This window comes from Calidris pugnax, unplaced genomic scaffold (assembly GCF_001431845.1).
Source record: "Calidris pugnax isolate Ruff unplaced genomic scaffold, ASM143184v1 scaffold952, whole genome shotgun sequence".
Lineage (NCBI taxonomy): Eukaryota > Metazoa > Chordata > Aves > Charadriiformes > Scolopacidae > Calidris > Calidris pugnax.
The window spans coordinates 301,601-430,409 of NW_015092814.1; the positions used below are offsets into that span (position 1 = coordinate 301,601).

The 128,809-nt window shown below is 47.8% G+C and overlaps 7 protein-coding genes across 13 annotated transcripts in view; 4 read left to right on the plus strand and 3 right to left on the minus strand.

The window, feature by feature from the left end:
* The window catches only part of RANBP3 (RAN binding protein 3), a 49,851-nt gene extending 1,091 nt beyond the window's left edge, over positions 1-48,760 (plus strand). The window contains exons 2-19 of the mRNA XM_014962707.1: positions 5,003-5,125; positions 9,796-9,851; positions 16,422-16,625; positions 22,491-22,527; positions 22,615-22,701; positions 25,300-25,371; positions 26,580-26,645; positions 28,488-28,580; positions 29,667-29,770; positions 33,366-33,485; positions 34,153-34,256; positions 36,077-36,155; positions 37,035-37,137; positions 38,030-38,154; positions 40,154-40,274; positions 40,924-41,066; positions 43,082-43,262; positions 45,106-48,760. Of these exons, the coding sequence (XP_014818193.1) occupies positions 5,003-5,125; positions 9,796-9,851; positions 16,422-16,625; positions 22,491-22,527; positions 22,615-22,701; positions 25,300-25,371; positions 26,580-26,645; positions 28,488-28,580; positions 29,667-29,770; positions 33,366-33,485; positions 34,153-34,256; positions 36,077-36,155; positions 37,035-37,137; positions 38,030-38,154; positions 40,154-40,274; positions 40,924-41,066; positions 43,082-43,262; positions 45,106-45,149 (1,862 nt within the window). The 3' untranslated portion in view covers positions 45,150-48,760. The remainder of the gene's footprint in view (positions 1-5,002; positions 5,126-9,795; positions 9,852-16,421; positions 16,626-22,490; positions 22,528-22,614; positions 22,702-25,299; positions 25,372-26,579; positions 26,646-28,487; positions 28,581-29,666; positions 29,771-33,365; positions 33,486-34,152; positions 34,257-36,076; positions 36,156-37,034; positions 37,138-38,029; positions 38,155-40,153; positions 40,275-40,923; positions 41,067-43,081; positions 43,263-45,105) is intronic.
* Positions 48,761-51,190: 2,430 nt separating this feature from the next.
* NDUFA11 (NADH:ubiquinone oxidoreductase subunit A11) lies at positions 51,191-55,615 on the plus strand. The gene is made up of 4 exons (XM_014962709.1): positions 51,191-51,328; positions 51,476-51,568; positions 54,455-54,577; positions 55,407-55,615. The coding sequence occupies exons 1-4, from the start codon at positions 51,247-51,249 to the stop codon at positions 55,517-55,519; spliced, it is 411 nt and encodes a 136-aa protein (XP_014818195.1). The 5' UTR covers positions 51,191-51,246; the 3' UTR covers positions 55,520-55,615.
* Positions 55,616-57,799: 2,184 nt separating this feature from the next.
* KLHL33 (kelch like family member 33) lies at positions 57,800-63,032 on the plus strand. Of its 2 annotated transcripts, none has more exons than XM_014962704.1 (5): positions 57,800-57,821; positions 59,378-59,905; positions 60,149-61,082; positions 61,483-61,653; positions 62,169-63,032. In XM_014962704.1, the coding sequence occupies exons 2-5, from the start codon at positions 59,383-59,385 to the stop codon at positions 62,743-62,745; spliced, it is 2,205 nt and encodes a 734-aa protein (XP_014818190.1). In that variant the 5' UTR covers positions 57,800-57,821; positions 59,378-59,382; the 3' UTR covers positions 62,746-63,032. The 2 variants fall into 2 exon arrangements, with proteins under 2 accessions (XP_014818190.1, XP_014818192.1); XM_014962706.1 differs by lacking the exon at positions 57,800-57,821 and adding an exon at positions 58,060-58,109.
* A 2,319-nt stretch (positions 63,033-65,351) lies between these two features.
* On the minus strand, positions 65,352-68,924 carry GP1BA (glycoprotein Ib (platelet), alpha polypeptide). 3 transcript variants are annotated; one of them, XM_014962713.1, is made up of 2 exons: positions 68,866-68,924; positions 65,352-67,817 (listed from the first exon to the last, which is right to left on the minus strand). In XM_014962713.1, exon 2 carries the CDS (start codon positions 67,812-67,814, stop codon positions 65,673-65,675), a length of 2,142 nt encoding a protein of 713 aa, XP_014818199.1. In that variant the 5' UTR covers positions 67,815-67,817; positions 68,866-68,924; the 3' UTR covers positions 65,352-65,672. The 3 variants fall into 3 exon arrangements, with proteins under 3 accessions (XP_014818199.1, XP_014818197.1, XP_014818198.1); XM_014962711.1 differs by lacking the exon at positions 68,866-68,924 and adding an exon at positions 68,410-68,530; XM_014962712.1 differs by lacking the exon at positions 68,866-68,924 and adding an exon at positions 68,279-68,529.
* Positions 68,925-71,460: 2,536 nt separating this feature from the next.
* Positions 71,461-80,896, minus strand: LOC106900611 (butyrophilin subfamily 1 member A1-like). 2 transcript variants are annotated; one of them, XM_014962736.1, is made up of 11 exons: positions 80,624-80,895; positions 79,127-79,231; positions 77,727-78,074; positions 76,830-77,111; positions 75,708-75,812; positions 75,190-75,210; positions 74,534-74,554; positions 73,860-73,880; positions 73,330-73,350; positions 72,835-72,867; positions 71,461-72,360 (listed from the first exon to the last, which is right to left on the minus strand). In XM_014962736.1, exons 2-11 carry the CDS (start codon positions 79,209-79,211, stop codon positions 71,843-71,845), a joined length of 1,455 nt encoding a protein of 484 aa, XP_014818222.1. In that variant the 5' UTR covers positions 79,212-79,231; positions 80,624-80,895; the 3' UTR covers positions 71,461-71,842. The 2 variants fall into 2 exon arrangements, with proteins under 2 accessions (XP_014818222.1, XP_014818223.1); XM_014962737.1 differs by lacking the exon at positions 72,835-72,867 and having other exon boundaries at positions 80,624-80,896.
* Positions 80,897-80,948: 52 nt separating this feature from the next.
* LOC106900612 (thaicobrin-like) lies at positions 80,949-85,865 on the plus strand. Of its 3 annotated transcripts, XM_014962739.1 has the most exons (4): positions 80,949-81,299; positions 82,805-82,949; positions 83,056-83,168; positions 83,801-85,865. In XM_014962739.1, exons 3-4 carry the CDS (start codon positions 83,111-83,113, stop codon positions 84,319-84,321), a joined length of 579 nt encoding a protein of 192 aa, XP_014818225.1. In that variant the 5' UTR covers positions 80,949-81,299; positions 82,805-82,949; positions 83,056-83,110; the 3' UTR covers positions 84,322-85,865. The 3 variants fall into 3 exon arrangements, with proteins under 3 accessions (XP_014818225.1, XP_014818226.1, XP_014818224.1); XM_014962740.1 differs by lacking the exon at positions 80,949-81,299 and having other exon boundaries at positions 81,880-82,949; positions 83,027-83,168; XM_014962738.1 differs by lacking the exon at positions 80,949-81,299 and having other exon boundaries at positions 82,060-82,949.
* Positions 85,866-91,722: 5,857 nt separating this feature from the next.
* On the minus strand, positions 91,723-115,676 carry MARCH2 (membrane associated ring-CH-type finger 2). Its single transcript, XM_014962734.1, has 4 exons — positions 115,367-115,676; positions 110,781-110,976; positions 97,550-97,759; positions 91,723-94,588 (listed from the first exon to the last, which is right to left on the minus strand). Exons 1-4 carry the CDS (start codon positions 115,540-115,542, stop codon positions 94,430-94,432), a joined length of 741 nt encoding a protein of 246 aa, XP_014818220.1. The 5' UTR covers positions 115,543-115,676; the 3' UTR covers positions 91,723-94,429.
* Between the last annotated feature and the right edge of the window lie 13,133 nt (positions 115,677-128,809).

Here is a 128,809-nt window from a genome sequence, read left to right on the forward strand (position 1 = left end):
TGGCTCCCGGGGCGCCGGCCGGCGTCGGGCCGGTGCTGGCGCGCTCCCCGCGCACACGGAGCCGACCGAAAGGCTGCCCGCCGCCCCCGCGGAACGGGCCGCGCCGCCCCCGGGGGAGTCCTGAGCCCTTTGTGCCCCTCCCTGTCCCGGTGCTTTTCGGGGTCATTGCCCACAGCTTGGGGACTGTGGTGAATCTTTCCTTAATTCCCACTCGTGTTAATCCTTCCTCAGGCTAAGGGAATAACAGAGGCAGTTATATAAAACTAGATGAAGTATAATAATATATGTATTATTTTTTAAGCTGAAAACCTCTGAATTAAAGAAATAGTGGCTTCATTTTTCTCTGAAGGGGATTAGGAAAGTGAGCTGCACTACTGTAGTATTGGGTGTTCTGCTCCGAGGGGTGTGGAACGTTGCTGAAGTGACAGTGGGCATCAGCAGTTTGCCTTTGGGAATGACTGACTTTCCTCAAAATCTCTGCAAAAGCCAGTTTGCCCCAGCTGTCTCTGCTGTTTCTCATCATTCTTGGCTAATGAAAGAGGGTGGAAATGCCCGGAAGGAAAGTGTGTGAGGCCCTTTCTTTCTAGGTTATTTCCTACATTTGAACCCTGTACCAGTGGCAACTACAGTTTGGATATTAACATTAAACACAGGAAGCAAATATGTATTTTAGGTGTAGCTTTTGAAAATGAAGTCTACAAGCAGCCAACCGCATAATTGTACTTGAGTTATTTGACAAATCCTGTGACACAGCATGTCTTGGGCTGTGGGCTTCCAAACTTGAGATGAGCTGTCAGTGCCCAGAGAGGCATGATAAGTGGCCTCAAGGGTGGTAGTAAATAGTCAAATATGTAATGACTATTTGTGAGAAACTTAATGGCAGTATTTATGTACTGTCGTTATAACGACCTTATAGTCAGTTTTGATGGTTTATTCTGTTATATTAGAAGCAGAAATTTAGGAATGGTTATCTTAAGTTGTGCAAATCCCTCACTTTACCTCCCTGTTCTGGTGAGAAACATAAAGCTCAGTGGAGAATTCCAAGTTACCAATGTTTATTGCATCTTTTGATGCTGACTTCTCATTTGTTTCTAGCCCTACTTCTATGTTTCTGCAGAATCAGCTAGACTGTCGGGGGCGGGGGGGGAGAATAAGTGTGGTGCCATCCTTACTTTTTCAACTGAACTTTTTCTCTCATCTCTTCACACCCTTTCCTGACTGCAGTGACTACCCTCACCTGCTAACGTCTTCAGTTGTGCTTGCATCTCCTCCCAGAGTTGTCGTCTTCATCCTTTGCTGTTCCATTTCTTCTTGCAATAAGAATGCAATATAATCTTTCATAAAATTATGTGAGATCAACTTGAACGGTCGTCTCTTCTACTCATTCTGATATCATTGGCTGCATTGTCTGATGTTTTCTTTCCTCTGCTTCCATTTTTAAGGTGTCTGTTCTATTTAGACTAGTGCACATACTTGTACTTTCTGGAATTGGCATCCTGCTGAAAGTCAGTGGAATCCATAGTCTTTCTACTTGCCTTTTTTTACTGTCTCTGACATGCCAATGATGTTCTTAGGTGATTTTGTTTTCCCCTCAATTTTAAACACATCAGTCTGTTTGATTTTTCCAGTACTGTAGGTGAATGTTTTCTTTCATGTGCCTGGGTATTTTAATTCAAATATAGGAAGTCACTATTTTGGTACTGATAATTCTTTCATCTTCTACATCATATTGATCTTCTCTTGTTGGAAGTATGCGATACCTAAATGTTCATGTTCACAAACGAAGCATGGTTAAAACAAAACCCTTAATATTCCTTAGTCTTGATTGATCTGTTCAGCAGTGCTGTTTCAACCATACTTCACTGTGAGGTGTGAAGCTAATTATTCCTTTACATGGAGTAGACACAAGTATCTAGAAGTCATTCTTGCAAATTGATTTTGCTTAGCATGTTTCAACAATAGCTTTTCTTGTCTTTTCATGGAAGTGAAACTCACTTAGGCTCCTACCCCTTTGATTGCTGCAACAAACCTCCTGGCTGTTTTTTTTCTGCCCGTGTCCGTTCATCTTACTCATGCGGAGCTCTTTTTAACCTGTTGCTTTTACCATGGCACCTCTTTCTTTCAATTCAATCAGTGTGGGTTTTTTTCCAGCAGTGCATTGGTTATCTTTACCTTCTAGATTCTGATGTCTCTCTCAGTCTATTGTTTGTCTTATGTTGCCACTGAGATGTCAATATTGCCTCCAAGTAACCATTCCATTAATGTCCCCTAAGCCTTCAAACTATTTTAATGGGTGATCTTTCTGTGACGTATTTCTTCAAAGTTCCAAGTGTTCCCTCTAATATTCTCATAACTACTTCATTTTCTTAATTCTAATCACTGCTTGAATTTTTCCATTCACTTGTCTTTCCTTTTTCTTCAGTGAATTGGTGAAACTGTGCACCTGCCTCTTTGTAGTGGTTTGAAGGCAAGTTGTGTCTTGGCAGAAGAAGATTGTTGGATTAAGGGGGTCCTCTACAGCGGAGAAGGGGGGTGAAGGATGAGGTGGCCCAACTGCCACTTTCCAAAGAAGTTTGTATGTGAAGTTTTCTAGAAGCAGGTCCTGGTCATGAATAGTTAAGTGTGGAGCTAATGAAGAGGAGGAGAGAGTAACTTCTCCCTGGCTGTGTGAAGTTTAAACAACTTTGTCACAAAGATTTAGTGCCATTGTCGTAAAGGCTTTGGGGACTGGCATTGTGAGAAATTTGATCACTGAGAACCAAGAGTTTGGAAAGGTAGGCACAATTATTAGTGTTACTGTCATATCAAGTAGTTACTGAATGGTGTTAGAAATTTTCTCTGAAGTCTTTAGTATGATGTTCTTTGTTGGTGTTCTAGCTGGATCATGTCTTAAAACTGATGCTTCACACACGTGGCAGGGAAGTATCATGGAGAACTAGACAACTTCCTGTTAGGCATATATATTCATGTAAACCTGAAGGCTTTTCTCATTAACTTACTGCTGAAGCTGCTCTTTAGATGATAGAATCTCCTTGTGTTGAGAATTAATTACTTTATCACCTTTCAGTCACTGAAAAGGTACAAGTTTCTCTCAGGGCTAAAACTCGATGCCTTTCTTCACTTTTCCTGTCATCCTGCACTACTTGTGTTGGCAAACTCCTTAGACACCTTGCTATCTGAATCTGCGAAGCATACACTTAATCATCAGCAAGTTTACTGTAACGGCCTTAAATGTAAGGAAGACAAAAGAATTGCAGCAGTTCCTTTCAGAGTAGAAGTAACATTCCTTTGCCTGACTTGTGCGATGCAGACATTACTTCTGCACTGTTTCGGGGTTTTTTTTACCATGACTGTATAATTCTAGTTGCCTTCTGGCAGCTTTCAGAGAGAGGAAGGTCTGTTGTGAAAAAGCTGGCATGTGCCACTGTCCCTGATGTTTGTAGACCCTGTTAATAGGATCTTTTTTTCCCTGTGGGGATTTACCTCAGCTAGACTAACTTTGTGTCCACTAGTTTGAGTAATTTGGTTTGGGGGGGGGGTTGTTTTGTTTTTGAGATATCCAAATAATTCACACCCAAATGCCATAAAATACTATTCATGTACAAGACAAGTCTAAATACTTTAATAATTTTTATTGACAGTTTTTGGAGTTCTTTATAAATATTTAATCTAGATTGCAAAGTATTTGGGTTGCTCTTGGTTTTATTCTTCCTGTCATGTGAAAATAAGCTACTGTTTTCCATTTCTGACTTGTAACGTTTGCTTTAGATGAAGTACCAGAGCTGAAATAGTAAAATTACTGAACACAGAGGGGAACCTATTTCTGTTAATGCGGTGAGGGCTTGGGAAATGAAATAATGTGCGCTCTGCAAATACAAAAGGTTTGTGCTTTAAATATGGTGTATGGAATTATTATTTAATTGTAAATTTGTAAAAGGCATTCTACCTTCCCATGCCAGCTGTGGAAGTACTGTCTGGAGGTAGCTTGCTTTCTTATGCTATAGGAGACAAAAAAAAATGAAGATTTTGAAGGTGAATGAGAACATCAGATATTTTACATCGTAAAAAGCAACTCATCAGGTTTTGAAAATGAGGCAGAGGCATCTTTTTTTCCAGTATCAGTTATATTTGCAGTGACATCACTTGTGAAGTCTGGTTGTAAATGATCCAGTCATGTTTCTTTTACTTTCTGACGTGATGCATGATTGGACTTCGAGGGGTCTTTTTTGGCCATTAGCTCTTGGTGGGGTCACTTGCTCGTTGCTTTCAGTCTGTTTGTACCTGCTGGAAGAGGAGAGTCTTGTTTTGTTATCAACACCTTTAGAATTCTGTGATGCTGCAAATTGCCCATATCTCTCTTTGTGTTTTAGCATGATTATTCTGCTTAAATAGTATCAAGGTGAAAAAAACATTTTTGCGATTTAAGCTGTTCAAATAAGCATAATTAACCTTAACTTTAAACTGAAATTTTTGTTGATAAGCCTTTCATAGGCAATAAATTACCACTCTGAATATTTTTGGTGAGTTAACAACCTAATTGCTGTTCTCCTTTTTAACACTCTTTGAATGGTTACAGGTATGATCTACTTTTTCTCTCAGGTGATGTATTATAATGAGGTAAAGTCAGAGAAGATCTTCCCAACTTGTATGCTTTTAGTGTTGAAGACTGCTTCTTCACATCTAAGCAAGGGTTTGCTTGCCTGGAAGTTTCTCGGTGGTTTTTTTCTACCTCTCACATAGGTTTCCGTGTAGTCAGGTATTACTGTACTTGAAAATGTAATTTGGAGAAGTTGTAAACTTCTAAAAAAAAGTTTGAAACAGTGTAGTTCTTAGCTTTAAAAATTCACTACGTAATCACCTGGCTACAGTAGGTCTGGTGAGGACTTGAGAGTTGTTTTCATGACGTGAGTCCTGGGTTCCTTCTAAAATCTAAAGATTAATTTGAGTTGCCAAGGTGGTCAGGGACCTGTGAGGAAAGGCTGAAGGGACTGGGCTTGTTTAGCTTACAGAAGAGAAGGCTTCAGAAAGACCCTGGAAAGTTCCAAATGTGCCTATGAGGAGATCATTGAAAAGACAGAGCCAGGTTCATCACAGTGGTGTGTGCTGGAAGAACAAAAGACAAAAGGTGAGTGGTGGAATGAGATGTTCAGACTGTCTATAGAGAGAAATCATTGGGGTTTTTTGTTTGTTTGGTTTGGTTTGGTTTTTTGTTGTTTGTTTTTTGGTTTTGTTTTTTTTTTTACCATAAAGACAGTCAAGCAGTAGAAGAGATTACCCTGGGAGGTGCTCAGCCTGTGCCCATGGCAGTGAAGATCAGACTGGGTAACCTGATTGATCTGCTCTGACTTCAGAGCTCACCTTACTTGGAGCATGGTGTTGAACTAGAGGCCTCCTGTTTGTCCCTTCCAACCTGAGTTATCTTGTGCTCTTACTGTAGAGACACAGTGGTCTCAGTGGCAAAGGACAAGAATGTCTTTCCTGGTCTTTGTCACTGCTTTGTCATGGGATTTACTCTCAGTGTGTGTAACAGAGAAGGGCACCTCATCACTAGATAAGGGTTCCACCCCCATTTTGTGACATTTTACCTTGTCTTTTCACTTCTGTGGTCTTCAAAGATGGATTCAAAAGGGGCATGGTTTTTGCATCTATACACTTATAATACCTGTTGGATTTTTCAGTAATGGGTCATTTCATGCTGTGGTGAAGGTTTAAAACTTTGTATTGCAGAAATAACTATTGTGGCCTCTAGAGGTGCCACCAACTGCTGTGGTTGCATTGGGGTGAAGGGGTGGAGAGGTAGAACAAGACCATGTTTTGTCTGTTTCCAGGAAGCATTGTTGACATTGCAGAGTTTGGTATAGCTACAAATAGTCATGTATCCCAGTTAAAAACCTCAGGTTAAATATGACTTGAAGAAGGTACCTCTGCCTGAGCACCGAGTATTTTCTATTTCTGTGTTCCGGTTACAAAGGCATGTGGAGCAAGCTGTGTAGGTTTAATAATACATATGTTTTTGTGACAGCACATAGGGCTTATACTGATAGCTGATGCCTCGACAGTGAAATATATAAAAGAAATTTAGCCTGTAAAAGCCAGCTTTTGAGATTTTTGTAACTATTTGTGCAAATTGAAATGTCTGAAACTTATGAATAAACTGCAGGAAGGAGTTCTGTCCATTCAGTCATTTTTCAGACTGGTTTGACAGCCCACCACCATTCACAAGAAACTAAGTGGTTTGTTCAGGTCCCAAATCTTCAGATTGGGGACTTGCTGTCTCTGGCAGTAATGACTGAAGGTCTGCTTTCCTCCTCAAGTGCTTGGGCTTTCTCAGAATACCTTTACTGAGACTGACTCGATTGACATTGTTTCCGCATCTTGTTTTTCTTTGTTTCTGTCTGCTTGTCTGGAGAAAAACCAAGTCTGCTCCACAATATTTAAGAACTATGTGCTGTGTCTCATGTTATTTTACATGTATTTTACCTTAAGTTTGAAAGTTGGGGATTTTTTTCGTCCTTTATCCTGCTTTATATTCCCTTTACCTTGGTGACAGTTCTGTGGACCTGACAGATCCATTTTACTGTAGGTTGTCCTTCAGACACCTGGGTGGAATGGAAGCATGCTTGCGAAGTACAAACATGACTGTCGACCTCTGTTGTCTAGTAGAAACAACACTGTAATTCTCATTTTGGAGTAGCACTCGATAAGGTGGTCACCATGTGGGAAAAAACTCCAGCAACTACCTAACGTATGTGTTTCTGTTCTACAAAAATAAAACCTGTTGTGGTGGTTCTTCAGTTAATAAGAAAACATGGCCTGTGTAAGGGCTTTGTAGGGAAAACACTAAATGCCAGAGAGCTCTTTATCTAGTACACATATGAATTCAAAAACAGAACTAGGACTCAGAACTGAAAGCTGAAGCCAGATATTTGAATGGGGAATTTGACAGTGGATTTTTTTACGAAGTCAGGTAATGGATGATCGAGGGCAATAATACTTTGCTTTTAATGTCTTCAATAATTGATGTCTTTGATGAAAAGGTTTCCCTAAAACAATAAGGCTCAGAAAAATATGCAGTGTTTAATCAAGGTGATCAGATTCGAAAATCTAGTGATCCCTTCTTGCCTTGGGCTAGAATTAGGGAAACATTTCCAGCACTGGGCTCTTTTTGCAGACTTTGGAAAAGCCGTGGTAAACAAGTCCTCCCTGGCGAAGAATGTGCCTGGCTAAGTGCTGGTACAGTTGGTAGCCTGAGTGCCTGCTGTCTTGTCACCCTTCCTGCCAGATGCCATGGTCATGGCCTCAAGTAGTGTGATTCCTGAATCTGGAGTACTGAAGGACTGTGCTCTTTCAGTGGAGAGAAACTCTCGTGTGTTGCACAGCAGTGTTTGCTTTTCCACCTAGACTGACAGGACCGGTCATAGTTTAACTGCCTTCTTTTCCCAATCTCGTTTGCTGTAGTTGGACACAATCTCTAACATTTGATTATTTTTTTTTTCCACTTCATTTTCGTCTTTGGTTCTTCCATCCAATTCTTTTATTTTATTTTCTGTGAGCTTTCTGCTGTTCCTGGCATCCCTGTTCCTTTGTGAGTAGGCAGTATTCCATCACCAGACTCCATCTCCTATTTTGTCCTGTTCCTTTGCATCACTTCTTTGTCTCTCCATTCTAGTCTTTTGTGAGCCATTCCATCTTTCTTCTGCACTTTGCATTGTTGGATCCGCTTTTCTTTATTGTTTGCTTTCTTGTGTCTCAGTATTTCAATCTTTTGTTAACCACTAAATAGACAAGTAGGTTTTTTTTCTGTTCGGTGTTCTTTGGTATCTGTGAAATTTGGTGCACGACTCTCTTGTGTTGTGCATTACACAACCAAGTCCTGCTTTTGGGCTGATCCCTGAAAGGGAAGAACACTAATATAGCATTTCATTGACTGGTTTGGCAGTCTTGGATAAAAGTAGTTTGGTAGAATGCATGCTACCTGTTGCTGTAATTATAGTGTTAATGAATACTGAATTATACCAAATGTGGTGTAAAGAAATGAGCATCAGTTTGAGGTAAAGGGTTAGAAGCTTGGACATTATGTGACCTCCACGGGTGGGTTGTACTGAGACCAAGGGAATCCAGAGGGATCCCGGGCTTATTTCAATAAGCTGGTCTTTGGGACAGGTATAGCAGTTCAGTCTTTGTTGATGACCTTAATTAGTTAGCAGATGGTTTTTAATTTTTGAAATAGATTGTCTGCATTGCTTCTGTTAATAAGCATTTTTAAGATTCAGCAGTATTTGATGGATCAAAGAACTTGGAAAAGAAAGGGAAAAAAGAGCAGGTAAAATGCTGCAATAAGGAGCTTCATTTCACGATTAATTTTACCTATTGTAGAACAAGTTACACCAGTCTTGCAAAATAGGTCTTGCAGTCTTTTTGCTGGGTTATCCCTCTGACTTGGACCCACAGAAGAGCGGAAAGAGGGTTTTCCACCCTCACAAAGGCACAGTGTTCTTGGAATAATTGTCATAATTTTCATGTTTGTGCCAGGTGAAGTTTCACTTTTTCAGCTAATCTGATCTAATAGCCAGCAGTTGCCAAATGAACAGTCTTATCCCCTTTTCCTTATATGCTGACACAAGTGCTTTACTGAAACTGATTTATGCAGGATTTTGTAATCTTGCCTGGGTTTTTTTTTAGGCACAAGATAATTCTTCTTGATGACTTTATATTTCTTTCAAATTCTAGAATTTAAATTTTCTTAATTGTCTGGTCTTGTTTGCCAGAATGGGTAATTGCAAAGATGCAACTTTTGCAAAGAAATTAGCCAAAATACAGCTCTCCATGAATCCTGTTGTTTCACCGCAGTCTCACTCTGAAAACAGACTGAAATGTTGTACTCGCTTCTAGCCCTGCAAGCATATAGGAGGGTTGCTGACTGCTTAGCGTGTGTACAATTTGCCTTCAAATACAACTCATACATAAGGTGTATCAGTTTGTTTAAACTCTCAGAAAAACTAATTTCTGGTTTATTCCCCCCATCACTCCTGTGCTTTTTGAGGTTTTTTTTTTTCATTAAGGACATTGAGGTAGTTTTGAGGTCATTAAGGATAATGGGAAAAAATGCACACATTCTAGAAATTCATTCTGTTCTTGAAGACTAAATGTTGATGTGCTTTTTTAGAAAACAGTGTCCCATTAATATTTGAATTGGAGCCTCAAGTAGAAAGTAAATGTGTGCTTAAATTATGCAGAAAAGACTGGTGTCTCTGCAATAATATGCCTAGAATATTTGGTTTAAATTGTAGACCTGCAAATGTTGAAGATTTAGGATGTTTCAATGGTAATGAAATACAAGTATAGTCAGGTATCAGAGTTGGGCAACCTTTAAGAAGGGGTATGTGGCTGTGTGCAGCAAAACTCCTTTTGCACTAATGCATTACTATGGGGATGGGGAAAATCTTTGTGTGCAAAGCTTACCTGTGTTCAAAAAAGAAACTACTGCGGCAAAGGGCCTTTTCCTGCTGATGTACCTAAGTACGATGGAAGTACTTGTTTGAAATAGAGAAATCTGGAGGGAAAAGACAAATAACTTTCAGATACCAGTTATGTTGTTTCTTAAAACACTTTGTTTTTCCTTTTGAAGATCAAGTCCTTATAATTAAATGTTAGCAGGAACTAGTGGAAACGACTTGTGTAAGTGAGATTTAACTTGTTTAGGGATTCATTGTCAGTAAAAACATCATAGAACATAACACTTTCATATTAGTCAAAAGTTAATGTGGAAAAAACCAACAATTTCTCTTTTTACAGAAAAACCTGCCATTGCTCCACCTGTATTTGTATTTCAGAAGGATAAAGCACAGAAGGTAAGGAGATGTTGATATGTTGCTTGTTTTGTTTTGTTCTGCAGCACTTACTCATCCCATGGTGAGCAGTTGTTTGTATTGTTTCGAAGTTGAAGATGCATAATAGAGCATTAACATTATTAATGGGCATAGGGTGAAGAGGTCCTGGAGGGCTAAATGTGAGATGATGTATGGTGGTGGCATGAAACAGGTAGCTCTTCAGAGAGAAGATGGACCAAATCTGTGAGAAAAAGTATTTTCAAAGCTGTATATGAAAGGCTCGGGTGGCAAAGGAGTGGTTGCAGTTGCGTGAGAAAACTATAAAATTTCTCTTTCTGAGAATACAGTTAAAACAAAGCAAAGAAAACCATGGTCTAGATTATTGCTTTTCACCTCTGTGTATTTAAATATCTCATGTCTTTGGTTAGTAAATTGTGAAGTGTCTAATTCCCCTGGAAAATGGCAATCCTGTTCCCGTCCCTCTCCCCCTGCCCTACCTTTGGGAGCGGTTTGTGTGTTGGGGTCACTGAGTGGCACCTGCCGGGAGGCGTTCCCTGGGTGGACCGAGGAGCAGAGACAACTCATCCCGCGGCTGCAGAAGGGCTAGAGCTCAGGAAAGAAGTGAGAGTCAAAGGAAGGAAACTTCCATTTAGTGGAAACTGCTATTAAATTAAAATAGATGTAATGGGAAACCGTGGCTGTTTGGACTGGGTGCAGTACAGTTTGTGTTCTCTGCCCTTTGAACGTGATGCACAAAATGTTATGGATGAGTGCTAGGGTGTAGTTCTCCTTTTCTTTTTTTTCTTTCCAAATAGTAAACCTTTCACCTTTTATATTGTAAACATTTTTTTAGCAAAGAAATTGATAAGAATCTCAATATATTGCAGTATTTAATTCTGCCTGGTTAATAGTAAAAGCTGTTAACATTTGGTAAAATTAAAATCAAGGTTACTATTGTTTCAGCTGAAGCTGGTGGGATCTAAGAGAAGTGTACTCATGTACACGATTCACTCTTTGTTGAATCACTGGATTGTTATATTATCTGTGCAATCAGAAGATACTCTCAAATGTTTGCAGTTGGTTGCTTTTCTTTGGTTTGGGACGAGTATCACACTCCAGCTTTCTCACGAGTTTAGTAGGCACATTCCTCAGCAGGAGCTTGAAATCTTACGTCAGCTTGGAAAGGATTTAAATCTGCCATTCTTCTAATATTAGCTGATTGAATTAAATATATCTTAAAGTAAATACGTTTGAGATATTCCTTCCAATTACATTCTTTATGGTGCCAAATGACATGTACCTTGGAATGAAGGGATTGTTAGTGTTTGTGCTGTCAGTTTGGATCACATTATTTCCTTCCAGGAACCAGGTCCCACTCACCCTGTTGCTTAGTCTGTTCCTGAAATCTCTTCCGAGTTGCACCATGGTGAGTTTTCTCCCCGTAAAGGTGTCCTTTAACCTGGCAATTCTTCCACATTTAGTCTGGAAACAGTGATCATAGCAGTGTACAGCCCAGACAGAGCGATGTGGTCCTGTGTCCTTTCTCTGCTGGCCTGGTCCTTTGGTGCTAAGCTGGTAGGTCCAGTGCTGTCCAGTTCCTCCATGTTGTACCTTCTGTTTCTGCAGAGGATGCCTCCTCCAGGGGCTGTGGGACACATCCATTGCTCTCTGGGACGTCTCAAGAAAATACTCATCAAAAATCTTAGCTAAAGGCTTAATGTCTCTTTGGGCTGGCAGAGAGGACCCAAGGCTTCAGGGAGACAGGGATGCGGGATTTAATCTTCTCAAGTGCATGTGAGGGTGCTGGGGACTGTGGTGATGCTGTAGGTGGCTGTGTGCAGGCCAGCTGCTGACAGGAACCTGCTGGGTGGGGTGGTGGGAGGCCCTGGGGGGAGCTGAGCATCCTGAAGGCACCGGTGTTAGAAATGAGTCAGGAAGGGATCTAAATACCAAGTGGTGTTGCTGCTGGAGAGGGGGCTGCCAGAGTCAGCCTGGGCAGGGAATACGTGGAGCGTGGCTGGGAAACACGGCTTCTTCCTGCACATACATCATGAGAGGTCTACTGGTGACATCTGTCACTTGGTTGCCAATTTCCAAAGTGTAATACATGTAGTAATAAACATAAACATTTATGTTAAACTGTGTGATGGGTGGACTGTGTACCCTTTTCTTAAAAAGGAGGAGGGACATGACTAATAATCATTTTAGTATCTTATACTGTGTGTATTTGAGACTGGAGAGAAAGAATGAGAGAAGCATCAGTGCAGCGTCTCTTGCTGTTTTATTAAATAAAGGGCCAAAACCCTCTTGCTTGTTGCTTCTGCCCGTAGCTGGTTTTTGCAGTGTTGATACAGTAGGGATAGAGTCAGAATACGGTGCTGTCAGCCAAAAGTAACAGCTACTTAATATATGCTGCATGTATCAGAACCTGGCATTCAGCTCAGTGGAATGGCCCTTCAGTCAACTTAATTAATTAAGTAAAGGTGACTCAGGTTACACACTGGTTGAGACCTTCCACTCTATTTTTGGAAAGACTAACAGTGAAGTGTTACAGTTAATGGTTAACTCCAGTGTTGTTTCCATTCAAGGTGTCTGGATAAGCACATTGCCTGCCTCAAAAAATTACCCTTATTAAAGTTAACAAGGAAAATCTATTAACAGAGGATTTTTCCTACATCAACATTTTAAAGAAAATGCAAAAGTAACTTCAAAATAGTTGACAAACACCATGCTTCTAAAATATGTAATTTCTCTATATAAATTACACTTTTAATTTTGTAAAATGTCTGTTGAGTCAAGCTGGCTTTCTTGTGGAGCTGTAAGCAAAGTGTTCAGGGGCTTTTCAGCACCAGCACAGCAATCTGGCAGCAAGCTGAGAGCAAGAAGGCCTTGCGTTGTGTGTCCCATGGACTGTCTGTGGTGATGGTTCCCGTGTTTCTGTGTGCTCTGCTCCATCAGGCAGGACATCCTCAGCACAACGGGTTTGTGTCTCAACGCAGTGTCTCAGGCTCTCTCTGTACCAGGGCTGGTCTTTACTGACACCTCTGGAGCTAACATTGTCTACTGTTAAGTTAACGTTATTTTTTTTTAGAGATCTCTACTTAGGGTTGTGCTTGTAAGGTTTCAGACATGTATTTCCCCATTAGAAGTTGGAAAACATTCAGCATGTTGCAGTACAAAATGCATACTAGTCTGGAAACTAATTTTGTAGCTGATTGTTCCAGCTAGGGTTCCATACAGTTTAGTGAGCCATCAGAACATGCAGTTTGTCATGTTTATTTAGAGGCAACAGAAAGTGTACAACGTTCAGAAATTATACGTCTTAATTTTATTTTCAGTAAGGAGGTTCTGGTTGTTTTCTTTCATGGTTAAAGAGACAGGATTAGTCTTACCTGTTCTGAACTTCATTATAGATATCAATTAATAGTGGATGTAAAGTTGGCGGTTTCTGCATTTGTTGAGTCTCCATTTTCATTATTTTCATATCTCCTTAACTCTTTGAGAACTATTTTTACAGTGTGTAAAACAGAGATACTTCTTGCAAATATCTGAATGATAACATCCAAATATCTTCCATTCTTCTACACTGCTCTTCATTTTTCTGACAAGCAGAGCTTCTACTGCTGACACTAGTTGGAAAATTGCAGCAGTTTATGAAGACCCACAGCTGTTAAGATCTGAAAGCAACATCAAGTCCGAACCTTGCTGTGTTAAGCACAGAATATTCCACGCCCTACCCTCCCACCAGACCAGGTTGCTTCAATCCCCCTCCAACCTGTCCTTGAACCCCTCCAGGGATGGGGCAGCCACAGCTTCTCTGGGCAACCTGGGCCAGGCTCTCACCACCCTCACACCAAAGAACTTCTTCCCCACATCTCAGCTCCATCTCCCCTCTTGCAGGGTCCAACCCTTCCCCCTCCTCCTAGGGCTCCCCTCCCTCATCCAGAGTCCCTCCCCAGCTTTCCTGGAGCCCCCCTTCTTCAGGGACTGGAAGGGGCTCCAAGGTCTCCCCGGAGCCTTCTCTTCTCCAGGCTGAACCCCCCAACTCTCTCAGCCCCCCCTCCCAGCAGAGGGGCTCCAGCCCTCCCAGCATCTCCGGGGCCTCCTCTGGCCCCGCTCCAACAGCTCCATGTCCTTCTGCTGGTGGTGGCCCCAGAGCTGGAGGCAGCACTGGGGGGTGTCTCCCCAGAGCGGAGCAGAGGGGCAGAATCCCCCCCTGGCCCTGCTGGCCACGGGGCTGGGGATGCAGCCCAGGGGTGGGGGGTTTCTGGGCTGCCAGTGCACGTTGAGGGGCGTGTGGAGCTTCTCACCCCCCAACACCCCCAAGTCCTTCTCCTCAGGGCTGCTCTCCATCCAATGGGGAAAAGAGCTTTCAGCATTTTCCCCACTGTGGTTCTTCCCTGGGAAGGACCCTGCCCGGGGGTTGTTCAGAGCCGGTGTGGGTGATGGTGGGGCTGTCTCTGTCTCCTGCACCGCAGCTGGACCAGGTCTGTGTTCTCTTCAGTCCTGCTGCAGGCAGCGCTTCTGGAGGGCTCTGACTCTCCAGACCACTGGAGAGGTGGGAATTCTTTCACCTAGGAACCCAAGCAAAGTTGTTTATGCTGCCGGCTCTCTTCTGATCAGCAGGTTGAAATCTTGTAGATTCTGGTAATTATTGACAAGGCAATAGAGGTTTAAATGTTAAAACCTTTCTACGTGTTTCCTGAAAACTAGAAACCTGACGGGAGCAGTGAGACCCAAATTACCTCCCTTGCAGTGGGAGAGCTGCTGTTGTGTGTGTGGCCCTGTTTTCTCTGCTCAATGCCCATGAAGGTCCCCGTGGATGGGCTGGAGAAGGTTTGGCAGGGTGGAAGAGGTGTGGAGAAGAGCTTTGTGGGGACGTATGTGGGGAGGATTTGGGGTAGCAGGGTGACAGGACCAGAGAACGTGTGCAATGTAAGCACGAGAAAAATCAGATCTTCAGTGCTGCAGGTTGTGTAAGTACTTTGTACTTAGTGTGGTACAGGTAACTTGTGACTTAATTCTTGTACTTTTTTAATGACTGTCTCCCTTTGAAGGGAAAGAAGACCATTTGAGTGACATTTGGAATGCTGTTAATTTTGAAAAGTGAGGCTTAGCATAAATAAGTAGGAGTAATAGATATAAAACATCAAGTGGAGGACTGAGGTGTTTACCCCTTGGCTTCAGGTACAAATAATGTACACATGCTGTAAGTGCTGAGGCCAGTTCCAGATAGACTTTTCATGCTTACATCTTTCTGAGCCGAAGAGGTAAGAATAGCGGAGTGCTAGACTTGGTTTAATTTTTGGAGACAAAAGGTTTCTTTAATTCTTCTCTCATTCTGAGGAGTTTTAAGTTAGTGTTTGGGTCTGTTAGTAGCAGCTTCAGATTAAAACCAGAAAAGTTTGAAAATAAAAAATTAAATGAACCCACTAATACAATTGCATGTATTGCTGCTTTTTAATAATTGCTTCTGTTTGAGCACAGGCCAAGTTGTAACTTTGGGCCCTTAAGATTTAAAAACCACTGTTTGTTTTTGAGGTTGCAGTCTGCTGTTTTGCACAGACCTAGGCAATGCTGAGCGTTTTTAGTCTCTTCATTCTCCTGGATGATTTCTGAGAGCAGCCGAGGTTATGTGCCTCTTAGTGACATCTTCACCTGACTGCTTGGTTCTCCATATACCTGACCATAAGGCAGCAGGAGCCTTGGCCCACAGATCGCAGCTGGGAGAATGTCTTTGTCCTGCATATTATCCATGGACTGTGATTTAGTCCTTATCACAATCTTGTCCTGCATGCCATGGACTGTGATTTAGTCCTTATCACAATACAGTTGCTCAGGCTCTAAGCCTTTAACTTTTTCGTTCTTTAGGTGTGTGCAGAATATGGTAATGCTTAATTTTTGTTCTACAAGTGGGGACCTGCAGCATTAAATGATCTGAAGAAATGTAAAGAGTCTGTGACAGAAATTCAGCAAATATATAAATATCATTAGTGTGCACTAGCTATCCTGTCACCCTCCTCCTGGAAACAGATACGCAAAGTCTTTTACAGAAGAAAACATTGGTGTTGCTTTTCAGATAATTCACCATGAATATGAAAGGATGGTGTGTCTTGTGTGACTGTTACAATGAATTTCTCAGGAGAATTTTGTAATCAACCCCACCTGCCTCAAATGAAGCATCGAAGGACAGTTATTTACAGGAATTCTCTCTTTAATTCTTATGTCTCAATCCAGGGATAAAAACAATTAGTTTTCCTTCAGGCCTTGAGAGAAGGAGGAGTTAAACCCCAACACCCCTGGGGCTGGCAAATCCGCTCTTTTCCCGGGGACACTGGCATTTTTAGCTAACTTTCAAAAAAGTGCATTTGCTCCAACTGGTGGGTTTTGTGGGGAGGGAAAGGTAATTCAGTCAGCAGGTTCCCTTGTCTGGTTTGTGCGGATTTGAACTGATGTCCCAGCAGCAAGTGATTCCTCCTGTCATGCTGCGGAAACTGGGATTTAAGGAGGGATTAGCAGATCCTCTCACTAGGATGCCTGCTCTCATGTTGCAGCCTTGCATTGAAGGGACGTTGTCTCTTTTGCTCCCAGTCCCCTACAGAGCAAAAAGGTTTGTCGGATTCAGGCGAGGACCCCCAGGGAGAGGCTGAGCCCCCCCACTATGCTCTGGGTCACACAGGACCAGCTGGCGAGCGCGACTCGGAGCACCCCGCTCCCGCTGTGGCCTCAGTCAGTGCTGCCCCAAGCCCCGCTGCTGGAGCCCCGCTTCCTTCTGTTCAACAAGAGCTGGCGGGGGTAAGTCTCAACCTACCACCTACTTCTGCTGCTGAGAGAGAGCATTAAAGAAAAAAGGCCCTTCTACTTGGAGAAATCTGTGACTGTTAACTTTAGGCAGTACTGCTCGCTGTCTGTCTGCTGCTTTGATCTCAAGCCTTAGCCCCCTCTAAGCCGCTGATTCAATTAGTAGAAATGAAATTTGTTTGGGACTCGCTCCTTCGTGGGTGTAATTATAGAAAACACATCAAGTATTAATTTCAAAACTTAGGATGTAAATATGTGTTTGCTAAGGATGAGAACTCTTCTAAATGAGTGAGAAAGTGGGTATATAGGAGGGATTTGCTTCACACAGTTCAGAGGAGCATTGTTTATTCCCTGAAATGCTGCAGCTTGACAAAGTGAGCAGCTAATGCTCTGTTTCCATTGGATCTAAACAGGAGCGTGTCATGCTCACCTGTAGTGTACTTAGCAGGTTAAAAGCAGCAAGAGAGATGCTAAAGCAGAAATTGGAATTTAGGTGATTGGAGGAAAAGAGATCAGTACCGTGAGGTAAGAAAAGCTGCCAGTGCTGTTCATTTTTTTTCTACTGGTGGTGCAGCAAAATATTTTTGGAGATACTAGGTGACTAAATTGCTACCATAGAGTCTTTCAGAGCAATTTTAATTGTTTGGAGTCTTTATGGGTGGTGGACGGTGTTTCCTTGGTGCAGGTGAATGTCACTGCTCATTGTGACCACACACAGAGGGCATGGACTCTTTGATAGATCTTTGCCTGTTAAGGCTTCTCCCCACAGTACCTGCACCCTTTTCTTGCACTAGTGTTTTGGGTTTTTTGTTTTGTTGTCAAGAATGGACCATTTCAAGTAAAGTCAGTGTCCAATGGATTGTCGTAAGGTACAAATGGCTGTAGGTTGAGCCCCTTTTGGTGTCCAGACTGTCAGGTTTTGCAGACCTGCTGCAGAAATTTTTGTAGCTTTTTTTTTTTAAGTATAAAATTTTCAAGGGTTAATATTTTAAAATCTAGTTGGTATTTTTATGTCAGTTTTCTATCATTTGAAAGTGTTACTAGAACTGACCAAGAGAACTGTATTAACCAGACTTTCAGGAAAACTGCAGCAAGCGGTCATTATCTGTTATTACCTGTTATTAAAGGGCAGAAAGTCTTACCCTGTTTAGCCCAGATCTGAAAGAAATTTAAGAGCCAAAAATGCTGTTGGGCAGTGTCAGCAAGAATTCTTGGCTGTACACAACAGATAACTATGCATCCTTGAACTTTACTCTGTTGGCTTAAATTTATGGAGTAGTACGGTGCTCGGTGTAAGAGACCTTCGTGTGCACTGGCAAGTGTTCTGCTAATGATCCCACTTTCCTGGAGTAAAACTGTCTTTTCCCTTGAACTGTACAGGTTGATGCATCTTCCCAGTGCTCACACTGGTTGGCTGGAGCAGAAGGTTTCATGTCATCTTCCCAGGCGGTTGGGAAGGTAGATGAGTTAGGACTGAGTTCTGAGGAAGAGACGCTGCTTATTTCTTGTTTGCATGTCCAGGTGCTGTGGGCAGAGATGTGGCCATTGGCAGAGCTGATTTTCCTGCCTGGAGTTTGAGCTGTGTGTCCCAGGCCAACCCACAACAGCCTAGAGTCCATTGTGTGAGAGGTTCTGGAACAGCTTTTAAGCAACAGCCGTGGCAGGTCAATAATGCTTAGAGATGTGCAAGTGTCTGGCTTGCAGACTTGCTGTCCTGTGCTCTGAAGTCCTTTTATATAAGACTTTTTGCATCTTAAATGTATTTTTCAAAGATAAAAACTGTAAGTGCACTTGTAGAGATTTCACATTATTACCTTGTTCTTTTTTTGCTTTTCCTGAACTCTCCCTTGCCTTCCCTTTTTCTGCTCTTTATTGTGATTAAACAAAAACGGACAGATTTGTTGAAGTTCAGCCTGGAGAAAAGGAGGCTGAGGGGAGAGCTCGGTCTCTACAACCCCCTGAAAGGAGGGTGTAGCCGGGGGGGGGTCGGTCTCTTCTCCCAAGGAACAGGTGATGGGACAAGAGGAAATGGCCTCAAGTTGTGCCAGGGGAGGTTCAGATTGGAGATTAGGAATATTTTTTCCACTGAAAGGGTTCTTAAGCCTTGGAATGGGCTGCCCAGGGAGTATCTCCATCCCTGGAGATACTCAAATGATGGGTTGACGTAGTGCTTAGAGACATGGGTTAGTGATGGTTTTTATCAGAGTTAGGTTGATGGCTGGACTGGATGATCTTAAAGGTCCCTTCCAACACAGACAATTCTATGATTCTAAGTTTATGTAAATTCTTTCCTCTTAGTCTGTTGTAACAACTGTAGGAGGAAGTAATGGGTGTAAGGAAGCAGTGTTTGTACTTTGCTTGTGGGATCATTAATAGCTTTCCTTTGCACTTTAAAAAAGCAGTTGGTAGCCTTAGAAGAGGTAATTTGGTTAATTAAAAGTGAGTCAATTGTAGGAGCCTCTATTTACAAACAATTGTAACTTTTCTGAATTTCTGAAAGTAAGGGGAGACAGGAATAAGTCAAAGGTGCCTTTCATTCTTATATGAGAAGTAAATTGTAGGTTGGATTTTTATGTTGTCCTTTAAGTGTCTCTTTGGCTTCTCATTTCAAAGAACTGGATGGAGAGAAGTTGAGTCACCTTATAGGATGAGATGGTTCTGGCTTTCCTTTCTTTTGTCTATTATACTTGTGTAAAACATCTCTTGCTGTGAAGTACAGATTGAGTAGCCTGGAAGGAGAGGCCTGAGGTGGAGAGGCTGGATTGCTGCCTATTATTGCTAACTGTAATCTGATTTTTTTTCCAGTCTACCAAGTAAACTGTTTGTCCTGTATATTCCCCTTTTTTGGGTCTAGTCTCCCCAGGCTCTCCCTTTAAGCAGCACTGGAAGGCACCTTCTGGCTGCCCATTAACTTACTTTATAGTGTGGCTTCACAGGGAATGGAGCTGGTGTGGATGCAGTGTGTCGGGGTTTGCCAGCCCCATGCCCTCTGCCTGAGTTCTACCAGATCTGAGCACAGACTCCTCTGGGTTCTTCTGTGGGCAGAGGAGACTAGAGAGGAGAGAGAACATCGCGCTGCCTCAAGCATTTGACTTCTCGCTCCAGGTTACTCCACCTTGTTTGTCAGCTAGGCAGGGTCTGGGGGAAACAGGCTTTGTTAGATCCTGTGCATACAGCTTTATTTCCTTGACAGCCTTTTTTCTAACAATGAAGGATTTAGGAATATTTTTTAAGATCTGTAAGAGTGAATTGGTTGTTGCTGAAAGCATTATTATAGTGAGAAAACATGAGATTTATCCAAGGTTGAGGAGACCTGATGGGGAGTAAATGGGTAAAGTAATGGGGAGTGAATATTGGCAGCAAGTTTTTTAATAAAAGCAAGGAAACGGTGGTGTGTGTCTTCTACTGGATGCAGAATATAACAAAATTAAAAAACAGTTCCTTGTAGTGTTGGTAACTCTGCAGTGGAATAACTTGTGCATATTCTCATTAATTTGAAAACAGAAAATCGAACCTGAATATCTTAAATGCTCAGGCAGGAGTTTCAGTACTGAGAGAGAACGTCAATGAGGTTCTTCCTTCTGTCTGTGCTTGGGCATCACCTTAAGGGATTATGACATTTTTCTTCCCTGGCCCTTTAAATTCCTGAGTGTATGAAAGATTTAAATCTGTTGTTGCATTTCTCTGGTAGGAGTTATTTGCAAGGTCTGATCAAACAACAGTGTGAGGCGTGCGTGCGTGGGGAAGGACGGGAGGTAGCTTACCAACTGACCTAGATAGTTAGATGCCTATGGAGGAAAAAAAACATTTGAGAGAAAGGGAAGTCTTTTTTTACTTCTGTGCAGCATCTTTGACTAGCGTTGGCAACATCAGTAACTGCTCTAGCTCTTGTCACGTGGGGTCTTGCACAGTTTTAATCTCCTAAAACTCCTGGCCTAGGAAGCATGGAAGTAATGCCGAGAGAACAGGTCCTTAGCTCTGCTTTGCCCTCAGTAGGTTCCAGAGTTGGGTTTGGATGTCGATGCTCCTTGCCCGCTAAACATGATGATGATGATGTGTTTAGTTGTGCTTGCATCAGTTAATGAAATGACAAGGACGTGGGAATTTGAAGCTTGTGCTATACCAGTTTGACATTGATTTTGTGTGTGTTACTTGAGCCTTGAGAATACAGCACATATTAATAACAGCTTAACAAGTTTTTGAAGTTCGGGGGAAATTACTAGTTGATTTTTAAGGATGGAGATCTGCAGTTCTATTTATGCATATTTTTTTACCAAATGGTTTCCTTTTACTTTGAGGATTTTTGCTAAAAATTGAAACACGTTGCTGGTGTATGTGACAACACTTCCTGTGCAAAATAGAAGGTTTTTTTCTGACTTGAGGTGCTGATTGCTGAAACAAGGAGATGGCATTAGGGCTTTCCAATTTAGCCTTTTCCTTTGGGAGAGTAGTGCGTGTTGGCAGGGGAGGTGCCTGGTAAGATCATCTTCCAGCAGTGTGGAGTACTTGACCAATTGTGTAGAAAGATCATAGATTGTCAAATACAGTATTAATGCAACGGGGCTGATAGATGTGTGAGGAGGGGATGGGGGTGTTTTCCAGAACCATCAGTAGCTTTGCGTTCCCTATGCTTAAGGTCTCAAAAGTGCTTGGCTAGGACTGGCTAGCACTGCAGCCAGTGAAGAATCTATACTTTTCTATTAATGTAAAACAAAATGGAAAATCCCTTACACTGAATTGCATGGGCAGAATGCAGTGGAAATGAATTTTTATTGGCATTGAGTGAAGACCTGAAAGTACAGTAATGTCTAGATTCTAAATATATGCAATGCTAATTAGGAAGTTTTGTGCTTTCTGGTGTTCTTCTATCCAAGGCATGTCTTTTGGGTTATGGTCCTGTGCATCCGTAACCAGTCCTGTTGTGTGCTGCCCGCTCCCTGTGCCAGTATGACCAGTTGCAGTGGGGCAGGAGGAGCTCTGGGCTGCAGGGAGCTCTGTGCCTGGTGTCAGCCAGGTTCTGAAGGTCTCTGTGACCTGGGGCAGGATGGAAGGGTGGTGTTGGACTAGGGAGAAGGTCCAGGACGTCAGGAGGCTCTGTAATGAGGTGGAGGCGCTAATGCTGCCTTGGCCACCTTGTGTAGCGAAAGGAATCCATCATGGGATAATGTTTTGCAAGAACAAGGGAGATGGTATCAGCTGAGGAACTGGCAGAGTGAGAAGGAGGGGAGAGACCTAGAAATCCTCAGAAAAGATGTGAAAATTTTGTTCAAAAACTTTTAAAATATTGTGATAGTTGGTAGCCTGTGATGTTTGTGGTTCTGTGGAAGATGCTGGGAGACTATTGCTAATTCGTGTCAAAATATCATAGTGCTGGTTTATAGAGCATGCTTTGAAAGACATTCCTGCAACACTGTCCTTTTGTTGAAGAAACTGATGGCAGTTACATTAATTAAGGAAAATGTTTTGGAATGGATTCCCAAATAATGGGCATGTTCATGATGAGTTTGGAACTTTAAAAATGAAACCAAATTTGAACATAGTAATTTTCAGATTTTGAATACATCTAGAAAATTGTAATGATTGTTGCATAGTCTCTAAGGATGTTAGTGCTTGGATATTAATTTTCAGGTATCTTATTTGTAAATGAAATATTTTGAATTAATCTTTTTAATAGCACCTGGATGAAGTTCAGTATGCCTACATGTAAGTCATAAAAATAATGCTTTGTCTTGAGTGTATATCATTGATGGTAAAGAAAAAAAAAGTCTCCAAACTGATGGTTAAAAGATTTGGAAGTATCCAAAGAGAAGGAAATGTTCAGTATGTGATTTTTGTTTTATCATTGTCATCTGATTTCAGAGATCAGCAGATGGATCAAGTCCAGAAGATGGAGATGGTAAGAGATTTGATTGTAATACTAAAAAGCATGAGAGTATCTGTCTCCAGGATTTTGTGCATTTTCTCTAATTGCATTTTTCTACAGAATCTGATCGAGAGGACGGGAGCTACTGTCCACCTGTAAAGCGTGAGAGAACTTCGTCCTTAACTCAGTTCCCTCCTTCTCAGTCAGGTACAAGTTGTTACAATATTATTTATAAGACCTGGGTTTCCTTCTTGCGCTCTTTCTTTCTTTTTTCCCCAGCTGTGTCAGCAGCCTTATTACTGTCTGCTGGGCTCTGGTGTAAGGCCCCGGCAGCCACGTGCTCTGACCTTGTCTGTGGTCTCTGGAGAAAATTCAGGGAAGCCCAAAGGAGTTCATAGATATGTTTGGGTTTTTTTCAAAACATTTTATATCTGTAAGTTTATACATGCAGTTTCAGCTTTTAATCTTACACTTTGCTGTTAAATTGAAGAATTTACCAGAAATATTTTTGATCTGTTTGATCAGGTTGCTTCTTAACAAATTTATATAATGTTACCTGTTTCCTAGTTCCTCTACTGCCGGGCAGACCTTCCAAGTCTCGGGTCATGCTTAAGTTGTTTTAGTCCGTTCCTTTTCTCCTATTCCTTTTATAGTGGAGAGGCTTTGGTGCATTTCAGCACCCTTCCCACCTGGCAAATGCCTGAGAGAATCACCCCTGCCCGTTCCTGTGAACGGTCAAGGCAGCAAAACCCCTGGGAAAGGCCGGGGTGAATTCTTGCAAATCGCATACTCGGGAATGGTCATGTTTACCCACAGGATTGATCTCTAAAATTCATGCCTTCTGTCTTCACAGACAATAAGAAGTTTTTAGCTTTGGTTGAGAATTATTTTATTTAAGATATGCCAGTGCTCAGGGCAGATTTGGAGACTTTGGTACTTCATTTCTGTCATCTTAGTTGAAATAAAGGAGATGAGAAAAACAGTAAAGGAGAGAACATGGAAAAAAATACTCCTCTAACACAGCACATTTGGGAAGTGTGGCAAAAAGATGAAAATCTAGTTATTTTGCTTTTAATTTTAAAGAAATAAATGCAGTTGCTGATGTTTTATGGGCACATTATTCTCATTTCATACTCCCAGGGCTAGCCGGGGGGGGAGTCCCTTCTCCTTCCACTTTGGCCCGTGGCTCAGGGGGTTTCGAGGTGCGACCCTGTTAATTGAGTACAGTCCAGAGGAGCAGTGCTGCTGCTGTCTGCTTCCTGGTCACTCTTGGTAAAAGAACACTGTCTGCACAAAACCAATGAGTTGGGGGGGTGGTGGTGTCTGTAGATTTTCTGTTAAGATGTGTATAGCCTGTTAGAACCTTCCTCATTTGTTGGACTTTATATTCCTCAATTCCCTACAAACCCTGTCTCTTCTAGTCTGTAATGCCTTTATCTTTTGAGATTAGAATCTCTAAAATCTCAGATTTTGGTTAATGCTAATGTTTGTTAAGAAGTGGAGGAAAACAATTTATTTGGCTCTTTATGGTTAAGTACTGGATGTTTCAGGGGTTGGGAGTACTTTCTCAGCTTGGCTGTGGGCTTTGACTGGGTATGGTCACTTATTCCCTGTTTGACTCCCTTGTTCTCTTCTGATGCATGGCGTTGTCAAGCAGTGACAACTTTGATTGGAATTGCAACTTCCATAGAGGCTTCTTTGAGTATTGCTGGGAGTATTGCTCTCTTATATTCTTTGAGTATTGCTGATGGCCTTGGTTTACAGAAAATCTTTCACTTTCCAAACTTCTATCATTCTTTGTGGGGTTGTTTCTCTGAAGTGTAGGGAAATTTTGCTTATATGAAATGTGCATCATCTTTAAGCATATGGCAGACCATAATAAAAAGAGGTGGAATTAAAGGAAAGAAACAAATATGGAAAAAAATAATCTAAAACTGAAATATAAAAGGCAAGTGCTGTATTTTTTCATATAACAGTGTTAGAGATGAGTTTCCTTTCCTTCACGCAAGATGATCTGTTGGAGACAAAAATCCCCAACCTACTACTCTTGCCTTGTGACTCTTGATGCATTTACCTCCTGCTCTGATCATCCTGTTTCAGGAACTGCGTTGTGCAATTCTTTGTACAACACCAAAAGTATTTACTGCTGAACAAACCAAACTCCTTTTCACTCCCTTCTCAGGGTCCAAGCAAAGGGTGGAGAAGAAACACTGTCCTTTGCCTGTTCCTTTCAAACATTTTTTTTTTGCTCTTCTGTTCACTGTTAGACTTCTTGACATCTGCAAATACCCTGATGTACTCTCCTCTGTTCCTGTAAAATCTCTGTCCTTGCAGGGTGGTTCAAGCACAGGTTGCCTGGTTCTTTGTGCAAACCCAGCTCTCACTGTGAAGCTGTTTGGGGGGCCGAGGTGTTGGCTTCCACTACTTACAGCCATTATAACTGCTTTTTGCCCTCTCTGCAGAGGCCTTTTGAAATGTTGTAGGTATTTTGTGAAGATATTATACATTCTAACATCACTTTTAATTCCTGGCTCAGATACAATTCAGACCGTGAATCCTGTGTTTATCTTCGCTGCAGAACAAATGAAATTTGTTCTCTCTGTTTCAGGAGAAAATAAGGGCAGTTTATGGACAATGACCTGTTTACTTTTATGGCTGTAATACTGTTTTAGTTCAGAAGAAAGAAAAACCAAAAACAAATTACTAGAAAAATTGTTTTCAACTTGCAGCCTTGATATGTCTGGGAATGGAGTTTGTAATTAACAACAACATACACAACTTCTCTTTATTTTTCCTTGACTGCAGTAACAAAGAACAACGTTTTTATGCCATCAAGTTTCTGTGAACCTTCTACAGGCAATTCTGACTCAGAACCAGGTGAGCTGCTTCAGCAGAGCGCTGTCAGGCTGTCACCATCCAGCCTGCTCTGATACTTCCCAAGTAGGACCCTCTTTGGGACAATGGAAGTGGTGATGGATCTGATCTTACAGCTGTTCTCTTGCTCACTTCATTGCTTGATTTCATGCTTGCTGGAGGTAACTGAAATAACATATCAAAATTCTGAAGTGCTTTGGGAGTGGTGGTGGAAGGCTGCAATGTGACTCTGTGCTCATCTGTTAACCACGAAATAAAACTTAAGGGAAATTTTCATTGATCTATTTTAGGTACTGTTTTTTTGATACTGAAAATCTGATCAGCTGTAATCTGTGGTCACGACGATCAACCATGACCTGTGAAACCTATGCTGACACTACCACTGTTTTTATTAATCACTGTTACTCTGTGGTTTGGTTGTGTTGGTATCACTGTGTAGCACACTGTTATCTTGTGCTTAAATGGCATGAGAATCATGAAGAATAATAAGATGGCAAGGTGCTGAGTTGTTGTATTTTGAGCAAGCCATTATGCCTCTAAAAGGAAACATTTTATAATTATAACTCATAAGTTCTTAAGAACTCATTTTGTAATAGCTGTGGATTTCAGTATTTTTTTTTTGAGATTTTGATGTTTTATCTAAAATTCTTAACTGTAGTGAGTACAAGGAAAGGAATTTATTTTACCTTCATAAGGTAAAAGCTTATAATATAAGCATAAGGTAAAAGCTAATGGAATTACAAGATACTAATATATTAAGTAATAAAGTTTAAGTTCGTTTATGATAATTGGCAGTTTGGTGCTTGTTAGCAGCTGTCATGTTGAGTCATACTTGTCAGATTGTCCTGACTTTAGTTTGATTCTCACTTATGCCCTCTATTAAGTACCTCTGTTACACCTCTATTGTGTCCTTTACAGAAGGAACTTAGTTTCTCTTGTGAAAAGGGTCTTTTTCATGCTTCTGAAAAAAACTTGGAATTTTATTTTCCTGCAAGAACTCATGTTTCTGTTTTTGTGATGTGTATTTGGTGTGATAATCATTGGGAACTCATTCTTCTTTTGGAAGAAGTGAATTGGTTCTTTGGAAATCTCCTTATGACTTTGGATATTTTATAAAACTTGTTACAGTGGGGAAAGGATGAGGAATTTTATGACTGAATGTATGTACTATGTTACAGCTGCACCCTTGTAATTTTGTATTTTGCTTCTAGAGGAGAAGAGCAGTGGATTCCGGCTGAAGCCTCCAACACTTATCCATGGTCAGGCACCTAGTGCAGGTGAGTTCAGTGGTTTCTGCAGCAGTACAGAGAAACCAGTTCAAGTGTTTTATTTATTTAGGAGTTTCCTCAAACTGCTGTTGTAACTTGAAGGTGGTTAAACATGTGTTTATGAAAAAAAAAATAAATACAAATCTTACATTCTCCGGAGTAGTTATGCCCATATCCTCTGTGTAGTGGGTACAGACACATCTGGATTTTGGCTTCAGTCGAGCTTTTCTGAAATGCATCTCCCAGTTGTGTCTCTCGCATGCTTTGATCCCATTCTTAGAGCAGCGCTGGGCTCCATGAACACGATTCCTTTGGGGAGCAAACTGGAACAGAAGGGGTGCTCCAGGCAGGCACTGAAGTACATCCAGCCATTGGTGGGAGCAGGGTCTGGGACGGGGCTGGAGTGTTGTTCACTCCCCACTGTCCCCTCCGGGCAGCGCGGTGCTGGCCCGTGGGGCTGGAGGGGTCGGCTGCGTGGGCTGGCTCTGACCGAGTCTCCTGTGTGCTGGTGTAGCCCCAGACAGAATGGGAAGGACATTGATATTCCAGCTCCTTAGGAGTCTAGGAGAAAAAAACAAAACAATTTTGGTAATGGAATTTATTATTTGTTATATATATATATGTATGGAAATAGTTTGTTTTGTTTGCAGTAAGAGAAGTAAATTTAAAAAAAACAACAAGGTATGTCTGAGCTGAGCCATGAATGTTTGAATTGAGGATAGTTATATTTTGGGTGTTGTCATGTCCTTTGAATACGGGTGGCCTGAAATGGAACTACTCGGAGGGTGTAGAGAGGTGGGGGTTGGTCTCTTTTCTCAAGTCACAGGCGACAGGACAAGAGGAAATGGCCTCAAGTTGCGCCAGGGGAGGTTCAAGCTGGATATTAGGAAAAAATTTTTCACTGAAAGGGTTATCAGGCATTGGAATGGGCTGCCCAGGGAGGTGGTTGAGGCCCCATCCCTGGAGGTGTTCAAAAGACGGGTTGATGTAGTGCTGGGAGGTCTGGTTTAGTGATGATGCTCCTTGTTTGTTGTGTGGGTGTCTATTTTTGTCAGTCAGGTTGACGGTTGGACAAGATGATCTTTAAGGTCCCTTCCAACCTAGAAGATTCTGTGATTCTGTACTTGCAGAATATTGAGCTGAGTGGCTAACTTCTGATGCAGCATTTTATTGGATCAAGACTTCATCTTTGTTTTGTTCAGTGAAGAAAACTGAACCTTCTGGGATTGCTGAAACCTTCTAGAGTTAGGATGGTTTTTTGTCTTTTTTTCTTTATTAGGTTGTTTAAGATCAGTTAGCTTTTTGAATCAGCACGGAATTAAAGAGCTGTAGTGCTGTGTGTCTCAATATAGCAAACCAAAGGCCAGGTTAATTCAGAAAGCCAAAAGGCTGTAAATGAAACAACATGTAAGATTATTACATTACCAGTAGATTCGACTGTATAAAGAACCAGGGGGAGGGGGGGAAATAATTGGCCAGTATCTGGAAATTACTTCCTTGGAAGGAGAAAAGGAATGTGTAGTTGAATAATATGTTAGGGAATAAATACGAGTGCTTGTATGCTGTTAATTTCTCTTACATTTTCATAAACTCTCCTTCCTGCGCTTTCCTGGATAAGACAGAGAATTTGATAAAGCAGAGAATATATTTTAAAGTGTCTTTTAAGTCTAGGAAGTTGTCTTCTCTATTTGGGACTAATGCTGTTTTGAGGCTGAGTGGGAAAGAAGGGGGTGGAAGCTTTTTAAATGTCTGTTTTTCCATTGTATGTTCTGTTGGAAGCAGTTACAGAGAAGATTAGATGAAGCTGAATTTTTCAACTTTATCACTCTTGAAAACACCTTTTACTTGCAGGTCTCCCCAGCCAGAAACCGAAGGAGCAGCAGCGGAGTGTGCTACGTCCCGCAGTATTACAGGCACCACAGCCAAAAGCATTCTCGCAGATGGGTAAATAATGCTTTTGCTTTCTAGAGTACTGCAGAAGGAGAACAAAAATACAAAATCTGGTTACTGTAGTGACTTGGTTTTACTTGGCATCTGCCTTTGTTTTGCTAGGTTTCTCTTTTCAGAAAAGAAACACCTTCAATGTTAAGTATATCTGGGCTACGTAAGCGATAACGCAGTCATGCCTTCGGTTTCTTATGGGATGACTGTCTGAGGTTGCCAGGCCTCTGACTTCAACGTAGGCCAGGTTTGGTTTTTGGAATAGAAGAAGGGTGACAGCATTGAGCATGGTATAACGAGCGACTGCTGATCTGTTGAAGATAGTGGTAGACTCTGCTGGCTGCACGGTGCTGGAAAATGCCTAAATCATTAGAAGGTGCCTCCAGGCTTGGGGACTATTTTGAAGTTGGGACTTTGAAAGACACTTTTAATTCTTAGTTTAGTCATGTATATTATGTTTATTGTCTTGTTATGGAATTTGATATAGCTAGTAGAAATAGACATGATTGAAACTGCAAGTTAAAACGTTCAAGGTGTCTATGTCTCCTGAACTCTAGTGTTTCCCAGCCTCTTACCTTTTGTTATTTGGGATTTCAGTTGAAATGAAACAGAAGTAAATTCAATTAATGCTGAATCTGGCATAAAACCAAAGCTTGATTTCTTGGCGTGCCTATTGGGACGGATTGGATTCTCCGAAGGACTCAGTATTGGGTACACATTTTCAGTTGGAGTCAGTGTGCGAGTAGCTAGATCTGTCCCAAGAGGAGCCCTGCTGGCTGTGAACAGTACTAGATTGGAGCAGAATGGATGCTTGAAGTTGTATGTGTTGAAATCCCTGCAAAGTTTGTGTAGATTAGATTACTTTTTTCTGACTTGGTTTTCTGCATTTGGAATTTTGATCCTGCTAAGAATTGCCAAATCATGGTTCTCGCATCTCTTGCAGAGTACTGTGGGAACTCTGTAGGTTACATCATAATGTTTCTAGGACTTAAACAAGAAACGCAAGCAAGCATGCAATTTGCTATAGAAAACTTGCTGCTTTTAGGCCAATCTAAAGAACTGATGTCATTTTCTCATTCCTTATTGCAGTTCTCAGCAGTGGCACCAATGGTGTAAATATCCCACCAGATTCTGCAGCCACATCAGAATCACTAAGTAATGCAACACTGAAAAGTTCTGACTCGGAAGACAAGGTGAGTTGGAGAAGGATTGGAAGGACACTCAAAGTGACAGACTATAAAATAGTATTCTCTGAACAGAGTCTATTTGTTCAGCAATGTGAGTGCAGTTTCATCAGTGGTAGCCCTCTTTCTGTCCACACTGTGGTAGTACACTTTAGGTGTAGTACTAGATTTTATACTTTCCTAATAGTATGGTATTTATCTTTACTAATTTGAGAACTGTAATAAAGATTTACTGAATCCACAGTTTAGGATGGTTTTTCGTACATAATTTCACTCACAAAATAAAATAAAATTGCTCAGTTCTGCTTCATTGGTTTCTTTTTCTAGCTTTATTTCTAGTTTTGCTGTAAAATCTTACTGCCGCTTGAGTGATGCCATTCCTACCTCAGGTATTGGATTCTTGCAATTTAGGTGTCTTGGTTAGTGGACTGATAGAGTACTGCTTTTTCATCTGATCAGATTGCACAATGAAATACATCTTCCTTCCTGCTGGTTCATGTCTTACCCTGTGTGCAGGGAGTGGTCAAGAGAGTAGGGAATTGTCTTCTATGAGGAGGGAGAAGAGCTGTCTCCTCTTCTAGTGGCTGTGGCCAGGTCTGACTGGTGCTTCTGTCGGGCCACCTCTGTGGCAACCTGTACCTATTTGGGCTAAGCCTTGTTTCTGGGTCTTGAAAAACTCCAGGAAATTGGAGGAGCCCTAAGTAACCTAGCCCTTAGCTGGGTACAAGCTACCCAACTTGTCAGGTCAACCTCACTTGACTGGTGGGAGAGTCTGGTGGCTGAAAGTCGTCAGATGTGTGGGATGCTTGATAGGCAGCTGTTTGAGCCTACCCTGCAGCCCTCGGCCTTTCTTGCAGCAGGGAGATAATGTTCCTTATCCAGAAGGAGGAGGACCTGTTAAGGAGATCCTAGGCTAATGATTTTTCCTTTTGTTCAACAGAATGTTCCTTTATCCTATCTGCACCATTCAGTGGTAGAGGACTACTCCCAGCAGGCAACACTGGCCCATTTCTGACTACCAGCAGAAAAAGGATGTCTTTGAAATGCCAGAGTTAGAATCTGAAGGCAGATAATAAAGCTAGGTTATGCGAAGTTTATTTCCCTTAAACGTAAAATGGGATTTGCAAAACTCCTTTGGATATAACGCGGTGTTGTTTTCCCACTGCTGCCTTTCCCCTGTGCGGAAAGTGCCATGGCTGGCAGCCATCGGGTGCTGCTGTGGGCAACACCACCCTGCGTGAGAAGCTAACGGGAGGAATTGGAGATCTGTCTGCAGTGGCGGTTCTGTAACCTCACTGGGGTCACGGATACAGGAGGTTCCCTTGGACAATTGGAATACTGCATTGGATACCTGTGAGATTTTTAGGAAGTGAATCAGAAAGGACAAGAAGAGAATGTGTTCTGCTATGCTCAAAGAAGCTGCTGGAATGGAGAGGCTATGGTTTGGGAAAGGTGCTGAGATGGTCAAGTGTTTATAGGTTAAGATCAGAGGGGAAGACAACAAGGGGGAGATTAATAGGGACCGATCAAGGGGAGAAGGTAGCTAAAGTCCTCGGAGAGCTACAAGCTTCACAGTTGCAGACCTTGGTTCTAAAGGAGAACTTTAAGAACTTTGATACCTGATCAAGGTGGCAGCATGGTACTTCCTGGTAGAAGTAGTGGAGATTTTAGGAATAAATTGAGGACGGTTTTTTTGATGCGGGTGCTGGATATGTTGACCAGAGAGGTGCTCAGCTGGACCTGGTATTCACATCAAAGAACTGATTAGAAATAAAGGTTGACAGTAGCTGTGATGGCGGGAGGAGCTGTGAGATTGAGATCCTGAGGGAAGTGAGGAAGATAAGTAGCAGAGTAAGGACCCAAACTTTAGGAGAGACTCCAGCTTGATCATCAAGCTTGGTGGTAGGATCCTGAAGGACAGAAAGGCTCAGGAGAGCTTGTTATCTTTATGGACAACCACGGCAGAGAATGAGTAGATTTGTCCTAATGTGCAGGATATTGTGGAACTGTGGCAGGAGGCCAACGTGAATGAACTAGGGGCTCCTTAAATCCAGAAGGGGAGTGTACGTAAGTTGAGAGGTATGCAAAGGGATTGCCAGGATGTGTGGGGAGAGAACTGTGAAAGCCAAAGCTTAGCTGGAGCTGGAAATGTCTGGGGATGAAAGGACTGCAAGAAGGGATTTTACAGGTGTGTTACCAGGAAAGGCAAGATGAAGGAAAAATATGTCTGCTGCCAAATTTGGAGGGAACCTAGTGATGAAGGACATGAAAAAATTGAGTCTGTGTCTCTCCAGTGAAGCAGGTGGTATTCCATATTCTTCCTGTAGTAACTATATGGTTTTCATCAGAATATGCTTAAACTTCCTCCTGTGGGTTTTTTTTTTTTTCTGCTTAAGATGCTGTTAATGCTGATCAGAGAATGCTTCGATGAGGGGCACCTGCTGTGTGCTGATTAGTTGTTAGGGTTTGTGCATGTTGTTCGGTCTTCTAATGTATATTGAAAGCTACAGGGTTAGAAATGAGGAGAGAGGGGGAGGGGACAATTCCTGTGCTGGTTGCAGTTGCTTCCCAACACCTCTATAAGGGTTTGGCAGAGTGAAGACCTGAGTAGAAGGGGATGAGAACCATAGTATGAGGGCAATAGGGGACAGCATTGGCACAGGTGCTCTCGAAAGCTCTGCCGTGGCAGCTCCAGGGAAAGATTACAGAGCCACTAATGGGAGGTGGGGTGCAGAATAGAAGAAGGTCCTTAGCAGGACACACTATTCCTGACTTAGCAGGTCACACCGTGGCCTTGAGGTCCTGTGCAACAGCAATGAACAAGTTGAACATGAATGAGTAGTGCATCCTTTTACTGATTAAGGCAATGTACTGGGCTGCTTTACTAAGACTGCAACCATAAGGTTCGGAAAAGTGATTATTCCCCTTCACTTGCCGCTGCTGGGTGGCATCAGGAGCACCGTGTGGAGTTTGGGATAGTTGGGATCTTTCCAGTACATGAAAGACGTTTATAAATACCAAGGTGGCAAGTGGCTGGAGCACATGATGTCTGATGACAGAGTGAAAAAGCTGAGAATGTTCTGCTTGCGCTAGGGGAGAGGGAATTGAAGTTTTCTCCTCAACCATCTAGTGGTGGGCTGTAGCAAGATAGAATGAGGCTTGGAAGTGTGTACCAAACACAGGAGAGGCTGCAGGTGTGGGGAAAGGGGATTGCAGTTGGGTATTAGGACAGCACTATCGTATTTAGTGGAGTTGAACATTGAGCTACCAAACTCTAAAACTGCCATCCTTGGATTTTTTGAGGCTTGACTGTATGAGGTCTCGGGTGGTCCAGTGTGATTTTGAGGTTGATGCTCCTTTGGAGGGCAGTTTAGACCAAATGATTGTTAGAAATCCCCTTGAATCCTAACTGCTCTGTGGTTTGTTAAGACAGATGCTCTAAACAACAACAGAGGATTTTTCTTTTTAAATGCAAAATTTGCCTTGTAGCTCTGTAGATGTTATTGGCTTCTTGTAAATGGCACTGAATCACCATGTCGTAATGTGTTTTCTGTTGAAAGAAACTCAATTACATGGGCTGAAGTTTTCATTTGCTTTTCTTTAGGCAGGAGAATGTCAGAAAAAAGAGTCCAACAACACTTCAGATGATGACAGCTGTGAGAAGGCAGAACTAAATGCACAGCAAGCATTTGTATTTGGGCAAAACTTAAGAGACAGAGTTAAGGTAAACACTTGTTATCTTGAGTAAGAGTTGATGTATTTAAGTGAGGATAACCAGTGGTGGAACGGATCATTTGTTGGCATGAGCATTACACACTGGTTAGGAAGTACTTTGAAGCCACTATCTAACAGATTTAAAACCTCTGTGATTATATGCAAAATTAGAAGCTGTGAACGCAGTTGGGTTGGCTGTTTTATAATATTGGTCTTCCAGACACTAAAAAAATTGATTAATACTGTTCAGTAGCATGAGAAGCTTTTTCAAAAATAAGCGCACCTACAGCAGTCGTAGGTAAAGTGTAAGGCTCAGTGCAATGGGATGTTTTCTTTTTCCTTTTGAGTCAGAATTAAGTTAAAATGTGTTCCTAAGATGCTCTCATGCAACTGAGGCTCACAAAAAAGGCGAGAAAAGAAAAATAGGATAGCCCGTTCTCAAACCTGGGTTCAAACCCGTGCATGAAGTAATTGAGTTGGATTATTAGTACCTTCTGTTGAAGACGGACTTACATAGGTTTCCTAACATAAAAAAAAGAAAGTATAATACTGGGACTTGGACTTATATTGTTTTATTGCAGGAAGTATTTGAGGGTGGGTCTTTGTCTTGAAAAAAATGAGCTGAAAATTTTGCGGTCAGTAGTTCAAAGTGTCAATATATACTTGTTCTTTTTTAGCTAGGAGATGAAAGTGATGAAACTGCTGATGTGCAGAATGCTGGCCTACCTACATCAGATGTATCTTCTGCAACAAATTATTTTCTACAGTACATCAGTTCCAGGTGAGACCACAGGGCCATCTGTAGGAAAGTTTTCCTTATTCATATGTTTGAAGTTATTTGTGATTCTGCTCTTTATTGGAAATAAGGCTTATCCTGGGTCAATGGGAACCCAGGCTTCTGAGGAATGAAGTGGAAAACTTAAGATCTGGGGAAATCCTCCATCATCTGGTCAAGGGAGATGCGTTTGACACCACTTACTTGACCAGGTCCTCACCAAGGCTTCTTCAGAAAACTAACAAGCATACAAGCATAAGATGAGAGAAGTTGTCTCATGAATGATTAGAAAGAAACAGTGATGGAATAAATTGGAGCTACTAATCCTGTAGAATCCTGTGGAGATCTGTGCTGTATTTGTGGCATTCAGTATGTTTTATATATGATATGGATAAAGGGAAGAATAGTTGTGTTTGTTTTTTTTTTTAGAAAAAGCTATTTAGTTATGATAATAAGCTTTTCAGAGCAATATAGAGGGCCTACATGAATAAGCAGGCAGCTAACTGTGGGAGGTCTTTGAGAGAATTTCTGATTAGGCAATGGCATCAGAAGAAACTTGATGTAGGTGTACATAAAGTGAGGCAGCCAGAAGAAAACTGTGCTAATTCTGTATATACAGTGGTGAACTCTGAACTGCCACCCTTCACTTAAGGCTGAGATGTCAATATGGCTCTGAAAATTTTAGCTCCAAAGTGATCAAAAAAATCAAGTACTGTTACAGAATGAGTTACAGTTGCCAGAAACCTAGTTTTGTGTTTGCCTTTAAAAAACCTCCAACATCTCTAAGTGGAGTTGGCTCTGTTTTTTAGGTGAGATGGCATGACATCATGGCAGTTGACTTGTAAAAGGGAAATTCCTCCTTTTGTGTAACACACAGTTGGTCCTTTAAAAATTGTAAATGTCCTCGGTCATGTGACAGATACCAGTGGTTCATACTGAGTTCCCAGTTAACTGGAGCTCAGAACTGTGGTATTTAATTCCCTTCATAGGCAAAGCTTCCTTCCCCTGGGGATTTCCTCTGATATTTAAATTTCCTTATTCAGAAGTATGACTCTACATGCACAATTTAAAGGTTTGTTTGGTTCTACTTGAATGGTGTAGTGACATGCCCAGAGGCTTGATCCAGGTGCATTCTCTGTGCTCCCTTAGTAACGGTGTTGTCTTCCTGAGGTCTGCCTGAAGGGAAGGCAGATGAACAACCACTCTTAAGCTTTTGAGTTTGTAAAATAGTAAAAGTGTTGTCCTTCCTAAATTGGATTTTAAAATCTATGAATAAAAATGCCACATGGGAGGAGGGTGCTTATTCTATAAGGAAGATGTGAGGGCTGAGATTTGATTGTGAAACCTCTTGGGGAGGCTTTAGCATCGCAGCTGGTCTAATAAAAGGCATTACTTGTCACTGCTGGCTTTGCTTCAGGTACAATATTGCAAGTGCTTATGTTTCAGTTCTTTCCCTTTCTGAAAAAATTGACCTAAAAATGTGTAGTGGTTCAAGTTCGTGCATGTAGAATGATTTTTTTAAAAAAAGTATGTTATATGATTAAGCAGTAAGCCCTCACTTAGCATTCATCATTGCTTAATGTTTACAGTGACAAAATAATTTCCCTTCATTCTGAGAGAATTCTCATTCTCTAAAACCAGTATGTGGTGTGTTACTACCAGTATGTTACCAAGTTAATTTCTGCTTATGTTTCTGTGTCAACCAGTGCTTAGTTTTTAAAGCCAGTGACAATCACTTGCTTTTTGAGGAATTTTATCAGTAGAAGATAAACATATATTTTCCTGACTTACAAAACTTGGTTTGTTTTTGTTTTTGTTTTTTTCAGTGTAGAGAACTCTACAAACAGCGCAGATGCATCTAGCAACAAGTTTGTTTTTGGCCAGAACATGAGTGAGCGAGTCCTAGTGAGTATCCACTGTGCTGGAAATGTGATTTTGTGAGTAGTGCGCCTTATGGATTATCACTCAGGAATTTTGAGAACCTGTAATTGTACTTGTCACTGGAGCAGGGTTTTCTTTCAGTGGTTTCCCTTGCAGGTAGCTTATTTGGAGTGCAGCATGGGGGGGTCGCTGTGAGCTGCTGTCTGCACCAGCAGCGCTCCCCAGGATCTCCCTGCCAGGCTGGGCTGTCTCTGGAGTGTGTGTGGCTCTCGAGTCCAAGCACTTCACGGCACAGCTCGCTGCTTTGGGTGGCTTCTTCGATATAAGTATTTGAGGGTGGTTTATGTTTGCTGGCCACCAGATTGAGAATTGTTGAGTTACGTGACTCCCCCAGCGGTGGGATTTCATGCCCAACAGTGAGGCAGCTGCCTCAGTACTGGGGTAAGATTGAGGAAATTCTGTTCATTGTGTACCATCCTACAATATAACTTGTAGTGCCTTGTGAATTCCTGCTGCTGGTGTCACTGCTCTGCTGGCACAGACAGGAAAGGCTCAGTGCTGTGTGTTCATACCTGTCTGACCACTGAGGAGTCGTCCAGTCAGGTATGCCTTGAGTTGAACCGTAGCTGAAACTGGTTTGCTTTGTTGAACATAACTCCAAAATAAGGGTTGAAATTTGGTTTTAGTTCAGGGGAAAATAATCTGAGCTGCTTTTCAGGTTCCATTCAGTTCCCTGGCTAGGGCAGCAGGACAGTTTTTACTGTGAAAGCATGTCATCTGCAGGATTTTTGTTTGCCGTGTGGTTTATAGATAGAGCTTCCGGCAGTAATTGATCACTACTCCTTTTCTGTAAAATTAGTGTATTCTTTCTCTCTTCTGTTTACCTCCTCTCCTTTGCGATAGAGTCCACCAAAATCAAATGAAGGTAGTACAGAGAGCAATAAGGAGAACGCTGCTACCGAGTCTGGGTCCGAATCATCTTCTCAGGAAGCCACACCAGAGAAAGGTGAAAAACAAAATTTTATTTTAGGAATGCTAGTTAATCCTTGTTTAAGTGATTGCGGTTTTCAATATCCCCTTATTTTATAAAAACATGGCGTTTTTATGTTGCCTTTACTGTCTCTTGTAACCAAAGATACAGGCTGGGGGTGGGAGGTGATGTGCTGGGGGCTATAGATCCTCCTGTCCTTTTGTCTTTAATATTAAATGCATACTGGCTACGCTGTCTTTTTCATGGTCATTCTGTGGTATTGGGTGTATCTTCAGCAGAATGAAAATAGAGGGAATTAACAGAGCAGGTACTTCAACCTAGAGAGTGTAAAACTGTGGTAAACTGGATTTTAACAATTCTATTATACTTCCAGTGATGGAATGTCTGAGTCAAACGTATATTGTATTGAGTGGGGGCACCAAATGTGTTGCTTGAATCAAGAACTGTTTGCTGGATTCTAGACTTCTGTGACTCTTCAGATTGGCAAGATTTTCTGGAAAATTTGGGAGCTATGGGTTTTTTTCAGCAACCTGCTTGCAAATCAAAATACAAGTGGGAAAGGAGTGGTGCTGTAGGTGTGTAGGCACAGCTTTACGCGGCACCAGTGCTGCCGGAGCACCTGCAGGGACAGAGGTGTCCCTGTGTTAGCAAAGAGTTTGAAATACTGGATACAGGGACAAAATTTAGATAATTTGCCTCTTCTGTCCCTTGTCTTGTCTTATGCTTTTAAAACAAGACTTAAAGGCAAGCTGTGACTTCTGCTTTAAACTTGACTCCTGTTTCTAATATTCCATTAATGTCCATCTTTTGTACTTTATTTCTCTAAATTGTGGTGTACTTGTGAGACCTTTATAAATCTCACATAATTATATGCTAATCACTCTCAAACTTTTAAAATGTTGTTCAGCTAATAATATTTCAGAGTCACTGGCGGAGTCTGCGGCAGCCTATACTAAAGCAACAGCGAGGAAGTGTTTATTAGCGAAGGTGGAAGTGATTACTGGGGAGGAAGCTGAAAGTAACGTCTTGCAGGTAAGAAATGGATAAAGTAGAGGAGCTGTGAGTTTCTGGGGATTCATATGGGTGTCCAGTGAATGCACACCACCTGATTTCATGCAACTCAGCCTCCTCTATATCTCTAATGTACTATCTTGTGTTAAAATGCAAACTTTGGATATTTATTATCAGATCCTTACTTCGGTGTTTCTTAATTTCCTCTTTATTCATAATTTTAATGCTTGGGCCATCCAGACAAATTTTAAGTATACTTCCCTGAATCAATCACATCAAAGCTTCTGTGTCCTACAAAACGATTATTTGAAGAAAATTTAAATGAACTAAATATTTTTAAGGTTTTTAATTATTGTACTACTGAAGATTTTTTTTAAAAAAACTCAGAATGGACTATGATGCCAGGAGTCTGGTTTCTTGCATAGCAGAAACCATAAAACAGTACTCAGGAATTTGTCTTGAGGTACTTAACTGAATTAGTGATGTTTTAGAAGGACATTTGGTCTTGACTTAAAGACTCCTGATTTTAAAGGTGATTTGTTTATCATCATAGTTATTCATTAACTTGAACATGCTTATTAACTTCAGTATGTCCTTAAGAAAAACGTGCAATGTTTTCTTGTAAAACTAAGTGATGTGTATGGATTTTTTTTTCCTTCTTTATTCTCAAATTATAGTTGTTTTCTTGATCTTTTAAGTTTCTCAGCACCTGAACTGTGTTATTTCTTAAGGATAACTTTTTGCTTTTTCAGACAAGCTAGTCTGTTCTGACACAGAGACACACTGTGGCAGTAACTAAAGCAGTTCCACTCATATTATCCTACAGAACAATACCTGGAATGTTTGTCTTCTTGGGCTGCTTCTTACCAGACATGAATGGTCTTTAAATAATTGTTCTGGTACTTCTCTGTTGCTGTGTATGTAGAAACTATTGAATAGTTCATGTAATCGAACAAGACCCTGAAGAGATGGGAGTGAGATGAGAGTCCCGTTTCACTCGGGAAAAGCACAGCTTTTAGCAGTTGGGTACAGTAGAGTACTGTTGTAGTACTATAGTACTGGGTACAGTACTCGTTTGCATGAATGTGTTGTGACTTAACAAACCTCTCACCTCGGTTCCTTTTCCCTGTGAAGTGTAACGCACTAGAATCCCCAACAGGACTTGTACAGACAGAACTGTGTTAATGTTGCAGAAATGAATGGTACAGAGCTAGGTGTTCTGTGGTGGAGAAAATGAGACAAGCAGGGGGACAAAAATGTGAATATATTCTCTACCCAGTGCATGCATGTACGTGGAGAACTTGAGGGATGACAGTTTGAGTATGAAACCTCATCGGTGACAATGAAGATGGATTAGAGAGGAGGATAAAAAGTATAGATGTTTGGCAGGACAAGAAAAGGAGCTTTTATGGGAAGCAGGAAAGGTCATACCATTGGAAAGTACAAAAGGTGGACTTTTCCAAATGGATGAACCAGGAAGGCAGGAAATATACCTCTTGTTTATTCATGCCTTGGTGTGGGTCAGGCTTTATGAATTGATAATGAGCTAACATGTTTGTTCATCCTTTCTTCTTTAATACAGGAAGGATTTTGCTTTGTGTTCATTGTGCTGGGTCTTCCCAGTAACAAATACCACCTTCAGCGGTACAAAGTGTACCTGAGAGTTTTTAAAGAATTGGCTGATTTAAGAAGATGACTTTTGCCCAGTCTCTTATCACAATAAGTTTCCTCTGTGGAATTTTGTACCTCATCTGAATATTGTTCTTCTTGTTTGACCTTGAATTGCAGGTCTTCTTTAGGAATATATAGTTTCTGTTAAAACAAACTTACCAAACCAGACAGCATATTTTGAGGAATTTATTGCAAAAGAGAGGACAACTACTTTGGTTTCCACAGCTATAAACAGTTTAAAATTTCAATATGAAATCTGAAAATGTTTTAACCAGTTGTAGGTGACTAAATCTGAAATATATTATTACTTCAATCAACCACTATGTTATAGAGATATTTTCTGTTACAGATTCAGTGCAAGCTGTTTGTATTTGATAAAAACTCTCAGTCTTGGGTGGAAAGAGGTCGAGGACTTCTGAGACTCAATGATATGGCCTCCACAGATGATGGAACATTACAGTCTCGGCTGGGTAAGAGGAACCAGGGGAAATGAGGTACTGGATGACAGTCAGTGCTGTTTTCACAGGATATTTCCATGACACACAGAAGCATCCACTTTGCATTATGTCTTAGCTACAGCAACTCAGAAGCAGTTGGGGCCTTTTCTCTTGCCTCATTTTATAACTGTTTCCTCCAAAGAGAGTATCTTTTCATATCCTCTTATTGTAGCAAATGTTCCAGTTACTTTTTTCCCCATGAAAGCAAGTTTTATTTAACAACTAGAATATTTGACTAGAAATCTATGATTGAACTTCTTCAGATCTGGGCTCTTTGCGTTTTGGGATGGGATGCTTGTGGTGGGGAAAGTCTCTTTGAATAGTGCAAGATCGTTCAGACTGGCTGGAATGTGTATTAGCCTGAGATCATCAGCTCTGATCCAACCACTGAACTTTGATATATTAACGTATAAGACTTTGGACTGAATTCAGACATGACTGATAATCTTTAATAGCCTACATTCTTCTGATTAACAGTTGTGACAAGATTCCCATTTTAAGGGCTTTCCCTTGATATTCTTTGTAAAGAGACTTAAACGGTCACACAATAAAAAGCCATCTGGGCTGTTTTGAGCTTCCTGATGTCTTTTTCTACCTAACTGATCTTGTATCTTGGCTTTAGTGATGAGGACTCAGGGGAGCCTCAGGTTAATCTTAAATACCAAGCTCTGGGCTCAGATGCAGATTGATAAAGCCAGTGAGAAGAGTATCCGGATCACTGCCATGGATACAGAGGACCAGGGAGTTAAAGTTTTTCTTATATCAGTGAGTATTGGGTTTTGTTTACATTTTAACCTTTCTACTAAAATTGGTACTTGCTTGTTGAGGTAACATTCCCATTCTGCTTTGCACCCTACCTCCTTACCACCACCCTCTCCCCAGAGACAAGGGGCTTGGCAGACTTTGCTTGTTTGAAAAGCCTGACTGTTTGTGAGGAAATTCCCCATAAAACGTGACCCTAGGAAGCCAGATTGTCCAAAGTGTTGACCATGGAGTCATGGGGTCTGTTCTACACCTACTGAGACTATAACTATAGTGCAAGATTAATGCAAATCATTTTTTGCTATCAAGGGAAATAGGTATTTCATAGATCTCTATTGATTTTTAACCAAAAGCAGATCTACCAGAACTTGTAGCGTGGGAAAGCTGTCGCTGACTGTGGGGGTGGATGTCTAGCTGATTACTGGAAGTGAAACATTAAATAATCTGTCAAGAACATTGTGTTAGTAGTTAAGGGTAACACATTTTAACTTCAATTTTCTTCTAATACAGAGTATTCCAAGGGGTAGTAGGATGGTGAAAGTGATTTCTTTGCTTACTAAATGGAGAAGCAGCAACCCCAATTAGAATTACTAAAATACTTGGGACATCATGATACAGTCAGTAAGAAAGAAAGGTCATTCTCTAATGTGCCAAGAGCACTTAAAGATTTAGAGAGATCTGAACACTTTCTTTTAACTTACACTGGTTCTACACAAGGGGTTGCAAAAGAATTAAGTGTCTTTATGGATCAAAAATTGAGAGAGCAGCAGCTTCCCCTGGGACATTAAGTTTGTAGGGCTGGGATTTGGAGCCCAGGATTCAACTTAATGATACTGAATATCCATTGAGGAAGAAAAAGCAGTGAAATTCATGGTTAACTTCTTCTCTGTGTTTTTCCAGATTGGAAACGTTTGAGTTAATCTGTCATCAGGTTATTCACTAATGATTTTAGTATTGATTAAAAGTGTCTGGTATGGAATCATAGAATCGTTAGAGCTGGAAGGGACCTTAAAGATCATCGAGTTCCAACCCCCCTGCCCTGAGCAGAGACACCTCCCACCAGAGCAGGTTGCTCAATAATGGATGTAGCGAATGATTTATTCACTATAGCTCATTGCAGGGGAATTTAGTAGATGTAGAGGTGACTGATTTAAATGACAGATGGGGAGGACAGAAACAATTTTTTATGAAAGAACCAGAAGTGGGGTTGTTACCTTGCAGTTAACTTAGGATAATGGAAATATTAGTTAATATGAGGACTTAATTGACATAGTGAAGACAGAGTTTCATAGTATTCAAAATAAGTTCCCTTTTAAATAATATCCATTAAATACTTAGTTTGATAGGCCTAAAAATTGATTATTTTGAAAGCATGAAGTGTCTATTAACTTCTGAGAATAAAAAAGATATATTCTTGGACAGGTTATCACAAGTGCTTCCCTCTGAAACAGCTGACTAGCATAAAAGAGAATGGTAAAAAAAAACAACCAAAAACAAACAAACAAAACCCCAAAAACCCCAACCCCCCCAAATTGGAATAATCGCCTGCCTGACTGCATGTCCATTCAGTTTTCTCATTATGTCTTACGTTAAAATTTCATGGCTGTGCATCATGGAACAATTAAATGACTTGATTAGGATTAATTAGTATGTGAATTTGAGTGATTGACAAGCCTGGAAAAATGTGTGCAAGACAAACTTTTTAATTAAAGGTCTTTTTAGTATAAGCTTTTGGGAGGCATCAGGAAAGCTGTGTGACTCCCAGGTGAAGAAGGTTGTATAAAATCAGCCAGTACTGGCAATGTGAGCCAGAGACAGTTGGTGCTGAGTGGAGAGGAATAGATTCTCACCACCAGAGTTTCGTATATCTGCCAACTTGCTGTGTGTACCATGTGTATGAGAAAACTGAAAAGTAGATTGTGAAATTTGGTATGACTGTTGTGTATTATTTAGGCAGTTTTATTCTGTTATAACTCCTCGAACCTTTTTCTTGTTTCTGAATGTTAACAAAAATGCAGGCGAGCTCTAAAGATACAGGGCAGTTGTATGCTGCATTGCACCATCGCATCTTGGCCTTGCGGAGTAGAGTGGAACAAGAGCAAGAAGTGAAGAATGTAGCACCTGAGCCAGAGGTAACGCAATCAAACGAGGAAGACAGTGATGATGATGTCATTGCAGCTTCAGGATCAGTTGGAAGTGGTAAGGAAGAAAGACAATGGAGTTTCCTGTTTTCCATACATTTTTCTGTGTTCTTTAAGGCAGACTGTACTGTCTGTAACCGGATGTCGTAGATGTACTTCTGGCCTGTTACTTCTCACGGGTGTTTGTGGAACAAGACTCGTTGCATGAATTGCCTTTTTGAATGCAACTGTTCATGCTTCTCCAAACTGGTATAAAGGACCCTCTGCTGCTTCCACACGAGTTACACGTCATGGTTTAGCAGAGGTTATCTATGCTTCAATTAGTTCTAGCTTTTTTTACGGGATTTTTAAGGGGTGGTTGCTAGTTTCATTTTTGCCTTCAACATGGCCAAGGCTTGCACTTAAAAACTGAGATGACTGTCTTGACTTACATTCAGCAGGCAGGATCCAGACTGACCCATGAGTATCACAGAATCACAGAATGATACGGGGTTGGAAGGGACCTCTGGAGATCATCTTGTCCAACCCCCTGCCAGAGCAGGTCCACCCAGAGCAGGTTGCACAGGAACTTGTCCAGGAGGGGTTTGAATGTCTCCAGAGAAGGAGACTCCACCACCTCTCTGGGAAGCCTGTTCCAGGGCTCTGCCACCCTCACAGGAAAGAAGCTCCTCCTCATGTTTAGGTGGAACTTCATATATTCAAGTTTGTGCCCGTTTCCTCTTGTCCTGTCCCTGGGCACCACTGAAAAAAGACTGGCCCCATCCTCCTGACACCCTCCCTTGAAGTATTTATAGCGGTTGGCCAGATCTCCCCTCAGTCTTCTCTTCTCCAGAGTAAAAAGACCCAAGTCCCTCAGCCTTTCCTTGTACAAGAGATGCTCCAGGCCCCTCGTCATCTTTGTAGCCTCTGCTGTCCCCTCTCCAGCAGTTCCCTGTCCTTCTGGAACTGGGGAGCCCAGAACTGGTTACAGTGCTCCAGATGGGGCCTCACCAGGGCAGAGCAGAGGGGCAGGATGACCTCTCTTGACCCTCTCCTTGATGCACCCCAGGATGCCATTGGCCTTCTTGGCCACAAGGGCCCATTGCTGGCTCATGGTCATCCCGTTGTCCACCAGGACCCCCAGGTCTTTCTCCTCAGAGCTGCTCTCCAACAGGTCAGCCCCCAACCTGTCCTGGTGCAGGGGGTTATTCCTCCCCAGGTGCAGCACCCTACACTTGCCCTTGTTGAACTTCATCAGGTTCCTCTCTGCCCAACTCTCCAGTCTTCTGATAGCTTTCTTTTCCTCCATATGCTTTGAGATGACGCACAGAACAAACCGTTTCATCTTTCCAGGGATGGAGGTGAGGCTGACCGGCCTGTAGCTTCCTGGGTCCTTCTCCTTGCCCTTTTTGAGTGCTGTTTGTAAAACAGAAGGTTTACAAAGGGACATGGAAAGAGTGTAATGAGGAGACCATAATTTAAGAAAGGCAATAGCCTTTGTTTAAGGAAGGCTTCCTTCTGTACTCCTGATTTAGGAGTCATCTGTGCTTTTCTTTCCTATGGTTTAGAACATCCCACCTTTGACTCAGACCAGTCCTCCATTCTCTGCAGGGGAAATAAAGAAGGAATGAATATGAACAAAAGCAGTGGGTGGATTGAAGAAGCTGGAAACTGAGCTTTTAGGCTGTGGGATGCTATTGGGATCTCCAAACCAGATTAGTCAAGGACATTAAGTTCTCTCCACTGCAGAATTTTATCTGGAGAAGTAAAGTGTCAGCTGGGGTGGGAGCAGGGAGGGAGAACTCATCTGTCATTGAAATCCTAAATCTGAGAATTCTGTAGCTTCCCAAGCAGGATCTCGTATTGTTAGGAAAGAAACAAAAGATATTTCCCATGACAAAGAACTGCTTTCTCTGTTTCAGGTCCTAATGATGAAGGTGACGGGCAGAACGTTGGCAGCACATAGCAGATGTGAGCCGATCTGCTTGCAAGGCTGCTATGAACACCATCTTGCAGGCATCTCTGGATACCCCAGGCCAGCTATTATTTCAGGCAGTGTTGAAGGCTCCAGGACTTAAGAACTGTGCATCCCTGTTCTGTTTGTTTGGTTTTTTGGTCTGGATCAGTAGATTCCACACAAAAAAAGCAGACTTGGAAACTACCTGAATGTGGTTTGGGACGTGAAAGCTCATCATATTGATGAGCCAAAAAAAAAAAAATAAACCAAACATTTCCCCTCATCCTTGTAATTGAAATGGCACATTACGGCTTGTCACAGCTTTTCATTGGGACCTTTTGACTGTTTCTTCAGTAGTTCATGTCTTGCAGGCCTCCAAGATAGAACTGTCCGACACGGTTCCAACTCGAATTCTGCTTTCGTAACCCCTCCTCCCCCTTATGAGTTTCTGCCACCTGCAGGGAAACCGTGTCCTCCCCAGTTCCTACGCTCACTGACTGCCCGCTTGGGTTCATTCTCTTTTGGGACTGCAGATGGGGCAGATTGTGTTTTTACCTTTTAATCCCAACGTAGGTCGTGGACACCGTTGTTCCCTGACTAGTGGGTTTGTAAACAGAGAGAAACAAAACAGTGTGGTTCACCAGAAAAGCTTTTTTAATGCGGTAGTAAGAGACTTTAAAGTCCCCAGAATGTTTTGCTAACTTGTTTTCTTTCTTCCCATTTCATTATTATTATTTGGGGATTTATATTGTGGTGATACTTTTTTATTTTAGTTTTTCAATAAGATGCTCTTGTGTGTTGGAAAAAGTGAAACTATTGTTTTGTACTGTTCTTTTCTGTTACTATTTAAGGGAGAGCTAAGCCACTATATATAATAGATGTTGCATACAATTTTTCTTAGAAATTATATGTTTCTGTGGCTACAGTAAAGTATAGGAGGCATACAGGTCACACCTTTAGAAAAGTTGATGAGGAAACAGCTGTTAGCCCTTGGAAGAATAAAATAGGCTCATGTAATGAGCTCAGCAGCCATTAAAATAAATCTGTATAATAAAGTAGCTCTCATTTTAATGGCTTGATTCAACAAGCCATTTAAGCACTTGCCTGACTTTCCATGTGAATAATCTTACTGAAGTCAATGCAACTATTCATGCTTAAAGTTGAGTACATTTTTAAGTATCTTGGTGAATTAACGGCCTTAAATAGAAAATTAACTTCTAACCCTTCCTGTCCCTGTTCCGTTTCCTGAAGTCTTGCAGCATGAAGAGAAAGGTAATATTGCCAGCTTTGGCTAGTTTGGGCTGAAGGATATTGTATTCTGTTCCACCAAAATAAAAGGAAGAATGTGTTTTCCTGTGTGTAATTCTGAAGTACTCCTACTGTAACCAGAACTTACTTTTTGCTTTGGATGTTTTCTAATCATCTGGACCTTTTGTGTGAAAATTGAGTTTTATTTTGTTATTAAAACATATGGTATATTCTTGTCCAGGACAGTTGGAATTTGGTAGTCACTAAGAACAGTGACCAGATCACTTTCCCTATAAATTCCCCAAACTTTTCTAGTTCCTTGATAGTTTACTAATAGATAATTTCTCACTTGCTTGCTCTTTCTCCTGTAGGTTAGGGAAACCTAAAAATGCTCCATTTAAAAAGAAAATTAAACAAGCATTTAGCATAGCATGAACTGAAAATGAAAACCCAGGTTGTAGCACAAAAGCAACTTTGAAATTGGTCAAATAGCAAACCAGTCTTTATTGCCTCTATTTTAACGTAGCACGCTTTTCTTTGAGGGGGGTTGAGAACAGGTTTAATTGCACCTCTTGTCTGTTAGTAGCCCTTGCCAGGAGTCTGAAGTTGTTGGGGAGGGGGGATTCTTTGCTTTTCCTGGTAGCCCGTTGAAAGAACATCTTGGATTACTTTCCTGGGGAGTGAAAAGGGCTAATGATGAGCTGTGCCACAGCGTTTGTGATTTCTCTGGATTGTCTCTCATGCCTTTTTGCATTTTGGGGTTTTTTCCTCCTTAGATTTACAAAGTTTTTTAGCCATGCACAAACCTATTGACGCACCCCTTCCCCTGCAGCTCACTGCCAGAAGCGTGGCATGTGTCCTCATACCCACCCACACAGTTGTTTCTGCATCACAAGGTCTGGGGACCTTCTGCATTTTCAAATAAGTGAACTACATTTTAAATCTGAGTATTTCAGTGTAAAAAGAGCCAAGATGCGAACTACTCTTTTCAAACAACTTTGCAGCATAAAGTAGCTTGTTGTCAGCTTAAAGAAATTAATAAGGTATCTTGGTCAGCAGGGCCTGCTTGTGGAGAAACAGGAGATGTTTCCTGGTCCCAAACTCCATGGGGTCTGTGTAGTCTCACCTTGAGGTGCTTCACCTAAAATGAAATTGATGGTCCATAGAGATGCAGAAGAATGGAATAGGTGTGCTGGCTGCCATGGGGTTCAGTGGTAATCCCCAATCACCTACATCTGTTTTCTAAAAAAATATATATCAGTAAATAAAAAAAAATATTTACTGATACAAATTTTATTTCAGCTGGAAGTTTTGCATATATGTTTACAGGGAAGAGGAAAATATTAGTGCGAACCACTGACAGAATTGGCCACAGGAGGAGTTTGGGTCCTGCCCAACAAGACACGTTAGGACAAAGCAAAACTTTGAAATTCTTTCACTCTCTGCTTAAAGCCTTAGTAAACTAGTGACAGATCAAACCAGACAATGCCTATGTGTTTTGAAAGACGTGTGTAAGTGTCATATCAAAACCTATGTGGGAAGTACAATAACAATTTTATCAGAAAACAAGCCAGCAAAACGCCCCGAGCCTGGCCTGGCCGGTCCTGTGCGGGGCAGCAGGTGCTGGAGGGAGGCTGGTGGTGGGGCCTCCGTTCCCTTCCTGCTGTGCCTTTGCTCCTGGCTCTGCTGTGAGCGTGGGTGCTGTTAGCAGTTACTGCGGGTCTCGCTCCGGTTGCTGACTGATGTGGGCACGGCCTTTCAAATTTTCTAGGGGACAAAAAAAAAAAAAAGAGATACTGAAGAGTGTAATAGTTGAGCACAGCTGATGGGGACAATGTCGCAAGAATGGTGATGTTAGTAAAACCAGAAATTAACCTGTTATCGTAAAACTAAAAATAAGATTGCAGCCATAGGAAATACAAACACTAAGGTAAGAAAATGTGTAATTGTAACATCTTTTGGTCCATTTCTGAGTGCGTGATGCACTACTTCTGAGAAGACAGGGCAGGGAAAGATCTAAATAGCCGAGTCCTCAGCAACGCTCCGCTGCGAGCGGGCTGGGCAGATGTCTGCGCCGTTAGACGCCTGCAGGAATAAACCCCTGACTTTGTAGTGACTCCCCCTGTCCCCAGTCACTGAGGTGTTGATTCCATTGCGTAGGTTTTGCTGCCGTTAAATGACTGTTCCTGATGCGTCCCATTCTGCAGTTTGACTGGCCTCTTGTTCTCCCAGTGAGTGTAGAAAATGGTTTATTTCCTTTCTAGAAACATGTTACATGTCTCCCCGTAATCCTCTCTAGTTTTAGGAATTCCAATTATGATAATTGCCATACTTTGTCATGCAAGATTTCATTAAACTGACTTTTCACTGTGCGCTTTTCTCCCCTTGTTCTTTGGTCTTTCTGTGCACTGAGTGGCTTAAACCGAACTCTAGAGTCCATTTCTGCATAGGAGATAAACTCCGACAATGTTATAAAGGTATTTTAATTTTCCAGGGTAATTTTTTTTTCCCTTGTGAAGATTAGCACGGAGCAACACAGGTGCTAAGAGAGAATTGTTAATCTAGACTCTTTGAGTCAAACTTAATTCCTTTCTCCTAGGTTATGGTACAGGATCTGGCAAAGAAATGCTCAAAGATTATTTCTGTGAATAAAGGTCTCATTTAAAGATCGTATTTGGAGTTCCCTTTCGGCTACCTCCTTTCAAGGGCTTAAAGACATGCATGAAAGGTGAATTTGTCATCAAGAGCGCTGGTAATTCTGGGGGTAGGCAGTGATATCTGTGAATTGAGCGTGGGGTATGTTGTAAAAGAGCCATCCCTGGTTGAGTTCCTCTAGCTTAACTTCATCTTCTCATGAAACCTGGGGAAAGCAAAGCAGTAATGTTGTACTTGATGTTCAGGAGCCCAGGAGGCATCCAACAAGCCCCAGGCTGGAGGCCGTCGGAGCAGTCCATGCAAAGCCTCAGCCTGTGCTGATTGCACACATGGGAAGTGCTTTGTAGATCAACCACTGGACGGTGCCTCGCTCTTTGTAATCCAGTTTTCAGACAAGATGCAACTCCTGGTCAAGGAGTGCGAGTCTTGGAGCAGATGAGGGCCGTACAAAAAGGTCCCAAAGGAGGGGAGGATGGGGAAATGTTTTGAATGTGACTCGCATGGGTGGTTCTGTCTCTGTTTCTGAAAGTTTCAGAGGTGGAAGGAAACCAAGTTATTTGGGGCTTGTAGTTCGATGGCAAGTCGTTCCCTGCATTGGTGAAGGGAGCGAACACCCTCTGCATCAGCCAACTGGGCTGCAGCCATCCATAGTTTACAGTTAATCATACAACATTTGGAGTCAAATTAGATGTTTTAAGAGTAATGTTACCTATTTAGATTGATATATATGTCGCTTTCCCTGGAACTTGCCTATTTACAGTAGGAAAAGTTGCATCATGCTGTCACAGTTCTCTAATGAGCACTAATTGCCTAGGAAGTGTCTTGCAGCATTGAGAAATCTGAGGACAGGCTTCTGAAAAACAAAGGAGGGAGCAGTGGTGGGCCAGTCCTGGGGTCACTGCGGCTGTAGGTCAGGCAAGGAAAGAGCTGCACAAAAAGGGGTGCCAGGTCTTGTGGTGACAGGTACCAACCTGCTGCCGGCAAGGGGAGAAGCACGGAGGAGCCTCAGTCTGTGGATGGAGCTGTGCTGGGGGTACACGCTGGGGACAGAGGCTGCAGGTGAGGCTGCTGTTGGGTACTTTGTGGTGTGGAGCCTTCTCCTGGGCGAGATGTGGTGGGTTCCCTATGTTTGTGTTGGGGAAGGAGTGTTTGCAGCACATTTCGCTGTGCGGCCATGGTAACGCCTGTACAGCTTTCCTTGGATGTGCTGAGAAAGTGCTTGGCAGGAGGATAAACACACCTGGAAACGGCTTCCTTTAATAAACTGCCAGTGAGTGCTTGACTGGTGGGTTTGGGTTTGCAGGTGTAAGAGGTGGCACCATTTTGGGGTACTGAGGAAGCGGAACCGTGGCCCTGCAGCTGCACCAGGGCACCAGGAGGAGGGACCCCCCCGTGGCTCCTAGCGGCCTCCGGCCTGGGGTCAGCAGCCAGCCAGGGCTGTGTGTCCCGGACCAGGGGGGACTCCGGTGTCACTGGGAAATGCACAAATAAAGTATTTAAGCTTTTCACAGAAAGGGGAAAGAGAAGATGGCTAAAGCTTTCTCTCACCCAAGTGTCCATCCTGTTATGGCCTTCTCGCACCAGAGTGACTCATTGATGAGGAAACGAGAACTGGAGGAGCTCGGCCTGAGGGGCCCTGGGGAAGCCCTGGAGCTTTATGAGCAAACTGAGAACAACGGCAAAAACAAACACAGGCAGCACGGCCGGCAGTGCGTGTGCCCCAAGAGTGTCGTATTTAACTGTTGCTATAGCTCCTACAAAAAAAACCCAAAAAAACAACCCAACAAAAAACCAAACCCAAACCAGCCCGCACTGCAGAAACACAGGATCGGCGCTAACCAGCACCGTCTGGTTTTTAGGTGCGGACCCAGAGCGGACCCCGGAGGGCGCGGGGCCGGGCGGGCGCTGCTCTCGGGGGGTCCGGGGCCCCGGCCCTCAGCGGGGGAGCGGCAGCGGCGGGGAACGCTGAGGCAGAAACGGCGTTTCCAGCACCGGCTCAGTTCGGAACTGCGGTCCCCCGGCACGTACTGGGGCCCGCTCACCGCCGGAGGGGCCGCGGGCGGTCGGGCACCGGGGCGGGCCCCGCAGAGCCCGGAGGGCGGCGGTGGCGGCGGGCGGGGAGGGGCGACATGGCGGGCGGGGCGGGACGAGGCCGTCCTCTCGCGAGCGCTCGCCGGTGCTTGCGCCGTGCCCTTGTGGTGCCATGGCGGGCTACTGGGACGGTCCCGAGGGCGAGGAGTGCCCGCGCCGCACCTGGCTGACCACCCGTGTGGGCGCCGCCGCGGGTGAGCCCCGGGGCCGCGGCTGAGGGCGGCGGGAGGGCGGCGGGGCTCAGGCGGTACCGGCGGGACACGGCAGCGCGGCCGAGCCGGGCCTTGAGGGGAGGGAGCGCGGGCCGGCGCGGCGCGGCCTGACGGCGGCCTGTGTTGCAGGTTTGGTCGGGACGGCCTATCGCATCATCCTGCTGCAGCCCAGCTCGGCGCTGGCCGCCCTGCAGATGGCCGCCGCGGACAGTGTCACCATGGGTAAGGAGCCGGCCCGGCGGTGCCGGACACACCGCTCCCCGGGGGTCAGCCGCCACCTTCCCTTTCCTGCGTCCCGACTCCACAACCCCGAGGGCCCGTCGTGGTTGTGAGGACGGAACCCAAGAGACAAAGTGCTAAAATCACAGACTGGTTGGGGTGGGAAGGGACCTCAAAGCCCCCTCCCCGCCCAGTGCCACCCCCTGCCCTGGGCAGGGACACCTCCCACCACACCAGGTTGCTCCAAGCCCCCTCCAACCTGCCCTTGAACCCCTCCAGGGATGGCGCAGCCACAGCTTCTCAGGGCAGCCTGGGCCAGGCTCTCACCACCCTCACACCAAACAAGTTCTTCCCCAGATCTAGGCTGAATCTTCCTTCTTTTAGTTTCAAGCCATTACCCTTTGTCCTATTGCAACAGACCGTACTAGAAGTTTGTCCCCATCTTTCTTATAAGCCCCCTTTAAGTATTGATGGGCCTCAATAACGTCTCCCCGGAGCCTTCTCTTCTCCAGGCTGAACCCCCCCAACTCTCTCTGCCCCCCCTCCTAGCAGAGGGGCTCCTGCCCTCCCAGCATCTCCGGGGCCTCCTCTGGCCCCGCTCCGACAGATCCATGTCCTTCTGCTGGTGGTGGCCCCAGAGCTGGAGGCAGCACTGGGGGGTGTCTCCCCAGAGCGGAGCAGAGGGGCAGAATCCCCCCCTGGCCCTGCTGGCCACGCTACTGGGGATGCAGCCCAGGGGTGGGGGGTTTCTGGGCTGCCAGCGCACGTTGAGGGGCGTGTGGAGCTTCTCACCCCCCAACACCCCCAAGTCCTCCTCAGGGCTGCTCTCCAGCCATTCTCCACCCAGCCTGGGGTTGTGCTTGGGACTGAAAGACATGCAAAGCTTTACAGTCAGTATTTCCTTTGTCTGTATTTCCTCTGTCTGTATTTCCTCTAAAGCGCTATGTATTTATATGTCAATTTAGAATGGAATAGAATAGAAAAGTTATCACCACTTGGATAATCTTGTCTGCTGGATACCAGTAGTCATGGATGATGGCAAAAGAAGCTCATGGATTAATGATTGAGACAGAGGAACAGTCCTGTCAGTTCAGTCTAAAGATTCCCCTGAAGCAGTCTCTGCCTCCCATGGTCTTTATTTAAAGCCATGTACTTTATTTAAAGTTTTGGTAATGCATTTTTTGCAGTGTAGAATAAAAGGTACGTATTCTCAGTATTTGCAAAACTACTGGTTTCTGGACAACCGTATAGTGGAAACAAACTTGTACTCATTTACTTCATGTATTTAGGCATTGCACTTAAATCACAATTAAGAGCAAACACAATGGTTTTGGTGGCAAAATGAAAATAAACGTGTGATTTTTCCCATCATGCTGTATAGCTAAGAAGCAGCCATTTAGTTGTCTTGAATTGTCTGTGTTTTGCAAGAGAGGGTGGTCACTGATGGGATGAATGGGGAACTGAGGGGGCTGTTGCAGGTGCAGATCTGTGGGGCTGAAGCCCCCCTGGCCCCTTGGCCACTGCAGTTTTCTTCTCACCAAACTCATCTTGGTTTTCAGTCTGATTTAGTGGCTTCTGTCCTGTCTCTCCCCATGCACGAGGGCGCTGCCCTGGGGGCTGGCTCACAGGCAGTCCACAGCTGCCTTTCTGAGTTGTTCAAAAGGAAACATCCTGGGGTGAGTTGAGCCATGAAAGGTCATTATGATGGGATAATGTAACCAATTCTGATTTTGATAAATCCTGTAATCCCAAAGCAGCATGTTGAATCCCCTCACCAGTTCTCGCACCTGAGGAAGGGCTTGTCCTGCCCACTGTGGTGGGGCCAGAGCTTGTGCTCTGGAGCCGAGTGTTTTACTGTGGCCCAAAGCAGGGAAGCTGAAGTACAGCCCTTGGCCTATGGGCTTTCTTTCTTCACTGCTCTTTTCAGTTGATTGTCGAATCCACATGATTGCACTTTCTGCTGAAAAACTGCAGAGGTTTGTAACATGAGGTTGTACTTTACCGTAGAGATTGAAAGTTTTTATTCTGGACCTTTTTGTTGTTCCCCAGAAAGATGAACTGAAATCTGCAGATGGTGCCTGGTAGCCAGTTTCACATTTCATGATCAAGAACCTGTATTAGAAACAGAAAAAATCCTAGTGTATTTGCTTGACACAGCTATTTGCCAAACTTTTCAGTTATATAGATGTAGGGTCTGGTGAGATGAGGCATGTAATTGAGTGGACAAGACCACGCTACTTTGCGGTTTCTTCAGTTTTGAAATCAATTTTCAAAATCAGTTTACAAAAAGAATAATATACAAACTCAATCTATTTTTCTACTATCCAAAAATCATTGCGAGCTGAGGAGTAGAGTGCTGGGACACACCAGCCTTAGGAGAGCGGCGCGGTCGGAGTTGCTCTGCCTGACTCCCTGGGGCTGCGTTCGCAGGGGCTGATCCCAGCACAGCCCCGTGCTCTGCTGCCTCCTGCCCCTGGGGCTCTCTTCTCTTACCCTCTGGCTCTGTGGGGGCTGCCCTGTTCTGCCTCATCTGGAGGGGCTCTTACTAAGTCTGAGCTAATAACCGAGCTGGTTGTGGTGGTGTTTGTCCCAGCCCGGGGAACGCGGCTGCCTCGTGGCGCGGGGCTGGGCAGCCCACGCGTGGCGCAGTGCGGGGGGGCACAGGAGGTGCCAGAAGGAGCTGGATGGGACTTCTGTGGTGCTGCGTCTCACCACAGTGGCTGGGACATGAGGCCTCTAGGTACCCAAAAGCCGATCTCGCTTCATTTTCCTCTTTTCTCCCAGAGGAGCTGTTGTGCAGCACTGCATGTCTCAGAAATGCACTTTGTACGTATGTAATTCTCAGTTCCTTGAGGGGTTTTGTTTTGTTGTTTCACCTCTTGTTTGCAGCTACACTAGGAGCTGTGTTTGGTGTAACTACCTGTCTCAGTGCCCAAGTCCGAGAGGAACCAGATGATCCCTTGAATTATTTCATAGGAGGCTGTGCAGCAGGAGCTGTCTTGGGTGCAAGAGGTAAATATGGATAATGCCTGTAATGAAATGAGCCCTCTCTGTTTTTAGAAAGCTTTCTATCAGGGAGAAATGTAAAATAATCTTGATGTCAGCCGTGTTTGGTGAAGGTTCATCTCAGCATGTGAATTCCATTCCATGCCACTTTTGTTGATGCTCCATTGTAGGGGTCTGCTAAAATAAATACTGCTACAGAAGGCTGACCCAGTACTGCCAAGTACAACTACCAGTTGTAACTTGAAATTGTAGAGTATGAAAAATGTCATTATGGAAATCCATGTTTTCTTGGCAACAGATGTGATTTATTTTACACGGGAAACATAATCCAGCATCTGCCTTGTGAGTTTGTCATGCACTCTGAGGGACAAGCTGCATCTTGCTGCTGTTGCTCCTGTGGCATCTTGTTGGGCTCGATTAGCTCCTGCAGATGTTTATACAGCTCTCTTTTCTGTAAGCATCAGATGCATTCAAGATGTGAGGGATTTATTTAAGTTGTAATTTGTGAAATAGAACTTATCTTTACTTTTCCCAGTTGCTGAGCTGATGAGAGGTCGAAGCAGTGACTGTTATTTTTGCCACTGAAATAAGCAATTAAAGATTAGCCTATGTAAGGAGATAGGGTACTGGATTACAGAAATTTATATTTTAAACTGCAAGCTAAAAGCATGAGAAAATTTAAAAAAAAAAAAAGTCGCTTTTCTGATTTTTCTTGGCAAACAGTGTTACTGATGCTCAGGGAACTCTGAGTAGCCTGTGGAAGAACTGCAGATTCTGTCGAGATCTACTTGATAGCACTTGTGCCCTGATAGGTCTTTTATTTGTTTTTTTCCAGCACACAGTTACATGACGGGTACCACCGCCTGTTTGGGGTTTGGAATTACCGCTGCTCTAATGAAGATAGGTAACAAGGAGGGCTGGAGGCTGACGGGACCTCCCAAGCTGTAAATGTTGCCTTTCCTCCCTGCAAGCTCTCCTGTGAATGCTGTATGTAATAAGACGCTGTGCAATAAAGATACTGTCAACTCAGTGCTTGTCACAGAACCTGGCTGTCCCTGGCTGTTTGCAGGGTTGGGGCTGAGATGCCGAAACATGGAGCCGTTGCAGAGGAAGCTTCGATCTGCTGCTCCTGCAGGTTCGGAGATTCTGTTTTCGTGCTCCAGTCACTTTTGCCTCCATGTCTCCATATTGTGCACATGAGCCTGAGGGGTACAATGACTGTTTTCAGTCTGGTCTTTTAGGAGTTGATTTTAGGATTGATTGCTGAGCCAGCAATGGGCCCTTGTGGCCAAGAAGGCCAGTGGCGTTCTGGGGTGCATGAAGGAGAGGGTCAAGAGAGGTCATCCTGCCCCTCTGCTCTGCCCTGGGGAGGCCCCATCTGGAGCACTGTGGCCAGTTCTGGGCTCCCCAGTTCAAGGAGGACAGGGAACTGCTGGAGAGGGGACAGCAGAGGCTACAAAGATGACGAGGGGCCTGGAGCATCTCTTGTACAAGGAAAGGCTGAGGGACTTGGGTCTTTTTACTCTGGAGAAGAGAAGGCTGAGGGGAGATCTGGCCAACCGCTATAAATACTTCAAGGGAGGGTGTCAGGAGGATGGGGCCAGTCTTTTTTCAGTGGTGCCCAGGGACAGGACAAGAGGAAACGGGCACAAACTTGAATATATGAAGTTCCACCTAAACATGAGGAGCAACTTCTTTCCTGTGAGGGTGGCTTCCCAGAGAGGTGGTGGAGTCTCCTTCTCTGGAGACATTCAAACCCCTCCTGGACACGTTTCTGTGCAACCAGCTCTAGGTGGACCTGCTCTGGCAGGGGGTTGGACTAGATGATCTCCAGAGGTCCCTTCCAACCCCATGTGATTCTGTGATTCTGTGAGTTGTTCTTGTAGTTTTGAGTGGGTCCTGCAGGATATTTTGGCAATGATTGGGATTGCCCATTGTGGGTTTGAAGTCAAAACTTCCAAAGAGACTCTTGGCTCTAGGTTGAGGATTAGGAATTTGGGGTGGGGGAAAGAAGTTTAGGTTGCCCACAAGGTATTTGGGAGCCTGGGAACTTTCTCTGGTAGGCATTCAAGGAATCCTTGAGCCCACAACTTCAGGGTTAGAATTGGGGAACAGCTGAGATTGGAAGGGACTTGCAGAGATCTTCCTGTTCAAAGTTGGAGCTCAGGACTGTGTCTGGTTGAATTTTCGATGTGCAAACTGAAGCATTTCCAGCAGAGCCACCAGGAAGGGAGAGGTGAGAACTGCTTCATTCAGCCTGGAGGAAAGGCACTCAAGGGCTGATCTAATACTGTTTTTTTCACAACTTAATGGTTACAGAAAAGACGGGCTCAGCTGCACAGTGGAGGATGAGAAGTAACAAGCACAAGTTGCAGAAAGGGAATTGATAGAAAGAAAGAAAGATAGAAAGAAAAAAGAAAACCTCACAGTTGGGTAGGTAAGTGCTGGAAAATGAATTGGAGAGGCTGTGAAATCGTCACCTTTGGGGACACGGAGTTCATCCAGACACATGGGAGTATGAGGGGACAGGGACAGGACATTTGGGGATGTGAGTTCATAGAGACAGGGAATGTGGGCACCAGGGGAAGCAGGGGTGTGGGGCAGGGGAACACGCGGAGGTGGGAGGGGAGGGGACAGGAGACAAGGAGATTGGGGAGCCAAGGACAGCGGAGGAGGGGACAGAGTGATGCAGGAGAACACACAGTCGCAGTCATGGCAGGCTGTGCTGCTCCCTTGTATGTTCTCTCTGGGGGCAGGTGAGGGTCCCAGTGGGGCACAGAATGGTCCTGGGGTCAATGGGGCTGGGTTCTACTTCAGGAGCACAATGGATGGTGGTGGGGTGTCACCCCCCATAGGGCTGGAGGAGCAGGGGGGTTGTTTCTCACCCAAGGACATTGGAGGGGGGCCCTACTTCACCCTGAGCTCTGGAGGTGAGCGAGGTTTGGGGAGGGTCTGATGGTCCAGAGACCCCCAGCAGGACGTGCCCAGGGTAATGTGGGGTTCACAGCCCTGCCTGCACCTTCCCACTGCCCGAGAGGGGAGAAAAAACCCAGCAGCTTCCACCCGACCTGCTGTCTGTCCTCAGGGAACCCTGGTGTCCCCACTGTCCGTCCCGGGGCTCTGCGCCTCGGACCTCCCTCCGCCTGGGCCTCTCCCGGCTCCCGGCTGTGGCCACGTGTCCCGTCTGGGCTATAATTACTCGGACACATTCCTGGGGGGTCACAGGATCTTCCTGGAGCGGCGGCAGGCGGTAAGGGGGGATGAGTGCGTGGCGCGGCACGGTGTGGCATGCCACGCAGCAATACAGGACGCGGCACTCTCCACAGCGGGTGGCAGAGCGTGGCCTGAGTGAGGACACGTGCCGTCGTGCAAACACGGCGTGCAGCACGTGAGGTGCCGCTGGCGGTGCGGCGGGTGGAGCGTGCAGCGCAGCGCAGTGTGGCAAAGCCCACGGTGCCAGCACCCACACGCCCAGCGGGGCAGGAGGGCCTGCGACGGGCAACACCACACACACCTCGCACCTCAACGCACTGGACAGGTGGGACAGGGCTTTGCTGAGGAGCTCTTCTGGGGACCAGTGGCTTTGCTGCTGTTGGAGCACCAGTAGTTTGCTATGGGGTGAAGGCTGAGGAGGTGCTTAGGGGATTCTGCTATAGGGCACAGGGATTGATGGGGGACAGTGGCCTGCAGCTTTCAGTTGGGGCTGCAGCATTGGCCAGTAGGATCAGTAGGCCAGAAGGTCAGTACCTTCATCCTGAGGGTTCAGCACTGAGGCAGATGAGGGACATCAGCCTCAGCTATGGGCCAGCAACATGGCCTGTTGGTCTCAGCTATGGGGCTGCAGTTTTGCCAAGGGGCATTAAGTTCAGCTATGGGGCAGTAGCAGTTCCTGGTGATCTCAGCTATGGGGTAGAAGCTTTGGTGATGGATCCGGTGGCTTTCACTGAGACAGTGACAGTAGCAGGAACCTGTGCCCCCAGCCAGGACTCCTGCTCTGCCATGGGCCAGAGGCTCTGGCTATGGGGATGGCACCTACTCCGTTTGGGTCACACCAACCCCATGGATGCTCCGGGCTGCAGCAGAGTGGCTGGAGCTGCCTGGCAGAGAAGGACCTGGGGGTGTTGGTCAACTGTCGGCTGAACACGAGCCAGCAGTGTGCCCAGGTGGCTGAGAAGGCCACCAGCATCCTGGCCTGTGTCAGGAACAGCGTGGGGAGGAGGACTTGGGAGGTGACCACCCCCCTGTACTGGGCACTGGTGAGGCCCCACCTTGAGGGCTGTGTCCAGTTTTGAGCCCCTCACCACAAAAAGGACCTTGAGGGGCTGGAGCAGGTCCAGAGAAGGGCAACGGAGCTGGTGAGGGGTCTGGAGCACAAGTCTTGTGAGGAGAGGCTGAGGGAGCTGGGGGTGTTCAGCCTGGAGAAGAGGAGGCTGAGGGGAGACCTTCTCGCTCTCTCCAACTCCCTGAAAGGAGGGTATAGAGAGGGGGGGGTCGGTCTCTTCTCCCAAGGAACAAGAAATGTCCCATTGAGGGAAATGCCCTCAAGTTGTGCCAGGGGAGGTTCAGATTGGAGATTAGGAAAAATGTTTCCACTGAAAGGGTTCTTAAACCTTGGAATGGGCTGCCCAGGGAAGGGGTTGAGGCACCATCCCTGGAGATACTCAAGTGACGGGTTGACATAGTGCTTAGAGACATGGGTTAGTGATGGCTTTTATCAGAGTTAGGTTGATGGTTGGACTGGGTGATCTTAAAGGTCCCTTCCAACTCAGACAAGTCTATGATTCTATGATCTGTGTCTTCCTGCAGGCAAGATGTGGATTGCAGAGGGGTCAGCACCAGCCCAGTGGACCCTGCAAGATAGGGCCCACGCCAGACACTTTTTGGCCATGGCTGATGACCTCCGCACCGCAGGACAGCTGGTGGACGTGGCCGTGGGCCCAGAAGGTGATGTGGCCCATGCTGTGGTCCTGGCCTCCATCAGCTCCTTCTTCCTCCACTTTCTGGAGGGCAGGACCAGAGATCTGTGCCAGGGCCCCCCAACCCGTGTCCCCCTGCCACCCGGGGCCACACTGTGGGGCTGGCGGGCTGTGCTGGCCTTTGCCTATGGGGGAATTGTGCCCCAGGGCCAGGAGAAGGAGGTAGAGGAGGCTGCCCAGGCCCTGGGGGCTCCTCGGGTGGCGGCCGCCTGTGCCCCTCGGCTGGAGAGTGACCCACAGGAGGTGGGTCCCAAGCCGCTGGAGGAGCAGTGGGAGACACTAAGAGCCATGGAACAACTCCATGCCAGCGGCCTAGGCTGTGACCTCCAGCTCCGGGCAGGGGACGAGGTCATCCCAGGTGAGCCAGGGGTAGGGGTTCCCTGGGAGGGGCTGGGGAGAGGGCAGGGTCGCTGGATAGCCAGGTTCTCTGGCAAGGATGACAGGGGCTGAGGGTCCAGGCAGGGATGATGACGTAGCAGTGCTGGTCCTCTCGGGAGAGCTGGGGATTTGATGGTGGGGCTCCAGGACACCTGGGTTCCTAGAGGGCTGCACGGTGCAAAGGGTCCCTGCTGCCCACACCGTTCTTCCTTCTTCCCCCTAGTCCAGCGCCTGGCTCTGAGCTGCTCCTGTGACTTCTTCCGGGCCCTCTTCACTTGCCCCATGCGGGAGGCCACCCATGACCCTGCCGCCCCGCTGGCCACCGGCTTGTCCCCAGCTGAGCTGCGCCTCCTCCTCTCCTTCGCCTACACAGGGGCTGTGGCAGGGCCATGGTCCGTGGTCCTGGAGGCAGCTGAGACCTCCCTGCGCTACCAGGCCTGGGGACTCCTCACCCTCTGCCTGGATGTTTTCACCCGTGGCCTGACCCCAGAAACTGGCCTGGACGTGCTGGCCTTTGCTTCAGCTTATGGGCTGGCCCAGGTGGGCCGCACAGCAGAGGACTACGTCTTGGCCACCTTCCCGAGCGTGGTGGCCACACCAGCCTTCCTGGATCTTCCTGCACACCTTCTCATCCGCCTGCTCCGCTCTGACGGTCTCAACGTCCTCTATGAACTGGAGGCCTTGGAAGCAGCATCCCGGTGGCTTATGGCCAATGGAGATGGCCAAGAGGATCTAACCAAGGAAGTCCTGTCATCTGTTCGCTTTGCTCTCATGTCCGGCTTGGAGCTGAAGAAGGTCCCATCAGTTACTGCAGGGGTAGCTGACCCAAAGATCGTCCATGAGCTCATCATAGCAAGTTTGGCTCCCATGGCCCAGCTGCCATGCCGAGTGCGTTCCTTGCAAGAGGTGCTGGTGGTTTGTGGTGGAGACAAAGTGACAGCCAACCTGGCTTCCCGGAAGCCCAGCACACACCTCTGGTTTGCCCACCGCTACCTCAGTGCTGTGGGGCTAGTGAAGCAGGTGGAGTGGCGGGCACTGGGGCAGTTTCCCGATGGCCCACGCTTCCGCCATGCTGTAGCTGTGGTGGGCAACACCCTCTACATCCTTGGTGGAAAACGCTACTACGGGGTCCATGACACCCTGGCCAGTGTCTACAGGTGAGGGCTACAGAGCACCTAGAGGTGCCATGTGGCACCAGGACATTGTGGGATCAGAGGAAGTGTTGGTGGAGCTAGAGCTGGCCTATGGACCCAAGGCATTGTAGCATTGCAGTTGCTCAAGTGGTCCCGAGACATCCTGGGTTTGGTTTGGTCTAGGAGTGAGGGGTACCCTTCCACTTTGGGATGTTACAGGCAATTTGGGGGTAGGGAAGGGATGTTCCTACCTGGAGAAGTCTGAGGGCATTAAGGGTTTGGTGTTGCCCAGAAGGAGTGTGGCCCCAAGACATTATAGGATTGACTGGTTGTAGGTGGGTTGTTGCCCTCAGCGGTGCCAACATCACCACATGGCATTGTTAGGTAACAGGTAGTGTCTTGCCCCTTTACCTCTCAAACCCAGGTATCGACCTATGGATGACTGCTGGGAGCTCCTAGCCAGCATGTCCTGTGGGAGGAGCTACTTTGCCGCTGTGGCACTTGGCGATTTCATCTATGCCCTGGGCGGCAACTCGGGAGAGCTCTACTGCACAGACACTGTGGAGTGCTATGACCTGGCCAACGACACCTGGAGGTGAGACCACTCCACAGGGACATCTGCTTTCCTCTGCCCTAGCAGCCCCTTGCCTTGGCCAGTGTTGCCCATTGGGTGGCCTCTAGGTAACTGAGCCTCTAATGGAGAATAGACCTACAGTGGCTTTTGGGAGAGGTCTACTGGGTTTCGAGCAACCATTGGCTGTTGGCCAGTGTTGCTATTTGGTGGTGAATGAGTTGTTGGCCAGTAGTATTCACTGAGGGTCTGTTGGCTATTTGCCAATGAGACAAATCATCTTCCAGGTATGTTCATTAGGTGCTCTGTTGGGTGTTGGCAAATATTGTCCATTGAGGTAGTCCACTGTGGGTTGACCAATGGAGTCTTTTGGGGTCTACAAAGAGTTGAACAGTGATGCCCCTTGGGTTAGCTGACGCTGCCCACTGGGGCTCATTGGGTGCTGGCCAGCATTGCCAGTGGGGAACTCCTGGACTGGCAGTCACCATGGGTCAGCACTGCTTAACCTGCCCTTCACCCCTCCCTCTTTCCTTGCCCAGGAGGTGCCAGCCCCTGCCGATGGCTCTGTGTGGGCACGCGGCGTGTGCCCTGGATGGTGCCCTCTATGTGTCAGGGGGGTGTGATGAGGCATACCAGTGCCAGGCATCCTTGCTGCGCTACATCCCGGGTGAACCTGCCACACTTCTGGCCCCCATGAATGGCCAGCGAGCTGGCCACATAATGGAGGAGGCAGGTGGGCAGCTCTATGTGGCGGGGGGACTGTGCCAGCGGGCCGGGCACACTGGCTACAGGGACCAGCTGGCCTTTGAGGTCTACAGCCCCAAGCTGAACATCTGGGTCCTCCTCAGCCCCCTGCCCCATGCCCATGTAGTTGGGGGTGCAGCTGTGCTGGGTGGGGAACTGCTCGTACTGGGAGGGTACAGTCATGAGACCTACCGTGACACCCACTTGATCCATGCCTACCAGCCAGGCACCCGGCGCTGGATCACCCGGGGCACCTTGCCCCATGCCTATACTGACTTCCAGGCTTGTGTCCTCACTGTTCCCCCTGCCTTGCGTGGCCCCAGCTGCCTGGAGGACACCTCAATATCACCTGACACTCCCAATAATACTTAGGGGAGCTTAAAAGCTCTGCATCCCATACTGGGATCCCCAGGTAGCATCCATGGCCACTTCTATGGGATGAAACTGCCCACATATCCTTTCCCTAGAATGGGTTCCTCCTGTGATTTCCAGCAACACTCCTGCCCCCAGGGTACATGCCCTAGACTGTGGGGACTCTGTGGGACACAAGGACTCCCTGCACCTCAACCCTGGACTCCTCTGCCCTGAGCCCTTCTCCGGGAGCTGGGGATTCCCCCCCCCGCCCAACTTAGATTAAATAAAGTGGCTCCTGAACTGCCCATCTGGGTCTTGTTATTTCTGCTGGGGAACGCAGACATCCAGGTGCTTCTCGCAAGTAACAAGAGAGCAGGAGACCAATGGCCTGAGTGTCCTGGATGGGCGGTGGTGGTGACCAGGATTGACTGGGTTTCTGGGTCCCCTGGGGAACAGTGGGTGGAGGGCACTAGGTGCCTGCGTTCATTGGGCATGGGGGAGGGTGTGCGTGTGTCTTGGGACTGAGCAGCATCTTGGGGTGCATGGAGAATAGGTGAGTCCTGGGGGTGCCAGGGTTTTCAGGTAGATGGAAGGTAGATGGGAGCACTGGGCGTTCCTGGGAACTTTGGGGTTCCTAGGTGGTTCTGGGAGATCTTGGCTTTCTGGAGTGACCTGGAGTGCTTGTTGTGTGGAGAGGTGGGAGAATCCTAGGGAGGACTTGCAAGGAGAAGTGAAGGTAATGGGTATTCTTGGGAGATACTGGGGTTCCAGTGGTACCTTTGGGGAGGAAATTGAGGGTCCTGGGACATGTAGGGTTGCAGGTTCTCATGGCACCTCAAAACAGTATTTTAGATGCGGTCTAATGAGTGCTGAGCAGAGGGGGATAATCTTGGTTTACTGGCTCTGCTCCTGTTAACCCAGCCCAGGCTTCTGTTGCTCTCCCTTTGCTGCCAGGGTGCACTGCTGGATCTTGTTCACCTTTCTGTTGAGGAAGACACATGTCTTTTACCATAGCCCTGGTCCCCTGTGGTAGTGTCCCCCACTGGCATTGTTCTTCCTTCCAGGGTACGGGACTTTGCATTTGTCCTTGCTGACTTTCATCAGGTTTCTCTCAACCAATTTCTCCAGAGTGAATGGTGCTCCCTGAGTGGTAGTCCTGTTGGAAGCATATGAACTGACGCCTCCCAACCTGGTGTCATCTCCCAACATGACAAAAGCACTCTCCGTCACCTCCTCCATGTCATTGATAAAGATGTTAAACAGAAGAGTTTCCACCACAGCCCTGTGTGGTACCTGACATGTTGCCAGCACCCGAGTGGAGTATGAGCTGTTAACCATGAGCTACTGGTCCTGACCTTCACACCACTTTTTACCTGCCCAATTCTCCAGGCATTCAGAGCGCGATGGCCTAACCTGGATGCCATGACATTGGGAGAGAAGTGTCAAAAGGAGGTCAAAACTCCTGAAGAGGTGAGAGCTGATGCATGCTGCCCCACCACAGAGCTTAAGCATAAAAATGTGAGAAACAGCACTGTTATAAAACAAGAGAAGGCAGCCTTAATCCCCAGTATTGCTATACAAGACCAGAAGAAGCTGAAAAATGTCCCAAGATGTGGTAAAGGAAAAAAAAAAAATCAATGTAAAGAAACAGTTCAAACTTAAGTAATAGGAGTCTCTGGTGTCACTGGGCCCCAAGGCCATGCCTGTGTCTCTTGGATGCTTTGAGGGTATCTGAGCTCTCTTGGGCTATTGCAGTCATCTTTAGAGTTGTTCAGAGGGATTCTGAGTCAAATCTGGGGTCTCTGGGCCTGTTCCTGTTGTCCCGGAAGAGAAGGAGAGATTACAGTGGAGTCCGAGGACAGCACCAACACACAGACAAACGCTTGCTTACAAATGCAGAGCTTGCATTTGTCCACAGACAACACACACACGAGCTTTTGACTTGCAGACACATTTGCATAGAAGGATGCTCACCCCAGCTGGCCAAGCACAGGGGTACGTACCCTCCTGTGGACCAATTAATCAACCTGACAGAAGGGCTGCTAAGCCACAGTAGCTGGCCGATAGCCTTGGGACAGCTAGAGCTGGAGTAGTGTTTGAGACTGCAAAGGTGATTCATATGATCTGCATTTGTGCACCAGTCTGGGGGCCTGCCTTTTCAACCCTACCAATGGCAACCTCTGTCTCCTTCTCACACCTCCCAAAATATGTGGGTGACTTCTGCAGAGGTGGTCACAAAGTTTGGCCAGCCCCAGGACACTTTGTCCTAGTGTGATCCGTTACAAGTCGCACCCATCGTCCTCTGAAGCCTCCCACCCTCCTCCCCCATTTCCAGCCGTTCCACAATGGATCATGCAGAGGTGTTGATACCTACTGGTTCCTGAACTTATTACATGACAGTGGGATGCTTGTTCCACATGGTTTAATTCCACAGAGAAGGACCATGCATTTGGGGCAAAATGTCAGGAAGCTGGGTAAAAGTGGACGTTTCCTCTCTATCTTCGTTATTGCAAGTACTGAAGACAATTTTGTCACTCACCCTACCCTGCCAGGACTATGGGAAATCCAATGAAATGAAACCAACACCCATTTGAATTCAGGCAAAGAGAATATTTATTCTGTGATTAACAACCTGGCACTGAGTTGAAAGCAGTGCATCTTTATGTGCATCATTCGAACAGAAGAAGCTGGGACATAGAGTGTCCCAAGGAGTTTTCCCATACTCACCCCGAAACCAGTCAGTGTCAGTCCGAAACTATCACTGACCAGTGTAGATAATCTTCTCTCCATCTATTTCAGATCTAGAAACCCCAGGGTGTGTGAGATTAATACTAGGGAAAGGAGCTGGGTGGCTTTCCCATGAGCAAGCAGATCTTTCCCTTGTAAAACAAGGGTATGTGAAGCAGAGCCATGACCCTTCATCTCCTCTAAACACACAGAAACATTTACAAGGTGTTGTGAGCATATTTCACTCTGACACCACCAATGGCCTTGACACCCCTGTCCAGGCTGTAAGCAGAAGGGGTCCTCAGGGAGCCAAGGTTTGTGACCATCAGCTTCCTGGAGAAAGACTTGAAGGAAGCATTCAGAGGACTGTGGCGGACCCACAGCTCCTTTGTGGTGCGGAAGGAGGAACTTGCGGGATGACCGCGCTGTGTCCCCAGGTCTTTAATTGTACAGTAAGTGACCTCAGGGCACAGCTCTACTTCCTTGATGGTACAGAACATGGGGCGCTGGGGGGGGCTTTTGAAGGTGCTGGGATGCATCACAGGGCTTCCTGTTGGCTCCCTCCACATCAGCAGTGGATACTGTACCTCTTGGGTCTGCAGGAGCTTACGCAAGGAGGGCCGTCCCATCAGACACATCCACACCACCCAACCTGCTAGAGCCAGCACAGTCAAGACTAGGAAAGCCAACGAGGCCAGGTAGAGTCCCCAGTGCAATAGGCAGCAATGCCTCAGCACCCACTGCCCCCACTGTGGACCCTCCCCACCTGCCCGTGAGTGCAGCACGGGTACGGCCAGCCCTAGGGTGTAGTGTGGGCAGAGGGGGAGGGGTGCAGGTGGAGGGGAAGGTGTAGGTTGGGTGAATCCTGTGGTGTCCAGGGGAGCTGGGGCATGAGTGGAAAGCATGGGCGTGGAGATGATTGGTGTGGTCGATGTCAGAGGAGATGAAGATCTGACAACAGAAGAGGCCTCTGGCATGGTAGTAGAAGGCACTGCTGTGGAGGTGGTGGAAAACAGGCCTGTGGACACCATGAGAGTGGCATTAGTGTTGGTAGTGCCAGTGGTGAGGGTGGTTTGGGGACAGTTGCTGGTGCTGGGAGGTCTGGTGCTCACAGTGGTTGGCAGTGAGGTGGTGGAGACAAGCGTGGTGGATCTGTGTGGGGTGCTGGTGGGAGCAGCAGTGAGAACGGCGTCAGTGCCAGGGGGCTGTGTGGGTGCGATGGTGGGACTGGCCGGCACAGGACTGGTGGTGTTGGGAGCTCTGGTGCTTGCAGGCATTGCAAGTGAAGTGCTTGGAGTGAGAGCAGATCCCAGGTGAGGTCTTGTAGTAGTGAGAGGAGGCCAGGTAACAGCATGGGGAACGGTAGTTTGCTCCTTCAGGATGGATGGACGATGGGGAGAGAAGGTGATCATGGTAGCTTTTGCCGTCGTTTCTTCCACGTCATCATATCCATCCTCTTCGTACTCATCCACATCCCCCACATTGCGGCAGTTGAGCTTGAAGCGGATAACAGGCTTCCTCTGATGCTCAGGGGGGCTGTGGCACAGCACCTTCTGTGGGGCAACCTCCACCTTTGTCTTCTCCAGGCCCCGCTCTGGCTGATAGACACTGCCTTCATTCTCCAAGATCCAGTGTCTCAGGTAGTACAGGTCACAGTCGCAGTGCCAGGGGTTCTCAGTGAGGAAAACGTACGCGAAGAGGTGCCCCTCGGGGAAGAAGCCGGTGGGCAGAGTCCGTAGGCGGTTCCCTGAGAGCCAGAGAGTCTCCAGCTTTTGGAGACTCTGCAGCAGCTCCCTGGGGAGTTCCTCCAGGAGATTGTCTGAGAGGTCCAAGTCTTTGAGTGCCCTCAGCCCCTCAAAGACCTCCTGGGGCAGTGTCCGCAGCTGGTTCCCTCGCAGATCCAGGTCCTGCAGCTCTTTCACGGCGAGGAAAGCCCTCGGGGCCAGTTCTGACAGGCTGTTGTGGGCCACAGCCAGGCGTGTGAGCTTGGGAAGGCCCTGCAGGGCAGGCAGAGCCCCCAGAGCATTGCGGGAGAGGATCAGCTCCCTCAGGGACTGCAACTGAGGCCCCATGTGCAGATCCACCAGCCCGTTGTCAGACAGGTCGAGGTCCTGCAGCTGGGTGAGGGGCAGGAAGGTGTTTATGGAGACGGACACCAGGCGGTTGGCACTGAGCAGCAGGATGCCCGTGTCCATGGGCAGGTCTTGGGGCACTGCGCTGAGGGCCTGCCCTGTGCAGTTCACCTCCAGCAGGTCCTTGACCTTGTTCATCTCCGACGGGCAGGGTTGGCCTGGGTTGGTGGGGCTGGCTGGGGGCAGCAGGGCTGGGAGGATGAGCAGGAGCAGGGCAAAAACCCGCATGGCCTGGAGGGGAGAGCCAAGAGTGGTGGGCACAGACAGGCATGCACCTACAGATCTCCTTTCTGTCCACAAAAGCACCATTCGCAACAGAGCTGGTATTCCCCTCCAGACCCTCTGGGAGCCCTCTGAACCCCACAGCTTTCTTCCTGGGAGGATGAAAAGGAGAGATGACTCCGACAACTACTGCCAGCACCCACCCTATCATCTCGTCATTGGAGGGCAACAGGCTCAGCAAGGAGACACCATCTCTGCCCTTTTTCTCACCTCATCCTCCTCCATGGGAGGGATAATCTGATGCATGCACCTCCTCACGGTGGTGCCTCCTCTGCCAGGGTGGCATTGCTGCCCTCACTACTGCAAAAGCAGTAGCTCTGCGGTGTTCATGTCCCTGCACACCCACCACCACAGCCACCCCAGCCCAGAAAAGCCATGTGCTGGAAGAAACTCCCTGAATATGCTCTTACCCAATGCTGGCTGAGTCCTCTGCTTGATTTGAGTTCACAAGGTAGGAATCATGTGAAAAGAGCTTCCTGTGCACAAACGTGGCTACCCCGAGTGCCCCGTCCCTGGTGGACACCGCTTCCCTGGGACTTACCCGTGGACCCTCCAACATTTGCTCTCCTGCCCGAGGACCCGATGCTGGTCTGGTGGCAGCGCTGCCCAGGCTCTCTATCAGCAGGAACAGATGTGGGATGGGAGCTGCGGCTTCCTGAGCAGCCAAACCCATCTCCTGTCCTTAGCACAGCCTTCGCTTCAACTGCACTGCCACAAGACTCTCCATGGAAAAGCCTCAACCAGAGACCAGCTCCAGAATTTCTTGCTTCTGTGCAGCAAAGGAGGAAGGATTGCACCCAGGAGGAGCCCTTGCATGCTTCCCAAACTGCACCTTTTTACATGCTGGGAAAAAGCTCCCTTGCATAAATGTCTGCCTCTTTCTCTGCTTCGCAGCAGCTCTTTCTCAGCACACTCTGGACCTCAATCCTTGAGGCACCTCAACCTGGGGACCGCAGTCTGGTTGGCATACCAGTGAGAAACAGTTTCTGCACATTACCTCAATTAATTGTTCGTGGTGTAGACAAGGGATCCTTTCCTTCCAGCTTGCCAGGAGACGTGCTGTTCTGGAGAGCAGTGAGGCAACTTTAACATTTGTGGGAGAAGCCACAGCACAGACCAGGGAAGGAGATTAGAGGAAGAGGAAGGAGCTTGGGTTTGCAATGCCTCCTGCTGACTGTTCCTGCACCCGAGCTGTCTCTACTTCCCTGGGCCTTAGGTCACTACAGAGCATCTTGGACTGCAGGCCTGGAGGGTCATCCAAAATCAGCAAGGGCAGACACTACAGAGGAGGGGAGATTCTAGTTTTCTACTGGTTTTCCATTTCGTGCATTGTGGTGGGTCAACCCTGGCCAGCAGCTAAGCACTGTCTCTATAGCCAGATGGGGGAGAGAACTGGGAAAACAAAAGTGACATAAAAACCCCTTGTGGGCCAAGATAAAGACAGTTTAACAAGTGAAGGAAAGAGAGAGAGGAAAAAGTAAAAAGTCATGCAAAAGCATTCACTCACCACCTCCCACCAGATCGATGCCCAGCAACAGTAGTTTTGAAAAACCTCCCTTCCCCTGCCAAGTTTTATTGCTGAGCATGACACTGCATGGTATGGAATATCCCTCTGGTCCGCTGCAGTCAGCTGCCCCCTGTGTCTCTCTCTCTCACCCCCAACCCACTTGCTTCAGGGGCATTTTAGTTCAGCTTGTAGTAAGAGGGCTGGAGGCAGCAGCAAAGGCAGAACTTGGGTGGGGGTGGAGGAGGTTAGGAAGGGAGACAGCTAATGTAATGTTTGGCCTTCTCATAGGATTCCAGAGATTAAGTCTGCACGTGGTTTCCCGTCCTCTACAGCACTACTCTTACCCTCACCTGGACCTACAGCATCCCCCACGACACCACCAGTTGCTCTTCCATGTCGTGGCCTCATGTTCCATGCCCACAGCCCTTATCCTTGCTTCTGCCTCTCTGGTTCCCTTTTTCCAGGGAGGTGAATGCACTAGGACACCTTGAATCTTCAAAAGGTCCTTCACCCCACCTGCTTCACTCCCTGAAGAAGAAGACCCAAGCAGTCCACTGTGACAAGCCTTGCTGAAGGGGAAGGGGCACACTGTACCAGAGAAGAGGGGTGCACAGGTCAGGAGTCATCTGCAGGCACACTATTGCCATGGCTGGTTATGAGCAGTGAGGAAGAGGTCAGGAGAGATCCTGGTGTCCTGACATGCAGGTGGGGAGAGCAAAGGATCAATCAGGGACAATGTGTCTTTGCTGAACCTCCTTCCCCCATGTAAAGGCAAGAGGGAGGTGAGAGTTCCATCAGCCATCCTGCTAGCAGCGATACTTTTGCCCCACATTGGAGGATCAATCTTTCATTTCTGACCTTTTTGTCCAGCCCATCAGCTTCTTTCCCTGCTCCAGAGCCTGTTCCCACACCCTGGGGGTCTATCTACCATAAGGTTGTTGCCTCAACCTTGATTTCATCTGTAGACTGTTTCAAGTGGGTTTGGAGGGAACAAGCCAGGCTATTTTCCACTTCCTTTAGCACTTCCCCAATACTGTATTTGACTTCGGGAAACAGGAAGGAGATCAAGAGGCCATGGGTCATAGAAATATGCAACCGTATTGACCGTAGCTTGAGGAGCATAGTGCTCCCTCTCCAGTTCTCCAGTGCAGAAAGCAGGGTCTGTGTCTTCATCTTCCCACCAGGCTTCTTCAGGGCCACAAACACCTAATCACTCTTCAGAGCTCTGGCAGCAGGGGCATTGGCTCCTTTGACAAGCCCCTTTGCTACAGCAGGCTTCACAGCTGATTTGGGATCTGCTGCCTCATGTGGGCTTGTGCACAGCAAGGAACAAAGCTGAGCTATGGCCACCAACCTCTGGGAGCATTGCTCCTAGGGCTAGGCATGCCTGGAGGGAAAGGTGAAAGCCCTAATAGCATCTTTGAGCTGTTCCCTTTGGGCTCCTCCATGGTGGGAGAATGGAGCTGCCCTGGGCTAAGAAGGAGCAGACCTGCCCTGGCACACACTCAAGTGCATCCTCTTCCGTTCCTGAGAAGCCTGTGAATTCAGCAGTAATGGTGAAGCCTTCCCTTGGAGTGGTCCATGCTTGCTGGACATCCATTGAATGTGTTGTGAAAGCATGTCTGGCCTCAGAGGAAGCACATACTTCTGTCCTCCCCTTGCAGGTGGCAGTTTCCACTATAGCAAAGTAGTGGCACTTCCCCAAAAACATGCCTCAATACAAGAAACTCCTTTGCATGTGAATTTTTCATTTCTGCAGCTTCATCTCAGCCCACATGGGACATTCTGCTGCAAGCACTCAATACTGTATGCAAAAGCAACTTTTCCTCCCCCAAAATGAGTGGCCAAAGGTGGAAATCCATCTCACAGTGTTAGACGTTTCCAGGTGACGTGATGTGGGTGGGTGCGGGGACAAGCAGAGCCATGGACTGATCCCACTGACATGCCTTCTTGGCCTCCTGCAGAATGTGGTGAACCATTTTCTCAAAAGCACCTAAAAATCCCCACAGGCTAAAAGGAGGTGGAGACAATGCCTCAGACACAGGCATTTGGTGCTGACACACATACAGACACATCCTACTGAAGTAACTTTATTCCGTACATTTAAAAAGCAATCCCGGTTACAGGAGTGTCCTTTTGGTGGAAGTATTCCACAGGTAGAGAGTAAGGATGAAAGGCAACAGTCAAAAGTTGCAACTGGGGAAATTCTGACCAAACATAAAGGATTCATTCTTCCCCTTGAGAGACATGCAGCACCAGGACAGATGTCCAGAGAGGTAACGAGATCTCTACCCTTGGAGAGCCTACACAATTCAGCTATACAAGGTCCAGAGACACCTAAGGCAGCTTTGAGGTTAGCCCTGTAGTGCAATAGAAATCTCCACAAGTTCCTTCCCACCTAAATCTTTCTGTGAGTCTGAACTACTGAGGTCCCCTAAAAAAGCCTTCTCTTACTCCCTCCTTTTCATCAGGGCCACATTTTGAGCCATGTCCCAGGACCCAGCCAGACCCAAGGATGGACTCTCATTCCCCCAAATGAAGCCAGGGGAAATGTGAAGATGGGAATCCCCTCATCAACACTGAAAAATGCCACCCGTCCCTCTTCATAATCCAGAGAGACTCGGATCCGCTTGGGAGTCTGGATTTCTGGAAGCAAAGTGCGATTAGGGGATGTGAGAGCTTGGAAGTGCCCTGCCCACTGCCCCACTGCCCAGATGCCCTCCTCTGGTTTAAACTCGATCTCGCCTTTCCTCTTCACATCTTCTCTGGAGACCCCCACAGCCCATCCTCCCCCATCCACCGCCTCCACCTCCCAGTAGTTTCTCCCCGAGGTGAAGCCTTCACGGCCCAGCACACAGCGCCATGGGTTAAATCTCTCTGGGATGTCGGGGATGTCCTGCCGCGTGTCTCGGCGTGTCACACTTTTGCAGTCCTCAGACAGGACAAGGTCACAGTGGGCTGTGTCTGGATCCAGAACCACCTTCACTGCAGGGGAGAGAGTCAACACATCAGGGCAGAGCTCACCCCAGGAGGGATCTTTGCTGGGGCTGCATAGGACAGAAGAAAAAGGGTGCAAGCAGTAGCTGGCAGACTGCGGCACGGGAAGCTGCACAAGGTAGCAATACTGGTGCAAGGAACAGAAAATTAAGCAGAGAGATGTCATCGAGCATGGAGGGAAGAGGATTGTCAGCACACCTCCAGGCTGAAAAAGTCCCCGTGTCCCTAAAACGTGGCCGGCACTGCTCACTGAGGAGCAGGACTTTCCAGATTCTCTTGAAACTGGGGCACTGGTGTTTTAGGGCAGCAAACAAACAAGGGGCCTGAGTGTTACGCTTCCTCCTGTAAAGCGGGGGCTGGCAGAAGCATCCCTGGTCCCACCAGCATCACTGCAGGAAGGGAACTGCCAGGAAGGGCACTTAAAGCAGGGAAGATGATTCAGCACCCCAAAACTTTAATTACCTTCTTCTATTGGCACTGCACATCTTCTCCACGCTTTAAAAAAAAATAACCACAGGTGAGACACAATCTGAACACACTTTACTAGATTAGCTCAGGATAATGATATGCCCGTGTAGTTGCACAATTTCTGAATTGTTGCTATATTTGTGTCTCACAAAATGTAGCTTCAAAACTTCAACATCTAGTTATGTGAAAGTGCTCCATGCATTTTCTACAAATATACTCATGCCTGTCCTAATTCAGAGACATATTTATGGTCTGTTTGTACTTTCTTTGAAAGCTGAAAGCATTTTCTTCTTAATATAGAAGGATTACAGGGAAAAGCTTAAACACACATAGAGAGCAAAGGAAAAGAACATTTCTGAAATAAGTTCAGTATTTGCTACCTCTTTCTTTCCCAGGATGAAAATCAAAACTGGGGCATGCTTGCAAAACCCAGATGAGAAGACGGCCCAACCGAAAAGTCTCCCACATAGGAAGGAGAATGATACTTACCAAGTTCCTTATCTTGTGCTTCTGAAAAACAAGATAAATTGGCACAAATGGGCTGTGGGATATTGATTTGGACATACCCTCTCCCATAACCACCCACACGTGCAGGAGAGTGGGTTCCTGCCAATGCCTTTGCACAGCCCAAGCCTGCAGCTCTGCTCTGCAGGTGATGGTGTAGGTTGTCCTGTTCAAATTTCCGGCAGGAAGAGGTCTCTAGGGGGTCCCTTGCCTACAAGGGGGCCTGTTACATGGTGTTTCCATCAAATCATGGTGCCGGCAGCCAGTGCTGGGCACTCCCACCCTCTGTGCTGCCGCTGCAGTCATCTGTCCCCAACCACTGACACGGTCTTCAACAATCTTTAATTTTTTATTCTTAAATTCCTTCTCTCCCTTTACCCCCCATCCCCAACCATTTCTCAGTTCTTCAATTCACTTCACACTTTAAAAATGAAAAACAAAAAGCCAACCAAACAAAACCCACTACCCTAAGCAGACTCTATAAAAAAGTCCTTTGTAAGGAGAAGGAGACTCACCGATTTCTGCGTCGCGGTCCCCTGAACAACAGAGAGAAACACACCTGAGTTGCTGTTTGACACAGCAACTTCCCTGGGACCCCAGGTAAAGGACTGCACAGGCAGGGGGGAGTGTGATGAGGGGGGCAGATGCACTGATTTGTACTCTCACTGCAAGGGTGCTCATGATCCCTGAGAGAGCTGACCTGGATTTATTTATTTTCCTCATCAACCACCATTGGCAACAGTTTGGCAAGAGTTCATTTTTAATAGCCAAATGACTATTTCATGGCAATTCCATGAGCTACAAGCAAGCAAAAACGTAGCAAAAATATATGCCCTCTTCAGGTGTTGGCTTGGTTTTGTTTTTTTTTATATTTGTTGGTAATCAAGCAATCTAGATTTTTATAAGAAAATTCTCAACAGCTTAAGTTTCCATAATCTCCCCCTAAAACCCAGTAACTTTTCAATACAATTTCACTACTTAAAGTAAATGAGAATGGTAAAAAATATTGACAACCAATGTCAAAATTACCAATTACCAAAAAAGGTAATGACTTTTCAGAGTGAATTTTTTATTGTGGGGGAAGTAAAGAATCTGCATAAGAAGAACATTTAGACAGAATGAGAGGATGAATAAAAAGATCTGATGTTTTCACAGAGGATTTAAAGGGAAGGTGGAAAGTGGGACTTACGCAGTGCTGCCTCCTGCATTGCTGAAAAGCAAAACCAGAACAAAGCATCACCACCAAAGCCAATTCAACAATTACAATTGTTGGGGTGGGGAAGAGGCTAAAATTGCTCCTGATGGAAAAGCTTCAGCCCAGGAGTTCCTCAAGACCTTTCTTCTCAAGGCTTTTAAAGAACTTGCCCTCTCTCCCTGAACCCACCTGGGGCAGAGGCCAGGGCTGCCTTGCCAGAGACCTGAGCTCCAGCTTCATGGCAGTGGCAAAGGGGCAGGTTTGCATCAACACAGGGTTAAATTTCACATTCGGTGCCACGAAACCACCCCAACCCTGTGTTTTTTTAGCACTGAGACAACGCTGGGCCCCCTGCAAAACGAAATCCAAATCTTCCTCCAGTTACCCTAAATCTTCCTCCAGCTTTGTGAGGAACCTTGAGGGCACTTTGAAAAGCAAAGTTCACTGTTGGTACAACATCTGTTCAGGCTTTCTTTGGTTTTTTCCTTAAAATGACATAATTTCATAATTTCACCATTTCACAATTTTCTACAGTCACTAGCCAAACTATTCTGCCCCCTTCCCCCGCCCCATTCCCCAGAGATGTGCCCCATGAATTCTGCCATTTGAGGGAATACTCCAGCTTCTGGAAAATGTGAAGTAAATCTTACCTATTTTTTTCTCCTGCTTTCCTGTGAAAGAAAAAAAAAAAGAAATCTAAATAATTTTTCAAAAAATCACCCTTTCCAAGATGACTGATTGAACCACAGCAGGCGTTACAGCCATTTGCAAGGCAGAAAATGTTGCAGTGCCCTCCCACCATCACCTTTTGGTAAGAAAGAGAAGATTTCTGTTTCCTTTAGTCCTCCATACCATTTTTTCAGAGGGAGATGAGCCCTGCCAGGCTCCCAAAAGTGCCAGGTTGCTTTGCAGGGCCAGGCGCTGCGTCATTTCTGCAGGCGGAGAAGTGCCTGGCACACGCTGCCTAACGCCCGCGTTATTTGCCAGCCTTTAGGATGGAGAAGTGACCTTTCTTTTCTTGCTAGAAATTAACTCCCTGAGTCTTTAAGTTCCTGTGCCCCAGACACCAAGACAAGACTCTGACATTTCCCAAACCCGCCTGGCTGTTGACACCAGGGATGGCTGAACACGGCAGCCCCCTTCCCCAGACACCGCGCCAGGACGTTACCTTTAATTTTAAAGAGATAAACAGCGATGGTAAGGAGTGCGACCACAGCAACCAGCACCACACCCAGGGCAGTCATCCAAGGATGAGCATTTTGGAAAAAGGGATCTGGAAAATAAAACCCCAAAGGTGCTGGGTTACTCGGCAAGCAGCAGTGGCAGTCGATTATTTCTATTTCATACAAGCTTATCCCAAGCAGGTTTGAATGGCCTTGAGGATCAGTCCGAACTGTGCTCCACAAACTGACAAAAAATGAAATTAAAAAACCCTCCACATTTTGGCAATTTAGCACTTGTCTCAGGCTGATGATGCTCTGTCTGCATACATTGTGGGGGAGAGGTTTAAAGGGAAAATGGATTTCTAACCAAACTATTTCTAGTTAAATCATGTTTTCCTCTGCTTTGGAAAAAAATTATTATGTTCCATTAGGCAACATAGGATCAGAAACAGGGTAACATATGCATCAACAGCAACACTCCAGTGCAGTACAGCATCACCAGGAGAAAAGTACGGGTATTTGGGGAAACAAATTCTTCCAAAATTGTTCATTCCTAAAGTAGAAAAGGAACAGGATACAGATGAAAAGCATGTGACATGGCAGTGCAGTTCGGTGTATGGTTTGTCCAGTTCACCAGATCTCATCTGCACGATCCCCATCCCAAATCAATCTTCCAGTAAAAAGAGAGCTTTTCTATGTGACAAGGAAAAAATAAAATATATTCAATATATGCAGATGCTAAGACCAGACACGGCGATTTATTCCTTGTACCAAACCAGTAGAACAGGATTTCACAGCAGGTGAGACTAAGGGCACGGGTTGGTTTTCTTTTTTTTTGTTTGGTTCCAGTGTTATGAATGTTTGTATTTAACCTAGGTGTCTACAGAAATTCTGCTCCAACAAGGGTTGCCTTTTTCCTTTTCCCTAAACCTACACTTCAAGACAGACCCGGCGGATTTTGGCAGCACACCTGCACAGATGCTGCTGCAAAATACACTCGGTGCACCGAACACATCGCAAAATGTGTGAAGTCTGCAAAATGCAGCTGAGATTTTCTGCCGGCAGCACTTTCAGAGCGCAGCTCCGTTGGGAATGTTAACAGGGCGATGCCTGTGTCCCCCACTCACCTGATATATAGAAAGCTGATCCCTGCTCTTGGCCTCGTGGAGTGTGTTGGACAGAACAGGAGAGGTTCTGGCTCGTGCCTCTGGTGACGATTATACTGCTCTCTGCTGCAAAGAGGCCGCTCTTGTCCTGGGTGGTGCTTTCCGAGAGGGATGGGAGATGTCGCCCCTGGGAATCTTGCCACAGGAGCTGGGGCTGTGGGTACCATCCTGCCGAGCGACAGGCCACCCGGATCCCCCCGCCCTGGTACTGCTCCAGCGCGATGAGCGGTGCAGAGCCGCTGGCTGCGGGAAAAGAGAGACCCCAGGTGATCCCGTGGGATGCTGGATAGCGAGGAAAAAGGTGGCCTGGCTGTTTTTCTCTCTGACAAGAAGGGATGTACTTTGACATAGACAAATCCCAGGGTGGTTTTTTTTTTAAGACAAGCGTCACCTGGATTCAGGACATTTCTTACAATCTTTTTCAGACAACTGAAAGATCTGCTCCAGAGGCTTCTACTGCAGCAAAATAATCTGCAGGCCTGGATGCTAAAATATAAAAGCATGAATGAAGACACTCCTACTTTATTATGCAATGCCAAATTTTTTCTTACACTCTTTTATATGAAGAAAACAATTTCAAGAACACTTCTAAAGTAGGTAGCGTATCTCATGAGCTCCTTATGGCCACTCAGTAGGCAATTTTACCTCTCTAAGACATTCTTGGTATTTTCTGAAAAGTATGTTGAAGTAATAGATTCAGCACATAGATAGCATTCCATTACGAGTTTCAACCACGGGACTTAATAAAACCGTATTTCCAAAGCAACTGCCTGAAATTGCTGCTGGGAAGAAGGCCAGGGAAGAAGAATGCTGGCTACGAGAAGTAAATTAGAGGTACCAGGGACATGGACTACAGACCTGTCACCTTCAGCTCCACCACAGCCTCGTCGTAATCCGAGTCGCGGCGAATAAAGCAGGTGTAATTCCCTCTGTCCGACAGTTGGACATGGAAAATTTTCAAGTTCACGCTGCCCATGGAGAGGCCGTCCTTCAGCAGCTCGGTGCGCCCTTGGTATTGAGGCATCTGCTCCCCGTACTGGTCCTGGCCCCCCTTGTAGCGATGCACAAAGGGTGAGAACTGCTCCCGAAACCAGACCACCTCCATCTCCTGCGCGCTCTGCTCCGGGGAGAGGCGGCAGGGCAACACCACGTCCTCACCCATGGCCTTGGTGATGGGGCCAGGGGATCCCGTCACCTTGAACAGAGCTGGGAGAAACCCCCCGAGGAGGAAGAAGAAGTAACTGTGAGTTTGCTGAAGTGGCTGAGCTTGGGAAATCAGCGGGTGCTGCTCCCTGTGGTTTGTGCTGCCTTGCCATGCCGTGGTGATGGTGGTGTAACTGCACCAGGGGGGAGAGGGCATTGGGGGGAGGGCTGGGAGAGGGACCCCTGCCACGCAGGATGGCGAGAGGGCTGGGGCCAGGCCACAACTACTTCCTCTGCTCCCCTCTTCTGTACTATTGTAAAAATTCTTCAAATCCCTAAAAGTTGGTTTGTTCTCAAAGGGGATGGGTGCTGCTCAAGCTGCTTGGGGTGGGGAGAAGGCAGCATAGAGAAGGAAGGAAACAGCTGGAAGGTGTTGCTGGCTGGAGAAAGCAGACAACTTGAGTACAAATAAAACTCAAATATCCTCAGTTGTTTGCATCTATTGCAAGAGAAAAATACATCTCAGGTGCTCTGGGCATCTTTGGAAATTAAAAAAAAAAAGGCTTATTAATAAGCTCACAAAGTGATCTCTTGTTGAAGAAAGATAAAAGAAAATCAACTTTTTTTTTTGGTAACTTTCAAGGCAACTGTTCTGTTGCATCCGTTTGCCAGGTCTGCCTTGAGGGCTGCCAGGTCAGCAATCTAACGGGAAAAGAGCCCAGAATATTTTTTAAAAGACTTTTTATGTTGTTTTTCCCTTTATTGCATTGGTTCTGCAAAGTGTCCAGCACACCCTGCACACAGCCCAGTAAAGCTGTGACATGCTGGGAACAGGGAAAGTGGGGAGGGAAATGTCAGTAAACTACAATCAGCTCATGGGCATCATCTGATCTCCACCTGGGTCCAGTGAGGTTGTGTGAATGCCTGTGCTGACACAGCCAGAGGAATTAACCAGGATCCAGAGGGATGCCGGTGCTCCCAGACCCACACCAGGTTTATGGCAAAGGCCGGACCCTGCTCTGCTGGTGATGGGGAGCAGCTGCGCTGGCAGCCGGGAAGGTATTCAGGCTGGAAGCAACGCCACGGGGCTCAGCAAGAAGCAGGGGGATCCCTACCTGACTGCAGCTCCTGAACTTGGAAAACTAAGCCATAAATGATAAAAGCTGTCCGAGAGCTGCAGGGGTGGAGGCCGGAGAGCATCCTCTTCACTGGATCACAACCTGGAAAGGAGAGGGAAAGGGCGAAAGAGAGGGGAAACAAGGGAATACAGAAAAAAAGAAGAGAGGCAGAATTTACTTTTAAGTGGGTTTATTGCTGATTGCAGCCTGTTTTTATAACGTCTAGGGAAAAGCCTGAGGTGCCAAAGAAATCAGTTTTCCATCATCAGACTAACATAGTGCTTTATACATAAAGTATCCAATTGGTATAAAATTGTTGTAGGACTTTACCCTGGGGGAAAAAAGGACAAGCTACACCGCCTCCTCTAATTCCATTAAAAAGTGACAGTTGTTTTATAATGGAGCTCTTACTTTTCTTATCCTACTCTAAGAAAGAGATGGATGTCCTGGTTTGAGGTAAAACAGAACCAATTTTTTGTTCAGCAATTTTACTTTTTTAACTGGGCCCCTTCTAACTAACTGAACTCTGAAATTAATAGCATATTGTTCAGAAACTTCACTCTCACAGTGATAAGACCTGATTATACCAAGGAATAGTATGCAGAGAGGCCCTTGCTGATACTTATTGCTATAACAACCAAGGTCAGGCAAATTTGTTATTTGCCCCGTTGGAGGGTCGGAAGCGGAAAAGCGTAGAGGGGTCCCACCTGTAGGGAGGAACGGACAGGACAGATGACCCAAAACTGACCAACAGGGTATTCCATCCCATCCGCATCATGCTCAGTATAAAAGCTGAGAGGATCAAAGGGTCAACGCTCTTCCTTCAATGGCTGACGTCCAAGGAGGACCCTGTCTGTTCGTCTGCCTTTGATACTCATCCGAGTGTTGCTGACTCCAGATCCAGAATCTGGCTCCTGTCCATAACCCAGTCCAGCCTGGGACTTTCCCCTGCACCTGCTGGTGATGTGATCATCATTCTGGCCCCCTTTTTTCCCTTTTATTCTTATTATTTATTATTTTATTATTTATTTATATTTTCATTAAAGTAGTTTCGTTTTCTCTAAACTCATAAATCTCTTTTTTTATCTCTTCCTTTCCTCTCTTTTCCTTAGCAGGGGGAGGGAGGGGTCATCTGTCGTTCTGGTTTGTCAATCTGGTCAAAACCACGACAATGGAAAAGGGCAGGATGAGAAGCAGAAACCCAGATCGAACGTGTGCTCCTCCGCTGGGACAGAGCTGGCGCTCAGCATCCTGTCCCCTGCCCCACACCGCGGGTGGGAGGAGGTCTCAGACCAGGAGACCAAAATAAGCAAAACACTAACTCAACACCCAGCCGAGATAGGACCTGGCCCTGCTCTGAACAACCTCCCCTCCTCCCTCTCATTGCTCCCTGGCTTAGACCCAGCTTTGTTAATGAGGGGAGAAAACCATGACCAGTCTGGGCAGATGGCAGATAGTGATTTCAATCTGCAACTTCCCTAGAGATCCACATACCTGGGGACACCGAGCTCTCTCATGTGCTCTGGGCTGGGGCAGGAGCTGCTCAGCTGTCACCCGGTGTGTCTGGAGGGGCCACGCTGAGCTGAGCCGAGCACTTCCTTGTACAAACACCAACCAAAACCGTCACTCCGTCCCAACCTGCCACCCATTTCCTCCTGCACTGCCTCTGCTTGAAAATGGAAGTCACTGAGTAATTTGGTGATGTTTTTGCTCCGGAAATGCCTTTCTGTCAGCGCGTCTGCTTCCACAGGCAGGTCCCTGCTGCCAACGCATGTCGCTGTCTCCTCCCACGGCTCTCGGAGGTGATGGATGCTGCAGTGGTTTGCGCATCCCCAGGAAGAGCCCGGAGGCAGCAGTGGGAAGGAGGGAGGTGACGGTGCCAGGATTCACTCTCAGGGTCGGGAGCAAAGCCCAGCACCAGCTTTAAAATTGCTTAGAAGCAATTCCCTGCTGGCCAAGAGGCGAGGCCATGGAGGGTGGTCTGTGGGCCAGCCCGTGCCAGCCCAGCCGGGTCCCTCACCCTCCCGTCCCCAGACAGGAGCACGGGGGCACGGGGCAGGTGACAGCATCTGCTCGGGTAAAGGACCCTGCTAAAAGGGACGACAAGGAAAAGCGTGGCGATAAATGAAGCATACAGAGATACGGACCTGGCCACCAAGTGACAGTGGAGGTAAGTGTAATAAACTGATGTCATCACTCGTGCTAATTGCTGGGATATCACAAATCTGCAGGCATATCTTCAGGGAGGGCCATCCTGGCTTTTGCAACTGTTAAGGGTGCAAGGCTGGGGGGTCCCAGACACCAGGGGATGTCAGTGGAAGCACGTGAAGTGCAGCAGAAGGGATTCAGAGAGCACTAAATGGGGACAGGCAGAAAGGGACATAAAAGGGCCCAGTCATGGATAAAATAGAGCCAGTCAGCATGCTTGGCTGGCAAGTGAGCCAGTGTCCAGGTCCAGGCGGGGGTATCAGGCAGGTGGAGGGTCCACACTGGTGTCTGGGGGGCTCACGAGTGTGGGAAGCCTTGGGGATGACTGTGGGTGCTGCATGTTCGCAGTGAGCATCGAGCTGGACCAGCCAGTGAGCAGGGCACCCGGAGGGGGGGCCAGGGGCCGGGAAGGGGTATGGGGTGGACAGAGGGGCTGTGCTGCTCCTTCAGGATCTGCAAATGTGCACGAGAACCTGAGTGTGTCACACGTGTGTCTGTGCTGGTGACCTCCGGCCACTGCCGGCCCCGCAGGAGGAGGGATGTGGCTCCTGCGCTGGTGTGGAACGTGGGTCCCACGGTGGGTGCTGCGGAGGGCAGGCTGTGGTCAGGACACACACACGTGTTTAACTTTGACAGATGGGAGGTGCAGCAGCAGCCCCCACCGCACCATGCCCATGCCACCATGCGGCAGCGTCCCCTGTCTGAATAGCCCCTGCCCAGCCGGTCTGTCCCCAGTCCTGCCTTCCCAGGCCCCTGTCCCAGCGCAAGGCAGCAGAGCCATCTGGCAGCAGGTCCCCTTGCACTCTGCTTTATTTTGTGCTCGATTGGTGGCTTTCAGAGTGAGTGGGTGCCATCTCCCAAGTTTCCCCATCAGTGGGGGTGAGGCCATTGCCCCTGGGCACATGCCTGGAGAACAGAGAGGTGGGATGTGAGGCCCAGTACCTGCTGTCCCCCATTTACCAGTTGAGCAATGGAGGCAACACGTGCCCTGCAAACATCTCCACCCCGAAACCCATTGGCAGCACGACAAGCCTGGGAAAGCAGCGTGAAAGGAGACAGACCCCTTCCCTCATCATGGCCCGCACACCCAGAGCACAGCCACTGCCCTGTGGCTGGTGTCCCCAGGTGACAACCCACTGGGCCGGAGGCGCATGTTGTGCCACTGACCCAGGGGGGGCTCGGAGCATCCTGCCACAGGAAGATAAAGCCTCTTCCAGCAGTGCGGCAGCCCTTATCACCCACATGCAGCTGGTTGGAGGGAAGGGAGATGCGGCAGATCCTGTGATGCAAACAGGACGGGCACTGCAGGAACATCAGCAGGGAACTCCCAAATTCAAGCATTAGATGAGGTCACGTGCCTGCCGGCAGCTTCAGGGCATGGCAGGCATTTGCCAAGAGGAGGTGGAAGCTCTCCTCTGTGGTATGGTGACCCGCAGAGAAGCAAAGGTGCTTCTCCTGGCCATCCAGTCCCTCTGGACTTTGATCTGCTCGTGAGAAGAAGCTGGAAATGTTGTGCAAGCCCAGTCCAGCCAGGACCTGCTGAGGTGGCCAGGGGAGCGGAGAGCAGACTGAAGACCCATCCAAAACCTCCTATCCCAGCACAAACCCACAGGTGAGTGTTGGCTGTCTAAAAAGTGCCTGAATGCCATGAATTTTCCATCAGTCCTTCTGCTTCTTTATCATCTTTAGGTGAGTCTTGCAATTTCCACTTTCAACAGGGAATCCTGCCTCCCCTCCCATTGATTGCTGCAGACGTGCTGGTGTCTCTCCAGGATGGAGACAGAAGAGAGGGAGTCCCTGGCCCAAGAGGTGGAGGAGATGAGTAGAAGAGGTGAGTTTTTAGAAGGGAAGAGGAAGGAGAACTGTCCTCTGTTAAGGAGAAAAATGCATCTTGCTTCTGCTGTGGCAGAGCTATTTAGGGTCAAAGCACCCGGGGCTTCTCCCAGCCTGGGCCTGTCACGGGGTTGAGACTTGGTGGCTGCAACACCCCCAGCTGAATTCCTTGTGCTGTAGACCCACCGCCAAGACGCCTGAGGTGCCATCCTTGGCTCCCTCCATTGCTCACAGAAAGAAACAGGAATCTGGGGTCTTGGGGTAATGTCTATCACATTGGTTTGTGCCCAGATGTACCTGTTTCACTCTTGCAGTGCTTGAGACACCCAAGTTCAGGTCCAGGTGTCTGCACAACAGATGCACACCCACCCACTCAGGTGCATCCTCCTCCAGGAAACTGGGGTATCCTCGGCCAGGGATCACACATAAGCTCCTGGATCAGGATGAGGGGCAGATCAGGGCAGCACTGAGGCTGGGGCAGTCCAGCAGGAGTGGGTTTCCCACCCCACGCTGGACATCTCTGGGCAGGGGAAATCGTCCAGTCCCTTCTCTTGCTGGGGCTGGTGGATGCAGCCCCAACACACCCCTGGGGCCGCCTGTCCTGAGCAGCTTCTCCTCCTCTGTCCCCAGCTGATGTGACCCTGGATCCAGACACTGCCAACCCCTTCCTCATCCTGGCTGGTGACCAAAGAGCCGTGGGACGGGGGGATGAGTGGACCACGCTGCCCGACAACCCCGAGCGGTTCGACACGGAGCCGTGCGTGCTGGGCAACCAGGGCTTCACCTCGGGGAGGCACTGCTGGGAGGTGGAGGTGGCCCAGGGGGGAGACTGGTGGGCTGTGGGGGTGGCCCAGGAGTCTGTCAGGAGGAAGGGAGTCCTCAGTTTTACTCCCCAGGAGGGGATCTGGGCTGTAGGGCAGTGGTTTGGACAATATCACGCTTTCACTGACCCTGACTGGACCCCCCTGCACCTTCCCTGCCTCCCCAGGGCCATCCAGGTCTGCCTGGACTTTACGGGCAGGCAGGTGGCATTTACTGATGCTGAAAACGAAGCCCCAGTCTTCGCTTTCTACCTGACTTCATGTGATGGGGAGAGGCTACACCCATGGCTCTGGGTGGGGATGGACTCGTGGCTCAAGCTGTGCCCCTGACACGGAGCGTGGGTGGCAGGGGGGATGCTGAAAAGGCAAACACCATTGTCTTGGTGCTGGGGACTGGGAGGGTCCTGCATCTTTTCCTTGCATGGTTCCTCTGGCCACCGAGTGGGACGTCTGGCAGGGCTTGGAGACAAACACCACCAAAGAGCCTCCTTCATCCCCTCCAGCCCACAGCGGGGACCGCAGAGACAACTCACAGAGATTCGGTGAATGGAAGAGCTTGGTGCCAAGTGGCCCCAGGGCATTGAGTGCCACGGCACTGCAGAGCTGCCATGTACAAGGCCATTAAAAATACAGCAGGTTCAAGCTCTTTAAAAGGTGCTGGAGTAATGTCTCTGGCTTTTTCCAGTTAATCTTAATGATTAAATGAAAAAAAAACCACCACAAAACCCAACTTAGCTGGATGCTGGAGCTCATGATAATGCTTATCTTCTCCTTACGTCCAAACCTTTCCTTGCCTTATTTTCACTTCTCACTGACGTGTGCATTAAGCACATTTTTTATAGCAGAGCACTGGTGACAGCCCCAGGGACAGCCAAGGGAGGTAAGTAAGAAACTGAGAAGTGTCTGAAGCCCACAGGTGAGGCAATTCCCCCAGATCTGCCCTTCTCCGATCTTCTCCCATGAAGGACTCTTTCAGCAGACCCCACCTGCGGGGTCCTGACAGCAGACACTCCTCTTTCATCAGCCCATCCAGACAGATAATCTGCTTGGACAATTTAGCAGCATTTTCTTTCAATCTTGTTTTAATCTGCTTCTCCAGCTCCCCCAGCTGAGCCAGCAGCAGGCACTCGTGTTCCTACAGGTACTGTCACTGCTGCTTAAATTTAGGCACAAACTTCTGCCTCTCCACCTTCCTTAAGGAAAAATCCTTACAAGCAGGAACAATCCTCTCAAGGGAGGGTGGGACCATGGAAAGGGACAGGGAGCAATTAAAAGTATCCATGGCTTTTACTTTCTGGTGTGGAGCGTGACTGTAATTCCCGGGGTGCTTATCGTGCACCAACAGCTGAACATGATGACTCAGTCTCCCAGACCCCAAGAATCAACCTTTCTTCACCCTCCCCAAATGAAATTCTTCCTGGTAGCACCATGTACCTACTAGATAGTCCTGGCAGATCCACCTCTCCTTCCTTTCCCATTTCTCCAGTTCTCCTTTCTCTTTCCTGAGGCTCTCCAGCTGTGACTGGATTTTCTCCTGGAAGAAGAGACCTCCTTTAGGAGCCCCCCACCACCCACATATGCTTTGTGTCCATAAACCAGTCCATACCCCGGGCTGGACACGAGAAGCCTCAGGCAGAGTCAGCCTCTGGACCTGTGGCTCCAGGATGCTTGCAGGGGTCAGCGTGACTGGGAAGTGATGAGGGAACATGCAGGAGAGGGGGACTGGGGAGAAACAGAGGAGGAACAGGCAGAAAGGGGCATAAGGGACTGGTCATGGGTAAAACGGAGTTGGTCAGTGCATTTGCCTGACCTGGTCCTGTGCCTCATCACCGCAGTCTGTCCTACCTTCTCATTAAATCCTTTCTTAACTGTCATTTTGCATGATCTCTCTGTACCTGTGGGTGTGAGTGCTGCAGGGACGCAGTACCGGCTACTGGGAGGACCAGCGCCAGTGGATTTGGTGGCAGGCACGGCACGGGGGGTGTGGGCACCCCGGGGCTGTGGTCGCAGCTCCTGGAGTCAGTGGGGTCCCAGTGCAGCTGCTGGAGCAGTTGGGGGTCCTGAATTCCAGCCGCTGTGTCTGTGAGGGTGTGTGTCCCCAAACCAGCTGCTGGGGGGACTGGTGTGAGCGATGCGAGTGAGGAGCTCAGCACCAGCAGCTGGAGCAGAACCACAACATATAGACCTGGATAGAATCCCTATGGAGTCAGATGCCAAAAAACAAAATAATATTAAGCCCTGATTACAGTCACTATCGTCACCCCGGTCTGGCAGATAGCGACACGCCAAGGGACGCTGGAGAGGCAACCAGGGCAGGAAATTACAGTCATATATAGATGTAAACTGCACAACACAGTACTGAGGACAGACTGCTGTTACCTTTATGGAAAGTTGATAGATGTTATACCAAGCCACAAAGCATGGAAAAGGGAAACTGCAGCAACAGGAAGACATCAGTTACAAAACAAACAACCAAAAGCAGAGAGGGTGCAGCTACAGAGTCAACTCCTTGTGGAGACCGTAGGCTTTTGCAAACCACAGACTGGAAAGCTTTCTGACAGGTGTATAAAAACATAATTTGCAAAGCTGGGAACAGACATGCAAAGAGCGAGACAGCAGAGGGGCTGCAACCCCCAGCCCTGAACCTCAGGACAAAGCATCATTAGAACAGGTAATCAGCATGGAAAAGGCAGTGCCTTCCCTCCCCGACATGAAGAAACAGCCCAGAAAGGTGCCCGGAGCGGTCCTGGCAGCCCCAACTTGCCCTTTGGGGCTGGGGAAGGGGTCCCAGCCCAGGGGCAGGAGGGGACCCAGCACAGGGCGATGCAGCCTTGGCGTGAGTTGTGCCCCCCGTCCAGCATCACCAGTGCACAGAAAAAATCCAAGCAAATGGAGCAAACCACCTCCTCCCAGAGCTCCTCAGCTGCCACCATGGCCAGGGGGACAGGCAGAGGCACTTGGGCTGTTTTGGTGTCAGGAACAGAGTGAGCATGGCTGTCAGGACTGGCCACAGGAGCCTCGAGGAGTCCAGGATGCCCAGTGGCTGCGGGTCCCCCAGGTGGCTCTGGGACCCCAGGTGGCACAGCATGGCCAGAGGAAGGAGAACACAGCCCCCAGTTCCTCTTCCATCCGGCCCTTATTTAAATTAAAGGGGGGTCTGGTGTTTAGACCTGGTTCACTTTAACCAGAAGGAGCCCTGCTGTCTTTAACAGGATTTTCCTCCATCAGTCACCCAGCTAAAACTCTTCAAATCCCCTTTCCACAGACCAGCTCCCCTTTTTCCTGTTCCTTCTCCCTCTGCGCTGCCCACAGGGGTTTGGTTTTTCCTCTCCTTGCCTTTTCCTCCTCTGTAGGCCACACAGTTTCAAAGATGAAGTTTCTTTCGTTTTTCTGTTGTTTCATTACGTACTTCATGATGCTCCACGTTCACAAGGCAGAGGTAGGACTCCCCACCACAGTGCTTGCAGCTCATTTTGGATCAGCTGCATCTTTCACCAGCGCTTCCACTCGTGTTCCGCCTTCCACCCAACGTGGTGGGTCACCATCCCAGGGAGTGACTGCTCTCAGCCCAGACTAACCCCAGGATTAGTGCTTTTGGGTGTATTGTTCCACCCCCACCCTCCCATTTATTTCAAGCTCAGGCAGCTGGTTGGATGCATTTAAACACCAGGAGTGCTGAGAGTGATTTGCATGAATCGGCATCACTGACAGCCATTCTTAGGGACTAGATATTTAAACAGATTTTCTTGCCTCTTTACTCTGGTCCTTCCCCTGCCACCCGGGTACGTGGACAACTTGTCTGTAGGCCGGCCAGGTGGGCGAGTGAGTTACTGAGCCAGAAGCCCTTCACTGAAAGCATTTCTGGCCTCTCCATGAAAGACAGGGCAGGGACACCAGCAACACTCTCCCGGTGTCACCCCAAACACACACTCCCCATGTAAGAGATGGAGCTGTTTGTGTTAGTCCATAATGGTGTGGAGGTCAGAGCCCTCTTGTGTCCCTGGACAACCACAAAGAAACAAAACCCTGCTGAGCTGCTGCAGGCGGTGGCACAGGCTCCCTCAGCGAGGGACTTCACTGCAAGCCCTTCTTGAATCCACAGTGGCCAGTGCCTCCTTGTCAGGGTCTGGGTCCAGCCCTGCACTCTCCATCTCCTGTTCCTCCTCACAGCTCACAGTTTGCATCCGCAAAAAGAAATTCCATGCACCCGTCCCCCCACCCACTTTGGAGGTTTCCTTCTAATTAAACATTTCTCACTTCTCCTCTTCATCCCCTCTGGTTGGGTTTGCAGTGCTGGGATCTGCTGCCCCCCACCCTGGTCCTCACTGACACAGGGGGCTGCCCTTCCCTGGGGACAAGGGCTGGCTCCTGGAGGTGACCTGGCTTTGGATGCCTCTCTCGTCAGTTGTGTGTGGCCACTGGGAGGGGAAGGATGAGGATGGGGATGACAATACGCTAAGCATAATAAGAAGGGCTTGTACAGATATGTCAGCCAGAAAAGGAAGGTTAAAGAAGGCATACCCCCTTGATGAGCAAGAATGGCAAGCTGGTAACAACAGATGAGGAGAAGGCTGAGGTTCTCAACACCTTTTTTGCCTCGATCCTCACTGCCAACCCTTCTCCTCACACCTTCCGAGTTTAAGGACCAGGCAAAAACAGGGGCTATGAGAATGAACAACCTCCCACTGTAGGAGAAGACCAGGTTTGAGACCTTCTAAGGAACCTGAAGGTATGTAAGTCAATGGGACCTGATGAAATCCTGAAGGAGCTGGTGGATGAAGTTGCTAAGGTGCTTTCCATTATATTTGAAGAATCGTGGCAGTGTAGTGAAGTTTCCACTGACTGGAAAAGGGGAAATATAACCCCTGCTTTCAAAAAGGGAAAAAAGGAAGACCCGGGGAACTACAGGCAAGGGAATTCACCTCTGTGCCTGGCAAGATCATGGAGCAGATCCCCCTGGATCCTCTGCTAAGGCACATGGAAAATAAGGAGGTGATTGGTGACAGCCAACATGGCTTCACCAAGGGCAGATCATGCCTGACAAATCTGGTGGCCTTCTATGATGGCACTACAGGTGCAACAGATGTCATCTACCTGGACTTAGGCAAAGCATTTGTCGCTGTCCCACATGACATCCTGGTCTCTAAACTGGAGAGACACGGATTTGATGGATGGACCAATCAGTGGATGAGGAACTGGCTGGATGGCTGCACTCAAAGGGTTGTGGTCAATGGCTCAGTGTCCAGCGCCGAGTGGTGTTCCTCAGGGGTCAGTCCTGGGACCAGTGCTGTTCAATGTCTTTGATGGAGACATGGACAGTGGGACAGAGTGCACCCTCAGCAAGTTGGCCGATGTGGCCACCACCAAGCTGTGTGGTGCAGTCAACATGCTGGAGGGAAGGGATACCAGAGGGACCTGGACAGGCTGGAGAGGTGGACCCATGGCAAACCTCATGGAGTTCAACCAGGCCAAGGGCAGGGCCCTGCATCTGGGTCGGGGCAATGCCCAGCACAACCCCAGGCTGGGTGGAGAATGGCTGGAGAGCAGCCCTGAGGAGAAGGACTTGGGGGTGTTGGGGGGTGAGAAGCTCCACACGCCCCTCAACGTGCGCTGGCAGCCCAGAAACCCCCCACCCCTGGGCTGCATCCCCAGCCCCGTGGCCAGCAGGGCCAGGGGGGGATTCTGCCCCTCTGCTCCGCTCTGGGGAGACACCCCCCAGTGCTGCCTCCAGCTCTGGGGCCACCATCATCAGGACATGGACCTCTTGGATTGGGGCCAGAGGAGGCCCTGGAGATGCTGGGAGGGCTGGAGCCCCTCTGCTGGGAGGGGGGGCTGAGAGAGTTGGGGGGGTTCAGCCTGGAGAAGAGAAGGCTCCGGGGAGACCTTGGAGCCCCTTCCAGTCCCTCAAGAAGGGGGGCTCCAGGAAAGCTGGGGAGAGACTCTGGATGAGGGAGGGGAGCCCTAGGAGGAGGGGGAAGGGTTGGACCCTGCAAGAGGGGAGATGGAGCTGAGCTGTGGGGAAGAACTTGTTTGGTGTGAGGGTGGTGAGAGCCTGGCCCAGGTTGCCCAGAGAAGCTGTGGCTGCCCCATCCCTGGAGGGGTTCAAGGGCAGGTTGGAGGGGGCTTGGAGCAACTTGGTCTGGTGGGAGGTGTCCCTGCCCAGGGCAGGGGGTTGGAACTCAATGATCTTTAAGGTCTCTTCCAACCCAAACCATTCTATGATTCTATCATTCAATGAGGACAAGGATGAGAATGAGGATGAGGCTGAGGATGTGGATGTGGATGTGGATGGGGATGAGGATGAGGATGGGGATGGGGAGCAGACAGCAAGGGTGCTGAGGCAGGACAGAGCCAATGCGGTGCTGCATCCACCAGGGCTGTGCAGATTTGAGACCTTCTGTCATCCAACCCTGTGATGAGGGACTTCACCTCCTCAGTTTGAAGCAGCATCAGAAACAGGGATGCCCAGCTGGAACAGAAGGTGAAAGGTTCGTGGTTTGTGTCTGCCTACTTTAGGAGAGAAAGCTCTTAAAAATGAAGGTTGGACAGCAGGGGCTGCTCCTGACAGTGAAGCTACTTGTGGTTTTTAGAACGGAGAGTCTGTTTGGTGCCAGCCAGGACACCTCAGCTTGTTTGATTTGGTTTTTTTTGCAAAGAGAGTCCAGGGCAGAAGCACCCCAGAAATGAGCAGACTTAGACATTTCTATTCTCTTTCAGTCAGATTACATGGAGGCAGTAGGTAACACTGCAGGTGGAGATTGTGCCCTATTTCAAGGGGTATTTTTTCTCTCTCACCCATTGTCCTTCACTGTTTAAGACAAGAAACTGAGAAGGGATCCTGAAATATAAAGACTATCTCTTAGTCTGACAGTGGCTTGGTATAAGATCAAAAAGCTTATTCTTCTTGTTTGCCCTGTGCAAAATAATCACAATTTCTCACTGCTGTGGTTTCTGGAATGAGAGTAAATCACTGATGTTGAAAACATGCGTATCTTAGCCCAGTTTTGCCATTTTTGACAAGGGGTCTGGTGCTCACATCCCTTTGGAGAACAGCCAAGGAGGCGTCCAAGTTGTGCCGATCACTGGCTGGTTCCTGAAGCCCCAGCTCCTGTGGAGAGATCCCAGCCATCAGCATGTAACTCCAGAGTTGCAAAACCAATCCCAAGACATGAGGGGACTCTCCAAAGCACAGAGCACCCTCCTTCTCATGGGAAATACCCTTAGGACTTGTCCAGCGTGGTGAGGAACACGCACTTCAACCAAGGAAAGGAAATTGCTTTCTGAAAGCCAGCTTAATCACCCTGATGCAGGCAGGGTGAGACCAGAGAAAGCTGGGTTTCTCAACACACTGCTGCCCTAGCTCCTCTTCACCGGAACGTTCATAGAATCACAGACTGGTTTGGGTTTAAGGGACCTTAAAGCCCATCCAGTCCCACACCCTGCCCTTAGCAGGGACACCTCCCATTAGACCAGATTGCTCAAAGCACCCTCCAACCTGGCCTTGAGCACCAGGGAGGTTTCTGTGCACAGACAAGAGAAACTTGCCCATAAATGACCAAATGCCCTAGGTTTTGTCCAGCTTCAGCTCAAATATGAAACCTTCTGCCAGGTCTCTTGGGGGGCAGGTCAGTAAAGCTGCCCACAGCTGGCTGGGAAGCCAGCACAAGGCTCGCTATCAGGGAGACAGCCTGGGCTCTTCAGACCCTCCCGACTCCAGTAACAACGCAACAGTCCAAAGTTTGTCTCACTTTTATTTACATAATTGCACAGCCCGTTTCCCCATGACACTGGAAGGTGGCGGGTCAGAGACACTGATTTCCCACATCCACGAGCTGAAGATTCGAAGAGGCATGATTGTGTTTTGCAGGGGCACATGCAACAACTCCAATTATTGGCAACTATGTTAAAGACAACAAAGCTGAGAGTGAAGCCACCTCTGCGCAGGAGCACGGGGCCGGGCCCCAGCTGCCCCCAGCCCGGGACTTCTGGCTTTCACAGTTGCATATTTGGATCAACAGTGGGTTTCCTAACTGGAATCCTGGTTCCTTCAAGTCCTTACTAGGGAAATGTGGTGTGAGAGTGCGCATCCTTCATCACCTGCCAGAACCAGATGTGTCACGAGACCAAGCTCCTGGGAGGCAGCCAGTGCTGGGAACACTAACCTAAACCCCCCAGTTTTTCTTCATGGGAATGCCCTGGTGACAGAGGATGTGTTGGGGGGAGGGGGGCTGAAGGAAGGGGCACCCAGGAGAAGGCACAGAGCAGCGGTGCAGCGCTCGCTGCCCTGGGAGGGGGTGTGCGGAGGGAGCTGGGGGGAGCAGGACGCTGCCGCTGTGCAGGGGGGGCAGAGGCCTCTCTGCACCACAAGCCTCCAGGAGCACTGGGGGCCGGGGCATCCCTTCACGACAGGGGAAAGGGAAGGTGCCCACGGGTAGCTGGCAGAAGGGAGGAGACAGGCAGGGAGGCTGGCAGAGAGAGAGGAGCGGAGACACACGGCCTGGCTGTGGCACAGGACATTCACCCCACCATCAGTCAAGACCCTCGGGCTCAGAACAGAGACCAGCTCCGGTGTGACCACAGCTGGGCAGAGAGAGGCTGCTGCCAGACGTGCAGGGACGTCACCGAGCTGCATGAGTACCCTGGGACAGGAGATGAGGAGGAGAGTGAGCACAGAGCAGGCCCCAGGGCTGAAGCAATTCTACTGGGAGAGACAGGGCACTGGCTCCTGCTGCTCATGCCACCATCGACTTCCTGCCTAGGGTCAGAGAACACGTAAGGAAAAGCATCCTGCTTTGCTTTGCAGCCAGAGAGAAGGAGGAATGGCATATGGTGCTTTGAATTCAAGAAATTACACGTCTCGATCTAGCCAAGCACTGGACTGATCCACTTGGGTTCAGTAAAGGACCAGAGGGACATAGTGTGTCCTTCCCACTGCGAGGACATGGGCACCTCCTCCCTGCTACCTACCCTCACTATCACCACAGATGCACACACCTCTGGAGCACTCGGCAGGGCAGTGCCAACGCCGGTGTCCTTACAGCTGGGCTCAGGAACACCCAGGACCAAGCACAGGCACCATCTGGCAGGGTGGGGAGGCAGCAGAGAGGCACAGACTAAAGCCAAACTTGGGAAGACCCTTGGCACATAGGGCACTCCAAGACAGAGGGGTGTGTTAGCTGGAAATGCCAGTGGATGAAGGAGGAAGAGGAGGAGAAAATGCCAGCATTGCAGAAGAAGGGACCCAGAGCCTGTTCTCCGGGAACCAGCAAACTTGGGGCGTTTCACTAGAGGACAGATAACAGACAGGCAGCACTTCCAGGGATGAACCAAACCACAGCAGCTCCTCTGGCTGCCACCGAGGAACGTGCAAATAAAGTGCAGAGACAGCCGAGACCACCCGCGTGCTGCCGAGGGGCTGCAGAGCACAGCCTGTCCTGCAGGGCCTGCGCGGAACCACTCGGCCAGAGGTCCAGCCTCGAGATGGTGCATGGACACCAGCAAACAGGAACTCCAGCTCTCACCTTTTGGGGTCAGGAAAGCTCCTTCTGCATCTTTTAAAAGCAAAAGGCAATGGTGGGTTCAGCTAGTCTGAGCCATCACTTCCCACTCACAGATCCTCCATCTACCTTTGCCAGACGTGCCAAGAGCTGAGTGCACCCGAGTCCTGAGGATGAGCCAGGATCAGCAAGGGAAGTGTTTTGTGAGATCATGTCTGCACAGGAAGAGATCTTCTCGTTTTGAAACTTATTTTGAAATTCTCAAAATTACAGTACTTTACAATACAAAATGTCTCCATTCAGTATTATGTCATTTTACTCCTTCTGGAATTATAATAATTATCAAAAACACACAACTTTCTGGAAAGGACAGAAACACCACAAAAGAGAGCAAAGAGTAAGGGGAAAGGCTGCTTGCAGTATTATCAAAACCAATTTAGTGCAAAGGAGAAGGGGACTTTCAAGAAGGGTCGATGAAAAGTGTTCTTTATATGCTCATTTGCAGAAAAGGCATAGATTTAACCTCTGAATGAGATCAGGCTGCCAGCTTCTATACTGAAGCTTAGAACATCAACACAAAAAGACTGAAACACAATATGCATGGCCATTAAAAAATAATATTATATATAGATATATATATAGAGGGAAATATTTTCCACGTATGGTATTGAGTTATAGGAAAGTGTCCCTGCAGACAGGCATATTCTGCCATCTGGCTCTTTTGGGCCGTTTCACGTGACAGATGTTGATTATCTGTTTGCCATGGTATAAAGTACGTGCCGACCGCCAAGTCCCTTGGGGTGGGACAAACGCTCTCTAGTGCCTCCAGTCGCCGTGTGTTTCCTGCGCACGCAGGGGGACACCCGACCCTCTGTGCTTCTGCCAGCCCCGAAGGGCTGCCCTCACCCCGCAGCCACGCGCCGCGGCGGCCGAGGGACGGCTCAGACGGTGGTCTCATCCGCGGTCTTCTTCATGAGCTTGGCAGAGAGGAGGGAGTGGGGCACGGGGTGAGGGCTCCGCGAGGCTGGGATCATCAAGCGGACTTTCTGGTTGGTCCTTCGCCACTCCGAGTACAGCTGGCAGTGGTAGCGGAACGAAACCTGGCGGGCAATAATGCATTGCTCTGGTTACCAAACCCCCGTCACGTGCTGGAGCCCGCAGAGGGCCGGTGAGATGCAGTCACCCATCCGCCCTCCGTGTGCTTTCTGCACATTCCTTGTCAATCCACCAGCGACCCCCGGCCCAGGGGGACAGCACTGATCCTGAAATGCTTTGGGCACTCCATATCCCAAGCCTTTGATGAGGAATCAATTATCTCCTGGTAATACTGGGCTGAGCGTGGCACAGCCAAAGGAGCTTTCTGGGTGGCACCAGGACAGTGGGACAGAGTCTGCTCAGCTGGGTTTGGGTGCCAGGCCAGTGAGATGTGTTGGGGAGGAACGAGAACTCACCCCTTCACCCCAGCCCTGGGCTGAAGCGAGCACCTCATCTGGGCAAAACGAGAGGTTTTCAACAGGACTACCAGCCACCTCAAGTCACTGAATCCAACCAGCCTCCTCCCACCTCCCAGGTGCTTCTCTGCCCTTTGCAAATGCCTTCTCTCCTTGGTCTGCAACAGCAGGACATCAGTTGGACTTATTTTTTCTGACAACGCTGTGGCCTGGGAGAGCTGTGCATGCAGGGAGAGGAGAGGCTACAAAGGCTGGGGAGGGACCTAGGGACCAGCCTGGCCCAGGGGCAGGAGCTGGCCCCGTAGTTTCAGAGCAGCCCTGCAAGGGGAGCTTCGAGCCGTGCTTCCCCAGCGGGCTCCACTCCTTGCTCTGTTTGCAATCATTAACACTGCTACAGATTTTCTCTCAGTTCCTGCTGGTTCTTTAGCTTGGAAGCTAAATGTTTCTAGAATTTCTTGAGGAAGAAATAAAATCAGCGTATATTTTACTCCTGTTTATTTTCCTAGAAATTGTGAGCAAGAAAATTAAATACTAAATCCAGTCAGTCAGTCATGAAAACCAAGCTTTTGTACTTTGTAAAAGTAGGAAGTACCAGGAAGTCTATCTGACAAGGAAAAGTCAGCATTCCTATTGCTCTTGGATAGGTTGCAGACATCTGCTATGAGAATGGAGCTGTGCCCTGGTACTGAGGTGATTTAGCTTATTGACCTGTGCACTCCCCTTTTTCCTGTTGTAGAGGGACAGTGTGGGAATAAGGTGGTTTGCTGACAAACAAGAAGGAAACGCATCTCAGTCTTCAGAGACAGCGTGTGAACAGGGAGCTAGTGGTGCAAACCTCAAGGAAAGCTCCTGCTCCACAGGAAGGAGCTGCAACCTCGGCCACAGCCTGTCTGCAATCCTCACACCAGTCACAGCCACCAGCACCCACCCCTGTAACCGCTCCTTGTGCCGCACAGCCCAGGGCAGCACGGGAGAACTGCACTTGGACAGGGTAAATGTGACTCACGGGGCTCACTTAACGCCCTCTCTGTTCCAGGAAACATGAAGCACAGCAGAACTAGAGCCATTTTAGTCAGGCCTTGGGGTTTTCCTTTGTGAAATAACATTCTCCAATTTCCTCCAGATTTCCAGCTCCTCCAGACCAGTCCCGGGACAGAGAAGACGGAAACATTTCCTCTTAAGGTTTCCAATTTTAGCTTGGTTTTCTACAGAAATGAACCTTATGCAGCACGAACATGCAGCAGCGGAGACTTCCCTCAGCGGTGCCCTGGCCACTGCCACTCCTGCATGTTCAGACAGTGGCACCCACCAGGCACCCCCCAGAGCAGAGGCTCCCTAGCACCCCAGTTCATCTGGGAGAGCTGCAACGAATGGCCTAAGCCCAGGGAAATCAGCGACTCTGAGAAATCGGAGCATGAGATGGCAGGGAAATGGGCTGTGGCACTTCCACTGCCAGCTTTTTTGGGGTCCCACTACTTGTGCTCCAGCAACTGTATTTCTTCCCTTCCCAAAATGGTGCTTCCCAGCAAGCAGCTGGTAAATGGTATTGAGAGGGCATGAGCACAGACAGGGCTTTGAACAAGAGAGCTGAAACGAAGATCCAAACCCAGAAACCCACCTAGTAACAGCACATTAAAGAACTGAAACAGAGAGAAGTCCCAGGCCTGGGAGCCCCGGCAGAGAGCAGGGCTGGGGGAGCCCCGATGGCTCGGGAGCTGCTCCCCTGGCTCGCAGCCGGCCGCGCTCAGGGACGCGCCGCACCGCAAACTCACAGCTGCTTTCCTGCTCTTCTGGACTTGCTCCAGCTGCAAGCTCCTGGCTGCCTATCGCAGCACGTCCAAAAAGATGCCAAGTGAGGCATCTGCAGGAAGGTCTTTCCCAGCACAGACCAGTTCAACATTCAGAGCAGGTTCCCACTAACCCCCAGTGCCTCCAACCCCAACAGCCGCAGCAGTGGACCAGGGCTATTCAGGTTGGCTATGGGGCTCGAGTCCAAAAGCCCAATGTAAGAGAGAAGTCAGAGGTCTCCCCAGGGCTGGAGTGCTCCTTGCACACACCCTTCTGTGCTATTGACATCTTAAAAATAATGTGTAGGAATTTGTTTAGTCATGAGAGACCCCCAATGGCCAGTCTGCACCTCCTTTGGCACCTGTGCTGGGCAGCACAAAGCATGGAGGGACATGATGGCAGATTATTTAGGGGTCAAATGTTTTCCAGATTTTATTTTTTCCCCTCAACCACCCAGGTACCAACTCTGTGTTTCCTCTTGAGAATAGGAACAGGCAGGACAGCTGGACCACTGCCTGTCCCCAGCACCGGACATTCCCCCCAGCCTCAGTCCCGCTCGGGTATGTCTCACGTATGTGGCACCCTGGGGAACAGGGCTCCCATGTCAATTTGGAAAGCAGATGATCAGGAAGTGGTTTCTCATTCTCAGCAACAACTTCAGCAGCTCCCATTTGAAGATAATTAAATGGATGTTCAAGAGAAAGAGCCCAAGATTTTTCTCACAAGGGGAGTCAGAAACAGCTGGCGGCACCAACGCGGTGCGAGCCAGTGCTTCCATCTCCCTTTCGAACAGACACAAGGCCCTGGGCAGCAGACACTTACCAGTGTCCAAAGGACGTAAATTGTGAAAAGTGCTATAGTTAGTGCTATGAGTCCAATGGCCTCCAGTCGGCTGTTGAACTGCAGATGATCCTGGGCTCCACGCAGACACAGCCAGCCAGAGATCGCTGCCAGGGGAGTAATGAACAGGAAACACACCATGTCACAGAAAAGAGTCCTCTTCTCATTGCGGGGACCAGGGTCCTTCAGCCACTGCAGGAAGGAAGGGAGAAAGGCCATGAGCCAGCAGCACGCAGAGCAAAACAGGACTGCGACAGCGGGCAGCTCTCACATGCTCTCTGCAGCCTGTACATACCTGCTGCATACACTTAACTCACGTCAACAGAGAGGGTCAAATGTATTTTTAACAACCAACAAGGGAAAGGGACGAGACAACTGAAGAATATGTGCAGGGGATGGCAGTAGCAAACTGCTGCATGGGCTCTTCCCTGGAGCAGCGAGGAGCCGGCAGCAGCCAGGAGAGGGACAGGAGCTGCCTGGGCTCTTCCCTGGAGCAGCGAGGAGCCGGCAGCAGCCAGGAGAGGGAGGGAGGTCAGTTCAGTAAAGCCTGGCTGAGTAAAGATCTGACAGGTCTTGGATTGAGCTCCAATAGAAACATATCCAGCACTCTGCAACTGGGTAGGGGCTATGGGAAACTGGGGTCTTGGGGTCTGTGGTCAGGCCCCATAAGGGCAGCTGCCTCAAATCCAGCCCTCTGGTTCCTTGTGGAGAATTGTGGCATTTTAGAGTTTCACTCCCGATTAAAATAAAATCTGAAGTGCCCAGGTCCACCTGAGAGACTGCAGAAGACAGGTCTGCAGAGGGAGTTCTCTTGAGGGTACGACTGTCCCCAGGGCTGGGGCGAGCCGTGGCAGTGCAGCTCCCCCGGGAGCCCGGCGCCCACCAGGGCCGTCAGCGGGGAGTATAAACACCCACACACCTGCTATTTTCACTGAGATGGTGACAGAGAGGAAAAAAAAGCATACCACTTCAGCAACTAAGAAATCAAGACTGGAGGAAAAAAAAAAACCTGGAAGTGAATAACTAGCATTGCACCTGAGTAGACAAAGCAGGACAGCAGCCGAGGGGCCACCGTGTTGGGCTGGCCCTGGTTAAGGAAGGTGACACAAACCCATTTTCTTTTACATAACAACCTGTGCCCAAATCTGCATCTTTCTCATAGAGAAAGCCTTTGACCATTTCTAAAGAGCAAGCAGCACGACTGCCAGGTGAGAAGGGACACGGGGGTGGGCTGGCTGAGGGGACAGCCCCCATTGCTTTCTCCCAGATCTCAGTGGATCACAAGTGACCATGAAGGGATAAGGCAGGATTGGACAAGAAACAATCACACAGACACCACTGCTGAGAAGTCCACCTTCAGGACTATAAAACTTGTAAGATCTTTTCCCTGCTGGTGACCATCTGCTCACCTTACAAGCAGGAGAGACCTGCCAGGGCCAGGACAGAGCCGATTCTGGTGTATTCCTTCCCATTTTCAGGCTTGCTTTCCTCCCAGGCAACAAGTGATCTAGCACGGTGGAAGTTGCTGCGCTTTGCTCTGTGTTACCAAGAGGCTTTGCAAGCGCTTCTCTCTGGCAGCTCTCAAAAATTAGCAGGTTGCAGAAGGAACCCAACTCTGTTGCAGACAGGTTTCCCTCAACAGGCGATGATGTCTAAATGTTCACTGCTGTTTGGAGTCCTGACTTGCTTCCAGTGTGAGTTCATTTTAGACACATGACCTTGACAACAGCAATTGTTCTAGTTTTCCTGGGATTATGCTATTTTCAGCCTTTTCTTTCCTTTTTTTAGAATAGCAAGCAACTGCGGTACCAATACCCAGAGTTGTTACAGCACATTTTTACTGGGAGTCCTGTATGCTGGGCTGCCAGACCCATCCTTCTTTCCTGGAAAGATGACTGGTCTCATTTAGGATTTTTTTTTTTTAAAAAAAAAAAAAAAAAAAGGGAGAACATGATTGAAAAGGCACAGTCAGCAGGGAAGGGAATATCCCCAGGGCAGCCAGGGCCAGGCAGACACGTCCTCCTGCCAGACTTGGAGTAGGGTGCCCGCTTTTGAACAGGCAGCATTAAAAGGGACCTGTCTGAGAACTAAAGCTCCTTCTCTAGAGGGAATACTGCAGTTTAAATAGCAATACAGAAGTGGTGGTGGCAAGCATGCAAGAAATTAATGAGACCACGCTGGTCAAAACAGAGCACAGGCGACCTGAGGCCATTGCTAGCCAGAAAGACAAGCAGAAAGTGTTGGCCCAGAAGGGTTGCACACAAGTTTGTGCAGATTTAATTACAGAGAGAGGGATGTACAGTGAGACATGGCAGAGAAACGCAGACAACTTTTGTTGAAGTGGGAAAGAGAAGCGGGAGGTGGCAAATCTGTGCAAGGAACAGCACGGTGGCTGGGGTGACCAGAGCCCTGGTGGCAGCGCGCTCCGCAGACACCTCTGACGCCAGACTGAGCTGGCCAGGAACGGAGCAGAGGATGCTGCAGCAACAGGTAAGTGCCTGGATAGATCTTTCAGCTGGGAGGACTGATAAACAAGATATTTTAGAGATGCAACCTGAAGCACCTGAGAGACCCAAATGGAGCAAAACCAAGTGAAGCTGGAGAGCAAGCTGGGAGACAGGTCTGGAGACCAAGTAACGCTCCTGCAATAACAGAGAAGTCAGAAGCATTTTTAAAGCCATTCTGAGCACAACTTGATGGCAAGGCAGCCAGAAGGAAATTTCAGAGCAGCCACAACAGTGGTTTGGACAGGAGGAGCTGGGAGAAGGGGGGCAGACCCCTTGTGCAGCTCTGCAGAGGAGATTAGTGGTGATGGGCTGCATGGGGAAGATAAGGACCACACACGCAGTCCTGAGCGACCCTATGAGGAGGCGAGGGTGGACGGCAACTCACCTACACAGGAGAGCTGCTCCTACAAACAGTGCACTGGCAGCCTCACCACTTGAACCCCCTCTGTGTGCCTGGCGGTCCCCACTCCAGCCAGCACAGGCTGCCCTGGCTACACAGCCCTTGGCTGAATGACCCGGCCTGACTGACATCCCTCCAGCAGCAATCCCAGAGCACCCCGTCCCCTGTACAACAAGAATCTCAGGGACTGAAGGCAGATAGCTATTCTACTGCATTTTATTCTATTTATATTCCTTGTGACCTTTGAAACTCTTTCTTCCTCCCTAAGATGGGAGCCAAGCATCTAAAGGCAGGAAGCAAATTAATTTCCATTTGAAGTAGATGATTTACTTTGCCAATATGCACTGACACAGTAAGAAAAAGAATACAATAAGCCACCCTAAGGGCGCACGGTTTCTGGCACAGCAGCACATTAGTGCATATGGGACTTAAAATAAACCTTGCAAACAATCCAAAAAGTGGTCAGACAGATTAAACAATTTTTGTAGGGAAAACTATCAAGTAAACATGGGAAAGCAACAAAAGCACAACTTGGTCTTCTTCCAGGCCAAGTCTAAAACCAATGGCTTCCATGCTGCAATCACGTGTGAGGCTAAAGGGAAAGAGGTAGAGCTGGCTTCTTACTGCCCATTTTGCCTATGAGCTGGGGCCCAGAGCACCCTGCTAGAAGCAACCTCTCTCTGCTTGTGTGACAAGAAGGTATTCCACATACAATCATGTTCCTTTGTCCTCCTGCATGATCCTGAGGCTTTCCCAGATGTTCTTTCTACTGGGATCAGCAGGGTTGTGGAAGGACCTAGACGCACGGCAGGGCTACAGGATGATGAGTATCTGATCTTTGGGTGTCACAGCACCCATGAAACACGGGTGAGATGGACTGCAGGAGGAAGGCATGCAGAAAAAGGTACCATCAGCTCCTCTGAAAGCCAAGAGCAGAGCTCAAAGTGTAACAGAGCAGTCTCCCAGACTACTCTGCATGTCTTGGAGCTGGGCTGCATTGTGCCATTTGGGACCAAGGGGAATGGACTAAGGAGGGTTATAAAAGGATGTTTTAAAACAAGCTTTCATTGAATTTTACAGCTTACTTACCTTGTGTTGCAAAACATACATGACTGTGAGCTATTAGTCCCTGTTTCATAAAATGCATTGCATGCAGCACTCATGTGCCAGCCCAAAGCAGTCCCGTGCCAAATGGGAGCAGTGCAGTACGGTACCAGCACTGATGGACCAGCACTCTCTGGCCAGCATGTGCCCAGGTCTCTCCCAGCCTTGCAGATAGACACCTGCTCTGGTGAACACCGTTCAGGACCAGTGCGACCTGCCAGTCTCACCAGCTGACCCTGCCACACGGTTCACCATGTGCTTTACCACTACAGTATGATGCAAGCTGCAGCAACAACGGGAGTATTTGGCTGTGTAAAGCCAGCTGCGTTACAAAACATTCCCTGTCCTTTCTGTCCACCAAATCGTTAGCCTGTAGCTGCTCAGGCACCTGTTGATTTTCCTTTCATTGCTGACCTGTTGCCTGGCTATGCAAGCCAGAAAGAAAAACATGACCTTGATTTGCAGCACCGTGATTAGCCCTGTCCCTGCCCTGAGAAATGTGTAGCATCAAAAAACGCAGCTTCAGAAGAGGGACTGTCAGACCCCTTCTCTGGGCATCCACCAAAACCTCCTTGCAGGCCACTGAGCTCCATGGGCAGCCCCAGCAGGATGGTCCTGTTTCCTTTACCAAGGTGGGAAGGGATGTTTTCTGATGGAGCACCAGAGTTCAGGAAGCCAAGACCCAGAAACACAGGAAGCCCTGCAAGCAGAGCAGTTAAATGCTGCAGAGCAAAGTTTCACCTCCTCATCCTCCTTTCTTCACTGCGTAACCACCTGCTGTCGATGCTGCACAAACCTCAACAAGCTGAATTTCTCCTTGTAAGGGCACGATAGCCTTCCTTCCCTCGAGCACTCAGCCTGGCTCTAGCCCCTGGGCTGACTCAAGGAGAGCAAGAGCTGCAGGAGCACTAGGAACAGTGGACAGGAGAGGAAGCGACCCAAGCAGCGCTGCAGGTCACCAGGACACTTTCCTACACAGTGGCAGGTGCTTCTGTGGTTGGTGTCACCACGAGAAATGCTGCACCATGACATGCACAAACGTGCAATCATTGCACCTCAGAGAAAGCCTCCTGGTAGCAGGTCTTCTAGATCCTCAAGGCACAGACAGGGCTAGACAAAACAGTGAAGATGGACTCGTAAGGAAGAGGCTAGCGCTGGTAAGTGCCAAGAGCACAGGGATGAATTATTTAGTTTTGGCCTCAAAGAGGCTATTTCAGGTTTGCAGAGCAGTGCCAGGGACTGCACAGAGAAATAACAAGACCTAGGGTGGGATCTGAGAAGAGCATCTCCAGATAGCAAATGCAAGCAAAGGGAGAAAGGAAAAGATGAGAGAGGAACGGGACTCAGCTGGAGTGAGGAGTGATTTGGTTTTCACTAGATAGGGGAGTCTAACGTAGGCTTGCACTGAGAAAGGAGAGAGAGAAGCTGGGGAAGGGGGCAGAGGAGCACAGACAAGACAGAGAACGGTGCAGCGAGTTCAGCAGAAGAGTTCAAGGAAAACAAAGAAAAAAGTCTGTCTGTGAGGAAGATAAGGCTGGAGAAAGGGTGGAGGAGAATTCACGTCACATCTCAGTTCTCTGAACTAGGAGGGGGCAGCGATTGCTGCACAAGGCGCTAAGCCCAGAGCCAAAACTTCATTTCCTAGTACCAGAAGCAGGAGTAACAGGAATATCACTCCTTGCAAACCTCACTCTTGTTGTACCAGAGACACCCCAGGAGCACCTTCCACAGCTACGGGAGACAAGTGAGATGGAGCAGAACGACTGCACATGGCAGACCCACAGGAGGTGTCCTATACTCCAGCGTGACCCAAACAGCCAAGCAAACATCTCTGAGAATTTCAAACACGCTTTGTTGCAAGTGACAGTTGTCTTTGGAAGTTGCACTTTCCTTACGAGACAAAAAAAAGAAATAAATCCACTGACCTATATAAAATATCCAGCTTAACTGAGCCAGAAGTATTAGCAGTTAGCGAAAAATAAAAATTACTTTAAAAAAATTGCATAATAAAGTACAAAGAAAAACAGTAGGAGCAAAAAATCCCAGCAGTCTCCTGTACCGCATAACACCTTTGGAAGGAGCTGTTTTGCAGAGGCACAGCGACATGCAGATAGCACTAAAGCTGCCATTTTAAAATAGAGCATGTTAACACACATAGCAGGAAAGCACAGCACTGACGACACGGAAGCAGAATTTTCATGGGGCTCCATCACCAGACCTGCTTGCACGGACAGAAATCCAGGAACAAAGGGTGTGGCTAAACTGCTCTGGTGGTGACTCCTTCACCAGAGAAATCTTTTTTGGAATTAGTGAGCTGTCGCTGTCTCAAATGAGTTTTGCTTTAGCAAAGGTATTAAATGCTTAGAGAAGCATTATGAACAAGTCACATGTAACGCTCACTAGCTTTTACCACCAGGGTATGTTGGCTTTCAACATCTTGGTAATTTTAGCCAAGCCAGAGCCTTGGCCTCAGCACCAGGAATTCATGCCCACTCCCAGAGCCCAGCCCTGTAGCCCGAGGGTTCCTCTCCCAAGGACCTATGCACAAAAATACATCCTTCCCCTTTAGCAGGGACCGACGCTTTGCTGGGATTAAACAGCTGCTGCTCTGACTTCAGCCCTTACCTTGGTTCTCCTAGAGCCAGAGAAAGGCAGGCAGCTCCAGACAATCTGATCCATCCTAACTTAGGTTTCTAATGAGGCAGGAATTAATTGATCACAAGAGGCATTTCCTTCTCTCCATAAATTATAGGACTCTGAAGAACAAGGTTTGGCTGAGGCAAATTTAAGGTGTAAAATGTCAGTGCAAACAGACCCAACCCTGCTCAGAGAACTGTGTGACCACCTGTGGCCTGGGAGAAAGAGCAACACCATTTCCGAAGGCCTGCATTCCTTCAGTGCTCTGGACAGCAAAGATATAGATGTTTTCTGAAGATAAATCCTAGGCAGTACCTGTTTTTTCTGAGCTTAATGTTACTGGAACAAAGAAGAAACCACCCGTTCCAGGAAAGCTGTATGCACTGAAACTTATGGTTTGAACATTTCATCTAAATATCTGCTGAAGTCTTTCAGGTAACACAGAAACTTATTGGCACTTTTTCACTCTGCCAGCCACGCTGGCCAGAGTCTCACAGGTTCAGATCATTCCCTGTCAACAAAAGGATGCACATTAAACTAACTCTGATGCAGGAAAGTCAAGTACTGGAAAAACATCGCTCTCCGGGCCTTGGCCATCTTGTTCTCTGCTGGGGACATGCTCCTCACTCAAGAACCCCAGTCCACAACCCTCTTGTGTTGGAGACCATCTCAGAGAGCCAAGCTGAAGCCACTCTGTCCTCTCACAGCACAGGCACCGTCGTGGCAGCATCCTGCACCCATGACTACAGCCCATCCCCAGGCACCTGGGACTGCAGTTCAACTCTCCATCTTCACCTCCAGCACAAAACATGCCCCCAAAAATGCGCTCAGCCCACTGATCTCACAGTCTAACAGTTAACAAAAGCCTTTTGTGGGTTTTTTCAGCATTTAACCAGATGCTTAGTTAAAAAATAACTGAACTAGACTGAGCTGCAGGAGACACGCTCTCCACAGCCGTGGACCAGCTCGTGGCTGCCGGCGCTGGCTCCGGGCTGAGGCGAATCCCCCACTCCCCGTTCAGAGATCAGGCACACTGGCAGTCAGTATTGTTATATTTTTACCTTGAACAGACCACAACAGAAATAAATGGCTGCTTAAAGAAAATAAAAATCCAATTCTACTAAAAAACTCTCTTTAATCCACGCTGAACAAGGTTGCTGTCTTTCCTCCCTAAAGGGGGCTGTAAGTAATTAAATTACTGTTTGTGAAGTGCTCAGATACCACCGCAGCGAGTACCCGGAGAAGCCCATGCGGAAATGAATACTTTTGCCTTGAGAACAGGGATAGGAGAGCACAGAGGCACACAGCACAGCAGGACAAAGACACTTAGCCAGAGGGCATCTCTCACCCATGAACTGGTCCTGGAAAATGCAGTCTGTGACCACGTCAAGACCACACTGTAATGCAGATATACAAGAGGACTGAAGTAAAAACTAAGGCAATTTTAGTTGTGGCATTTCCTGACTTCCAAGAACTTTCTGCAGCTTCCGCAGAAGCATTTCAACTCGACCACGTAGCTTCTTCCCCACAGTGCTCACCGAAACGCCTCCCCCAGCCAGCTGTCAGCCCCTCTCCTTCCTAAGGCTCTTCAGACACAGAGAGAGCACATTTTCTCCAGGGCTGATGGCCCATTCCCATGGAGATCAGCTGTGCTGACCAGTGACCACCACAGCCACAACAAGCAGCTCCAAGCCTCCCTGGGCTGGAAAGGCAGGACACAGCAGAGCAAACAGTGAGAGGTTGCTGCTTTCTCCTGTGAGGACCAACATCAGCAGGCAGCGTGTTGTCTAATCCTTTTAGGGTTAGGTGTGAAACCGTGGGTTTCATGATGGCCACATGTCAGCAGAAGAGTGCGAGGTTGTCTGGATAACCTTCCACTCCTGAGACAGACCCTTTCATCACCACCACTGCCATAAAGCATGCTCCCACATTGCTCCCAGTCCTACTCTCCATCCCATTTATCCTCCTCTGCTCACAAATTTCTGTTTTGACTTCCCAGCTTAACTTGGTGAAGCGTGGATTTTTACCAGAGCTCCTAAAGAGCACACTTGCCCACAAGCATCACTTCCCCAAAGGCTTCAAAATGCTCCCACCCCTCCCTGCAGCAATGGGGCAGAGAATTTCTCAGATAAGGTGACTGAGGGAACTGTGTCATTTTTAAATGACTAAGCAGCCTCTTTCCCTAGACCTCTTCTCCGAAACAGATGAACAATGTGGGGATGACACTTCCCAAAAGTTTTTGGTGAAAAGTTTCGGCCCAATCTGGGGATGAGATTACACCAGACTGCAGACAGAGGGTATTAATGTAAAGTGCCAGCAAGCTGGTGAAGCAGTTATCAGCTCTTACAGAAGAGAAGTGCAGAGTTAGTGCAGAGCCTCTGCTAACAGCAGGCATGCTTCTGCAAGCTGCCACGCTCCATCAGTTGGCCTTGAAGTGAACAAAAAGCCCCAGCAAACATCACCTGGTGGAGGACACTCATTGCCACTGCTTCTGAGGAGCTGAGACCGGCAGTGCAGGAGCTCAGAGCGCCTGTCCCAACTCCCAAGCTGAACTCCAGGACATTTTCCCCAGACTTCAGGCAGGGAACAGAGCGTTGTACAGCGTGGTGGAAGCAGCACTACAAATCCAGGCCTGCCTGGTGAGCCCTTTTGCTCTGGCAGGAGAGCCCCACCAGTGAGGTGCCAGGCACGCTGTGCAAGTGCCAGTCTGCTGCCCCACGCTGCCCACAGGCCCGGCACATGCACTGCTCAGTGCGGCTTGTACCAGGCTCACAGCACTCCACGGCCTGCTGGCCCCTGGGAAGGAGCAAGAGCTGCTATCATGGGATTTATTAAGCCAGGCTACAGGCTGCTCCTCAAACCAGGGAAAATATTTGCTGCCAATGGACTGCAGGCGAGGGAATCGCTGTAGGGCTGTGTGATGATGGAGAGCTGCACATTAGACTTGGCTCTTTGGCAGGGATCACTCCCACCAGCTGACTGGTGACTTTCCATCAAGTGCTTACTGGCCTCCAAACTCACAAGGCACTAATGGCACCTTATGCAAGCTCTGCCTCCCAGAAGAGGGCAGAACACCCTCTGCGCTGTGCTCGCAGACAATCCCCAAACACAAGACCTAACAAGTAATTTGTATCCCAAAGCCTTTGACAACCATCAGTAACAGCTTGAGGGTCCTATTCCTCTCTGAAATCGCAGTGGTATTTTTCTTGCGTTTGAGACTCATTAAATGCTGCCCACCCATCACCTCTCATTGCTCACAGATTGCTTGTTGGTCACCATACCCTCATAGGCTCCAGTTCAGAGGCGCTCTTCAGAGATTTCAACAAGAATTAAAATTTGACTGTCCTGGGCTGCTCACTCATCCACCCTGGAGAACAGACATGAAGGCACACAGAGGACCCATGACTTCCCTGTCACACTGTTTCAGCAAGCTCCTCTTGCCTGCTGGAGGCACAGACCTCAGTGTCCGAGGAGAAATACCTCCAATATATACTGGTCTTAGAGCTTTTATTCAAGTATGCAGTTTTCTAAGCCTGTACTTGTTACGAGGTGATACAACATCTGTGAACTATGGCTAAATGCACTTCCACATGTTTGTTTCTGGGCATGAATACTTTACTAGCTCTTAAGCTAAAACATCTGAAATCAGCACTCAAAATTTTGGCCCGCGTAAGCCCTAGCAAGCTCAACTGTTACTGGGCTTGCCTGCACTGTGTCCTCAAAGCCAAGATATGGCCCTTCCCAAATGTTCTGAAGCAGTGGTTTTAAACTTCTGAAACAACCATTTGAGAGTTTTTGGTCAAAGAGCCATTTTATGTTTTAGCAGCTGGGAGAAAAGCGATAAGGCTTGGGCAGCACTAACCACTGATGTAATGCTCTCTTACGGATTGCTTCGCTAAATACATGGTTTGGTTTAGTCTAAAGCCTCCTCCTGTCTGGGGCTGTCAAGTCAATGACAGTCAGTCGTAAATTAAACAATCGTTAAAACTGAGTATCACTTTTGCAAACTGAAGCTTCAGTGCTTCCACAGTTGGGGAGCTCTTTTCCCCTCCAAGGCTTGCTGGGCACCCAGAGGAGACGGGAGTGCGGAAAGGAGAGTTGGGGACTGCGGGAAGGAGAGGGTACAGGTATCATTTCCAGAGGGAGGTGGGGAGGAGAGGAGACGGGAGTGCGGGAAGGAGAGGGGACAGGTATCATTTCCAGAGGGAGGTGGGGAGGGAATGGTAACCTCTAGAATTGGTGGGAATGGTAATAGAGACGGGAAAGGCAACTTAGAATGGCAATTGTGACTCAGTTTTAATCTAACTGATGGAGCAAGGGGAAGGAGAAAGCAGACAAGAGCAGTCACAGTTACAAAACCAGAATTAACCCCTGCATCCCCTTGTGACCAAGAGGGCCAATGGAATCCTGAGCTGCACAGGGAAGAGTGTGGCCAGTAAGTCAGGGGAGGTCGTTCTCCCCCTCTACTCTCTACTGGTGAGGCCACAACTGGAATACTGCATCTGGTTCTGGGCTCCCCAGTTCAAGAGAGACAGTGAACTATTGGAGAGAGTCCAGCGTAGGGCAACAAAGATGATGGAGGGATTGGAGCATCTCCCTTACAAGGAAAGGCTCAAAGAGCTGGGGCTCTTTACCCTGGAGAAGGGAAGGCTGAGGGGAGGCCTTAATCTATGTTTACAAGTACCTAAAGGGTGGGTTGAAGGAGGATGGAGCCAGACTCTTTTCAGTGGTTTCCAGCGATAGGATGAGGGGCAACGGGCACAAGCTGGAACATGGGAAGTTCCACGCAAATATGAGGAAGAATTTCTTTCTGGTGAGGGTGGCAGAGCCCTGGAACAGGCTGCCCAGGGAGGGTGTGGAGTCCCCTTCTCTGGAGATCTTCAAGACCCGCCTGGATGCAGTCCTGAGTAATATGCTCTGGGCAACCCTGCTTTAGCAGGGGAGTTGGACTAGATGATCTCTAGAGGTCCCTTCCAACTCTGACAATTCCGTGATCCCCACACAGACACTGCTGGCGGCACGAAAGAGCCTCTGATAGCTGGGAGGTAACAGGAGTCTGTTGTTAAGAATCATCTCACAAACCTCCTTCTGCTGCCTCGCTGAGAGCAGTGCAGCAGCAGCACCGCCTTGCAATGGCTTGAAATGCTATGAACAGGAAAAGTAACTTTTGATAAAAGACCCAGAACTATGTGCCATAGTCCAAACACAGAATGGGAGGTACAAGATGAGAAACCCTGCAGGGACAGGTGCACACAAAGAAGCGAAGTACTTGCAGTGGTGACTCCAGATGATGCTTTTCCACTCCTCTCATTGCTGATGGCTGCAGGACCTGGGGGGCTCCCACAATGTTTAACTGTAAATCCCCACTGCAGACTGATGCTCCTCTGGGCTGCACACTGTGTGCAATGAACAGCTGAGTGGGAAGGGGTTGCTGTCTCACAGGCAGGAAAAGGGATCTGGATGGGGTGCAGGACCTTGCTTTGATCTTCCAGGTGGGACCTCAGGTGTGCCAGAAACACCCTCCTATGGTCCTACAGCACCACCAGAAACTGTCGCCATATCAACATCGCCTGCTCACCCACTAACACAACTCAGACGTATTTTGGCAGATTAAACCCTCTTCTAAAACAAACCATTACAGCCTTTTGTACTGTAACTCACTGATTTACTTATTCCTCTTTGTGGTTGTACACTTGAATTCTGAGGTCAGAAGATGGGCTGGTCAAGCTGCCCTTGTTTCCCACATATAAAGGGCTTCATTACAGGCAGCGGTTATAAACTTCAGGGGCCAAAGAAAGTCTGAAATGTGTGTCCAGCCTGAACAGGGGAATGAAGAGAGCCTTGTGATAAACCAACCCAACCCACCAACCAGAGCCTGGATGGTACCTTCCAACTCTGGGAGGCTGATGGATCCATCAGGAACCTGGTCTCTCTATGGTCAATGCAAAGAGGAACGTAGGGACTGTCTGAGCCGTGTCCTGCTCTCTCCTTGGACTGGGGGGAACACGGGGCAGCGGCAGGGCACGACAGCTCAGCAGGAAGAAGCAAGACTCAAGGGCTTTGAAGCATACATCAGTATTAATCAAGGGGGGATGAACAGTATCAGCAATCGCCACATCTCACTTTTCAGAGCACAAGAAGTCACATGCAAGAGCTGCACTAGAGTAACACTGTGAGATAAGATTAAAGCTATCAGGAAAAAGGACTATTTCTGAGAGCTTCGTATTTCAGTCAGTCCTGTGGTGACCTTTGTGTTTCGACGCTCAGGCATTAAAGTATATCTTCAAGTGCAATGTTTCCCTTAGTCCTACAACCTGGCACTGGTAGGCAGCATGTGGGGGGTTCGCAGGTCAGAATTGCCCCGAACATCACTACTGCATCTTTGCAACTACATCCCTTGGTCTGATAAAAGACTTGATCTCTCTAAACAAATTGTTCTTTGTGAGAGCTAAGGTACTGTGAGGAGGAGGAAAACCACAGCAAGAACCACATGGACAGTAGGGCATATCAGTCATTCTCTCTCAAATGTTAAGGAAATAAAAGTGAAGCAGGAAGAAAGCAGTACCTCTGTCAAAGGTCTCGGTCTTCTCTCTACAACAAATTCTGTGTGGCAAAGCTCACAGTAACTTGTGTTGGAGGACGATAACCATTTTTCCAGGCAGCTCTTGTGCACGGTGCCCAGTGTTCCTGTGCAGTCACACGGGGAAAGCAGTCCCTCCCCATTTCCACCTTCATGACAGATTCGACAGATGGGACCGTCACTAAAGAGGCAGACAAACAGAATGAAATCACAGTCAGAGCAGGCAGAACGATTCAGCCACATCGGAGAACGGGGTCTGATCCCACCAAGGCCCTGAAGGGCGCACGCGCAGAGGGCAGCGTGTGACAGAGCATCCCAGACACGCTGCAACCCTCCAAAGCAGCCTGCTGCAGCAAGAAACCAGTCTCAGGGGAGCGTGGAGGTTCCCAGGGCATTTTAGGTCAGCAAAATCTGGAAGCCACATTGATGAGCACCCCAGCACCCAAGAGAAGCTGGCACATCAGCCACAGAAAGGACCACAGCGCGTGTCTCACAGTCTCCAGCTCTGCTTGCAGCAGGCAGAGAGGCTCACACCGGAGCTGAAACCAGCTTTGAAGCACTGATGCAAATCTAGAAGCCCAAAGCAGCACCGGATGATCCACGCTAGTCACAGCGTGCCCCCAGCCACCTGGAGCCACTCTAGAGGTTTGCAGTCATTGTAGCATTTATCAGATCAGCTACTCACTCTCACCCCATCTCTGCTCTGCATCCACTTAAGTAACTGTGTAAGGAACAGCAATATTTAAAGACACAACTACATTTACCCTGGAAGCTCAGCTGCCCAAGGACACAACATATTTCATGGCAAGCAGTCACCCAGACTAAGTTCTCTTACAACAAACCCTCTGCCCATCACAGTGCAGGAGCTCAGCATCCTCCCTGTGCACTGCCAGGCAGAGAGCCAGTCTGCAGCGTTCGGGGCTTTAACTCACTGCAGAAATGCCTTTGTTGAGGGATATTAGTTGTTTGCTCAGGCAGCAGGTCCTTCTTTAACACCTCAGTGCTTCAACAACCACCCTCTCCTTGGCTAGAAGTTTCAACTAAAGAATCAAATATCTTTGATCACACTCAAGATCTGCTCTCTTGGGATCTGACAGAACCAGAGCTCAGATGGAGAGAAGCATCAAACACTTCCAGAGAAAACCTTCCCCACAGCAGACCCGCACTGCTGATCACACTCCAACCACCCATTTATTCCCAAGATATTCCCTCATGTCTTTACCTGGCAGCACTGACTGTGGACTATTGTTGCTACTGCTCCGGCACCCAGCAACCTGTAGCTCAAGTGTATCAGATGATATTCGTATGACAAATTTCCATCACAGACTGAAGTAATTTTTTTGTGTCTATATAAACTCAGAGCATCCAGTGTCCTCCTGTAGCAAGGACTTTCTCTAGCTGCAAAAAGAACCAAGTCCTTTTCCCTTGAAACCTCTCATTTGCTTGTTTTGTGTACTATCCCCTCATTCTTGTCCTGTAAAAGATGTTTTCCACATCTCCCACGTTTGCAGACCTCCATCATAGCCTGCTCAGTCACGTCTTCCACAAGCAGAAGAGTCCTAGCCTATTTAGCCATGCTTCAGAGAGAAACACATCCACCTTTCTGACCACCTTCGCTACCCTTCCCTCCACCTCTTGCATTTCTAAAACACCCTTTCAGAGCTGCAGGGACCAGAGTTACAGCTTTCACAATGAGGGCACATCAGGGATTTTTGCAGCAACTGTGTTCTGTCCTTCATTGCTTCTCTAAATCTTAGCATCTCATTTGCCTTTTGGTTACTGCTGCAAGCAACCACCACATGCCCAAGATCCCCTTCCTCCAAACCCACAAACATGTATGTAAATTCCAGACTATTGTTCCCCATCTACATCAGTGCACACTGAGTGGCAACCGTTATTTTAGCCTGCATTTTAGGTCCAAGGGCATCCCAGCTGGCATCTGAAGGCACAGGTTTCATAGAAGCTACATCTGCGAGCCCCATAACGAGGATGCCTTGGGCTCCCTGGGAAACCTCAAATGGCTCTAGGTACTGAAGTTCACTATTCTCAGCAATTTAGTACATTTAGTATCACTGTTCGCCATTCACCAAGATCATTTAGGAGTAAAATGCTGGACAACAGAGGGCTGGGGCAGGGCTGCCCTCCCCCAGACCACGAAAACTAGCCACTCACTAGTATCTCAATTCTTTCCCACCTTCCAACCAGCTGTTTCTTTCACATAACAACCATTCTCTTACGTCCGTAGTTGCACCAATTTGGGGGTGGGAGGGAGGGCGAGAAAGGAACATCTTTATTTCAAAGATCCTATTGCACATCCTCTTGAAATGCAGGTGACCTGTATCAGCCATCACCTTTTCCCACAGATTTCCACAAAACCCGCACTGGTCCTGTCTCACAGTTCATACTCCACTGCTGTTCTGACTTTAAAAAAACCCACCTGCCTGCAAAAAAACCTTTGTGGGATTGCAACACAACTGTTGGAACACACAATGTGCAATCTCCAGAAGTAGTAATGCTACTTCCATCAGCTTGCACAACCAGTCAAAAGAGAAAGCAAGAGCAAGACACAGAAACACAAGCATAAGGAAAATGACTGTACTGGGGAAAAAGCTTGATGGGACACAAAGGGAAGAGAAGAGCCAGCAAGAAAGTACCCACAGCTCACTCAAGGAGAAGCAAGACTCCTCTCCTGGTGCACCACAGGAGATCTCTACCACTTTCAACTCAATGTTTAGCAGGTTTCATCCCAACTGGACTTTTAAATCCCATTTAAGGCTGTGAAGCAACGTACACCCACTGCACCACCCCGTTCTCTCTGCCACATGACTGGTGAACCACTGACCCTTGTTCTCTCCTCATTTTCATGTGCCTTTTATTTAGGGGACTCCTTCAGCCAGGACAATCCCTGCAACAGGAGTCTGGAGAGGTGGTGAGAAGTTCATCCTCAGAAATACTGAACACTGCAGCAGCCAAGACTCTGAGCAGTCTGATCCATCTGTGAAATTGGCTTTGCTCTGAAAGGAGGCTGGACCGGCTGCCCTCCAGAGTTCCCTTGCAATCTGAATTATTTGACGATTCTGTTGCCATTCTGTTGCCCACATTTATTGCCATAAATCTCAGCACTGTATCAGCACGACAAGATCACAGCCCACTCACACAGCCTTAGTGACAGGGACAGACAAAAAAAAAGAAAACCCAAGCCTCCAGTGCTCTCATGCATCTGCTATTTCCTAAGACAAGCATCTGTAAGATATTTCATCCGTTCTCTTCCTGTTTGAGAAGTTTCATATTTCCAGTGCATTAATATAACCTTGGCTACCAATAAACAATCCATAAGGGAAAATATTTGCTGACAGTGCAAGAAAAAAGTTCTTATCAGACTCCATTTTCCTTCCTTCCTCTGTGGAGGAGGGGGGAGCTGGTCACACTCCCACACGATACACCCTCAAACAGTTTTCCAGCAGGCTGTAGAGATCATACCACTAATTCAACCTTCCAGTACAGTCACACTGCTCCTGGCTTCGCTTTGCTAAGCGCTGGTGACAAAACAGAGACCGAAATGCACCACCCCCAAATGAACCAACTGATGTCCCATGAAGACCCTCACATGAAGAATCCTGTTAGGTTTTTTTTTTTAAGCTGTAATCCCAGGTTTTCCCACCCAATTTTTTACACGTCCACAAGTTTTAAGGGGTTGCATGACTTCTCGCCAAGCCTATCTGTTGTCAGAGAGAAAGCTCAGTTCCCTTCGCGTTTTTCTGGCCTGCTCCAGTTTCTCTAGATACAGCAGCTACGTTTGCCTCAGTTCTCATCGAGCTTTCCTGCTTTCCTCCCCAACATGTGCAGTCACCGCTTTCACACCTCATCGATGTTTGGTCAAATGCATTGAAAAAAATAACAGCTCTTCAGACAGGATTTGAACACAAAACGTGACCGGTCTCACAACCTGGACTGAACCACGCTGCCAAGTGTCCTCTGCTCTGGAAGTTGCTCAAAATACATGGTAAGAAGTCACCTCAGGAAGAGTATGAGCACGCGAAGCTGCCACATGTCCCCTCTAGCAATAGCTGGACACTGCAGTCCTCGCAACACAAACACCCTCCTCTCCCTGGGGCTGCAAATCCACACCACGCCTTTACTCCACAACCGTCCTGGAACAGGGGATGTACTCCATGTTCAGCCCTTAAATCACCTCCATGAACACCGCCTTTGCTAGCATGGTGTCCCACCTTCACTGCTGCTCAGCAAGGACTTGGCAGAGGTAGGGGGTGAGCGGTGGCCTGTGCCGGCCCACGCTGGAGCGGCCTCATCCCCGGGGGGTTGTGATGAACATGTGAGCCCCAGTCCACCACCCAGCCCACCACCATGGGTGACCGGCACGAGCTCCCGCAAAGAGAGCACAGGCCTGGCAACTATCTGGCTAACAAGGATTCGCACTCAATACTAGCACCCTGGCGAACTCCTTCACGAACAAGACTTTGATGTCTCCCTCTACACTTAGAGCCACAAAAAAGGGGGGAAATAAAGCACAGATGCTGTCAGCCCAAGCCCCTTCCCTGAGGCAGCCTTACCTCTGGGCGCCCAGCGCCTTGATGACGGTGGAGAGGAGCCGCCCGTCCTTGGCGGTGACCTGCGTGACGTACTGCGGGCGACCGATGTCGTTGTCCTCCACCGACTTGGAGAGGGCGGCGCTGCCCGGGCAGTCGCAGAGGGAGCCGGGGAGGTGGCAGCAGTCGCCTGTCGTCATGGCAGCTCCAGGCCCCTCTGCCCCGGAGACCTGTGGGAATGGCACCACGGTGAGAGCCCGGCACCCCGGGCCACTAGCCAGACATGGGCCGCTAGCCAGAATACGGGCCTCGAGCCAGGACACGGGCCACTCCTCACCACCCTCCTCCTGCCCTGCTCGGGCCTGCAGCACCTGGGGCCCCAACAACCATGGGTTTTGCTCTTTCTCTGCCCCTTATAATAGGCTTTGTGAGGCTGCCTTACCATAAAATTAAGGCTTCGAGTGTCCTACTTACATAATTTAGTGTCACGATTGCAAATTTGCCTTTCCCAGAGAGAATTCCTGTTACCCACCCTTTACCCTGATGAAGCCTTTCAAACCAAACGTGCCAACGCAAAGATGGGGAAGGCAACCAGAAGCCCCATGGGCCCGTGTTGTTTTGGCTAGAGCTATCCTGAAATCTTATATCCATACCCTCTGCAAAAGTTGCAAAGTTCATCTGAGCTCGGCACTTAAACCACTCTGTGTGCTCCTGTTCAGGGCACCCCTTTCCTCCAGTGCTTTCTGAACCCATTAAAGCCTGTCCACCCAACTCCACAGGCTCCCCCCTCTGCCCCACCTTCGATTTTCCATTTTTTAAATTTCTTTACAGAAATGCACACACTTCTGTTTCCACATCCCACATGGTACATCCCAACAGTGAACGTGCGGGTATTGACCACCCAAAAGCATTGGAGCTCCACAGAAAGAGCAGTGGGACAGTCGTCCTCCTTTTTCCCTTCCACTGGGTCGGACCGATAGGGATTTTTATGACAGCCACGTGCAAACAGCAGAGCACACCATCATGTTTTTGGCACCTCTGTGGTTTACCCAGCAAGGAGAACACAAGGAACAAGCAGGAAATGCAGGAACAAGGGAAAAGATGCAGAGAAAAAGCCCAAGGTGACAAACCAGGAGCTGGCTGAGGTGAGGCCGGTGCAGATGGGAGAGCTCTCTGCCTCTGAAGGAAGGCAGCAGCTCGCCCAGCGGCCAGCAGCAGCCTCCCTGGCAGGGGTTATCTCCATCCCAAGAACAGGCCTGCTTTGCAGATTCAGAAAAAAAAATCCCATTTTCTCCAATCTCCTTTAGCCTGGTCCCTAAGAGGCGGCTGCGCAGAAACAAAGAGCTGGGGTTACAATTAGTCACAAGCTGAACACAAGCCAACAACATCGTTCTGCTGGTAAAGACCAACATCCTCGCATCTGTAAACAAGAGGCTGCCTTACGTAAGGCAGGCGCAGTCATCCCTGCGCACCAGTGCTGCTGGGACCAGCGCTGGAACGGCGTCTCAGCCCGGTGGCTGGGTTTCAAGAGGGAAACAAACCCAAAAAGAAGTTCAAATGAAAGGGATAAAAGATTGGGGATGAGGAAACAAAAAAAGCCCAACTCCAAAACTTACCAAAGAAGAAATAGGGAAAGAATTAGGTTGGTTTGTTGGCGGGGGGGGAAGGGGAAATCTTCAATCACCATCTCCTGGAGGTAGAAGCAGGCAAACAAACATTCACCATCCCATCCAAGGAAATGTTTTTTTGTTTTGAGATTCCTGTGCACAACAGGAGTCAAACATTCCCATTAAACTGCAGTTTCGACAGGTTCAGCTAAGCCTAAATCAAACTAAAATAGCTAAAGAAAACAAGGGCTTGTTCCTGGTTGGAGGCTTGGCCAGACTTCAGAGGAAGAAAACAAAAACCCAGGCAGAGAACTCGATCATTGAAGCCCTCACAGCTTTCAGGGCACACTGAAAGTCAGTGTTTTTCAGTTAGTGAAAACACTAAGCACAAGTGTTCTTTTGTGTCTTGGAAATGAAGCAACTCTTGCACAACCACAGACTCCATCAGTCAGGGCAGGGAGTGCACTCACTGGGGTCTCATCACCGCACACCAGCTGCTGCCACACCCCCTCCAGTCACATACTTTCTAATTTCCAGTAGGACAGTTTCTAGTCTCTTTTTTAAAGCTGCTCTTGATAGCCATCTCTAATCCTTCCTCCGCATCTGACCAGGAATAGGCTTGAGCTGGTGGGCAGCTCAATCCCCATTGAAACAAATGGGAATCTTCCCACCAACTTAAAAATGAACTTCACAGACTCAGCATTACCTTGACTCAGCCTCTCTCTCCACCTGCACAACGAGCACACGGCGTTACAGCCACTTTTCTTATTGCTCTCCTTCAAAAAAGAGAAAGGCTATAAGCTCTCCAACTTTAAGGAGAAAAAAGTAAGATGATAAATGTTATTGGAATGACTGAAGTCAGCTGTTTTGCAAGTTAAGGAGTTCTTTCAATTTTAAAAGCCTCTTACTGAAGCAGGCATGAGAAGATATATGTTTTTAATAAAAAGGTCAGTTCCATTTGTTCAGCCAAAATTTTGTTTATTTTTAAGTCCAGAGGAAAAAGGTCCATTTTGTGTATTGGAATAAAACTGCCCTCACTCCCTGTGTCCTGGGAGTATTTATACTGAGGCTCTTTGTGCTCCACATGTGACAGACACAGGCAGCACCACGTCCTTGCTCTGGCAGCCCTACCCAGGGCTGAAAGGCAATCGCCACCCTGCAGTCCATCAGGAAACACACGGTTTTCTATTACAAGTTATTTGGCATTTCCTTGTTGGGGTCCATCCCAGGGCGGAACCTGAAGTCACTGCTTTAATATCTGACTCATGCCATTCAGCAAATACAAAGGAAAAGCAGCAAAATCTTCATGGATACAGTCAGTGAGGAAGTAACTGAAATCCATCTGCAGTGCACTCCCATTCCAGTTACATACCCAGCTGACCATGAACCACGGTGTACAGCCAAGCCAGTCCCTTCCCCGGCTCCCAAAGGCTCAGCTCATCAACACGCAGCGTTCTCTCACAACTGTCAACAGCTCATGGAACCCAAACCCGATGTTACAGCAGAAACACCAAAAACTCGGTTGGAATCAAGACCCAAACAGCTGGTTTGAACCACACACTGGTTTTTTTTTGGGCAGCTGTGATTTCTGAGCCTATTCCCTGGGGACGCATTTCTTGTTCTCATTTAGAAAAAAACCAACAACAAAACAAAAAACAACAAAACCCCCCAAAAAGGGTCTCCGAGACAGTGGGTTTATTATCAATATCCCCTCTGCTGCTGCAGTTAGACATGAGCAAATAAATCTAAAGTCTCTTCTCAGCAACATTTTGTATCCTCAGCTTCTGAGCAGATCCAGGATATAAAGGGCTGAGTTTGTAGAGATTACTCAAATTGAAAAAAAACAAACCCTGTTTGTGGAAAGCTGCCTCAGAAGAATGAGTTATGCACTAGGACTCCAAAATGCAAACATGTGTAGCGAGATGAGCCGGTTCCTTGAACAGCAGCTCCTGCTCCTCCACCGCGCTAAGACAGAGCCCACGGTGCTGGTGCAGGATCCTGCCTGCTCCACGGCTTCTGCAAAACACACCAGCAAAATATCCCCTCGTCAGGCTTCAGGCATTGCAACAAGAGGCGTGATCCAGTTTATAACATCCACAGGGCAACAGGGGTTTCCAAACTCCCTCAAATGACTAAAGAGCTCCAGACTGTGGAGAGTGGGCTGGACCTCTTCCCTCCATCCAGAAGATGCTCCCGGCAGGAACATGCAGAAGACAAGGAGCTAAAGGTTCCCCCAGCTCAGTTCTGCTTATTTAGGCTTTGCAGCCCGGTAAGACAGTTATTCTCCCAGACACAGAAACCAGCACAGGCCAGGTGAATACTGCGATCAAAGCCACAGTCAAGAGGAGAAAGCCACCAGGAAAGGCTGTGGCCAAACGAGGGGAGTTGTCGGGTGCCAATCGTGGCTCCTCTGGGCTGCCCGTGGCCTGTCTATATGATGAATATCTTGACCGGTGTAAACCCTTGGAGCAATTCTGAGGCTTTGATAGGATCCAGAGCAAACTGGGAACACAACCAGCTCCACCTTCTTCACGTGCAGCTCACATGCACCAGCTTCTGTGCAGATTAGCTTCCCTGTAACTCCTCCACCAAGAAAAAACCCACCTCCTGGCCAGGCTGCCAGCAGCAAAGTCTGTTCCTCTCACTGAGCGATCGGCTTCCCTGCTCCCTGTAACCAAGACCTGGCACCTCACTACAGTGCTGCCAGGAGATAACCGAGTTGTGTAGCCAACATAACCCACCCACCTGTACACAAGTACCTTTCTTTTCTTTAAAATAGTTAATAACCCACTCACCATGTGCAGATCAGCAAAAGCTGAGGTTTAACCCCCAGGAACAAGGCTCACAGCCTGCTTTCCAAATCCAGTTCAGCTAACTTGGGTGTGCAGACACCATGTTTTCTAATCATATGATTCTGCAAACGTCATCAGTGAACTGAAGCTTTTTGGTTGCTAAAGGGCATTTCCAAACATCAGTGTATCCCTTCTCACCACGAAAACAGTATTTCCCACATCCTGGGGCTCTAAGATCATCTGAACATGAACTTCTTGAGGGCAACAAGTACAAAGAATTGCTTCCTTCACCACATCTAAGCACCTGCCCCCACATCCCCTCTCTCATCCAGCCAATGCACCCCTTTCCACAGCCCAAGTCCAACCCCAGGCCTGCAAAGTGTCTTGCAGCCCCAGCTCTGCCTCCAGTCCCTGAGCACTGTACCTGTACTCTGGGCAACCAGCAGGGTCCCCCCTCCTCTACATCACACAGGGCAAGCTCTGGCCTCCAGCCACTTGCACCCGTGGTGACTGGGCACCCTGAGGTAGCGCCACCAAAGACAGGCGTGGGCAGGACGCCATGAGTGGCCTGAAGTGCTCCCTGCTACTGTTAAAAGGTTGCATGAGTGGTTTAATCTAAAGAAATCTAAAGAAAAAAGAAAGGAAGAAAACCCACAGCACAGCCCAGGAACTGGTCCCACACGGCTGCAGGGCTTTGGTTTTCAGTTTTGTTTGTTTAAACACACTCTCTGCCAAGGGTTGAAGACTGCAGCATTATTTTGTTCTTTAAAAAAAGTACATGATTTTGTACGTTGACTCTCTGACTCCCAGAAGTTACCATGCAGGTCTGCTGCACAGCACTCTGACAACATCCGAAAAGCCACCACAGATCTGCCCACACTTGATCCGTCTGCTGAAGGCAGCTCCAAAGCTTCACAAGAGGTGCCCTCAGGCACAGAGGAGGGAATTCTGCAATGAGATCTTCCTGCAACTCTCGCATCGCCCAGGACTTGGGAAGAAATCTCCCAAGTCATGCTTGGAAGGCATCTGAATGCAATGGTCTGACAAGCTGGGGTTGCAGTGAGCCCTGTCTAGTGAGAAAAGTGACACAGCATTTTATGACATATACCCCAACACTCAAAATAAGATCTGATACCACACAACAGCTTTTAAACCATTTTAAAATTTGGTAGATAACACACAGGAAAGCATTTCACTCCCCAGGCAGCTTCCCAATTTCCTGCCCTGCCTGCAATGTTTGGTTGACAGTTGCAGTTAAAGGACAGGCTGTAAAAACTTCAGCATTAACTTGCTCTTCAGACAGGGTCAGTGGAGCAACACTGCGAATCAGACAGTCATGGGACAGACCTGACCCTGGGCTCAACACAAAACTAACCCCCAAAAGCAAGCAAAAAAACCCAAAACAAACAAACCCCAAAACAACTAAGGGACAATGTCCTGGGAGCTTGTGAACTTTCTATTAAAGCTTCACACCAGGAACAACCTCCTCCTACACCTTTAACAGCCAGACAGACACTGAGGTACCCTGAAGCATCACTGCTGTCCGCAGAGGCTCATCTGCCTCATCCCTAGGGCTGAATTTCAAACGTTCATAAGACGCTGCAAGTTTAACCATGTAACACCCAGGAGGAGGTCAGGCATTTCTGGGAAGTAGCCTTTTGGGGATCCTGTCTTTGTCATGTTTCTACATTATCTCCCGCTGCCAGGACCACGCTGGGCTGCTCTCAGCTATTCCAGGAACAGGCAGCAATGAAGCAGGAACACCAGCCTGCACCTACCGGGCTCCTGATGGGCACAAACCATCAAAACTCCCCTACACCAAGCCACTATTTAGGCGTATTCCAGAAGCTCTCTGAAGTCTTGATTCTTTAGACAACAGTTTGATGGCAAATTAGTTTGTTTTCCAAACACAGATGAAGAAACAGTCTTCCACAGAATGTGACGTATTCTTTTTTTTTCCAAACAGACACATTGCCAGGGTCTGACTTCTATTCCCCATTGGTAAAAAAAATATTGCACTGAGACTTTGTGATCAATATACCATTGTTTTCCCAAAACCTCCATCCACACACATCTTTCCCCTCCAAAACTTGATCAACCCCTGCAGTGGCTGCCCTTCACCACTATGTCTCAGAGCTCTGGCAAAGACAAAACCCACATAGAATCATAGAATTGTCTGGGTTGGAAGGGACCTTTAAGATCATCTGGTCCAACCATCAACCTAACTCTGATAAAAAAAACCAAAAGAAAACCATACAAAACACCCCCCCCCATCATTAACCCATGTCTCTAAGCACCATGTCAACCTGTCTTTTGAATCCCTCCAGGGATGGTGCCTCAACCCCTTCCCCGGGCAGCCCATTCCAAGGCTTAAGAACCCTTTCAGTGGAAAAAATTTTCCTAATATCCAATCTGAACCTCCCCTGGTGCAACTTGAGCCATTTCCTCTCGTCCCATCATCTATTCCTTGGGAGAAGAGACCGACCCCCCCCTCTCTCTACACCCTCCTTTCAGGGAGTTGGAGAGAGGGAGAAGGTCTCCCCTCAGCCTCCTCTTCTCCAGGCTGAACACCCCCAGCTCCCTCAGCTGCTCCTCACAAGACTTGTGCTCCAGACCCCTCACCAGCTCCATTGCCCTTCTCTGGACCCGCTCCAGCGCCTCAATGGCTTTTTTGTGGTGAGGGGCCCAAAACTGGACCCAGCCCTTGAGGTGGGGCCTCACCAGTGCCCCGTCCAGGGGGACGATCACCCCCTGAGTCCTACTCCCCACGCTGTTCCTGACACAGGCCAGGATGCTGGTGGCCTTCTTGGCCACCTGGGCACACTGCTGGCTCCTGTTCAGCCAACAGTCGACCAACACCCCCAGGTCCTTTTCCACCAGGCAGCTCCAGCCACTCTGCCCCAGCCTGGAGCATCCATGGGGTTGGTGTGACCCAAGGGCAGGACCCGGCACTTGGCCTTAATGAACCTCATCCCCTTGGCCTCGGCCCATCCATCCATCCAGTCCAGATCCCTTTGTAGAGACTTTCTACCCTCTATCAGGTTGACCCTCTCACCCAACTCGATGTTGTCTGCAAACTTACTGAGGGTGCCCTCGATCCCCTGGTCCAGATCATTGATGAATATGTTAAAGAGAACCAGCCCCAGTACCGAGCCCTGGGGGACACCACTCGTGACCGGCCGCCAACTGGATTTTACATGGCACGTACCCTGCGGTTCCCAGTGGGCTCCCATCAGGAGCGAACCCCCACTTCCTGACAAGCCTGCAGGGATGAGCCTCATGTGAACACAGTAGAGTTGCAACACAGCACCTCCCACTACCCCAGATTTCAGGGTACCTGTCATGTTATTCACCCCCTTGTTTGTCAATCAAACATCATTTTAGAAGAGTGTTGCCTAATATATAACATGAAGTTACCCAGTATTCAAAAAGAATCAAAAGGTTCAAGTTTACATGCTGAGAAAAAGATCACTATAAAAATAAGAAGCTTAAAGGATGATTTTTTCCTTGCTGCAAGCTGTACTTGGGAAAGAGCAGGCCCTGCATTACAGCTGGAGTGCCAAAATGAACAAAGTTATCTCAGATCTTCTGAGACTTATCTGCCACAAAACCATATGAAAGGAAAGTTTACTGCATTTTAATTACCAACATCTAGAAAAACGAATTGCAACATTAGGAGCAAATTCTTTGCAGAGGGTATCTCCAAACAAAAATCAACCGTTCAGCTGTTTTAATAACAAGTTTCATAAGGAAACAACTGAAAACCAGCTGGGACCTGAGACACACCTGCTGCTCCTCCAAGTACTCAAAAGACATCAGCTTTTAGAGGTGAAAAGCAGCACAATTCAAATACATAGACCCTCTGCCCACCTCCATCTGCATTTTATCACTCTGCAGGAAAAGAGAGATGCATTAGTAAGGCTTGAAATTTTTATTGAAATCATGACCTGTGGTGAAAAATACTGGTGGGCATGATATGCCCACAAAGCAATGCTTGCAGAAGTGCTACCCACCAGTGGAGAAAGCCACCGTCCCACCACCCTCCAAAAAAAATGGATTTTCCAGCTGTGGGTAACACATCAGAAAACCCCAGTTTTAGTGTAGCGGTAACACACGCACCAGGTTAACACAGAAATGCCCACCCAAGGTTGGGCCGGTCAGTGCCCCAAGGGGCATTACTCAGAAAGGGGCATTACTAAAAGCATTATTTCAGGATTGGGAATCCCATGCCAGGAAGAACTTGCAATGAGCATTCTCCTCCTGGTTTATAAAGCACTATATTCACTGTTGTACAGATAACAACACTCTGCTTGGGGACAAACTGGAGCTGGAACAAGCCGCCTGCCAGCCTGCCGCAGCCCCACTGCCACCAGGCAGCATGTTCACCTTCCAACAGGTATTTCATCTGGAATTTAACTTGCCTATTTATATTTTTCAACCTAGCTATTCCATGGTACAAATCTCTTTAGCACACTCAGTTTTCAAAGAGCTTTCCAGCAAAGGCACCACTGCAGCCTTCGACCCCACCACCCACCTGTCTGCATCTGAAGACCTCCAAAGCTGGCACCAACTGAGAGCATTCTCCTTCTCCATGGCGAGCCAAAGAAGGGGATTTACTGATTCTAGCTGATTTCCCTAGTGTCTCCCCTCTGCCCACGCCTTGCGGCTACAAATCCCCTCCTCAATTCCAAAGTGAAACCTCAGAACTGGTATCAGTGCTGCATGATCCCAGTCGCTCCCAATTAAGTCTGCAATGTCTTGCTTAGGCTGCATTTCTAGTTCTTCTGAGACATAGGTTTTGATCAATTTGTCACCAGGGAAGTATAAAAAAACCTGGGAGGAAATAAAAGTTGATAGCACTCCAGAATTGTCGTTTACATTTTCCCTCCCACCCCTCTCAAATCTAAACCCAAACAGCTTTTGGCTGAAACGGGACCAAAGCTCTCAAAAGCTTCAAACAAAGAAATAGATGTTGAAGCCAAGAGTGTGAGAGCTTGGTGCATTCCTCTGCTTGCAGAAAAGTGCTTTAGAAACTGCATTTGATTTGTTTGTACAGGTATTTGCCGAGCCAGTACTGCTCCTTGCCCCTTGTTTCCTCTTTTTGGGAGCAGCAGCAGAAAGTTTCCTTCAGTCCATTACTGACTTCATGACAACTGATTAAAATTGCAAGAGCAGTTAGAGTGTGTTTGCCCTTGGGGTTAACCACACATCACCAGCTTGTGTTGGATCAGGAATTGAAAAGTTTGGTTAGAATTGATATGTAAAATCTGAAAGAAAACTTACAGATGCCTATTTTGATTGAAAATGTGGAGAAATCACAGATTCCAAACCGTAACACTGCTTGTCCTAGAGCGGTCTGGGGCGAGGAATGCATTTGCCCAGCTGGCAGGTAGAAGAGCTGCAGGTCAGCACAGCCCCATTGAGTTACTCCCTTTATCAGAGGATACAAAGGGTTCAGTCCCTGTTCCGAGACACTTTGTCAGTCCAGGCCTTCAGGATTTTGCCATTCTGCAATTTACCATCAGTGCTTAGAGCTCTCACAACCTGTAACAGTCACAGCTATCAAGAGACATATTTCACAACCAGGAAGGTGGCCAGGAACATCACAAGTCCAGTAGCCACTTCCCCGCTTTTGCAGAGTGCTCCCCAGAAGCTCAGCAGGTGGACAAGCACCTCTCCCAGCAGAGCAGCACTGGATGCTGCGATGCCGATGAGACAGCCTGGTCTAACCATGGCAGACACGGCACACAGCCGAGGGAGCCAGCACGACAGCCTTCTCCCCGGGGAACGGCACCACTGCGGTCGGAGCTGGGAGGAGGAGGAGGCCAGACCAGACCTGGAGAGGTGGAGACCTGCTATTCACGTGCACGACACCAACCGTCTCGATACACCACAAACTGTGCCTCAGCACAGAATCATCCATCTTTTTAGCACCAGAGAAAAAGCTGATTTGACACGAACTTCATGGAAAGCACTTGCCCACCCCTTCTGTTGATGTGGTGCTGTGCTCCTCTCCTTCACATCAAAGTGACCCACGGCTTGATTTTTCACGTGGCTTGTCTTTGGCAGCACAGAGACTGTGCCCCTTTTTCCCTCCCGGGGAAGCAGTTAGTGTTACTGTGTTTTAAAGGGAAAGTAAATGGAGACCACCTTCTCTCTCATGGGAAGGGTTTGAGCTAAGAGCATGCAGAAGCCTAAGTTAACCAGAATAAGTAAGACTGGGGGGCAGAAAAGACACACCAGTTACAAACTTTAATCTGGGAAAAAAACCCCACAAAACAGTTTAGAAAACGGAAACTCTGAAATATCCAAATATCCCAAGCTGAGTCAAAGTCAAGTGAGGGAAAAAGAAACTCATCCTGTAGTTTATAGTTCCGGATGCCTGATTCCTCCCTTCATCTTCTAAGAAAAGGTTCTGTGTTTTTTAGTGTAAAAAGCCCAAGGTATTTTAAACAACAGTAATAATAATAATAAAAAAAGCCCCTAAATGCATATTTACTTTGTATCTCTGCCTGCAGAACTACGACAAAGTCACATCCTGAGGACCTGCAGCAGTTCCTCAGGACTGACAGTCTCAGAGCCCATATCCAGCCTCGACTTCCCCAGCTTGTGCTGGATGCATTTTGGGTTGATTTTGGCTGTTTCAAGGAATCTGTGCTAACTTCCTCCCGGGGGAACATCATGTCCTGCACTTCCTTGATCCGGGCCAGCATCAATAACCCACAATAGGAAAGCCCCTCTTCCAGCATCAATTAAGGCAAGAACTCTGTCTGAAGCTGTTTACAATTAGCACATTTGCAATACTGCTCATCTGCATGGGCTTGTCAGCACCCGGCGGGCGGTCACCTCACTCTGCAGCCCTGGTGCAACTCCACAGCAAAAAAAAAAAAAAAAACCACAAAACAAAAAAACGAACCCAAAAAAAAAAAAAAAAAGAAAAAGAAAAAGAAAAAAAGGCAGCCAAACACATCAGAAACAAGAAAACATTCATTCCAATGCTTTTTTTTCCTGTTTCCACTTGAAGACTGCCAGTCGTGGTAGCCACAGACAGACAACCCAGGTTTTACAGCTGGTATTTAATGTCCATGCCGCACACGTCAAGCTCACACTTGGCTGCCTCCTGGTCCACTCCTGGCAGAGCTAAGACTTCCTTACTGAGGGAGGCTGCCTGTAACGCTCCACTGCCTATGCTCGGGGGTGATTAGACCTTGCGTCCTCCACTGGAGTTATTAAATTCACTCTTACAGTGCATGTGACAAAGGGATTTTCCAGTCCCAGCTCCTTTCCCTTCAAGCCTCTGTTTCCGAAGGCTGACATACCATCAGTTTCAAATGCACCTGGAAAACCCGGGCTCTTCTAGCCCTCCAAACACTCTCCCCTGCAGCTGTCTCCATAATCCTTTGGAGACTCAAAAAAGTATTCAAACTCTTAAGCCCTGGAAAGACAAGACTAACATCCAGCTGTTAAAAGGATTATTCTGTGCATGTGTGAGCTTGGCAACCCAGCGGGGTTGAGCAGGGCTGTACGTCCCCAAGAGCCGGGCGGATCAAGGGGACTGGCCACAGCCATCAGAGCTGACCTAGCGCAGCAGCATCACAGGCATTCTTGACAAGGACCTGGAAAAGGTTGAGAAAGTGCTAGAAACTGTATCAGAAGGGAAAGGCACAGAGAGAAATGCTTGCTGGAAGGAGAGTGGATCAAGAGGATCCACATTTCCCAAGGCAAATGAGGGCTGGTCACAGGGAAGGTCGAGAGGGGGATACAAACAGTCCCTTGAGAACGAGGAAATGAAGGGCACAGGGTGGGATGTGAAGCACAAACCCACTGAGACATCTTCATCACACACACATCAGGGCAGGACAGCCTTGTCTCTGGACATTATGAGGACGGTGTGCTAAACACAAACAAGCCTGATGAACAGCCAGAGCTGCTAACCTGCTACGCCAACCCTGGCACTTCCAACTGGTCACCACCAACACTGACCTGAGAGACATCCCACCTCTCTGCTGGTCAGATCTGAGCTCCGCACAGCTTCCTCCGAGGGGACAAGTCTCAGCCTGAGCAGTCAGCGGGGCAGCAGCATCGCAGGGTAGAAGCATCACCTCACATTTAGGGGAGCACCGTTTCTGTGGGTACGACCAGCACAGGCAACTGCACATATAAGCGAGAAGTCTCAGCCAAAGGCTGTCACGTGGCTTTTTGGTTTTTAATCTTGGTCTCTCTCTTGATCTCTCAGATAGAGAACATGCTCATACGACAAGAACGAATGTTCGAGACTGTGAGAAAAGTACCTCCAACATCACAATCATCTTCCTGTACATGACCTACAGGTTCGTTCCTCAGAAAAATCCCACCGATGAGCAGCTTTGGCCTCTGCTGCCAGCTGGTGTGGTGTCTCAAGACAACCGGTTTAAGTAAGATAGAGAGATTTATAGGTCCCAGTTTAAGAAAAGTCAAGCAAAACCTCTAAGCTCGTGCCCCAACACCCAACTGCAGCAACTCCTTCGGTTTTGCTGTGAGACTGAACCCGTTCTCTTGGGAAATCTCTGTAACCAGCCCCACGAGTCAGCGACTCCCTGTTGTGGCACACAGCTCAGCAGGTCAAAAATACATGTTAGAACAAGAGCCAGCAGCACTCCAAAAGAGGAAAAAAAGCAGGCAGGCAACTCCACTTGCAAAGAAATCTTTTCCTAATCACTACTTGTACCCACAGAAATAAAAAGCCCGATGAACAGATACAATAAAATTGCCGCTCCGAACCTCCAGGCCTACAACATGTTTCTCCCAGGTGAAGTTCTGACACAACAGCCCAGCAGCTGCCCGCTGGGAGGGGTGCCGGCCCGGCCCGGGGAAGGGGGTGCCGGCCCGGCCCGGGGAAGGGGGTGCCGGCCCGGCCCGGGGAAGGGGGTGCCGGCCCGGCCCGGGGAAGGGGGTGCCGGCCCGGCCCGGGGAAGGGGGTGCCGGCCCGGCCCGGGGAAGGGGGTGCCGGCCCGGCCCGGGGAAGGGGGTGCCGGCCCGGCCCGGGGAAGGGGGTGCCGGCCCGGCCCGGGGAAGGGGGTGCCGGCCCG

Bases quoted from the DNA above. Each gene is read 5' to 3' on its own strand.
- LOC106900612 (XM_014962739.1), top strand. From the start codon at position 83,111: ATGGAGACAGAAGAGAGGGAGTCCCTGGCCCAAGAGGTGGAGGAGATG. The intron at 83,169-83,800 runs GTGAGTTTTTAG...CTCTGTCCCCAG, and splicing joins GGAGGAGATGAGTAGAAGAG to CTGATGTGACCCTGGATCCA.
- MARCH2 (XM_014962734.1), bottom strand. From the start codon at position 115,542: ATGACGACAGGCGACTGCTGCCACCTCCCCGGCTCCCTCTGCGACTGC. The intron at 97,760-110,780 runs GTACTGCTTTCT...TCCTTCCTGCAG, and splicing joins GACCGAGACCTTTGACAGAG to TGGCTGAAGGACCCTGGTCC. The intron at 94,589-97,549 runs GTAAGTGTCTGC...ATTGCCCGCCAG, and splicing joins TTTACGTCCTTTGGACACTG to GTTTCGTTCCGCTACCACTG.
- KLHL33 (XM_014962704.1), top strand. From the start codon at position 59,383: ATGTGGATTGCAGAGGGGTCAGCACCAGCCCAGTGGACCCTGCAAGAT. The intron at 61,083-61,482 runs GTGAGGGCTACA...TCTCAAACCCAG, and splicing joins ACCCTGGCCAGTGTCTACAG to GTATCGACCTATGGATGACT. The intron at 61,654-62,168 runs GTGAGACCACTC...TTCCTTGCCCAG, and splicing joins CTGGCCAACGACACCTGGAG to GAGGTGCCAGCCCCTGCCGA.
- NDUFA11 (XM_014962709.1), top strand. From the start codon at position 51,247: ATGGCGGGCTACTGGGACGGTCCCGAGGGCGAGGAGTGCCCGCGCCGC. The intron at 51,329-51,475 runs GTGAGCCCCGGG...CCTGTGTTGCAG, and splicing joins CCGTGTGGGCGCCGCCGCGG to GTTTGGTCGGGACGGCCTAT. The intron at 51,569-54,454 runs GTAAGGAGCCGG...TCTTGTTTGCAG, and splicing joins CGCGGACAGTGTCACCATGG to CTACACTAGGAGCTGTGTTT.
- LOC106900611 (XM_014962736.1), bottom strand. From the start codon at position 79,211: ATGCTCTCCGGCCTCCACCCCTGCAGCTCTCGGACAGCTTTTATCATT. The intron at 78,075-79,126 runs GTAGGGATCCCC...GGTTTCTCCCAG, and splicing joins AGTTCAGGAGCTGCAGTCAG to CTCTGTTCAAGGTGACGGGA. The intron at 73,881-74,533 runs GTAAGTCCCACT...TCTGTTGTTCAG, and splicing joins AATGCAGGAGGCAGCACTGC to GGGACCGCGACGCAGAAATC.